Source organism: Heterocephalus glaber, unplaced genomic scaffold (genome assembly GCF_053883595.1).
Source record: "Heterocephalus glaber isolate CG9 unplaced genomic scaffold, H.glaber_assembly_v1.0 deba00000122, whole genome shotgun sequence".
In the NCBI taxonomy this organism is placed as follows: Eukaryota; Metazoa; Chordata; class Mammalia; order Rodentia; family Bathyergidae; genus Heterocephalus; species Heterocephalus glaber.
The window spans coordinates 86238754-86382932 of NW_028258138.1; the positions used below are offsets into that span (position 1 = coordinate 86238754).

Consider the following 144179-nt stretch of genomic DNA (forward strand, 5'->3'; position numbering starts at 1 on the left):
CAGCGGGTTTTTCATTCTAAATGTTTATTTTTAAACTTTATTTTTCTTAATTTGGGAATTGAACCCAGGGCCTGTGCACTGAGCCACTCCCCCTTCCCCTTTTGAAACAGGGATTGGCTAAACTGGGCTCAAACTTACAATCTTCCTGCCACAGCATGCCAGTGTGCTGGGATCACAGGCATGCACCACTACAACCAGCTTATTTTTCAACTCTGGACTCATTCTTCCCTGCACATCTGAGTGTATTGATCACACCTGGAAGTCAGGTCTCTCTCTACAGTCATCGTCACTTATTCTCCAAATTGGATGGCGAGTTTTTGTCAAAACCCGACATCATTCCAGTCATTCTGGGAACGATTGTTCCCCAAGCATGTACCTCTGCCACATACCTGCGTATGGCCTTCGCAGCAGTACACTGGAAAGCTGGTGATGGCTGATGAGCACTGATTATCCAACTGTTGGGAGTTTTGAGAGCCAGTTTGTAAACTATAGGTAAAGTGAACTCAATTGTGCCGGGAATATTTTTACTATGGGAGTTGTCAGATGCTATAAATCCAGGCTTCCCTGCCTCCTAGAAAGACAGTTATTAGTATTTCATTACATTTCAGTAATTAAATTAAGAATAATAAAAATAAACAAATGTTTTAGAAACATGGACAATCAGGCAAAGTTTTAGTACAGTGGTTTACAAGCTGTTTTAGTACCTTAGTTTACAAGCTTAACTCTTTCCAACATCCTGGCCAACCAAATCGGACAAGAACTGAATCAAATTTCCCCATAAGGTCAACATTGAACCTAACTGTTGAATTTGATTCAGTTCTGGTGCAGTTCAGTTTGTGACCCAGAATCATGGAAAGAATTGAGTTTGTGAACTGAGGGACCACTGTATTGAGAATATTTTAAAACGTTCTTTAAAAGTTTTGTCAAAAAGTCCTTCATATATTTAAGCAAAGATTTTCTAAATGAAACAAAAATGCTACCCATAAAAAAAGTTGATAAAAGTGGACTTTATCAAAATTTAAAACTTTTTATTAAAAATACTATTAAGAACATGAAAAGATAAGCCACTTACCAGAGAACATAATTACTATACAGCCAAGAACTTTATCCAGAATATAAAAATATGTATAAATAAAATAATAATAGCCAACTCAATAAGGAACTGGGAAAAATATTTGAAAAAAATACATCTCAAAAGATGATATATCAAAGATCAATAATCACATGGAAAACAGACTTGATAGCATCATCTGGAAAATGGAAATTCATCCATAGTAAAATGCGACTCCCATCTATTACGAGGGCTGCCATCCATGTTGTAACTGCTTCGGGAAACTCTTTGGTAGTTCCTTATTGTGTTAAACACACCTCTACCTTTTCACCTGTGATTCTACTCCTACCTGAGAGAAATGCAAACATAACCCACAGAAAGACTTACACAAGAATCTTGATAGCAACTTTATTCACAACACTGCACCAAATGTCTGACAACAGGAGAATGAGTATAGAAATTGTGCTTCTATAGTGGAACATAACTTGGTACACAAATGAACAAACACATGCCTCAATGGATGGATATTACAAATTTGTTATGCAAATGAATCAGACACCTGAGACTACATATAGTGTGCTTCTATTAATATGAATGTCAAGAACAGACAAAACTATAGCCTTTGAAATCACAGCAGTGGTTACCATGCAGGGGATGGATGTTGCTGGGAATAACTGGAAAGGGACCCTAGCCAACTTTCTGAAGTAATAAGGATATTCTATGTCTTGAATATGGTAGTAGTTACATGAGTGTGTACATTAGCAAAGCTCATTATCTTATATGTAAATTCAGCTCAATAATAATAAATAGAAATGAAAATAAATTGCTCCCCAAAAGAAGTAGCTTAAAGAGCAAAACTAAAATGAAGTAATTTCATCAAGTCTCAGGACAACAAAGAAGTGACCTTTTATCCAGTTTAATGATGGAAAATGTACAACATCAGATGAAATCACACAGGGTCAGCCTATCAGACGAAAAGCAGAGAGCAGAAAGCCATTTAACCTTACAGCATTGTATACGTAGCACAGTCTTACATTACAGCTCTCCCCCAGTCGTCCTGTTTCAGCTCAATGTTTCTCCAGGAAGAGGAGTTTTACTTCTGGCCTTTAAAATTCATGGTCTGCTTACACTGATGGAGATGATAGATTTAATAAACCATCACAGCTTGGCACACTGGCAGCTGGCACAAAGCTGCTGCCTAACAGTGTACTCACCAGGGTCAGGGGCAGGACCTGCCACCAGGCTTGCTGAGTGCGGCCAGCTAAGGAAAGTTGGGGAGATGACCTAGGAGAGGAAAACGGGGGTCAGAAAGGATGGAGGGCGGGGCCCAGCAGACTCCGCGTTTCTGGAACTGGGAGCCATCGGTCTGCCTTGCCTAGCACAGGCTCACTGAGTTACCCACGCTGACGGGAATCTGCAGTCCTCCTGCCTCAGCCTCCCAGAGTGCTGGGATTCCAGAGCTGCTACTGGGTCAGGCTTTACCTTCCTTGCGTGTCACTCATTACGAACTTAGCCTTTGTTTCCCTGATAGTGGTGTCAGTGAGACTGAGTATTGGTGGGAGCTCAGCCTCCGGTGGAAAGGAGCTGACCCTAGCGTGGGCACAGGAGCCGACACAGCGCCTCACCCACGCGGTCTGCACTCTTGCCTGGCTGCTCATTCTTTCTGCATTCGGATTTCTGAGGTCTTACCTTCTTATACTATGGACAGCAGCATTGTACAAGCCCGTGTCTGCCCCTGTCCCCGGGCCTCCTTCTCTGCACATCTGTGTGGGCTCTCCAGTGGGCCGGTTGCTCACCTGCACTCCTGTCCGGTCCTACATGGGGGGCTGGTGGAGGAATCCGAGTTCTCCGTTCTGCTAAGCCTCACCTTGGCCAGTCTTTGCCGAACCCAGTCTCACAAAGCAGTGTTGGAAAAGCTCTCGCAGTGTTTTATTTTCTTGTCAAACAGGGAAACACCGAGCCCACTTGTCCTTGGCTGCTGCCACCAGTTCCCTTGGTTTGAGGCCGTGGCAAACTCTTCTTCAGAGAGACTCCTGACCCGGGCCAGGCTGAGTTCCAGGGCCTGGTCCCACGTGGCTCCCTGGGCTGGGGGCTCCAGGCCTGGCCAAACATAAACAAGGCTGCAGTCACATTTGAACAAGAGTTTAACTCCAAAGATAGCCATTCTTTCCTGAAGAAAGCAGTACTGACCAGTGTACGCCTTTGGACATTCTGCCAGGATTCTATCCTACTTTCCTGGTGCTATAGTCTGACATTTATAAAAAAGTTTTGAGTTTACTGGCCGACTGTCTTTCTTCCACTGTGAGGGATTAAGAAATTGGAGCTGAAAATGAAATTGTTCACTAGCATTTCCAACCTCAGTGCCCTGGAGGACACTGTAATGGTGCCTTCTACATCTTTTTTCCTTCAGTAAATAGCACTAAGAATTGCAGACAGCCAAGCAGCTCTGGCCAACGCTAAAAGCCCACCACCAGATCCCCACCAAGATAAGCGGTCTCCACCCTGAGGTCTCCACCATCCACTTCCGGAGATGACCGGGGAAGGACAGGAGATGTTTTTACAAAAATAACATAATTTGGCTCCTGGAGAAACAGGGCCAGAATGCAGGCAGCATTCTCCCCTGGCTTGCTTCCCCCTCTGCAAGCATTAACAGACCTAGTACTTATTAGGGGAAATCAAAACCCGAGGGAAACAGACAAGCTGCATGGACAGTATTACCAGAGAAGCTGAAGTTTAAGTCTGGCAGGCTCATTTCTTTCAAGTAAGACTTGGGAAGGGGCAGCACCCCTTTATGCCTTCATTCAGTTTCCAAAGGGAGAAAACAGGCAACAGGTACTCACCTAATGTAGAATGTGTGACTCAAAATGAAGGAAACGATCCCATTTTGTCTTGAGCAAACTTTCATCAAATGCTTTTATGTAGCCAGCTTTATATTTGATATGAAAAATATTCAAAAGGCTCAGTCACAGAGCTCATCCTGCTGAAGGAAGACTTCCCACTTGCTGAACTGCGAGACACACTTGGCTGAGTCCAGCACATCCATGCTGGCCACAGTCGGCTCACGTGTCCTGTTGTGGGTTCTTTCCAAGATCCTGCAGTGGCACTGCTGAGGTGACTTTCAGACCAAGCCAACCCACTATAATCCGAGCAGTGTTTATCTTTGCTTGCTTCCTACAACCGAATTGTTTGCAGCACACTGACATCACTTACCAAAACTCTTCCCCACATTCGACCTCTGTTTCTCCATATGTGTTGCTACACAGTCCTCTGGTTCTGACTCACTCAGAGGCTCCCAGCAGATGCTTGGTGCACTTGAAGCAGAGACGAGTTCGCTGGAAGTCCTTATGTTAGTCCTCCTTGCCTGCCAGGCAAAGGGACCTGCTGTGTGTATTGTATCTGTAAAATGCCTTACTGAGAAAGAATTATGGAAATACTAAGAGAGTATCCTCCCCTTTAATTAGCAGGCATTGTTTTCTATTTGATGCATACATAGATTTCAGACATGTGCATTTTATGTTCAGGACAGACTACTGTCAGGTCTGTGGAAAGTCTTCCCTTTGAAGCTGGTTATGTGATACTATAAGCAATGGCCACATTGTCTATGTTGTCTTTCTAAAGCCTCCGTGTGTGTGTGTGTGTGTGTGTGTGTGTGTGTGTGTGTGTGTATGGGGGAGGAGAGCATGTGTTGGGGTTGGAAAGTTGGAATGGAAATGAAACTAGGCCTTTTTGCAGAAATTAAGCAATTACTGTTTGTTGATACAATGTCAATTCATAAGTGACCCTTTAACAGCATCAAAGCATACTGCTCAGAAATTTAAAAAAACATAGGCACAACTTCACTGAGCAGGCAGATGTATTTGTTTAGATGAAGCATGGAAGAGTTACCTGCCCCCTCCCGCTAACCCAGACTGTGAAAGATAGGGCCCCGAGGCCCAGCAGCCTGAGGAAAGACTGAAACCTCTGTCTCCTACTGCCCCAGGTTCTGACAGCAAAGTGAATCGCTTCTGGGGAAGACAATGACTTGTTTACTTTTCATTGAATTGAAAATTGAAGATATTTCATAATAGGATCTGGGAAAATTTACCAGATGTTTCATTGCACTGTGTTCTTCTGGCAGGTCTACAAGATATAATGCTGAAAAGGGCTAATAAATCAAGATGGGTATGAAAAGCTTAGGAATAAAATTTATGAAAACTTGAACTACAGGAGGACACCTTTTCTCCAGCTGCTAGAATATGAATTTTTCTAACCATTTTTGAAGGTTCACACATAAGCTAATATATAGATTCTTCTTTCCTCCTCTTGTTATGTACTGTTCCAATTTTGCCAATGTATTTCTAAACCCAAGATGGAAAATGTATCTTTGAAATTACTTTGAAATGATGATCAAATGAATCTATAAGCAGAGATTCAACTTGAACACAGTTTGCTTGACCCAAGAAAAGGTACCTGGGAACAAATCCTGAAATGTTTTAGCATCATGAATTTATTTTCCCACAGTCAAGTGCAGAGAGAAAGCTTATGGCTCATTTTCCTGTCCTTCCTCTTCAGATCTTTGGGGTGCTTTATAAAAGCAAATGCTAGTAAGCTAGTGTTAAGTAGAGGACCATCAGTGCAGATGTCATTACTTACTTTGGACTAGTCAATAACAGAGTGACTCTTCCCATTGGTCTTAGTATCAGACTATTGAATAACAAATCACCACAAAACAACAAAGCCATATTATTCCAATTTCTGTAGGTCAGGAACTTTAAATTCTTTAGCTGGGTAGCCCAACTCAGGATCCCTTGGGAGGTTGTGGTCAGGATATCATCAAAGCTGCTGACCAAAGATGGCTGCCTGGTGCAGGAGGACTGAGTCCAAGATGGCGCACACACTTGGCCATTAACAGGAGTTTGTTGATGGTGGATCCCACCATAGGTGCCAACATGGCAGCTGGCTTTCTCTAGAATGAAAGCCCCAAGAGAAGGTGTGAAAGATAACAAGCAGGAAGCCACAGGGGCATTAATGACCTAGCATTTAAAGTCTCATACTCACAGTTTTGCCTCATTCTATTTGTTAAAGACAAATTGCTAAATGTAACCCATATTTATTGATAGAGGAATTGGTCTCCATTCTCTTAAAAGGAAGGATATCAAAGAATTTATAGACATATCTTAAAGTCATCTCATGGATTGAATGGGCTCTTTAATTTGTGTGGTTGGTAGGGAGATACAAATCTACACAGTGCATTGAAGAAAGACGAGTCAGAGAATGAAAAAGAAAATCAGAGCTGTGTTCAGCTGGCTCTGGACCCACCCTGGTAACTTCCCTTCCAAGTCACATTCCCATCCCTCATCCCATTAGTCACCACCCATGGCAGTAACTAACCGCTCCCTAATCTAATTGCATGTCATTAGTAAATCCCAACAACATTCTCAACCTCACAGACAGGGGCTCAGGTACCCTGAAACCAGGTATTATGAGAAAACCCCAGGTCTATGAATTCACAGGACAAAGGCTAAGTGGATATGGAGAGAGGAGAGACATTCCCTTCTGTCTGGCACATCCTGGAGTTCTGGGAGTGGTTGCCAAGGCATCCTGAGGAGTCCCTGGGCACCAACCAGGGCAGGAGCAAGAAGCACACCTGTGTGGGGACATCTGGGGAGTTCTCACCCACCACTCCTCTTCCCAGGTCTCTGCTTCCCCCGCTCAGTAGTAATCATGGCACTAAATCATCTTTTGCCCACTGTTACCTAGAGTCTGCCCATAGACAGCTTTATATCCCACCAGGAAGTTTGTTCTGATCAGCTGTTCACTGACTTCCTCTCGTGCTTACAATGGACAAGAAAAGTGGCTTCTGGGACCTGTGGCTCGCCTGGTGCAGTCAGTCCTAATGGCCTTATCGCTGGACTACCTGCTCCTCCTTCCCAAAGGGAGCGCCAGTTAGTGTATCTGAGCCAGAGAGTCTGGCTGAACCATCCTATTACTGTTTTATAGAAAGCACTTACAGAATTCCTAGCGGGGAGAGGAGTCTCCAAGGGGAACGCGCCTCGTTATTCAACTGCGGCCTGCTTTCCAAGCAGGCAGAGAGGCTCTGAGCAGAGAGGTGAGACCCCCGGGGGAGGTGGGGGATGCGGGGGTGCTAATGCACTAACCCTGGGGCATGGACAATGTGGGGGGAGTGGCCTCCGAGCCGAAAGCGGGAAATGCGTTTTCTCCTTCACCCCACTTAATGAGGTTGACGGAGAGGCAAAGATATCTCTGCAGAGTTATAAAAATGTACCCCGTATAAATGCTTCTGGGTTCTTGTACCTCAAAACTGTATGATTTGTCCTTTTCTTTCTTCTTTGAAAAAAAATTCCTCTTCTGTGACTGCTCTATAGGCCTCTCTACTTAGCCCTGGATAAAGAAGATGGCTTCTGAAGATGTGGGCTTTTAAAAGCCAGGAGAAGAAAGACCAGGAATTCTTTAAAAAGCTTCTGGCCATGATGTCTTTCAACCCTGATTTATAGGAACCATTCAAAGGAACTCTCTGGAAAATGACTTTTTTCCCCCTAGGAAAACAGAACAGAAAACAAGCCAAGCCCGTGGTACACAGGACGTTGTCCGTGAGAATTTGGGGATGGCATTTGCAGAGGTTTCCTGAGCAGACTGAGGGATCTAGATGTAATGTACTCGGGATGCCAAATCACCCGGGGTTGTTCTGCCACCAGGGCTCAGCCTGCAGAAAGAGGAGAGTTCAACCTTCAGCACAGGGCCAGACTCCTCAGGGGCGGACTCTTCAGGGGCATGTTTTCTGAAAGCAGCCTGCCCAGAATGGAGTTAGCGAATGTCTACTTCTTCCCCATCTGAGTTGCTCGGCACAGGGCAGAGAAGCTCCATTCACCCCTTTCCAAGACGGGGATTTTCAGCAAGCATTTACATCAGGTGGTCCAGGGAGGGGTGTGTGTGTGTGTGTTTGTGTGTGTGTGTGTGTGTGACACAGTGGCTGTACCACTTTAAAGTATCTGAGATCACCTGGATATCTGTAATGACGTCAAAGAGGGGAAGCTGCACTTGGAACAAAATGTTCTCCTGATCTCCTTGCCCCAGGATGTAATTTCTTCCTTTCTTAGTGCATAGAGCCACAGTCATTAGAGCTGGAAGCAAGTATCCTGATACTCCTTCATCTGGCACTTTGGCAGAACTACATTTATCCAGCCTGTTTGAATTAAATTGTGGCCATCTGATTATCTGACTCAATAGGTCACTAAAATGAGAGTGGAAAGAATGATGTCATTTGCTTGTTGAAGCTTTAAGGGCCACTGTGTAGTGCACCCTTTTTACCTGCCAAGGTGACCCGCAGGGGTCCATGGGATGGTTGCTGCTACAGTGAAGATGACTTGGAACAGGCCTTTGATGGACCTGCAGGGAGACTGAGAAATATGCTTCTGTGTTTGAGAGTCACTGGGGTAATTGCCTTGTTTTTGCAGCATAGCTTCTCCTATTCTGATTCGAACAGTCCCCTACTTGTCAGTGGAAGTTCATTTCATGGGATAAGACATGTTTCTAGGAACATCTGGTGGATGAGACTCTGAAAATGTCTCACCTCCAGTTTAGGCATCTATGTATTATGTTGGCCACAAGAAAGAACCAAGCTTTATAAAAATTTGCTTTTGAATGATTCTACTGTGGAAGGGTAGGGAATTAATCACTTGCTTCAATTGCATCGTGAAAAGTTGTTACTAAAATAATCTGTCCTTCTCCTTAGGCCTATGTATAGTCCACAGCTCCTACAATATAGAGATACACACCGTTTCCTCTCTTTATCAGAATACATTTGATACCTTGAGATGGGATGAAAGATCATGAACTAATCATGTCTCAACAGCGACGAAATCTGGCAGCATTCTTGTCTAGAGCATAATTATTTTCTTAATGAACTTTTACATCTGTCATCTGCAGGGAAGACTGGAAGATCTACTTCAGGACAGATAAGAGTAAACAAAGGGCTAGAGGCAATGGCTTATCATCATTTCACCCTCATCAGATGGGCAGTGGAAATGTTGTGTGTGGAGAGTTAGCAGAGTAAAGTTTGGCAAGCATAGGCCACCACAGCAATTACTTTAAAAATAGGCAAAGTCCTTGGGTAGGAGTGAAATTGTTAGCCTGGTTCCCCAGAGCAGAGCTTAAGGCAGTGTTTTCAATGATAAAGCTTCACTGGGGGATACAGTTCCAAGGCACAGAGTGGGACAATGGAAGTGGGCAAAGCCAGGTAGAAGTGGTGGTTTCTGAGGCAGCCACAACTTCACGAGGGTGCTGCAGGTGCCACGAGGCACCATGACCCCTCACAGCATGGCCAGCGGGAGAAAGGGAGCAGAGCTTGTCTGCTTCCTCCTCTTGCTGATTGGGTGTCTCATTCAGTGTTAACTCCCACTCTGTTCCCCCATTCCAGCCTGTTACCCAGCCACTAGAGGAGAAGGCAAATCCCCAGCCCCATGCCCTGGAGTTTCTTTCAATGTCCCCAAAGAGGGGGATCCAAGCCTTCAAGGATCAGTGAGGTCTCTACAGAGAACCTGGGCTGCTGCCAGTGGTGACAGGAAATGGGGTGGCCAGCAACCAGGACTCTCCACTGAGCACAATAAAGGCATCAGGGACATGCAGGGCAGAGTGATCCAGGGAGGCGCATGGACCGACTCCAGTACAGGTACTCCGCATTTAATTGTAGGAATTATGATATGTCTGCACAAAGATGATGATTACAGTCCTTTGCAATTTTATTATAGATGGGCAATTAAATGGTTGTAATTATATATCATTGTCAATCTATGTTATTGGGTGGTGGAGCTTGTAAGAAGAAGGAAGCTTGGGACATTCTAGGCTGTGTCAGAACTGTTGTACCTCGAACGGCCGTGTTGTTGGGTATCCCAAGGCCCAGTTATCTACTAAACTTTCAGGCCAAAGAGTGGCCAGCAAGTCCCTTGTGATGCCCTTTTCAAAGCCAAAGGGCCAGAGTTCGCTGCATTACACTGCACCAAGTGGGGTTTGCAGGAGCATGTGCACGAATACACTCAATTACACAAGCTGAGCACCCAGTCTCAGATGGGGGAAATAGCTGGAAGAATAGGCCGCACTTCTTTGGTACCAGAAATCATTCAAATATCCAAATCATGAGTATCATACACACCAGTGAGTCTGATTCATTGAGATGCTTTCCAAGATGCAAATATGATCCAGAAGTAAAAGGCTGTGTAGTCTAGTATGTTTGGGAATGGCAGCATCAAAGGTTCCAGGTGTCTGATTGTGAAGAAGTTTGCTTAGCTGAGCAGTGACCAAACTTACTGCATTGTCTGCTGCTCTTTTCCATAAAGTAAAGCAGGTATTCACCTTCCACAGACCTGGGAATCCTCAGAAACACTTTCACCCACTCCCAGGCTATCTTGAAAAGCAATGTGACCAGGGAGGGACACAGGCAGCTGAGAGCCCGAACACTGCTCCACACTGCTTGTGAGGTTGACTGTGTGCCACACCCAGCCTTGGTTTCTTCCTTTTCCCAGATCATAGTGTATTAGGAAGAGCAGATGAAGGAATGGATGTGAACACATTTTGCAAAGTTAAAAGAAAAGGAGTAGCAAGTGCACTGCACGCTTTTCCTGTGAACAGTGCGGCCTGCGATTGATTCAAGGAGGCCTCTTCTTCCACAAAGGAACCTGCCCTGGTCCCGGCAAGTTTTGTCTTCTGCAGCAGCCACTTGCATCATTTCGAGAACACAGACAGCCAAGAAGGGCGGATGTTGAGTGGCTGCAGACAGAAATGAGCTGCGCCTGCTTCTGGCTTCCCACCAAAAGGAGCTGCTTAGACCCTGTTATTCAAAACCAGCTCTTTCAAGCCGCTCTGTGAGGAGTAAATATCACCAAATGCATGTGTGGCTTCTCTGCTTTGGATGCAATAGGACGTGAATAACAGAGTTCGGAGTTTGGGGTCCACACTATCCTAGTGTATCAGGAAAGAAAGGGACATTGGGGTTCATCTGTTCCTTCTCCCTATTTCAGAGGGGTGAACAGTGATCCAAGAGGGACCCCAACTTATCCCTGGCTGCCAGGTTCCTTGCAAGCAGAACTCAGAGACAGCTTAGCCATGGGAGAGGATATGCCAGAGACAATAGCTCTGGCCTGTGCACTAAATCGGGGTTCTTTCCTTTTTTAGTATTGCACACAGGGCCTTTGCACTAAGCTACATTACCAGCTTGAGACAGAGTCTTGCTGATTGGCTAAATTGCACAAGCTAGGATTGAACTGGCAGTCCTCTTGCCTCAGCCTTCCTGAGCCCTGGGATCAAGCATGCACCTCATCCCCCTCCTGGAGGTCTGCCAGGCATTGTCTGTGGGGTTCTGGGGAGAATGCTTCCCTGCCAGGCAACTGTGATTAGTGCCTTGGCAGTGGGCATTTGCTGGGCATGTCAGGGCTGGACAGGACAGGCAGCCACGGGAACGAGTCTGTGTTTGTCACTGTGCGGCCACAGCTCTAGGTCTGTCCAGCATCTCAGCTATAGCAAGGCTCACAGACAGGAGCAGGGCAGGCGTGACAGTAAGCCTGCCACAGTGGCCACTGCCGGAGACCCGTGCAAGGCGTCCCATTCCCAGAGGGAGGCTCAGGAGTGACAGCAGGGCAGGGGCCTCCTCCTCCGCTGCACACCCAGAAGAGGTTCTGCACCCTGCTCCCAGGGCCTCTTGGTATGCAGGCCCGCCTTCCAGGCCCAGTGAGTCAGCTGGGATGGGAATGTTAATCTGTTTGCCCCCACCTGTGTCAACTGTGCTCTCAAAGCCGAACCCACTCTGTTTATCACACTGTGGAGGACACACTACTTCATCATGACGGACAGGCTGGGCCTTGAGGCCCAGGCTGTTGCCCAGCATTTCCTGCCAGGAAAGGCCAGAGTAGCACCATTCTCACTCTGCTTCCTGTGGCAAAGGGGAGGAAGCAGAGCCCTAGAGAAATGGAAAGTGATTTGGCTACAGCTACAGGACCAATCAATCACAGAAAACGTGGCATTTTTTTAAAAGTAAAATAAAACTAAACACATCTCTGAGGCTTCTATTGGGTGCCAAAGTCATGCTGGGACCCAAGTGCACCGAGCTGCTAGGAGCCAATGGCTGCCTGGCTGCCCTGAGAGCGAGAGCAAGGGACTCCCTGCAGCTGACTCAGCAGGGCAGGGCACACCCAGCAGGGAGAGGGGAGGGGGCAGGGCTGGCAGGCAAAGCCAAGGGCTCTTCAGCCTGGGGGAACTCCGGGAAAGTCTCCCTCAAACTTAAGGATGGGTCAAATTTTGAAATTCGGGGACAGGAGGAAGGAGGATGTGAAGACACAGTTTGACCGAAGGGAAGGGGAAGGCTGGCCACTCGTTTCTTTGGTGGTGCTGAGACTCGAACTCGGGGTGCGGCCACACCAGGCAACGCTCTCCCATGGGCTCCACCCCTGGCTGGAAGGAGGGGTCTCTTCACAGAAGGCTCACACGTGTGTACGTGGCTGAGTGGTTGTGCAGGGAGCGGGAGGAGGCGTGTGAGCTGGAGTCTGAAGCCAGGGAGGGAGGCAGGGAGAGAAGAAGATGAGGATGTCGCTCCCAAAGCAGCTTGGCCCTGTGGCCTGTGACTGGGAGAGCAGAGATTAGGGGCTCTTCACCCCCAAATCTCTCCCTGGTCCTCCTAGATGGGGTCTTTCCTCCAGTGCCTAAAATTCAACTTCAGGATTTGCTCCTTTGGGTACTGGAGATGCCTTTATCCTAAGTAAGCACTATTAAAGTGTAATGGCTCCCAGGGAGCTGACTGGAGTCTATGGTGTAATACCTCCAAGAAATTTGTTGACAGCTCAGTGACAGCAAGCTGAAAGCAAGATTTGCAAGGAAGGAAAACAGAGAGACACCTAGGGGACAGAGAGTTGGGTGCCAAGAGGGACAGACAGCCTCTGAGGGGAGGTTTGCAGCGGGTCCTGCCCTGCCTGAGGGTGGCATGTACCAGCCGGGAGGGCGAGGGGCTGTGCAGTGGGGAGTCTCACATGCATTCTTTTCCCTCTGAAGTTTTGATCATTTCAGTGCATAAAATCAACACACACTACGTGACAGACAAGGAAGAAAGCAAAGCCATTAACATGCATAAGCACAGAGTATGGGACTCACTGGGGAGGGGAGAGAGGGCTGTGCACTCAGAAAGCTCAACATAAGGACAGGGATTTGGACTTGGGGGCAGGGAGGTGGCACAGGCTGGGAGGCTGGGGGAGGAGGAACAGCAAGAGAGGGCTGCCTCCTTATGCAGACGAAGTCTCCCAGGTGACAGCCACCTGGGGTCCCCTCTAGTTGAGCCAGGTGTCAGCGCCCCAGTCTCTCCACTGCTTCCTGTGCAGAGATCTTTCCCAGGAAGAAGGGGGAAGTCAGAGAGACCCCCCCACCTGCACCTGCTGTTTGCTGATGGAGATGGATGCAAATTTCATCCTAGGAAAGGATGTTCCTGTGTCTGTGGAGGACTGCGGTCCTCAGAACAGCCAATGCGAAAGATGTGGGAGAAATGCATTCGGGATGGTGTCGTATTCTGAACTCGCTCAGTGCCCAGACATGCAGATCTGAATGTGCACACAGGGTGGGAAGGGTCCCTTAGCCAGTGGCTCCGGGAGCCCGGTGTGGCCTCCTGGTGTGATGTGAGGGTTGGACAAGGCAGTGCTGACTCACAGGAGACCCCCCTCCTCTGTTGTGGGGAGGGCAATGACTAGGACTGCAAAGTGGGGTCCACCTAGACACTGCCAGGGAACCGCTTCTCCACTCTGAAGACTCCTGTATGCTGGGGAAGGGCTCACATCAAGCACGCCTTAGTCATCTGCACAATAGGCATCTCATTTATCCCTGAGTTTGCGTGATGTTGTCTGCCCGTTCTGTAACAACTAAAATATTATTTAGTTACTAAGCCAGGAAGCGATTTGGCCACTTTGCCTGAAGCCATTTGTGTCATTAAACCCTGAGGACCATGTGTTTGATATGTGTCTGAAACTTATGGTGCATATTTAAATTTTTAAAAAATTTCTTACAGTAAAAGACACATCACCATGAAGCCCCTCAAAGCACTCCCTCTTTTTAAACATGCTTATCCATTCCTCCTTTTCACTTTCTGAAGCATTTCTGGAGTCTTCTTTCTTGAATGTCTCCAGTTGTACTGTTGTGGCTGACTTGATGTCCTGAATTAATTCCAAACTTTAGCTCTCAGGGTCATTTTGACTTCAGAGACGAGCCAGAAGTCCCATGGTGCATGGCCAGTGAGTAGGGTAATGTTCTACAAGCCCGCCTTTCTGTTGGATGGAACTTGACAGTGGTAGTCACCACATTTTTTTTTGATCTTGCCTCATATATACACTCACAAAAGAGGACTTTCAGAACTGCTTCAGAAAGTGGCAAAAATGACAAGATAGGTGAGGGAAGGGTTCTGAGGGGGAATTCATGACAACGTGTCTTTTTTTGTAATAAATTTTTACAAACTTAAACATTCACCATGGTTTTTGATCACACCTCATAGTGAACCCTCCAAGATGGCCCTAGGTTCCTGCCCTGGACAGCATCCTCTTCCCTGTCCAATAGTGCTGACACGGGAACCCATAGGATATTGGAGAAATGGTGGATTGTGATTTCTGAAACCAGGTCCCAAAAGGCTGTGTAGTTTCAGCTCGTGTCCTTGGACAGGTAGCGTGGGAAAGCCAGTTGCCATGTCATGAAGATATGCATGGTGTACGGGAGGCCAGTGTGGCCAAGGCCCGAGGCCTCTTACCCAGAACCTCATAGGTATGAGCACCTGGACGCAGATGTTCTGAGCTTCCAAGTCTGCACAGGAAGTCGGCATTCTCAGCTGCTCCAATTCCCGACCCCAGATCTGGAAGTAATGAATCTATGACTTATGAAACCTCTACATTTGGGGGTAATTTGCTAAATAGCCTCCAACATCTAATGCACTGTCTAGTGTAGTGCATTTGGGATGAGACAGGAGAAAGCACGCAGTGTGTTAGAGTGCAAGAGGGACATGAGTTCCTCTAAAGGTGTCAAGATCCTGCAAGGCCTAGTTGATGACCCCAGGCCTGCTTTGGGGCTCAGAATGGCAGAGGAACGTTCTGGTACACATTCATTCTCCATCAAGAGGCGGGTGGATGTAAGGCCATGTCCTGTGGCCTGATGTGGGAGGGAGGCAGTGAGAGGCGTCCCCAGAGGATTCAGGAAGGGAAGCAATGATTACAGGGACAGCCTGACACCTCTGTGGCTTCCCAGAGAAGCTCCGTGATTTCTGGCCTTCTAGAAGGTGGGATTGCTCTAAGTTGTGGGATGATTTGCGGCTAGGGAGGTGCAGCAGATTGAGCGAGTGGGAGAGTGACTGAGACAGCACATCTTCCTACAACCATGGACTCAGCCCCTGCACCCCCCTGCCTCTCTAGGTAATATTGCAGCTGGTCTTGACCGAGACAGCTTCATCCAGAGATTAATACTGAATAGAAAAGAACCAGAATAGACCTCAGGGAAGGCAGGGAAGGAACATAGGCAAAGGCATATTCTCAGTGTTTCCTTCTAGATTTAGTACCAGCACCTGCACACCTTTGGCAGAGCTAACCTACTGGCAATCCATGGGGCTCTGGCCTGATTATCAAACAATCTCCATCTCTTTTGTGCCAAAGGTCTGTGATGGATTTTGGCCAGGTAGAATAACCATTAATCTAGCCACTGAAACCTTCAGGGCATGGACAAAGGCTGGAATCTGGGCCAGCCAGTCTTCTGCGACTTCTAGCTCAGTGCCCTGGAGGGGGGGAAATGGTCTTGTTTTTTACTGGGCTGATAAGGAATTGAGGATGAATGTTGGCTGGAGAGCAGCAAGTCATGGTGACCTCTTGTAGAGCGAGCCTAAGACAAGGCTGAGATCCCTATGTTCCTAAGCTACAATGCCCGTGGGCTTGGCAGAGGTATGAGAAAATAAATCACCTGTACCCTAAGTTAGTCTAAGTGTCCACTGTTCCTAACCAAGTTATTACAAGTCAACTCATTATTACAGAAAACAGAAGAGTTCACAAAATATTCCCCCAGAGTTGTTGAAAAGTGAAATACGGCAGAGCTTTTATGTAGGGGGAGGACACCAAAGAAAAAAAGGTAAACACATAGAGCAAAAGGGAAGAGAAAGTGGAACTATTGCAAAGGGAGCCACATAAACAAAACATACAGAAAAATATAGGCTCTAAATATTGTCAGAGACACACATTAGCTTTCATGTGAGGATCTCAATTTAAAAATTCTAACTGAAAAGTGATAGCAATAAAAGGATAAATATAGAAGACAAAAACAATTATAGATATGATGTATATAATTTATCAAATATATATAATATGTAGCTAATGGTCATAGATAATAACAGCTAACATTTATATAGTGCTTGTCGGGCATTTTCTAAGCCTGTATCAACTCATTTACTCTTTATAAAAGCCCCATGAAAGCAGGTCTTCATTTCATAAATGAGAAAAAACAAAGCTCCAGGTCATTTAGTACTTCACTCAAGGCCACAGATTCAAACCCTGTGGTCTGGCTGCAGAATCTAAACTCTGCAATGGTATACAGTGTCTCACGTGTGACACAGAGCAGCCGGAGTCTTAAAATATTCCACAATATAATAAAAGACAAACTAATGGAAATGTTAGCAGTGACAGTAAAATAGTAATTAATTGTAATTGCTGTGTATCAGGCTATGCAAAATAGGCTGTGGGAACAACAAAAACTGACACCAGAATATCTACTGATGACCAAAGTAATTCACGATAAAACAATGAGGGAGAATCCAAGCAAATAGTAATTGTAAGAAAAAAATACCTGTGTCCTCTCACAACTCTCTATAGCAACACTCAGTGATAAACTCCAATTGAGCAACCATGAGAAAATCTGTGTGAAAAATAATTTTGGTTTCTTATTATTATGTCTCCCTTAATTTTTATTTTTGACTTAAATATATTCATACATTATATGATAATTACATTTTACTTTGAATCATTTGGTTTTTTACTGCTGGCAGAATACAAATGATATGAAAATCCCAATTATAAAAAACATATTACAAGACTTTGCTAAAATATAAAAAGTAAATATACAATACATGGCAAATTACCTAGACCTTTATTACTTAGCTAAATATTGAAACACATCAGTAGGAACAAAAATTATATCTACTTGTCTACTTCCTAGCTTTTAGCCATATTTTTTAAAACTATAGTTTGAAAGAGGAAGAGATGACAATCCAAAATACGTATTCACCAAATACGAATGCCCCCAACTATACAAAACAAATATTAATGGACATGAAAAACCAAATAAGCACTAATACAATTGTAGTGGGGGACCTCAATACCACACTATCACAAATAGACAGATCATCTAGACAAAAAAATAACAACAAAATTCTAGAACTGAACCAAGCTATTGAACAAATGGACTTAATAGATGTTTACAGAGTGTTCCACCCCACAAAATCAGAATACACATTCTTTTCAGCTGCACACAGGTCATTCTCCAAAATAGACCACATCCTTGCTCATAGAACATGTCTAAGTAAATGTAAAAGAACTAAAGTTACACCCTGTATATTATCAGACCATAGTGCAATAAAATTGGAGATCAATAACATAAGAAACCACAAAACTCCCACAAACACATGGAAATTGAATAACAGCCTCCTGAACAACCAATGGGTCACAGAGAAAATTAAAGAAGAAATTAGACAGTTTCTACAAGTAAATGACAATGCCAGTACAACATACAGGAATCTGTGGGACAGAATGAAAGCAATTCTACATGGGAAATTCATAGCAGTGAATGCCCATACTAGGAAAACAGAAAGAACTCAGATAAATAACCTAATGCAGAACCTCAAGCTCCTAGAAAAAGAAGAGCACAACAAACCCAAAGCTTGTACAAGAGAGGAAATTATAAGGATCAGAGCAGAAATCAATGCAATGGAGACTAAGAGAATGATACAGAAAATTAATGAATCAAAGAGTTGGTTTTTTTAAAGAATAAATAAAATTGATAAACCCTTAGCCAACCTTATCAAAAAAAGGAGAGAAAAGGCTCAAATCAATGCAATTAAGAATGAAAAAGGTGAAGTCACAACAGATCCAGCAGAAATCCAGAGGATCATCAATACCTACTTTGAGAGCCTGTACTCTAATAAAATAGAAAACACAGAAGAAATGGACAGATTCCTAGATACATATGAATTGCCAAAGTTAAATGAAGAAGATATAGAAATTCTAAACACCCCAATTACAATGAGTGAAATTGAAAATGTAATAAAATATTTACCAACAAAGAAAAGCCCAGGTCCTGATGGCTTCACTGCTGAATTCTACAAGACATTTAAAGAAGAACTATCACCATTACTCTTTAAACTCATCAAGGAAATTGAAAGGGAAACAAGGCTTCCAAATTCATTCCTGGAAGCAAGTGTTACTTTGATTCCAAAACCAGGAAAAGACCCAACCAAAAAAGAGAACTGCAGGCCAATCTCCCTAATGAACATGGATGCAAAAATCCTCAACAAGATACTGGCAAACAGAATACAGAGGGTCATCAAGAAGATCGGTGTATGATCAGGGTGTACTGACCAAGTCAGATTTATCCCAGGGATGCAAGGATGGTTCAATATTCGTAAATCAATAAATGTAGTACACTATATTAACAGAGTCAAGGACAATAATCATATGATCATCTCAATAGATGCAGAAAAGGCATTTGACAAAATCCAACACCCATTCATGATAAAAACCCTACAAAAAATTGGAATAGAAAGTCTTTATCTCAACCTGATTAAGGCTATTTATGAAAAACCAAAAGCCAGCATCATACTAAGTGGTCAAAAACTGAAAACTTTCACACTAAAATCAGGAACAAGATAAGGATGCCCACTATCACCACTCCTGTTCAATATAGTTCTGGAAACATTAGCCACAGCAATTAGAAAAGAGAAAGAAATCAAAGGACTAAAGATAGGAAAGGAAGAAGTTAAACTGTCATTATTTGCTGATGACATGATACTCTATATAGAAGACCCAAAAAACTCAGCCAAAAGACTTCTAGACTTAATTGACAGATTAGGTAGAGTAGCTGGATATAAGGTCAACTCTCAAAAAACAATAGCTTTCTTATACACAAATAGCAGACTCACTGAGAGAGAAATTAGAGAAACAATTCCTTTTTACAATAGCATCCAAAAAATTAAATATCTAGGAATCAATCTAACAAAGGAAGTGAAAGACCTCTACACTGAAAACTACAGCACTCTGAAAATAGAGATCAAAGAGGATATAAGAAAATGGAAAGACATCCCTTGTTCCTGGGTAGGAAGGACCAATATAGTGAAAATGGCCATACTTCCAAAACTACTATATAGATTTAATGCAATGCCAATAGAAATTCCAACAATATACTTCACAGAACTAGAGAAAACAATCCAAAAATTTATTTGGAACCAGAAGAGATCTAGAATAGCAAAAGCAATCCTAGGCAACAGAGACATGGCTGGAGGTATCACAATCCCCAACTTGAAGCTATACTACAAAGCTACTGTGATAAAAACAGCATGGTACTGGCAAAGAAACAGACCCAAAAATCAGTGGAATAGATTAGAAGATGCAGAAACAACTCCAGACATACTCAGCCACCTCATCTTTGACAAAGGAGCCAACCACCCTCATTGGAGAAAAGATAGCCTATTTAATAAATGGTGTTGGAAAAACTGGATTTCAACATGCCAAAGATTAAAATTAGACCCATACCTATCACCATACACTAAACTAAGATCAAAGTGGATTAAATATTGAAATATTAAGACAGAAACACTGAACTTGCTGGAAGATAGGTAGAACTCTTGAAGACTTGGCATAGGAAAACACTTTATGAACAAAACCTCAGTAGCACGGGAACTAGCACAAAGAATCAACAACTGGGATCTCATCTTATTAAAAAGCTTCTGCACTGCAAGAGAAACCACCAACAGAGCTAAGAGACAATCTACAATGTGGGAAAATTTTTTTAGCAGCTGTACTTAGACAAAGGACTACTATCTAGAATATATAAAGAACTGAAAACAATTAGACCCCCCAAATTCAAAGACCCAATTCAAAAATGGGCATCTGAAATGAACATACCTTTCTCAGACAAAGAATTAAAAGCAGCAAATAAATATATGAAAAACTGTTCAACATCACTGGTCATTCAAGAAATCCAGATGAAAACAACACTAAGATTCTACCTCACCCCAGAAAGAATGGCTGCTATCAAGAAATCAACCAATAACAAATGCTGCTGGGGGTTTGAGGAGAAAGGAACCCTGCTCCATTGCTGGTGGGAGTGCAGACTGGTGCAACCACTGTGGAAATCAGTATGGAGATACATCAAAGAACTAGGGCTAGAGGTCTCATTTGACCCAGCTATTCCCCTCCTGGGTATCTTCCCATCTTCTCCAAAGAATTAAAAGAATCGTACCACAGCGATATATGTGCACCCATGTTTATAATGGCACAGTTTGTTATAGCTAAAGCTTGGAAACAGCCCAGGTGCCCATCAACTGGAAACTGGATAAAGAAGATGTGGGTTTTTAAAAAAATATAAAAAGGAGTACTACTCAGCCACAAAGAACAAGAAACTAGAGACATTTATAGCTAAATGGATGCATATTGAGGCCATCTTCTTAAGTGAAATAAATAGAACACACGTGTAAATACCAAATAGTTTCTCTAGTGTGAGAAACTGAAAGTGTAAATAAGAATTAAAATGAGTAAAATGAATAATTGATAATCTGAAATAGGAAGAAAAGGTCGAAAGGTGTAGGGGTGGTGGGAGGGGAAGGGGAAAGGGAAGAAAGGAAAGGAAAAATGATGAGAAAAGGAAAAAATGGAAACGAAATCTATGTAAATAGGGAAGGATGGAGGGGGTGAAGGGCGCACAGGGAATGGGGAAAAAATAAGAACCAAGATGCATCATGTACAGGTACAAGCACCCAATGATAAATGTAAATGTACTGTATACCTAAAATGTACCAATAAAAGAACTTAAGGGAAAAAAACTACAGTTTGACTCTTGTTTTTCAATTTCATTTTATGAAGAAATGTTTGTTAAGGGGAGAAGACAGGGTATTTTGTTTACTGGATAACACAGCATTTGCATATTCAGACATGGAGGAGTTTTCATTTTACTGATGCTGTTAGTGGTAGTGGGCAGGTTGATCCCACTAACCACTACTGCAGCCAGCAAGCCAAACGGAGGGAAAACAATCATCAAATTAAAGAGGCTCGAGCAGTGGACAGCCACGTGTACCTACACCAGGCACGGGCTCAGGATATCTGCAGGGTGTCTGGTGAGGAACAGCGCCAGCACCACTTGGAAAGTCCCCACAGCCACACTCACACACTGTCAGGCCTTTCGTGGCGTTAAGTCTTGATTTTTGCCATAGTTTTAAAAATGAGCATTTCAGTCCATGCCTCCATACCCAGAGGTAAGGCCCCAGGACTGGGAATGTGACTGCAGCTTGGCTTTCCTGCTTAGCTTCCTGGCCTTGTGCATTAGTGTGACAGCCATGCGTTCTTGGTGGCAGCATCAGAGGTTAATGTTTAATTACCTGGCAGAAAAATACAGCGGTGTAGTTCGTATGCCCCAGAGTGCAATGCTTGGATGATCCTCGCTCCCCACTGACCCTGCCACCTCCCTCCATCTCCTTTCTTGGCAGTCAATGAACATCTCAGCAGGTTGCAATCAAAGATGCGCCTTTCCAGAACCTGGCAGTGCATTTTGGGGAGTGGAGCCTGCCCCTCTCTCAGCCAGCATGAAGCGGTTGACCCCCTTGTGCCCAGGAACTTGCTGCTTCCTTCTTCTTTCCACCTTGTGCTCGTGAGCAGAGCCGAGACCCCAAGCCAAGCACTCTGGGAACCAGGGTGTTGTGAGGGGTTGGGGTGCCACCGACAGCCCTTCTGGGAGGGGCCAGACTTCTGTCCTTAAGTAGGCTGAGTGACTGTGAAGAATGCATGGAGGTGACAATGCTTTGTAACGTCTCCTCAAGTTAGAAGGGAAAATTTCAGAGAGTAATTGTGAGGTCTGATGGCTTTTTTACAACCTGGGTCTTTAGGAACAGTCAATTGAAGTTTACCTGCTGGAGCATTTTGCAAAATAAATCAATATTTCATTTTTGAAAAATGAAGAACCCATAGGCTTCTAATACATGAGTCAAGACGCAGAGAAGCAGTATAGCCATGGAAGCCTGGGGGTGGGGGAAAATCACAACATACATTTCTGATGTCAGCTATACCACCATGTCCGGGATATGCCTCATGGAAGCGCGCGACATTAGCATAATCAAGCTTGTTTGCTTTTCATTTATGAGATGTAGACTCAGTGAAGCTTGATCTGTACTCTATTTTTTCTACATCATGGACTGGAGCGCTGGAAGCAGGAAGAGAAGCTAAAGAAGGTGCTCAAAGGCCAAAGAGACTCAGTGGGTGTTGGTTTTCTTTGAAATAGAATAGGACACAGAAAACAGGGCAGAATGGAGATCGCTCTCACTGGCCTTCCCATTGGTGGATTTGGAGTGGTTTCTCCACCCAGGAAGCCTTCCTAGAAAACAGTCCCTTCCCCTTGTCATAGCTTTACAAATAATAATCCAGATCCTCATGGTGGTGGCACAGCCACATTCCTGTTTGGTTCAGCAGTCCAGAGTTTCCAGCCATCGTTTCCCAAACTTGCCTGTGTATGAGGCCCGTGGAGAATTCTGGTCCTCTGGCCCTGAGGAGACTGGCACGGGGTGAAGCCTGGGCATCAGGGTTTTTTAACTCCCTTAGTGATTACAGTGTACGGGCAAGTGGGAGAAGCACTAGCCTAGGCCAGTGGTGCTCAGCACGGTCCTCCAACTAATATTAGCCCACTAGGAACTTGCTAGAAAGGCAAACTCCCTAGCTCCCCCTGAGATGGGCTGAATCAGGATCCCAAGGGGCAGCCAAGCAAGCCCTCCATGTTTGGGGGCTACTGGTTACCTCAAAAACGGATGCATTTCAGGAAGCAGTGAGTCCGAGGGAAAGTGATGAGCTTTGGAGTCAGGCCAGACTGGGGTTTGATCCCAGCTCTGTCATTTATAAGCTGTGTGCACTTACATAAACATGCAATTAAAGCTCGCTGGGCTCTGTTGCCTCAACTACGTAACAGTAGAAATTTGACCAAGTTACATGGGACAGTTGTGTCTGAACACATTCAGGATTTGCAGTTATGGCCTGGTCTCCTGGCCTTTCTCCTTTCTATTCCAAAGTTTATAAGCAATAAGGAAAAGTAAAGAAATCTCTAAGTGGTATGATTGAAACCTATGGTTTGTTTCAATTTTAAAAATTATTACAGTAAAAGACATATTGCCAGGAAGGCCCCCGAAATCCTCCCTTCACTTGAGACACATCCCTTCGCTCCTGCCCCTTTCTGAAGCAACTCTGGAGTCCTCTTTTGTGAGGGTCTTCAGTTGTGTTGTCCTGGCTGCCTCAACGTCCTGAACGGATTCAAAACATTTCCCTTTTGTGGTCACCGTGGCTTTGGGGAAGAGCCGGAAATCATCCAGTAGCACATCTGGTGAATACGGTGGATGCGGACGCACTGTGATGTTTCTACAAGGGTGCCATCCTGTGCACCCTCGGGGCATGCGTGTTTATTCTCAGAGGTGCTCAGAGTCCTCAGAAATGCCTTCTAACTAGGACAAATTGCACAGTTTATTCCAGTAGTTTCTCATTCCAACCTCTATTCGGAGTTTTCATTTTAATATCAGGGGCTCCCAAACTGTTGCCGGCTACCATTTAAGGAGAAGGTACCCGCTCCAGGACCATGTGTCAGTGGCATATGACAGTACCAATACTGTCAAAAGTGGACACCCGAGTGCTGTCGATCCTCACTGTGCCGGGCCTCATGATGCCTTTAGCTCCACTTCCTTCTCCCATACCTCAGTGAGGGAGGCACCCTTGTTATGCCTTGATGCCAGTGAGACGTTCCGACCAGCAGCCCCTGGGCAAGGCACCATCCTGACTTCTTGCCCACAGCCTTGGAATCTAATTGTTGAGCTGTGATAATAATGACAATGATAATGAACAATAGCCACACCGTGAAAACACAGAGCCCCTGCCAGATGTACAGGCAGGTGCTCGGAGGCTCTTGCAGCCAGGCTCAGAACAGCTCGGCTGACTTTCTATTCTTCACCTACTGCTCTCTCTGTCATCTCCCTCCCCTCACTGGTGCTAACATTCTTAGTCCCTGGAATGGTATGGGTTTCACAAGAACATTGAACCACAGTTTTCAGTTTTCAAAGTGCTTTCTAAAACTCAATGGGATGAGCTGCTCTGAAATGTCCACGAATCCTAGAGCCATGCATTTTTTCGTGTGTAGGACCAGCAGGGCAGCATCTCTGGGGGAAACATAGACCCTCAGGGCTCACCCCAGACCTCCTTTCAGAGCCCAGCATCCAACACACCCCTGGGTGGTATCCCAACATCTGCAGCTCCCAGGAGGCTGCGGTAATGCTCATTGTTGGACAGCAGACTGTGCTTGGGTAGCTGTGTCCAGAATGGGGCTCTCTGCCCAGGCTCCACCCCCATCCCAGCACTGTGGCGGAGCCTGCGGGGGCTGGTTTCTAGCCAGTGACCCACACTGACCTCTCCTGTCAGCACCCTCCACCGGGAAAGGTGGGAGGGCACACAGAGTCTCTGAGTCCCTCAGAGGCACGTGGGCTTTGCTGCTTCCAAAGCGGGCACTGAGCTTCGCAGGAGAAGGCCCTTGGCCACCTGCATGCACCAGGAGAAAACTCATCCATGAAGGGGATGCTGGATGTCTGGGACCTGTCAGGACAGGGGAGAGCTGTAAGTCATGTCTCAGAGGGTAGCGTGCAGGGACGGGCCATGCACCTTAGTGGTCAATTACATATGTAATCTGTGGAAGGCTCTGGATTCCATCCCTAGCATCACACACACACACACACACACGGAAGAAAGAAAAGGAAGGTGGCTTTAGCATATTTTATAGAAGCTTTTGTGGGTGTCTGTCTGGGTATAACTGGCCTCTCCATCTTGATTATGAAATGCCTCTTTCCTCTTTCTCCACCTCAGTCACACCTGCCAGTCCTGCCTGTTTCCGGTCACCTGAGCCATGTCCACCTCTCTGTGAAGCTCGATGGTGTCCCCTGGTCCTGCAGTTCCTGACACCAGGTGCAGCATCTGGTGTTCCAGCCTTGCTCTACTCATCCTCCCCTGCAGGACTATCTGTCCTACTGCAGATGCCCATTTTCCTGTTGCTCCTTGGACCCTAGAAGCAAAAAGGAGAGGCAGTCAGAGGCACATGAAGGTCATGCACCCCAAGACACAGCATGTCCAAAGCAGAACTTCGCATCACCCTTGTTCCTCTCCAATGGAACAATCCTAACTCCCTGAAAAGCATCATCGTCCATGTGGCTGAACTCCCAGATCAGACCAAGCCCTGAATTCCTCCTTTCATCGTGTCCAGACCCAGCCACCAACAATGGCTGCCTGCTGCCTGCTGTCTGCCTAGAATTCATCACCATGTGCACAGTTTTCCTCCTGCCCACCCACGTCCATTGGCTCCAGGCAGTGACTGTCCTGTCCCGACTGGTGCCCTCCTCCTGGCCTTATGCTCCACACAGAAGCCAGATATTTTCAAAAGCCTTTCTCAAATTATCTTGCAACTGCTTATCCCCATCTCAAAACACTCAAATGCCTTTTAGGGGAAACTCCAAACTGGGGGCATTCTGGACTGGTTTTCATTTTCATCTCTGCCTCTGTTTCTTCCTATTCATCCATCTCTCTCCCTCCACTCCAGCACATGCGCTCATCCCACCTATGGGCCTCTTTGCCTCCTCCTCTTGCCATCTCATCCCTTTTGGGGACAGCATGGCTACCTTTCTCTGCCGAAGCCTAAACTCAAGGTCTAGTCCTCAGAGAGCTGCCACCTTGACACAGTATCTGAAGCAAGTCCTCCTACCAACTTAATAACTTTGTAACATCATCTAGGCCCATCATTGCCTAAATTTACCTCATTGATTATTTTTTGCTATGTCCTGTATGCATTGCCAGTGCACGGTAAGCTCTTGGGAGCAATTCCCTTGTCTGTTTGTCAACGGATATGGGGACTTTCATAAATTCAAGAAAATGATCACAAGAGATATGGCCACTGTCATCTCCATTTCTGTGTTAATTCATTGATTTTCTAGTATTCATGATGAAGGGAATGTCAAAACTAGCAATGCCAGGAGCTGAGGATAGAGCTCGTGTTGGAGTACTTGCCTGGTATGTTCAGAGCTCTCTGTTCAATCCCCAACACCAAAGAATACAAAACCTAGCTGTGCGGGTTGGACAATGTCATCTCAAAGGACACAGACATAGGCCATGCTTGGAGCAGCCCTGACCCCAGTGAGCTGGGCCAACTGCCACTGGCCGTTGCAGCAGGGATGCACCATCCCTGTCTTGAGGCCATGGTCATAGTGCAGACCTCAAAAGGCACAGCCTGCTGCTGATGAGTTGGCAGCGTCAAATGACAGGAGATGGAGTTGAATCAACAGATTGCTGCTTCCTGCATTCACCCCTTGCTTAGAGGCATTTCTCCCAAGACTGGAGAGCTGATGCCCAAGCAGACAGACTGAGCTGGGTTCTTCTGTAGGTAGACTGGTGAGGATGGGAAGTCCATCCTCTAGCTTGAGAGGAACCAAGTGGGAGGATATGTCTTGGAGATGCACCATGAGCTGTCCAACTACTGAAAAGTGACAAAAACAAAATGACAAGCTCTGAAACGCAGAGACTCTGCCAACAGAGCCTTTTAGACTTTCTTTGTGAATTCTCTCCCTTTTCCCATCTCCCAGTTTCAGTTCCCCAGGGGATTCTGTTTTCCCTTCCCTCATCTGCACCTGTCCATACCCATGGCTTTAAGTATAATTAAAATATTGATTTCTCTTTCTTCAGCAAGATCTCTTTCCTGACTCCAGACGTTTATCTCCATCTGCCAGGTAGATATTAAAATGTATAGCCCTATGGAGGCAAAATTGGTGCCCAGGGACCTGAACGTATTTGAAGGGTGAATGGGACACATTTGCCATAGCTTTACAGCTGAGAAGCTGTCACCAAGTCCAAATAAGGAACACACTGTCACCTCTCAAAGTCTGTGCCTCTTTCTAAGATTCCTAGGTAAACACTCACCTCCTTTTAGGATGGAAGAGCTTTTGTGTTCTAGAATTTGCACACAGGGTGTCGTTTGGTACGCACTCTGTGATCTCTGGCTTCTCTCACTTAGCACAACTGCCTTGAGACACAGCTGTCCTGTCGTGTGCGTTAGTAATTCATTCCTATTACTTCCAAGTGGTGCCTCACTGTGTGGATAAACCACAGTTTGCTCAGCCATTTTCCTGTTGACAGACATTCTGGTTATTTCTAGTTTAAGGCCTTCCTGAACAAAGCTGCAAAGAAGAATCCTGTGTAAATCTGAGTATAATTTTGTATCTCTTGGATAAATGCCTCAACGTGGGATGTTTAACTTTTTAAAACGCATCCCCTAGAGCTATCAAGAATGTTTGAGTCCATTTATGTTTGTATTGCAGGGTATGCCAGTCAGGGGCTCCACCCCTTTGCCAAACTGGGCCAGGTCGATTTGTGGTTTCCTTTAGCCTTCAAGGTGCAGTGCAGCTTGGGACGTCATTACGTCTCACCTGAACCATGAGGGATCCTGCCCTCTGTGCTTTTCTTCCACACCTTGTCTCTGAGCTATGTTTTGGGACCACACTCAGGTCTATGATATCTTCCCACATTTCTTGTCACCTAAAGAGACTATCACCTCCCAGGGACTTGGTGCAGTCCTCTTAGGACTACATCTATGCCCTGTAAGCGACACACCTAGTGGATACGCTTTAACTTGCAACTATCCAAAAATGAGGGAGGAAAGAAAAGCAGAAGACCACACACCATGGCCTCAAGGTACATTGGAATTGGCAGGAAATGTCATTAAAAGTTTCATCTCCTTAAGGGACAGTGAACTATGTCACAGTTCAAACTGAAATTTAAAAGAAGCCTCTCTTTCAAATAGTTTCTCTTCCTTTAATCCATTTCTCCCCTTCGTGAAAGTAACATATAGCCCAAGGCAGCATCCAAATTCTTGAAAAATAACCCCGAAGAGAGCACTAGCAAAAGATGATTACAAACGCTGCTCCCATTAAGAATTTCCATTCCTTTCAAGTTTCAGGGTTACAATTTAAGCACTTATAACCCAGAGGAAAAGAGAACCCTAGGTCTGCTCAGCCCCAGTTTACAGTAAGAAGCGCGACTGTTTTGCAGCTGCCCCAGGGACGTCCACTAAGCCTTGCAACTGGAGGAACACTCACTCCCACTGCCTGCTGGGACTGAAACCCAAGCTGCGCATGAAGTAAGGTAGATGGAGCAGAATAAAGGAGATTATTTTGCATGGCTCTCCCGTCGTGTTCGTTTTTCCTTTTGCTAAGTCAGATATCAGTAGAAGCTGACATTTTAACTGTTTCTGCACCAAAATGAAACAAAAATCACAGGCCGGCAACGCGCCCATCTGAGGCTCCCCTGGGCTTCCGGTACCCCGACCCCGGTGGTTTCTATACCGCTGTGTACCGTCTACTCTGTCCTGGGTAACTGGCTCCTCTCTCTTGCCTTCCGGTCTTGTGCTCTGTATTTCTGGAGGCTGCGGCCTTCCCTGATGAATCCAAGGAGACACCGATCTGATTCTCCCGCTCTTTTCTCCTGTGTCTCCTGCCTGGGTCCTGCAGGAATGAAAATCGGCTGTCCTTCAGTCAGTGAGGAGGGATCCCTGTATGGAGCCTGAGATCCCTGCGCCCACTCTCCAGCTCAGAAGAGGAGGCTGGGGCCGGCTTTCCTGCTAGGACCGTGGCCTGGCCTCCGCAGGGACTGACCCAGCTTTGCCCTCTTGCCTGGAGATTCGAGCTGGCCCGGAGCCCAGGGCTCTTGGGTCCCGAAAGAGGGAAGTCGCACTGAGGGTAGGAAGCTGCTGGCCTCACTACCGAGGAGAGGCGCTCAGGGCTCTCCACCTAACCAGGCCGGATGCAAATGGGAGAAAGGATTTTACTTCCAGCTTAAAACAGAGCAGGGCTCCCTGAGCAAGATTGTGTGTGCAGGCCTGAGTTCTTGGAGACAGATGCTTCAGTTTCAATGTACGTGTGTGCGCACATGCACACACACGCATGCACGCACATGCACACAAGTGCACACACGCATGCACGCACACACTCACATACATGCACACGCACACACACGTATGCTGTGGTGTGGTGCCAGGGAGGCGGCAGCGGTTCCGTGGCCCGCTCCCCGAGGGGATGCGACTCCGCCTCCCTGTGCACCTGCGTGGCCTCTGGGCGCTGACCCGTAGTACAGTGTGGGGTGAGACCTTGTGCCACCTCCAGGCCTGGCAGCGTCCGCGCAGGGCCAGCAAGCGCCTGCAGCAGAATTAGAAGCCCCACCCCGCCTGCCCGGTCCACCTCAGAGCTCACCAGCCCTCGGGATCGGAGCCCCTGAGGCCCAGGAGGGTCTCTGGATGCAGAGGGGGCCGATTCCTGACCCACATAAAGGGAACCACTGCTTGACCTGCATAAAGTGGCTGTTTGCTTTCATTCGTCAAGTTTTTAGGATACTCAGTGGTGTGACAGTAGATTCCTGGAGCCCTGAGTAAGGACAAACCCCCGAGTTGTGTTCAGGACCCCCAGTCCCTTTCCAGACTGTGCCTTGTGCCCCCCAACACCTCAACAAACTCATTTCCCTTGAGATCCGAGCTCCCTCCCTGGGCCCTGGAGGATATGACTGAAAAATATGATGTGTACTTAAATTTTAGAAAATTATTACACTAAAAGACACATTGCCATGAATCCCCCTGGAAATACTCCCCCCTTGTTTCCAATACACTTATCCCATCATTCCTGTCACTTTCTGAAGCAGCTCTGGAAGTCCTCTTTTGTGAGGGTCTTTAGTTGTGCTACCATGGCTGCCTTGATGTCCTGAATGGATTCAAAATGTTTCACAGTAATTTTCACCTTAGGCAAGAGCTAGAAGTGGCCAGATCTGATAAATGTAACAGATGAGGATACCATGTAGGATGGCATTCACCAGGATTCAGTGCATTTTTGATCACGCCTTGTAAAGACACTCCAGGAAGAGGACTGCTAGAACTGCTTCAGAAAGTGCTAAGAATGATGGGATGCGTGTGCTTGAAGTGAGGGGGAGGATTTTGAGGAGGATTAATGGAAATGTGTCTATTACTGAAATTTAAAAAGCATTTAAACACACCATATTTTCCAGTCACCTCCTTATTGTTTCTGTGGGACCAACTGGGCTCACTAGATGAGTTTCAAGTTTTCCTTTACTAGAATAATTCCTGCATACAAAGGGGTACACTCCAAATAGTGGGTTCTGTCCTGCACATCCAAGAACATCCTGTGACTTAAACTTTACCAGTTGTGATTGTTACGTTAAAGTTTAAAAAGAAATAAAACAAAACCATTAGGAAATGAGATTAAGCAGGAGGAAAAAGTAAATCTGTTGAAAAAATTTCCTCATAGAATTGGCAAGGAAGGAAATAGTCAAGGACAGAAAGTACATGAATAATTATAGTGCCTTAATTGTTCCTTATTTTTTTCTTGGTAATCATTACTTTTTCTCCTCCCCAGTGCTCATGCGCTGCGTTTCAGGATATAAATTCAAAAGTTCCCAATTATTAGTCTCTGTGAGAGCTCTTTTCTCTTCATTTTCTCTTTCTCTCACCCTGCTAAAATTAGCGTGCCTGGCTGGGGTCTGTAGTTAACGAAGTGTCCTGCGTGGACGGAGTTAGATGCAAAGAACACTTTTGTAGGCTGGTCCCCACATGTGTCAGGCCTGTGACTGGTGTCAATATGGTGTTCAGTGAGGCACGGTTGTTTCTATTCTAAGGCGTGCATCTGACTGTTTATGGAACAGCAAGAAACAGCCTAATCGTCACCCGCTGACAGAGTGAACGTGGGTGAGATGTTTCTAGATTCATGGCATTGATGTCTGTGATCAGCCACACTCAGGAGTGGCTGGCAGCTGTGTGAACTCGCTGGATCTCAGAGCCCCAAGAGGCCTTTTTATTTGATTCACGCACAAAATGAGCTTTTCTCAGTGGGGTGCAGGCAAGGAAGGTTTAGGAATTTGATGTGTGGAGATTACTGTGTCAGGTTTGTCAGAGGGCCTTTAAATTACTGTCTGATCCTTTCAGACCAGGTTGTAGGATATTTGCCAAGTGACCAAAAGAAATCCAATCAGACTGAAGAAGGGCTGAGTAAGTTGGTTAGGGTTTGACTTAAGTTATAGACAAATTAGGTCAGTGGTTGGTATGATTTATTCTCCAAACCAGGATCCTTTGAGAGTGAATGAGTGAATAGAGTATGTCTAATAATTTCATGAGGACAGCAAGCATAAATTTGGACAGTCCAAGGTAAACAAGGATGCTGAAATAGCCCGCTGAAATAGCCCACTCAAATAGGCTTAAGCAATGGTGGGGATTCAGTGGCCCACATAACTGGAAGCCTGGAGGTCAGGTGGGCTTTGAAACAACTCCACCAACTTCTTCTCTTGTCTCCGCCATGCCTTACAGAACAGCTTTCTCTGGAGGCTGCTTCCTGGGACTGGAGGAGGGATCATGGTAGCAGTGGAGCGCTATGCTTCTTTCAGTCTGCAACAGAAAGAGCACTTGCGTTGCAGAATTCCAAGCAAGAATTGGGAGCTTCAACAGTTATGTCACATGTGGGCTGCCGTATAACTGAGATAGCCAAGGAGGTGGAATGTCTTCCTTGTCCTCAACTCCAAAGCTATGAGAAGGCTCAGCTTTTCACAAGTAGTAGTAGTGACAGTCTGGAGATGAGTAACTTTTTTTCCCCCTTACAACCCAGGTAATGACAAAAAAAAAAAAAAAAAGAACTAAGAGGGATGTATACTGCATAGGTGAGCAGCAAACATCTGCTCTATCAAAACAAATCCAAACTTTAATACAGTGACTTCCTTTACGCTGGGGTAGTGAAGAGGGGACCCTAGTTGAGGTTTTCTAGGTTAAGCTTGGGTTTTTACCTTTTTATCCATGTGACCCTGGACAACTTGTTTAACCTAGCTCTTCTTTCCCCAGCCTGTAAATCTGTAGAACGAAGATAATGATGATAAGGGATTTTTATGGTTGTTCCAGGATTAACTGAGATACAATGAGTTTTGACATAGTAAGTGCTTACTGAATATTAGCCTCTGTTGTAATGGTCCCTAAAGTGACTGTTTCAGAGCACTGTAATCTAAGAATGGAGACTTGGGTTTTGGCCATGGTTCCTGGCTCATGATTAACGCCCCAGTTATCTTCTTCAAGGAGGGTCACAGCACCGTTAATCTGTCCTGACCTTTCTGACTTGGACCTGGCCATAAAGAAGCTCTCTGAACTACCCCTGTGTCGTGGTGGTCATAAGATCGTCCTTGCTTCCGTGGGTTCTGTCCATACATACCCTGGGGGGAGGGACCCTGAACAGCTCAGTGCTGGAGGAAGCAAGACTTGCTGAGCTGCTCCACCCAGTCTAGTAGCTTGGCAATGAAATCTCCAGCAAAACTCAAAAGAATGGGGCTGTAGAGGTCTGGACAGTTTATCACAGGAAGGGGGACAGAACTCACCTACATGCTGGGGGTGGCTGCACCCCAATGCCACACAAAGGAAGTGTCTGGGCTGGGACCCTCCCAGACCCCACCCTAGGTATCTCTTCACCTGGATGCTTCTTTATGTCCTCTACAATACCTTTTATAATAAAATAGTAACAGCATTTCCCCACACTGCATGAGCGGCTCCAGCAAACAAATTGAACCCGAGGAGGAGCTCCTGGGTATCCCAATCTGTGGCTGGTCCATCAAAATTCTAGAGTCCAGTCCTGGGGACAGGGCCCTTGGCCTGGGGAAGCCAGTGTCAGAACTGAATCCAATTAAAGCCGGCCCAGCTGGCGTCCTTCACAGAATCCTTTGCTTGGGGAGGGGAGAAGTCCTCAAACCTGTGAGGTCCCAGAAGTCTTCTGCATTGATGATGATATGAAAGTTAGAAAATGCAGTTTGTTTTTCCCCAGCAGACAGGGAGACTCATGGGAATGTGTTTCGAAGTGCTAAATCATCATCAGTAAAGAGATTATTTAGTTGGAGAAGTAATGATGGTAGGCAAGAGCTAGGGGAAGTTTGGGGAGAGTGCTGCATCTGGGAGAGAAGAATGAGTCCGAAGGAGCAGATGAGTAAAGCAGAGTTTCAGAGAATTTAAAATGGCTGCTCTGCAAGGTGAATCTGTCATTCTTAACCATCACAACCATCTCACTTAGGGGACTTTCCCCATGTTCCACGGTCAAGAATTTCTGTGGTATATTCAAGATAAATCTCTCTGGTTGTCATATAAGCCTACTTTCAGTCTTTGCACAGGATAAAATGGGTCAAGGTTTTAGAGACAGGCTGGGCTGAGATGGGGCTTCTAGATGTTGCTGCAGAAAAGTGACAAGGCTTAATGACATCCATTTCTTAGCGACAGGGGAAAGGGTAGTGTCAGATGCAGGGTTGTGATAGCAGGCATGAAAGACGGAGAGAGACAATGGTATCTCTGACAAAGACCCACAGGGAAGAGGTGGATTTGCAAGATAAGGAATGGGATTTATAAATATAAGATGCTGGCGTTACTGGGGTAACAAGAGTAAAATCAAATTGGTGCCAGAGTAGTAAAAAAGACATTTTCTTTTCCCCTCTCACCTCCCCTAGATAAGTAGGAGGCCAAAAAGAGAAGAGAGGAAAACGTTGCAATCACTTCTAGCAGCCTGTACACATTCTGGAAAAGTTTGTGTATTAGAAATACATAGAAAACAGATATTATCTGGTCCTCACTCTGGTGTGACTGTGGGAAGGGGTATGCAAGGGTTTTCTTGGCTTTCCAGGGGCTTTTGTAAGAAAAGAGGTCCATGTTTGGCCCCAGCCATCAGTGAAATGAGCTCTCTGCCTTACAAATGCAGCCTGAACCATTAATACAATCACACATGCTCCGGTGAATTTAGCTTTGTTTTCCTGTCCTTATCTATGAATTTTTCATAGGACTAAATTTGGGTAGGCTCTTCTATATTTAAGTATATAATAATATTTTGGTTTTAAGAAAGGACAAACTAGATTATCTAAATAATTCTTTTTGTTTATTAATACCATTATGTTAAAAGTAAAATCTCAAAAATTAAATACATCCTCATTGCAAAAATGTTATCAGAGGTCTTATAAGTACTTAATTTTACTTGCTATACACATACCGCCTGGTAATCTTTTCCAATTGAAAATAATTTAAAAAAACCCAAATCTGCCTCTGAAGTTTGTACTGTGGACCCTCGAGTTACAACCAGCCTAACATATGAACAACTTGGGTTATGACCAAAATTTTAGTTTTAATGTATGACAAAAGTCTTGAGTTACAACCTGGCTGCTGGCTGCTTGTGCTTCCAGATGGACTCAGACAGAGATTTAACCCTTAAAGAGCTCTGGAAGGAACACTACAGCATCCTTTCCTGTGTGGGGTTAACTGAGAAATCCTGGGCCAGTGTCTCTCTGAGGACACTGAGATCTGCCTGTGTACAGGAGACAGACTTTGAAGGCTGTGTAGAGGAGCCTGAGCCTCAATTGACCAACTTGAGTTACAACTAGACCTTGGGAATGAATTGAGTTCATAAGTCAAGGGTCCACTGCACTTTAATTTTGGATGTATAAATACCCAGTTGTATCAATGGTAGAATATTGAAATCCCAAAAATGCTGTATCCCATCAAAAAGAGAAAATATAAAAAGATTGTTTCTCCCTCTTCTTCTTCTTCCTCCTTCTCCTCTTCCTCTTTCTCTCCTCCTCCTTCTGTTTTTGCTCCACCAATACACTTTGATTCTGACACCCAACTCACCTATCTTCATTATCCAATTGGTGGCAAATTACATGCTTGTTTTGCAAATCGTAGCTGCTCAAAAGATGATTTGCAAATGAATGAATGCACAAATCCGTTTTTCTTCAGAAAATTGGTTCAGAGACCCAAGTTTGCTCATGAGAAGCCCTGAAGTATTCTGTGTATTGATACAAAGTTACGGGTGCCATGAAGTTGCATTTTGTATTTGAAAACATATCTTCTCCACATTTATTAACATGTTTAAGAATTTAATTCTTACCTACCCACTTGACCTACTACTGTCCACTAGCCTCAATTATTTAACAGCTTAAACTGACACTTAATACGTATGTAAATGGAAAGCAGCATCACGCGTACAGGTATCTTCCTAAGTGCCAATTATATGCCTCAACATTCCCTTCAATTTGAATGTGTTAGTAAGAATCTAATTACACTGGTTTATAGCTGATGGAATTACAGAAGGAGAAGATTTCTCTCCTACATACTTATTAGACCTCAATAAGTGTTCCTTTGCAATCTGTTGGTATTCAATTACCAAGTAATAACTGTCTTAATGAATCCGATTGAAATGCTTATTTCAGACTCTGATCACACCAACAAGGAGGCTTCACTTGGACAGCTGCCCCCCTGCCCCTGCCCATGGGACCCGACTTGTTTATCCAGAAGGTAGCAGCTTCCCGGGAAAGAGGGTCACATTTGTGAAAGCCTGTGCACCAGTTCAAGGGGATTTGTATCCCTATCATTCGCAGATCCGAAAATTTAAGCTCCTACTCATGACCTTGTTTCTCCACACATACTTACATGAGCCTTCCACACTCATCCCACCTGCATGTTTCTCACTTAATTCGAAGTCTTTGTTTAGTTTCCTTGATAAAACAGCAATGAAATCTAATCAAATCTAAGTGCCGATTATATGGCTCAACATTCATACCCAATACGTATAGGATATTTACTAGGGCCAGTTGCCTCGATACTCTAAGCTTTACAAGCCCTCTGAGACCAATCCGTATTATTGTGCCCTGTTATGGTTTATGTCTGCATGTGTCCTCCACCACTCAAAAGCCTCATGAACTCAAGGGTGGCTTTTGGAATCTGATGGGATTATGAGGGGTGCTAGCTGACTTGCAGTTAGGAGGTAGGGTCTGATGGGGGTGGTTGTCACTGTGAGTGTCACCCGAAAGTATATGTCTCTCCAGCTCTTCCCTCGGCTCTCTGCTTCCTGTTCACCATGCTGTGAACCTCTCTCTTCTGCCATACCCCTGTGCCCAGCTGACCATACAAGGATTGAAACTTCTGTAATGCAAGCCAAAATCAACCTCTCCCATTGTAAGTTGTAGGTATCGGGTATTGAGTTCCAGTGACCAGGAAAGTAACCGAGACATCCCCATATAGCAGATTAGGAAACTGTGGATCATTTATCTTTTGGAGGAAAGCACTTTCTGATAGTGTATAGGTTAACAAATGGCAGAAATAATGATGTAACCACAGGCCAGCTGGCTCCGGAGTCCAGCACCATCTAAGAGCAAGGGTTTGAACCAATGTTAGTGCTTGGTTGATGTCACTTCATACTTCATAGGGAGTTGAGGCTCCTGCCTTACACAGCAGAGATGGGGCTAGGTCAAAGTTTTCTGAGGCCCTCATGCTCAGCACAGTGATGCACTGTTTAAAAACAAGACAACTGCAAAGCAAAACAACAGACCCCTTCAGTTAAGTGTTCCCTGTAACCCTCTCCCTAACTCTGCCCTCTTACCACTTTTGTTTGCTTTGACACCTGGGTCACAAACACATTTGCCTCAAGGTCAAGAGATAATTTCTTTCAAAGGATATAAATCACAACAGCTCAAAAACATACCACTGAGAAAGGGGAAACTTTATTAGCCCCAACACTAACTAGAGAAACAGCAGATCACTTGGAGGATGCATGAAGTTTTTAATGTAAATTCTGTGCAGAAACTACACTAGAGACTGGGGATCAAAAGGAACCCTTCACACAGTGGGGCTGAGCCCCAGGCTCCTTGAAGGCAGATTGGGATCGGCAGTCTGGGATCCTGCAGGTTGTTTGCTCATGTCTCCGTGATGGAAAGACAGATGCCAGGTCCATCTCTGGGACATAGGCGGCATGGATTTTCTCTCCCTCCAAAAATGACGATGATATGATCAGGTGACATTTCAGTGACTTCAAGGATTTCTGCGGAACAGTATCTCCATGGAATGTATAAGGCTTTCAGATTCAAAAAGCCTGATAAGAATAAAAGTAGCACTTAAACCAGGCATGATGGTTCAGGTCTGTAATCCCAACAACCTGGGAAGCAGAAGCAAGAGAATGTTAAATTCAAGCCCAGCCTGGGCAATTTAGCAACTTAGCGAGACCCTGTCTCAAAGTTTAAAAACAGGTTGGGGATGTAGCTCAATGCAGATTCTGGGCTCCATCCTCAGTTCAAGAAAAACAATTTAAAAAGACTTGATACAAATCCTCTAGGTTTGTGAAAGCATCCCCTTGTGAGCAGGGGCTCCTGGGCTCAGGCTCATCCCTGCCTGTGCTGCCCATCCTCGGCACTCACCTGGGAAGCCGTGCGGCCTGCCACGTGTGTCTGAGCCCGGTCCTCAGGCTGTCTGCATGACCCTCACTCGGGATCCACTGTTGCTGGGTCTCCCCAGGGAGCGCAGGACCCAGGGCAGAGCCCGCTGCTTCCACTGGAAGAGAACCAGGGCAGGAGCCAGAGTTTATCCTCCCGAGAAACCAAGGCCCAGCCTGTCTGCCTCGAGCTTCTGAGTCCCACTTGCGGTCATCCTTCCACAGCAACTCTTTGGACCAAACACAGGGAGTCTTAAAACTGACTTTGATGTTTTAAAAGAAAAAGTAAAGAGTCAAAAAAAAAAAAGAAAGGATGAAAGAGAAGGAAGTGGAGGAGGAGAAGAATGGAAAACAAGACCTGCAAAGTGAAATTCCCCAGGCGTTGAAGACTACAGAGCTCAAACAGTTCCTCTCTCGCTGGCCGCTAAGATTGGGGCAGCCAGCAGAGCCATACTGGAAACAGAGCCAGAAGGGTTATGCCCTGAGCTACACCCCCAGACCTCTTGACTTTTTATTTAGAGACAGGGTCTCAATAAGTCTCCCAGGCTGGCCTCCAACTTGCAATCCTCCTGAGAAACTAATTATAAACATGTGCCACTGCACCCGGGTTGGGTTTAAATGCTTGCAAGAGCTATGTATTTATTAAATCATCATTATTTTTATTTTGTTGTTTATTTAAAAAGCAAAGTGTGAACAATCTTTGATGTTTTTGCATTACTTGGTGAGTTCCCTGTCTTTTTGTTTTGTTTCGTTTTTTGCCCTTTTGCTTTTTAGTGTCACTAGAAATTGAACCCAGGGCCTTTGCCCTGAGACTCAGTTTTATTCCCAGCCCTATTTATTTCTTTTTGAGATCTTCTCACTAAGTTGCTAAATTGCCCTGGGGAGACTTGACCTTGCAACTCTCCTGCCTCAGTCTCCCAGAGGGATATAATCCGGAAGGTGACGCCAGATGGAGCTGGAGTGAAACCAAGCCCTGCTCTAAGAGCACACGCTCTGGCTCTGGGTGAAGCAGGCAGGCAAACCCACCGGGTGTGACTCGCAAGGAAGGCGAGGTGTGGTGGGGAGGCCTCCTGGGGTGGGCGCCTTCCAACTGAGGCCCTGCAAGCTGAGCCTTAGGTAAATCACTCTGCCTTCCAGGGTAACACTGGGGTGTTGGTACTCAAGTCTGAGCACAGTGTGAGGTCAAAGAAGGGGACAGCCTGGACCAAGGGGTCTGGCAGGTGGTAGCTGTCATTGTTGTCACTGGCAGGATGCTGTGCCCCTTGGGTCTGCCGTAGGTGCCAACAACACACTCACATAGGATCACCTGAGTTGAGATCGGCAGAGAGAGAATTTACCAATAAGGAGAGAGGTGCATTGTCTAGGGCCCAGCGAGGGCAGAGGCAGAACAATGGTCAGCTCCAGACCCAAGAGTAAGCAGAACGCTGCTACCTTGGGGAGGACGAGAGAGCCTTGTGGTGTGGACTGAGCAGCTGGACTGAGCCGCCGCCCCCTTTGGTCTCAGCCTTAGTTAGGACTTGGCAGGTCTGGGTGTACAGTGCCAGGCTCTGCACTTCCGGCAATTGAAGGGCGAAACAAGGGTCTGCTTCGTAGAGAGTCCACTGCCGACAGGTGCACACTCAAGGAGAAGCGACAACGTTGCAAATGATGAGGATTGTAAGGGGCAGGCATTCAGAGGCATCCAGGAGTCTACAGGGAGTGGCAGGTGGCTTCCAGCCAGCCAGGGAGCATCAGGTATCTCCACTGGTTGGCTATTTTAGGTTAGTTATTCAGAGACGCTGCTGGTTTCTGCAGACACAGGGATGGCTCTGAAAAGGTGTCCTTTTGTAGAGAGAAATATCATCTATTTACATTAGTAAAATAAGCAGTGGGTGCAGAAGCCTGAGGTTGCCACACCTGCCCAGGGAAACCTCTTTTCACAGGAAGGAGGCGGGGTCTCTGACCCCTGGCCCAGCCAGAGGTCACCGCCCAGGTGGGTCTGCAGGGTGAGATGGCCTTGGTCACCAGAGTCCCTCTCCTGAGCTTCCCACTCTGAGAGCCCCAGGTCCCTGCTGCTCTGTGTCATGCAAGACAGCAGATGAATGTCAGCCACCTGGCCATGACTGAGTTTTACACTCTGCATCTGCATGCAGCTCTGTGCATATGTACGTAGTAAAGTTTGTTTGATTTTTCTCCCAGTAAATCTGTCTATTGCCTGTGCATCTGATAGACCAAAATTATCAAAAGTTCAGAGGCAAAAGAGAACATTTAAAACTTACAAACACAAGAGATCAGAGGAATGGCCTGGGGGAGCTGGCTGTGTTTGCCCTGGACCTTAAAGAAGAGAGGATTAGACTGCTTGGAGGAGGCAGGAAGATGTCTTGATGGGGGAGCGATGTGGCACATGCAGATGTCTGGTGATAGGAAAAGCCTAAAACAGGAAGGTTAGGTTCCTCCACAGAGCCTCTGGCGCATGAAAGGGATTTAGCTTGGACATTTCCTGTGAATCTGCCCACTCTGGCTGTTTTCCTGTCCTCTTCCAACCAACCTATACCTTCCCCCTACTTCTCCTGTTGACTTCCTCTTTCTCCTTCCCCTTGTCCTCTTTTCTGAGAAGAGAATTTGGGCACAAGGGTATTTGGGAGTGGTTACATTTAGGTGGAAAGTCAGCAAAACCTGCTCAACCTGGATTTCCTGAGCTCTGACTGGGTGCTTGCCTGGTGACCACTGGACAAGACTGAAAATAACAGGGGGAAATGATTTCAGAGTGGCCAAACCCATATGTATAGCAGCACAATTCATAACAGCTGGATCTTGGAAGCAGCCTATACGTCCATCAACAGATGAATGAATAAAGAAAATGTGGTCTTTCTATACAATCAAGTAGTACTCGGCTATAAAGAAGGATAGATTTGAGTCATTTGTAGGAAAATGGATGTACCTTGAAAACATAGTATTAAGTGAAGTAAATCAGATGCACATGCTTAAATACTGTATGGTTTCTCTCATCTGAGTAGCCCAAAGTATAAATAGAGAGCAAAATAAAAGACTGATAAAAGGAAACAGGGAGACAGATCTTTTGCAAGTGGGAAGGGCATCCAGAGATGGAGGGAGGGAACTAAGGGGAGGAGGGAGGGATGCAAAAAGATTTAAGATGTGTCATGTACATGTACCAACTCCCCACAATGAATGCAATCTTTATTTGACCCAAACTTCAACTAAAACAACAACAATAATAATAATGAAAAATGCGGAAAGGGGTGTAGAGATGGAGCAAGGGAGGTGGGAGGGGAGAGGATGGTGAATTAAAGGGATCAGGATGTGTGAAGTACATGTCTGCTCTCCCAAGCTGAATGAAAACACCAAGTACTCCCAACGTGCACCGAGGAAAAGGGGACCTCAGAGCAAGACCATTTCCTTTCTCCCTTTGACCCGCTCCTCTGCTTCCTTCTCTCTTTGCCCAGGGAGAATATGGAAACTCTCCTGGCCCTGCCTGTGTTTTTGGTTTTGTTTCTTCATTCATCATGGAAACTCAGTTAGAGATCTGAACATGGGTTCATAGCCCACAGTGGGAATAAGAAAAAAAAAATATGTATATAAATAAAAATGAATTTATTCATAGTTTGACCAAAACTGGGAGGGCAGACAAACTGTGAGAGAATGAAGGAATGTTTGCAAAGGCATCCCTGGGCTGGGAGACCCATCCCACTTACCACACAAAATACACTGATTGCGTTTAGGATCCTTCTTCCTCCCTCTCTCCGGTGAGACTTTTCCCTACTGCAGGACAAAATAACACGTAGGTCATTTTGGAATCTCCAGCACTGGAGAACTACCTGTAGGCCATAAAGGTCTCCCAGCCCACACTTTTTTGAATGAAGGCATAGCTGAATCACTGAATATGCAATCTTGTCTTCTGGGAATGATTTAGAGGAGGGATGGAGAAAAGAGGTCCCTCCCTTGAGGCTGTGTTGGGAACGACCTTGTATAGAAGACTGAAGAGTTTCTTTTAAAAACGTATTTAGTCTTTTTGCTACAGGGAATGATTGAAGCATTTTAAGTGATTGGAGACTGATTCAGTGATCAAAGCTGCTTTAGAAAGATCATTCTGATGGTTGTGTGGAAGATAGATGGCTGTCGTGATAAATCTGATGTATGACTAAGCTTTCATTGTTTCCAGAAAGTGACAATGGAAACTTCACTAAACAACCAACCTTGAAATCCAAACACAGGTGTAGATGCCTTCATCCTGGTGTTTACTGATGGAAATAAATGTGATTTACCCACCTGACAGGGTCGAAGGTTGTCCTGCAGTTTTCGAAGACAACGTGCAACCTAAATGTGCTCAGTTGTTTACCAGATCAATACCATATGGGTCACAAGGAACTCCCAAATTCTTGATGGCAAACAAGAAAGAGAAATGTTCCCATTTTCATGTTTTAGTATCTTCCTGGGAAGGCGAATTCGTTGATTCTAGGGCCCTGTACACTTTGGAAATTAAATGGTGTCCAACAGTGCTGAAGAGTTAGTTACATTTGTAAAAGAGAAGATCGTTTTGCTTGTCTGACCCTGGGAACAGCCCATGCCTGATGGTCACAATTTAGCACGTGGTGTTGATGGAGCTCATAGGATTTTCACAGTCCTAGCTGGGGACATGTGTCAGGCTGTGGCTGAGGATGAGCTGGGTCCATCTCTGTGTGCTTTATGCACCTCCACACCCATCCCAACTGCTTTGTTAGCACATCATCACAGATAGCGATTATGTGAGATGATGCATTATACATGACTAGGAACTCTCTGTGGCTCCTCTTGGAAGGAGTGGAGTCGCTTTCTCCTGGTGTGGCCTAGGGCTGTGACTTGCTTTGACCAAAAGATGTGGCATGTGACTTGGTTCTTTCTCCTTCTCTCTCTCTCTCTCTCTCCTCTGAAGCCTAGGCAGCGTCCTTCAGGACGATTGTGCTCATGGAGAACAGCATAGACCTTGTGACAGACAAGGTCCCAGACATGTGTTGTCCCAGACATCCTAGCTGATGTCACCAAGGACTGGCCAACCTCACAGACAGCTCCTGATGGACTGACTTCAAATCATGTTGACCCCACCAGCATGTGTGTGGAGCACAGCTGAGCTGCCCCAGCTGGACCCTGCCTAAGTAATCACCCTAGAGAACTCTGAGAAAATACGTGGTTATTGTTGTCAGCCATTAAATTTGGAAGCATTGTCATGGACAGAATCCTACACATGGCCCCACTAAGATTCCTGAATGACTAAGGTTATTCAGGCAAGTACTAACCTGGCACTGATATGCAGCAAGATTTCAAATATAGTTAAAGACCCAAGTCAGTTGACTTTATTATCTGTGCCTTCTGTAGCATTTAAAATGGGAGCATTTTATTTTATTTTACTTTTTTGCATAACAAGTTTATTTTTTTTAAAGGCATATAGACAAAACAAAGTAAACATTTAAACAGATTTTAACTTCTGCCCTAAAATTGTTCCATTAAGTGCCAGTCTCTAAACATTTTTAGTTTAGTAATCATCATCTTCATCAGAGTCCATTGCTTTTCTTCTGTTGAATTTAACTGTTGTTTTCTTTTCTGTTTGTTGGCTTACTTTTTCAAGGATTTCTATTAAACCTTGTTCTGAGACCTTCCCACTTAGGTGTCCATACTTTGCCATCTGTATAAGGTAATTCTCTACTGCTTTCATTTTTTCAGGCTTTACAAGTGCTAAGTTACTTAACCTGGCCCGGGCTGATTGATCCAGAACTTGCATTAAGATACTGTTTCTCATTTCTGCTTCCCTGTGCTTTGCTTCCTGTTGTGCTGCATCATTAGGATCCCCGTGTTTCGCCAGCAGCTCGGTCAGCCTCTGCTTCCTCAGCGCCTCCAGCTCCTCATCCGCCATGGTACAACCGTCGAGGAGTAGGAGCAGTAGCCACTGTCTGGCCCACCCGGAACAAAATGGGAGCATTTTAAAACACAGTAGGTTTTCTGTGGCTGGTGGCAGTAAGGGAAAGTCATGGACATTCAAAGAATGAGAAGGTTCTAAAATTCCCTTGCTAGCTTAGTGATGGAAAGGGTCTAGAACTGACAGCCAGTGAGAGACACACTCCCGACCTACAGAGAACTGAGCTCCTGCCTGAGTGCCATTGCCAACCCCTGAGCTCATGCTGACCACCACACATTGATTTTTAGAATACATAGGAAAAGCCTATGTTCATACACAGGATTCCAGCTCTGGCTGCACATTCAAATCTTGTGGCAGGCACATCACCAATACCAAACCCAGGCCAGCCCCAGGGATGCAAGTTCACTATTCTTGGGGGTGGTCCAGACATGGGTATTTTTAAAGTTCTCCAAGTGATTCTAATATTGAGCCAGGGTTGGAAATAACTAATGTAAAATACATTCCATGTGGGCAGACAGATAGATGGGGGTTCACACTCTCTGCTCCTGTGTCCTCATGGGAGTGCATGAATGGGGAACTCTGGATATGTTCGTGACACTGGCCCTTGGGATGCTCTCAGTTGGAAGAAATAGCATCTGGTCCCCAACAGGACAAGAAAGGCATTAATCTCTCCCTTCATAGAAAATGCAAATACAGGGTCTACAAAGCTGGCAAATCCAGCAGACTACATGGTCTCTGGGGCTCTGCCATCTTGGGCGAAGGTCCTTTCTCAGTCCCCCTTCCTTCTTCCAGCAGTGGCTGCTGCAAGGAGACTCTCTCCATGTGTTCCTTTTCTACTAGGGGTGGAGACCTTCCCTCAGGCCCTGCCAGACTTCCTCAGCTTCCCCTGGCCAACACTGGGCCACATTTCCGATGCAGGCTGCTGCATAGACGACCAGCAATGCAGACCCACTGCACATCTCTGCGTCCTCACATAAATACAGACACAGACACATCCAGGGCCGGAGTGACAGCATGTTTGCCCTTTGTGGTGGCGCATTCTCCCTCTCCCATTCTGGTATTGCTGTCATCACAATTTGGCTCACTGTACTTTACCAAGTAATGTTGTTAACACCCAGTGCTTATCCTTTGATTACTTTCTCAGTGTTTGTAGAAACCCTACAATGCACATATATGCATGTGATGGTCATGTGCCACTATTTACTTAACAAAAGAGGGCCTTGCAGTACATTGTGCCAGTTCTCTTAAGTACATGCAAACCCCTAAGCACCTCCCTTACTAATGTTTATATGTTGTCCATAGCTGCCCAGCTTCTCTGTTTCCACTATTATTCAACTCTTCTTTCTACTTCTTTCAATATCTGTCGAAGAATTAATTCTTTTAATCAAGGACTCCAACTAACAATAGCTGGACATGGGGGTGCACACCTGTAATCCCAACACTCTGGGAGGCTGAGGCAGGAAGACCACAAGTTTGAGCCCAGTGTGGGAGATTTAGCGACTTAGTGAGACTCTATCTCAACATGAAAAAATATAAAAAGGTCTGAGGATGTAGCTCAATGAAAAGACCTTGAATTTAAACTCCAGTAGGGGAGAAATAAAAATAGAAGAACAGCAGGTTGTGGTTGTGCATGTCTGTAATCTCAGCCACTCAGGAGGCTGAGGCAGGAGGATCATAAGTTCAAGGCCAGGCTGAGCAACCCTGTCAAAAAAGGAAAGAAGGAAAGAGGAAAGGAAGGAAGGAGGAAGGTAGAGAAGAGGAGAGAGAGAGAGAGAGAGAGGGAGAGAGAGGGAGAGAAGCAAGCAAGTACAAAGCAGCCTACGTCATCTATCTCATCCATTGTTGATTTTGCAACACCAAGGTACAATATTTAGGAGTCAAAGTGTCCCCTACATATATCTCTATCTTTCAACTACTGGCTGGAAGTTAGGGAAGCTTTCTGGGTCTCCTGACACCTGTTTATTTTTTAAAACCCTTCATCCTCTTTCTATGTTCCCAGTAAAAGCCTGTTGTTAATTGTGTCCTCCTAAGTTTCTGGAAGCTGCCTTCTCTCCTGAGGGTCTTGCAAGACCCTGGGCTGATGTTTGGGGGAAGGAGCCAATCCACAGGCGGGCAAGAGGTTCGGCCTCTGCAGACTCCCCTCCCTTCCTTCCTTCCTTCCACGTCTATCCCCACACCAAAGGGAGTTTCTCCACAAAGCTCTGAAATTCAGTCATTCTAGGGGCAGAGAAGGCGGGGAGGGGACATGAAATGAATTGAGATGTGTTAAATACGAGTGCCAACTCCCTATGACAGAGCAAGCACTGTGTCTGTCCTATAGACATTGACTAATAACAATAAAATAAAAGCCGACAATTCTGTCAAGGATTTGTGTGTGTGTTGTTAGTTATGTTATTGTTTAGTTTTAGGAACTATGAGTTTTTGTCATGTTTTAATCAGATGTGGAAAACCCAAAGAGATGTTGGATGCATTTATGTAGGGGTGACTTTTTAGATTTCTGTCAAACACAGTTCAGCCAAGTCCTTGTACTTCATGTAAACAACTCCATAAATAGATGGCATCTGAATAAGACAGAGAAGAGAAGAAAGAAAAGTAAAGAAGCAAAGTCATAGAAAAAGGCATAACCATTCCAAAAGAACCAGAGGCATTTGTGGGCTGTCACTGTGGCAGACCACGGCCTGCCCAGAGGCCCGCCCAGTGTGTGCAGGGCCCAGGCAGCAGGGGCTGCGAAGCTGTAACCAGTGTGTGTGTTACACTCAGGATTCGCATTTTAGGTCCTAGAGATGTAGAGGTTACCGGGATGTAGGATCTCATTGGTGGAATTCAAAGGTGAGCAAAGCTCTCTTCCTCCATGGAGAGCTCTCCGTGCAGCCCCTGGCATTTGGGTGATAATTGCTTTCTCTCTAGTGGCTTTAAAAAAATATGGGCCTGGTGCACGTGAAACACACTCTCCACCCCTGACCTGCACCCCTTACAGTGTCTTCATCCAGCCTGTATCCTAGGCTCACTGTTGAGGAGCCAGACCTTCCCAGTGAACTGTCCCAGTTACTGACATGGCTCATGGAAGTTAGGCGCCAATGGGAGCCGCTGGCAGAGCAGAGCCTTGAAGGCCCATTCCATGTTGGCTGAGTACATGGGTTAGGGTTCTCTGGAAACCTCTTTCCTCCCGTTAAGTCACCCGTGGACTCCCTTCATAGAGAGAAGGAGCAAAATCGCTTCTTCCCAGGGAGACTTGTTAAGCTAATAAATTTTTGAAAGTGAAAGGAGGAGAGGAATTTTGCTAAGAGGTGTGGCTTCCCCGACAGTTGTCATTACCATGCTTCTCTCCTGGTCTCCAAGCAACCTGCTCTCTATGCCTTGGCTGCTTGCTTTCCGTGTCAGGAGTCTGGGGAAGAGAAGATGAAGGGCAAATCCGGGCTCCCAGCCTTCTGTCCCTGTGGGACAGGGAGAAGGTGGCTTGGCCTTAGCTGGGCAGCTTTGCCTGAGGCCTCCTTCTCCCCACAGTAAGCCTCTTTCCAGGCTTCTGGTGTCTTACTCATTGCCAATTCCAGAGCCCCAACAACTCCTGCTGAAAAAGAAACACTTTGCTCAGACTCCTGAGAAACCAAAACCATCAAGGTCAGCCATAATCACCGCCATCTCTGTTGTGGCTAAATCAAACCTTCACGAGTTTGTTCTTAGCAGTAAAGAGAGAGCAGCCTCAGTTTTTTCTTTTTTCTAAGGGAAACCTGCAAATGTTTTTATGAAGTTCATTCAACTAGGAAGCCTTGACATCTTTAATATGTTCTTACTAACCAAGAACATAGAATATCCTTTCATTTCTTTATTTTTTGCTTCCATAAGAAGTATTGTGGGTTTTCATTTTTATCTTGAGATTTTAAAAGTTTATTCCTAGATATTTTCTTTTTCATTGCTATTGTTGAGACAAGTTGACTAAACAAAGTCAGTGTTGGCAAAGAAACAGACCCGAAGATCCGTGGAATAGATTAGAAGATGCAGAAACAACTCCAGACATACTCAGCCACCTCATCTTTGACAAAGGAGCCAACCACCCTCATTGGAGGAAAGATAACCTCTTTAATAAATGGTGTTGGAAAAACTGGATTTCAACTTGTCAGAAATTAAAACTAGACCCATACCTATCACCGGGCACTAAACTAAGATCGAAGTGGATTAAAGATCTAAATATTAAGTCAGAAACACTAAACTTGCTGGAAGATAAGTTAGGTAGAACTCTTGATGACACTGGCATAGGAAAAGACTTTATGAACAAATCTTTGGTAGCATGGGAGCTAGCACAAAGAATCAACAACTGGGATCTCATCATATTAAAAAGCTTCTGCACTGCAAGAGAAACTACCAACAGAGCTAAGAGACAACCTACAATGTGGGAAGAAATATTTAGCAGCTGTAGCTCAGACAAAGGTCTACTATCAAGAATATATAAAGAACTGAAAAAAATCAGACCTCCCAAATTCAAAGACCCAATTCAAAAATGGGCAACTGAAATGAACAGACATTTCTCAGACAAAGAAGTGAAAACAGCAAGTAAATATATGAAAAAATGTTCAACATCACTGGTCATTCGAGAGATGCAGATGAAAACAACACTGAGACTCCACCTCACCCCAGAAAGAATGGCTGCTATCAAGAAATCAACCAATAACAAATGCTGGTGGGGGTGTGGGGCGAAAGGAACCCTTTTCCATTGTTGGTGGGAGTGTAGACTGGTGCAACCACTGTGGAAATCAGTATGGAGATACCTCAAAGAACTAGGACTACAGGTCCCATTTGATCCAGCTATTCCCCTATTGGGAATCTTCCCCAAAGAATTAAAAGAATCATACCACAGCGATATATGTGCACCTATGTTTATAGTGGCACAATTTGTCATAGTTAAAGCTTGGAAACAGCCCAAGTGCCCATTGACTGGAAACTGGATAAAGAAGATGTGGTTTTTTTTATAAAATGGAGTACCACTCAGCCATAAAGAATGAGAAACTAGAGACATTTATAGCTAAATGGATGCATATTGAGGCCATCCTCTTAAGTGAAATAAATAGGACACACGTGTAAATACCGAATAGTTTCTCTAGTATGAGAAATTGAAAGTGTAAATAAGGATGAAAATGATTAAAATAAATAATTGATAATTTGAAATAAGAAAAGGTCCAAGGGTTTGGGGATGGTGGAAGGGAAAGGGGAAAGGGAAGAAGGGAAAAAAAATTATGAGAAAAAAGAATGGAATCAAACTCTGTGTAGATAGGGAAGGGTGGAGGGGGTGAAGGGTGCACAGGTAATGGGAGAAAAAATAAAAACTAAGATGCATCATGTTCTGGTACAAACACCCAATGATAAACGTAAATGTATTTTATACCTAAAATGTATCAATAAATATATATATATATTAAAAAAAAACAAAGTCAGTGTTGTTTTCAGGATTTTTCTTTTTCTATTTTTAAAAAAGCACTTAGAATAAAAACTTACAGGAATTTTCAAAAATGTATGTTTGAATGAGACACTTTACAGTATGTGTCAGTTTCAACAATATAACTAGTTTTTAATATTTTTGTTTGATTTTAGATTCATATTTCTATGTGGGCACATCAATATCTATTTAAGGTAATATGAATTCCACTATATTCTTGAGTTTTAGTATTTTGCTATTTTTGTTCACTTATGATAAATGCCTCTATAAAAAAACCAAATTTACAAGTTTAGACTTTGAAGAGGCAAAGATTTTGCCTCTGTGCAGGTGGGTTCCCTAGGTAATTGGAAGCAATTGTGTACTGAGTCCTGGAAATTTGATAGAATTACTTAGAGCTGGCATTAACTGGAGTAGCACAAACAGGTTCTTATCAAGTCAGATGGAAGCTAACACACATTTTGATCTTAATCTTTTGAATCACCCCAGGTACATAGTGAACAACAGCACTCCAGACTGCTGGGCCCCTGAATGGTCACATCTGTCCACCTAAGATGTCACTGAATTTTGGAGCCTAATTTATATCCCAAATGCTCACTACCATTCAGGATTTTCAAATTCGCAAAAGCATTCCAAGGATTTTCTTTCCTTTTCATACTTTCTAAAGCTGTCTCCCAAGGCCATAGGATGCTCCCCTGAGAATGTTGAAATGCTCTAATCCCCTCACTTGGAATCCCGATTTGCGAATGCTAACATGGGGTATTCGCTTCTACACACTTGTTAGCATCAACTGGTGCAGATATCTGGCCAGGCCCTGACTCCAGAAGTGACTTAGGGGCCACCTTCTGATTTCTTTCATCAACTGACATTATCCACATGCTCACTTTATGCCTCACAGAAGTGGAGGCAGTTGAACTGATCAGAAAATGTTCTCCTGGAGAGAAAATCTGAATCCTGTAGCTCCCCCAACCACGGGGAGTAATGGAAAATTCAGAGTCTTGTTTTCGTCCCAATGGACAGCCCAAATCAATATGAAGAAATTCCAAACTGGAGAAGAAATGAATTCTCCCCAGAGATCCCCTGACTATCTGAAGACGTGCATCCAGCAGGGTACACTGTGAACACCCATGAGGTTAATTCCTTATGACATCTCTGAACTCGTCTACTTTGGGCCTTTTCAGCCCCTGTGGCATCAACACAATCCATGGATTCTTCTTTCAGATAATTAATTTGGCATGTTCTGTGACTGAGTTCATTGAATGTTTCATGTTTCATTGGAAGTTTGGCACCTACGCCTGGACATGTAACGATTCTACCCGTTTTGCTTCTCTTTATACCTGAGGCACTGGAGAGAGCCCATCCTTTCTGAATGAACACTGGTGGTCCTTTCCTAGCCTTCCCTGGAGGGCAGTGGTTTGTCTACTGGGTCCTAGTGTGAGAATATGTGAGACAACCTTGATTTGTGCATTGGCTGTACTTTCCTTCTCCATAGTTGTCAAGCTCCACCTTTCAGTACTTTGAAAATGAGGATCACATCTTACCTCTTTGCAAAAAAAGAGAGCATTTTGGGGATGAGGGTTCCAAAGTGAAGGCTGTCTACACAGGGCATGAGTCAATGCTCTAGTAGGGGCCCTGAATGTGCTTCATGTAGCTTCTGATCAGGAAGGCATACCTCAACCTAGTGCTGACTAGTTGGACGACTGAATGCCGGCCCAAATCTCTGTGAGGCACAAGGGTGGAAACTCAAAAACGTACAAGGCGTGTCTCATCTTTTAATTGGAGTGAAATATCCCCTGGAACTGCTGTGCCTGCAGAGTGCTGCCTTCTAAACAGAATAGGACGCAGGTCCGGGCACTGAGCACATTTCCAGTGCCTTCCCAGGCACCAAACACAGAAGAGCCAGTCTGTTGAAGAGCACAGCCACAGGGCATTTCCACTAGAACAGGAAGTTTCAGTGGACGCGGCCACATCTTCCCTCTCACCAGTACACTGACTGGCTTGAAGCACTGGAAAGGTCCATCTCCCCAAATAAGCAGCAGTGCATAGAGAACATAAACACTCACCCAAACCCAGCCTATGAGGCTAAGATGCACTCAAGTGCATATTTCAGAGATTTATCAGCCTGTGATCAATACCTAATTTTAAAAAGAATTATATCATAGGACAGGGGCTAGAAATATGCTATTTTCCTTTGTATGTGAATTCTAGTTGATTCATGGCCTGAATATCCAGTACATTACCTGGCTCTCCTTTCATCCCCCGCCACTCAAGAATTAGATTGATTTTATTATAGGTCCATTCCTCTTTGTTTATGGTATCGTGTCTGTTTGATAAAGAACGAAACTCTGGCAGAGATTTAAGTGTTTAAGATGTTATATATGCAAAAAGGGTAAACATCAGCTATAGATCCGAGCTAAATAGCTAAAAGTGCATTGTTTATCATGGCTCGCTTGACTGTTAATCTCACATACATCACAGACCTAACAGGGAACAGGCCTCACAAATCCATAAACAGCTTCCAGACCAAGCTATCCAATGAGTGATATTTAAACATAGCATTCATAAAATAAGTAATAGGATCTCAGAGTTGATGGAGACCATAGAACTGTCAGAGAAATGGATGCCAAAACTTCTCCTCAGAAAGGAGAGAGCTCCAGTCCCCAGGGCAGAGGCTGTGTGGGGGCGTCAGTGTTAGACCCATCTTCCAGCCTGCGCCAGGGCTGCGGTGGGCTCTTAGTTCTTTGCCCTAGGCTGATGAGGGGGATGAGGGAGACGGGGCAGAGGGGAGGAGGGAGAGCTGGCTGCGATCTCTCGCATGTAGGAAGTACTCCTGGTGTCCAGCTGGCATGGAAGCCTGTGTCACAGCCTGGCATGGGAGAGCGCCATCCTTCTTTTCCCATAGCAGCTTTTCGAGTTTCCATCTGGCTGAAAAGTTGCCACTTCCTGGAGTAGCCCAAATGTCCAGCCAGTGAAATTTCTGGAGCCAGAGCAGAAGTGTCCTGCCTTGGTTAATTTTTCTTTGTGCTTTACTCTCTGGCTTGGTAAGAAAAGCTCCATGCTCCCTTAGTCTTCTTCTCTCAAAAGGGATCTGAGCATTTCTCTCAAGGATTTAGAGATGTAGTTTCAGGGGGATAATAAATTGCCTGAAAAGGAGTGAAGTGAAATTCAACTTGGAGATCCTAGCCTTCCTTAAACTATCAAATGTATCTCTGACCAAGAAAGGATAAAGGCTCCTACAAAAGGAGAAAAGATGCGCATGCGTGTGCGCATGTGTGTGCGTGTGTGTATGTGTGTCTATTGGGGAATGAACCCAAGGCCTTGTGCATGCTAGACAAGTGCTCTGTACTCCATCTCCACTCCTCTCTCTGCGGTTCCAGAGCTGGGGGCTATGAAAAGGGACACAGGGCCTCCAGACATCTTTCTCCCTCACCAGAGGGCTCCCACAAGGAAATCCCTCATCTCCCAGAATGGAGCACGCTGCAACAGGAAATAGGACCCCACACCACAAGCTGACTCAGAGAGGCGGCACCCCAAGTAGATGACACCAAGACCGAGATTAACACCCAAGGCAGGAAAATGGCAGTTTCTGCCCCCTGGGTTGGCTGTTGTGCAAAGATGCTGGAGAGGATGTGGGTATGGACAGAGGAGCTGCGGTGGGCACAGGCCAGGGATGCGGCCCAGACAAGCTAGAGTGGGCAGGGACTGCTAGCCCCACCCCTGCCTCTCTCGGAAATGGCCGGGCACCTTCATTGTCCCCAAGGGCAGGCTCAGCTGCCACCAGCTGACTATTGCTAAGGAGCCATAGAGTCATCATTTTTACTTTCTTTTTCAATATTTAGGAACCATATCTTCTAATAGATTCTTTCCAATTAAAACAATGGAATCGAGAAATTCCATACACCCAATAGCAAGAACTCCATTTCCCAGTTACAGTTATGAACTAAAATTACACTGAAACTTTCATGTGGGACTCTACAAGGCAAACTTAAAAAATATCTGCTGAACTAAATATCAGGCAATGTGAGCTATTAGTATGTTTGCCTCAAGCATTTGATCATTTATTTTTGAAACAGTCTCCCTATGTAGTTTAAGCTGGCCTTGAACTCACTGGGTAGTCCAGGCTGGCCTTGAACTCATGGAGATCCTCCTGCCTCAGCCTCCTGAGTGCTGGGATTAGTGGCGTGCACCACCATGCCCAGCTGTATTATATTAATTTCTGGATGCGGTGTTACAGCTCCACTGGAGTTTTCAGGGACTCTGGCTTTCAATATGAGAAGGAGATAGTGTATCCTTGACTAGATGCCCAATATTCCAGATAGAAATATTTAGTAGATTTTTAAAGAAATTCTCACAGGTGATGATAGACTTGAAAACCCTACATTATAAACCTCTTCAATATCAAGAGGCCGGATATAATGATTTGTATAGTTTATTTTAACTTTACATGCGGTGTTAAAAACCCAAAGTACATATTATTTACACATCCACAATACAAGTTTACAAGATATCTATACATGTTAAAGTACTCTATAAAACAGTATAGAGCCACTTCACTTTAGGGTTACTTTTTATGCCGTACCATTAAAAAAGATACAATCTGTGTTTACCTTTGCACAAATGGATAAAGCATTTAAAAATTAAATTAACAAGATACAGACTAGAGTCAATGTTAGAAATCTCAACATAAATACTGATAGAACTCACGAACTACAAGGCCGCACAATGTTACAAAATGTTATCTGGGGTCACACAGAGTTACCACGCTGGGATTAATATTGGTAAGGTAAATTCAAACACATGTCTGTTGGTGGTGGACTGAGTAGTGTTTATCATGGGTTGGTTTAATTTATTATTATTAATCAGTAATATTTTAGTTGCAAAGCTGAAGTGTTTCAAGAACAGATGTTTTAGCTTTTTTGAGATCACAGGAAATCAGGTTCTTTATAAAACAGTGTTCTCAAAGGAAAAGAATAACTGCATCAGTATATCAGTATTCGACATTCTGTATAAAAATGATCAGGTCTTCCGCATCACATCCTCCCTCAAGCAATAGACAGCATCAGGGTTGTTCCAGAAATCAGCTAAACTTACTGTCTGACTGGGTCAGCCGTCTTCTTCTGCCATGGTACTTTCTAGATTAGGTTCAATAAATAACTGGTTGGTGTGTGGCGTATCAACTGACACTGGCATTGGGATGGGATTTAGCCGTAGGTGGATCTGCCACTCCCTGTGGCAGTGGCTCTCCCAGGGAAACCTCGTCTGACTCCACATTTTCCCTGCTTTATCCCCAGGAAAGCAGGCATGGAATGCTTACCACAGCAAAGGATGCAAGGCTGCTATTACGACTGACTGTGTACCAATTCATTGTTCTTGGTCATTTTTATGATTTTTTTTTTGTAAAAGTCTTTTCAGGTGCTGGTTGAAAAACATTTACAAGTGGCACTCAGTAAATGATGTGCTATGCTGAAAACACTTGACATATTTTAGTACTTCTATCGTTCTCGTGAATAAGGCACAAAATGCACAGATTCAGGTAAACTCACATGTGATATTTACAGTACGTCGTCATAACCTGCACGACTCAGGAGAAAATCCTCACATAACACAACAGAGACAACATGATTGTAACTACTCATTACGTTTCCACAGACCATTCTGCTTATGCCAATTACAATTCCTCTCGTAGGTCTTTTCTTCTGTACTGTTTTTGTTTTTGTATTTATTTTTTACCTTGTGGGTAGGAGGAATCAGGAGTGAAACATTTTTACTCTGTGGGGGAAACAAAAACCCAACTTATTAGTGTGTCTGAGGTTAAATAGCAACTCAGGCTCCGTTTCACAGTGGACAGTTAAATTTTGCTACTCAATACTGGTGGATAAACCAAGGGTACCTCTTTATATCTCTAGCTCCGCAAGCTGGCAAGACTGGAACAGAAGTGTTAAGGGATAGCAGCACAAAATTATGGGAACTCTTACATTCTGGCATTGGGTACCATGGAAATGAAGCTCGTATTTCACTGTTGGGGGAGTCTGGGGTGATTCCCCTCTCGGAGCCAGTGGGCTGGCGCGGGAAGAAGTATCTGTTATTCAGTCAATGTAAACAACTCCATAGCACAGAAAGTTGCAATGGGAATCTACACGAATCCTAGTGGGCACAGAACTCAGAATCTCTCTCTCTCTCTCTCTCTCACACACACACACACACACACACACACACACACAGCTGCAACATGGTTTGTTGGTGGCATGAGAAAAATGCTCATGCTACAGTTGGAAAAAAATGCTACAGTTTGGGTCAAAGATTGAATTTTCAGCAAACTGCATGGTAATCTACAAGTTCATTTCTTTGAGATATTACCATCTTTTTTTATTTTTTGACATTTGTGCAAGAGGCAAGGTGAATGCATACATAGTTAAAATGTTCACATTGAATGGGAAGACCACTCGTAATGGCAGTCTGAATTGAACCCATTTTCAAGTATTTGTTCACAGATTCTTCTGAGTACTGAATCCACTCTTCCTACTGGTAAAGCAGCCCTTCGGAGCCACACACCACATCAGCTTCAAACAAAAGAAATGGAATGACCAGCACCTTCCTTTGTTTCCGGACAAGTACACAGAAGCCTGCCCTTGGGAGCTACATGGGGCTAGTTCTGATACTGCCAAAGGGAGGGAGTTCTTTGGCCCGTTAGTTCTCTTAAAATACAAGCAGGTGTCTCGTCTTAAGGTACCTCTCAAGGACACGGACAGGATAAAGCCACACAGAACAGCACGCTGGAGGCCTAGTAGGTGTATTTGTTCAGCGGTCTCACAGACGTCGTCTGAGGAGCAAAGGAAGGCTTTGGTGGCACGTCAGGTTTTAAGGACGGTGTCCTCTTTAGTCCCGTCCTGGGGAGGGTGCCGTTACTGGTGTAGCTGCTCTGTCTGGACAGGGACGGCTGGAGGTGGACACTCACGGGCGTCCCCTGAATAAAGTCCACTTTTGCCCCCGTGGGGGTGGGCACATATCCCCCACGGCTCATACTGGGCTGTCTGGACAACAAAACACCATTCTGTGAGTTGAAGTTTTTAGGCATGGCAGATATGGAGTGCCTCTGTGAGGAACTTTTGTGATAGCCCCTTTGTCTTTCCAGAGAGGTCATTGGGGCCCCGGGAGTGGTGGGGACATCCACTCGCTTGGTCGGACTGTTTCTGGGGAGTGTTGAAGGGGGAGAGTAGAGAGACGCCTCCCGGTTGGGCACCTTGGGGGGCACCTCGGACATGGGCCCCATGGGATCCAGCATCAGGCTCTGGTGGGCCATCTGGATGTCGCCCATGATGGCTTTGGGGTTACTACTGGGGTCATTGAGATGCTTCAGGAGATCATTGAGGGTGTTTCTGGAGTCCACAGAACGCCGGTGGTCCCTTTTGCTAGATGACTTTGTGAGGGGATGGTCCACGTGCTGCAGCTTCTTCTCTGCTTTGTGAGCATTGGAGTTTGAGAAAGACGTGTTGTAGTCATGGGTGGCGTTTGGGAGGACAATAGCACTGGGGATGTGCCCGTGGCTCAGCGGGGAGTGGGGCGGAGGACTGGAAGGGAAAAACTGCGGGGCTTCCTTCCTGGAAGCCCCGTGGCTGTGGGCCTTGTCTGAGTGGCTCTGCATGGCCTGCAGAGGCTTCTGGTGCAGCACCGGGGTGGACTCCGGTGTGGGGAGAGCAGCCAGCTCTGGAGGCTGGCCGCGGTGGTCCAACACCATGGACTTCGTGTCTCCACTCGGCGGCAGCTCTTTCCTGCTGGTCAGCAGGTTGCTGTAGAGTTTAGGAGAATCGATATTCTGTTGGTATTCCTTCACTGGGCTGTCAAAAAGGCCATTCAGTTTGGCGAAACTTCCACTGGAGTCTGTGCACGACTGGGCTGATTCCGCATCTTTGTGGATCTTTCTGTTCTTTCGCACAAACACGTCGCGGTAGCAGTAGACGGCCACGCCAGCGATGAAGGCGCCCAGGACGAAGGCGGCAAAGACACAGGTGATGAGCACGTTCATGTGGACCATCTGGCTGGACTCCCCAGACTGGACCTCCCATCGCACACCTGCAGCACACACAGCAAGAGTCTGAATGAAGTGCTGTTGAAAACAGCATCACACAGCACATGGCTTCTACTGAGCTCTCTCTACCTTCACACGCTTAGCTCGGAGGGTCCAGGGGACACCAACACTGCAGTCTTCTCTTTAATCCCAAGAGGGTCCCCAGAGACACACATGACCGCTGCAAATGCCAGGATCTCTCTAACCTCCCACTGATCTGTGATTTTCTGTCCCTCCCCCCAATCTCTCTCAAATAGATGTTAGAAATTTCAAGAGCTTCTACCTAAAAAATAGAGTGAGGAGGTGTACATTGTCTAAATAGCCAATTTTAATCCCATGAAGTGTTTTATCTCATGATTTTCTCCTAATTCACAAATCAGAATTAAAAGGCAGCTGCTGGGGGGATTAGGGAAATGTAGGAATTAGCATAAATATATATTATGCTTAAATAATTATGCTAATACAATTATACTAACCTAACTAGAATACAAACACATAATTTGTTCACAAACTAAAATAACCTTAGTCAATGTTAGCTACAAATATAAATTTTCGTATTTGCTTTGATTCTTTTTTATTCCATCTTGGAGAGAAGCACTCTTGAATTACCTGGTATATAAAAATAATCTAGACAGTATAAGAAACTAAGCTATGTATTAGTTAAGTGATACCATTAAGTTATCTGGAAATATTGAGAAATATTTAAATTAGACCTAGAAGGAGAAGAGTGAATTAGTTTGTAAATATTGGAATTTTTAATGCAACCACAGACATTTAACAATCAATCAAGGAAACGTTAGCTTAAGAGGTATCCAAGTCTGTTACATGCTAAACACACAGCTATCCCAGAATAAGTTGGTCAGAGGGTTCTGAAAACTCTGTTGCTTGCGGTTAGTACTAAGGGCTTTGAACATTAGTTGTTTACAATCCATGTCTGGGGTTATGGAATTTAGTGGCATTGTGAAAAACTAAGAAAAGAAAAGTAGAAAGAAATGGTACTGCTAAAGAAAGAAAAGCAGAAAGAAGGATGATTAGAAAATTGTTTCCAATGAAAATATAAAAACCAAAATCAACAGATGTAAATCATAAATGACAAAGCAGTGCCATAGAAACTGTTTGGAAACCTGATACCACAGTTTAGTAGCACTGAGGAATAGACTGTTTTTTTGGAGTAATGTATCTCATCAGCTAATTCAACAGGCAGCTATTTTACAACAGATTCTCTTATGGGCTAAAAGGGACAGTTAGGGACAAGCACTGTTATACTCTATTGTTTGTGGCATTCAAGCAACTTGTCACTGCATGCAGCCTTTCATATTGGCTTCTGAACTGAAGCTAAACAAGAGGGTGGAAAGGCTCTAGCCAAAACATCTGATACTGAGATATTCGCCATTAATAAGCTTTACTTTTTGATGTGACGAGGGTGCCCCTCGAAATGCCCTGCTATTCGGCAGTCTCTCAGCTCCTTCAGACAGAAACCCACACAGATCTGACTGTCCGTGTGGCTGCTTCCCCAGCCGAGTCTCTGAGAGCCTTCTGCCCCTTTCATCTTCCCAGGAATGCACGCGGATAGAACCACAGCAAAGCCGGGTCACAGGGGCTGGCGAGGTGGAGGTGAGGGTGGTCTCGGGGACCATGCATGCTCGGAATCAGGTTTCCACACAGTTACAGATGAGTGCCCTGGTGAGGCCTTACCCTTTGGGATACCTGATAAGGGATCAGTAAAATCAGAAGTGTTTGGGTCGTCTTGGACTACAAATTTCCGGGAGCTCGTCAGTTTAGGTCTCCAGGTATCAATCACTTTAGGTGTAATTTCTGGGATACTTGCCACTGTGGTAACAGAAGACGAAGATACCTCCATGTCTGTGGTGGCAAACAGATGTTTATTAAGGTGGGAAGCGCCACAAGACCTCTCATCGGTCTGCAGCATTTCTCAGTAAGGTTTAAGTCAGTGCTATGAGGTTTGTTCTAGGAGTCTGTGAACACACACCTGAGGGGTCTACACCAAATCCCTTTCTTGCAAGGGAAGAATACAAACTACAAATGAACAGTAAAGATGTATTAAGCAGATTTCAAAACGAAAGACATTTAGACATCTCATGGCCGCATGGGTATTAACGTGGCTAGTGGAAGAGGTAAAACAAATTCCAGTGCAGATTCATTGCAGTCCGCCCATCCTCTTGTGACAGAATGCCACTTCATGTCTGTTCGTTTTGTGCGTATTTGAAAAAGTGTTTTCACAGATGGTGGGAAACTTTACTTTCTTTACCGGGGAAGCTCCAGTGTGATTTCATCAGAAAGCATCTGCCTAAGAGCTTGGTTTGCTTTACCATGGGCCTCCTGTCTACCTGTGGGTTTTGCAGGGCCGATGGAGAACTTCACCTGTGTTCTCCAAAATGCCTGGGGAGTTGCTTCTAAGGAGTTAGCAGCAACTCCTGCAAAAGCAGTGGCATTTACAAACTGAACAGGGTTGCTCAGGTACCAGCCCTTTCTCCCCACAAGGACAGGCACTGCTGTCAACCCTAGGAGCAACAAGGCTCAGTCACAAACTTTGAGCTCCATCCACCAAGCAGCTTTCTCTCCAAGGTGAGCATGTTGTGTTAGGCTGCGACTTCAATTTGGACCAGGGCAACAGTCCCGGACAGAGGGTCCCAAACAGACAGAGACAGGGACAGGAGGGGCTCACTGAACATAGCAGCACATCCAGACTCAGCTTGCTTCTTCTCTGCCACATCACTGACACCACGACATTCCAAGATTATTGAAAAACATTCGGGAAGAGAGCTTTCACACTCACAAATACACACTTTGGGGAAATGTGTATTTGGTCCCTCTGACTTGGGAAAGGTGAAGAGAGGGAGAACATTATGGAATTCTGCCATCCATTCGGATAGGCGGCCAGAGGGATCATTCACAATGCAAGGGGGTGAGAGAGGAAAGCTCAGTGGGCTGCGTGCAGCGGGAGGTGGTTTATGTGGACCCGGCTGGCTTTCCTCACAGGCTGCGCCTGCTCGATGATGAACCGTTTGCATGCTACACAGGGGTGAAGTGCTGAGTCAGAAAAAGTCTCCCGGAGGCGTCAGAGGGAGCATGAGTCAAAGCGGAAAAATGAAGGTTTGCCAAACTGCGCAAAAGGCGGGGAGGAGGGGCTGAAAACGCTGAACTGAAGGAAAGAAAAGGTTGTTAATTCAAAAAAATTAAAAAAAACTAACCAGATGTTGGACCGCCAAATATTTTGTAATCTGGTGTAGTTGAAGTAGGCAAAATTTCTAAAAGAATTAAAGGAACAAGTAATCAGTGAAAAGTAACCAAAAGAAAGCAAAAAATTTATGAATTCCAATTAACTAAAAAAGCCAAAAGAAAAGACTACGAACTGAAAGATTTACCTATGGTTAGACTTCCTCTCTCTAGATCTTCTACCAAATTGTCAACAGTGAAGAAAAAGAAAAGGTAAGATTCTTTGCTACTGCACTCCCAAGACCAAATGGCTCAACTTTCGTGAAGTTTAAGTTAAATGCTAGGTGGTATGTGTCCCGAGTCCTTCAAAAGGCTGCTTGTAAAATAATGATCACGTGCAGATGCGGTCAAAAGGAAGCGGCGGTGGGCCGGAAGGGTCCGTCTTACCGTGGCAGTCCCCTAGGTGGGCCGTGTGGCCGTACTCTGTGTCCTGCTCGTACACTCCGGTGCTGTGGTTATGGAAAGCAAAGAAGTCTTCGGTTAGCAGCCTTCATAGGACCAGAGAGACCACAAAGCAGAACCAAGAACACAGACTGGTTAGTGAGACTGGGCTCAGAGAACCGACCGAAGGACACTGCAACGTCACTTGCTAACCTGCCTATTTCTGTTCCAAATCTAACTAGCATGTTTGAGACCCACATAGAAGAGAACTGGGTTTTTCTCTGCAGCCACTTCCCTTGAGTATTATTAGCTCTACCCTCTCCCCTCTCACAGTCCAGGTTTTCTTTGCATTGCTATTCCTCTTTCTTCTCCCATATCAAAAATAAACACATAAATGAGTGAGTAAATAAATGAATAAATAAACAGGTACTTTTTTACAATGTCTAGCTTTGGAGAAGATGGTTCCTGGCCAACACGACCACACACTTACAGCATTCCTGGGGTCACTCTCCCGCAGATCCCCTGGCTTAACCAGCCACAGTACGGGTCCCGTGATGCAATACAAGACCTGTAAAAAGTCAAACAGGGTGTGACTTTGGCTTTTCGCATCATCACAGGTTCCCACACCACAAGATCTCCTGTAAGTACAGAAACACAGGCCTGGAATTCCAGCACTCTGAGAGGCTGAGGCAGGGGCATTGCACGTTCAAGCCTAACTTGAGCAACTTAGCAAGACCGTGTCTTGAAATAAAACATAAAGAAGGGCTAGGGATGTAGCTCACTGCGAAGGCCACTGGCTCACTCCCAGTACTAAAAGGGGAAAATCCCGCCAAAGACACGAGCTTACTTTTTACACGATCCATACCGCTCGCAGCGGCTGAGGGTTATTCGGACAATGCAGCTAGAGAAAGCCACATACAGTGCGTGGTGGTCCTTGTCCAGCTGCAAGGAGAGGACCTTTCTGTCTTCCTCATTCTCGGCATTGCACCTATTTTGAGGAAACATTTCAAAGTCACATGTTTAGCCAGTCAAAAACAACACAACCCACATGAGCCAATACTACGTAGTTTTGCAATTCCTGAAAAGTGGGAAGTCTTCAGAAATATGCTCAGTAGCAAAATACACAGTACAAAGATTGGAAAATAATAACTCTGTGACTCATCATTATGGGTATGCACGGCAGATCAAATTCTGGGTTGGACAAAGGGTTTTCTGAAGACTGTGCTCTGTTACAAAGGCAAAAGAAAGCTGTATTTATGAAGGATGTAAGGGATGAAAAGAAGGATGTTTTAATGCATCCCTGCAAATGTTCCTGGACCTCTCTCTAGTCTCCCTCGCTTCACTCTCATTTCCTGTTTATTTCAATTGTCTCAGATATCTCACTTTATCTCACTGGTTGACAGAAAATGCTACACCATGAATATGCTTTATGCGTGCGAGTGCTTAGACCATCTGCCACGCATAGCATCCTGAAAATATACCTGCAAGGTAAGGGCAGTAGGCTAAAATGTTCTCATTTTCCACAGGTGAAAAGCAAGGGCTGAAGTTATTTTTTTAAACTTATCAACTGTTCACCCTCCTCACCCTAATTGGCTCAGGAAAAAAAACCCCTCAGGATTTATTTCAGTGAGGGGGAAAACAAAACAAAACAAGACACTAATATGCCAAACCATGGTCAATTTAGAGGGCAGGAGGGAAATGATTAGATGAAATACAGGCCGGAAATGTGTGAGCAGCGTTCTGGTAAAATACACCCACTTGGCATGGTTGTAGGCTTCTATCTCTTCCAGTAACACGCTGTCATTCAGGGAGAAAGCCGTGGTCTTCGCCAGCACTTTGAGCACCACCCCAGCCTCAGAGCCAACGAAGATAACCGTGTAGTTCTGGTGTGGCCCCGCCGAGTGGTCCACCGCGATGGCAGTCAGGCGGTACCTGGGGGAGGAGGTGGGCGTCAAGCCGAGTCTCCCAGCCCCAGGATGCAGGCTGGGCTACCTCTGCTCCCCATTCGGGCTCACCTGACTCGCGTCTTGGTGAACCAGGGCTCATCAGCGATGAGGGGAACGGCAGCGTCCATCAGCGGGTGGGATTTGATGAAGGCCAAAGTCTCATCGGGGAATTCGATGGAGGTTTTGTATGCCTCTGCGAGGCCATGTTTTGCACAGCAGCCAGGCCTAGAAGGAAAACAGTGTCCTCTGACTGCTCTCCTCTCCCAAAGTGGGTCTCAGGAGCAAGGGCACATTTGGAAAGAAGAGGGCAAAAGAGCAGGGAGAGGATGCAGGACCAGAGGGGCAAAGCTACTGCCCTGCCTGCAAGGGACAGTCCATGATCCCAGGCAAGGGCTGGGGACCGCTCACAGGGTGCCATGTAGTGTGTCTGAACTGCCACAGAGGGACTTGTCCTGGGGACGAAGGCCCAGCTGTTCTCTGAGGATGGACAGATGGACAGACGGAGGGATGGATGGATGGATGGATGGATGTGTGGATGAATGGATGGATGTGTGGGTGAATGGATGTGTGGATTGATGGATGGCTGGTTGAATAGATGGGTGGATGAATGGATGGATGAATGCTTTCAATGGCCACAGAATTTTACTCAAAGCAATCAATCCTTCTCAACTTTTTCCTTTACCTTGGCTTTGGTACTTTGTCTTCAGGGACTGCAGTCCAAACAGAATCTGGGGTTTTCTGTTCTTTAAATCGTCCTTTGAATACTTTTTCGATGTCATCCATGCTAAATGCACAGACCGCAGAACCAGGAATGCTGAAAAAGAAGAAAGTCCATCAGGAAGAGGTTGGGGACAATGGGCCTGGGCTTGGTTCTGACGAGCAAGTTCAGAGCAGCTTTTGAAACCCCAGGGACCTGCTCTCACCTGTTCAGCTGTGTGGTAAACACCCCGACCACAGTGGGGACACCATTGATTTGTATGATGTCTGTGATAGACTGTAGAACATCAAAGTAGAAGAATGAATCTCCAGGGACAGAGCAGTTAAGCCGAGCCTTCAGAAACGAGGTCCAGTGTTTGTCCAGGACCCGCTGGGAGCCACCCATGTCGTTTTTACATATGCGGGCCACTCGAGAATAGACAGCCTGGCAGGGACAAAAGTGAAACAAGGGTTTATGAGCAAGAAAGAGGAATGGAAACAAAAAGCAGCTGTTTAACAGGGGGACCACAAATGCTAACGGTATGTGGTACAAAAGGTCTAGCAGCCTTCTCCTTAGGGGTCTGTACAGTGAGAATGTAAACTACATTTACCTGTGAGAAAAAAGGGCGATTTCCTATTCTGCCAGACCTGTTCCCCAAGACATAAACTATCTGTCCTCAGTGCTGAACGGAAACCACCCCCACACTCAGTCTCTGCCTTTGCTTCTCGTATGGTTAATGAAGTGTGCCGTCTATACACTGGGCATAAAGCAGCTGCAATGCTTTAAGATCATGTGGGCTTCTCCCGAAACACCATAAGTAGGGCAAGAACTCTCCTTTCCACTGCAAAAGACCAGGCTATCAATGGCTTTCTAAAGAGCAAAGACGCCTCCATAGCTTGAGGGTACCTGTAGGATACTCTCTATGGTGACAGAAAAAGAAATGACAGCTGCTCAAGGCTCAAGGCTGCTGTTCCTATTCTGGCCATTGTTCAGGTGTTTTCCAGCAATTATTCCCAGGTAAGCACCCCAGCTCTGCGCTTGGCCTTTCATGCCCTGAGCTGAGTGCTGGAAAGCGTGTTAGAAGAGCATCCATCACGCAGTCAACGTGGCCTCAATTCCTCGCAGTAGAAGTCTGCAATAAAATCAAGTGCAGATACTTGCCTTGCCTAAATTATTGTGCTCTACGGCAATTTCTCGAAAGAAGAAATAGACGTAGTTTCCGTACTCTATGCCATGAAGGAAGTGTGGCTCTGAAAGAAAAATTGGAAACAAACTAGTTCCTAAAGGATAACACAATGAGTGCAAGATCCAGACTGCAAGGTATGATGGGCAAACGTTGCATAGTGACACTCCAGACAGAGACTGAGGAGTCCCTGAGATGGGCGTAGCCAAGTTTCAGGGAGCCAGCCATCTTTAAAGTCAGCTAATGGACTGTAAAGAGGCCAGAGGGAACTGAACTACAGCGAAGGGCTTTGCTTCAACAGATTTATTCATTAACCTATCTACCTAGGGAAGAAAAGCTCTTACACTGAGAATTTAAAAATCCTGATTTCTAGAATCTAAAGGAAAAAAAAATGACTGTGTGCTGATATGGACTACTCAGTTCTCATGGTTAGCTCTCCGAGGTAGGCAGATGGAAGTAGACAAGTGGTTGTATGTGCATTTAGTTAGACAAATAGGTAGATGAAGACAAGATTTGTCTCTAGGTTTATGTATGTGTGTGTGTGTGCACGCACGCGTGTGTATTTCAGATCATCTCAGATAGCTGTCTGGATGAACCGACTCTGCTGAGATCCCACCTCATCTCTTTACACAGAAGTGCTCTCATTCCCAACCACAGCCATGTGTGCTTGTCCCTGGGGAGCACTATAGTCACGCAATTAGCTTCCTTGTGGCCTTGACTCTCTTGCCTTGACCCCAAGCTTTACAAAGGTACCTTTTATCCATTTGGAATCATATCTGATTGTACGAAGGGCGGATCCATCCCCCATGCTTCGATAAATAACGTGATCACTGGACAGGAAGTCAGCCACCGTGGCAGAATACAGCTTCCCATCTGAAACCAAGGTTATAATTTGGTAAAATCACTATAATTATCCTGTAGTGTGTTAGCCTATGCAGCGTGTCACAGCCTTTGCATCGTGTTCATCTGTGTCACTGTCACCCACGCAGATAACTCCACACCTGACACTCACACTCTACCTCCAGCAGGTCAGCCCACGGTGTTACCTGACTTTACAGATGAGGGATCTAAACGTTCAAAGTTAACCAACTTATTCGGGGGGTCACTAGTTTATTTTACAGAGCCACATGTCCAAGTGCTTATAATGTGCTCCGAAACCACCTTGCTTTTAATTCTGTCTTTTCAAAATATTTGTTCATAGATTTTAGCCTTTGAAATGCCTGTGTCAGGATGTCTATCTAACTCAAGAGCTTTTTTTCCTTCCTTTAAATTCTTTTTGTACCTTCAATGTCACTAATCATTTACATTCATTATGCTAAAGGTTCTTACCAGCAAAAAGGGCAACATTGGTTTGTCTGGGATCAAATGGGCATCTTGCCAGGCCATTAATTTCTTCCCCATCATACTCTAAGGTATTCAGCTACAAAAGAAAAATAAATAGCTTATGTCACATCTGCCCAATGTACCTGTTGGAACGCGATACTGCTTTATTTGTATTGAAATTCTATTTGAAGAATTCTATTTTTATTCTTTTACAGCATTAGAGATAAAACAAATTACTGAGTTACAGCAGAAAAGATTCAACTCTGATAGCATACCAGGGGAGGGAATAAAGGTTGTCAAAAAAGCACAGCATATAAAACATACTTACCCTATAGTATCTGCACATAGGATTGAATGCATTGGTACCACAAACAAAAACTACCTCATCGTTTCTTGGGACAAATACTTTGATGAAATTGTGGCATTCATCCTAAAGAAAGAAACCACCACATTAATGTTAGACATCCCATAAGCTGACACCATGGGGTCAAGCCCAGAAAAGACTAAATCTGGCCGGTACCTCTCCTCCCAACTTACTTTATGTTTGCCTTTCATAGCACAGTTTTCTCGATCCTGTTGTTTTGATCGCCATGTCAGCTTCTGTATGAACCAAGCAAAGTCAAAGTTGAGATCTTTAACTGGGAACAGTGAGTGGAGGAGTTGGGTGTTATTCAAATTCTGGCAGAATGCAAATGAATCTGGGGGCTCTAGTTGCTCACCTTGCTTGGTATGACTTCTGTTTTGGGGATTTCATTTAAGTTTACTGAATAAACTTGATCCCTGTTGGAAACAAGGCAGTGAGTCAGATCATGGGAATGCATAAAGATGGTAAGCTGCTTCTTATTTTATTTTTACAGATCCTCCTTTATTGTGTTTTGGAGATCACCTGGATTTTCTCTGTCTCAAACAAAGTCAACAAAGAGTACTTTTTCATTAGTGAGATACTTTTATATATCACCGCGGCCAGGGAGCAAAGAAAGCTTTTCTCTCCAGGCAAGGGTCAGGCTGCTGCTTGGTATTAGCATAGGCATATTTCTAATATTTGCTTGAATAAGTCAAAGTTAAAAAAAGAATAAAGAAAGATTTTTTTCCCCTGCTGCTCTAGGAGAAAAGAATGGTGTATGATTTCTTGATGGCAGTAATAAAACAGCACTGCTGAAGGCTTTAACTCTCTATTTTGTTCCTGGTACACAACACTGACTCTTCTTGGCGAATGTTTTTGGCTACTTGCAATTCTTGATCACAATCACATATTAGTTTTTCATGAACTAGACACATTAATGCAAGTACCACAAGAGAAAAGAATTTTAATCTAATAAACCAACGAGAGGAAAATTACCTGCCAGCAATATAAAGTGTGTCTCGAATTTTCAACATCAGCTGAAATTCCAGCCTGTGCTGCGATTCATTGCCCGAAGGGCGTCCTCGAAAAACCGGATATTGCCTTGAATCTGCAAGTAAAAATGGGCTAAACCATCAGTCAGGATTATGGAACTGAGGAATCAATATACAGCATTGATTAGCTGTATATACTAGTTGTAGAAAGGTTTTAACTAAATTCCTCTCTTAAGGTCTTGAATATAAATGCATAAAAGGTGGTGAATGTCAGCAAACGGTCTTTTTCATTTTACTGAAATTATCTAACCTATCTGTATGGGTTGCTGCAGAAAAGCAGCCAACAAAAACGGTTCTGTTTCCTCCAAACATTTGGAAATAATTACAGATAAACAAATATGCAAGATATTTTAAAGACATAAAAATCTCTCTCTCTGAAAAGGAACAGGCTTGGACGACGAAAAGTAAAAGAACTTCCTTCTTAGGAAAGGAGAGTGCTTTGGATGACTTACAGTGGTAGTCAACAGTGTTAAGAGGCTCATCATCTTCAGGAAAGCTGACTGCCCTTGACTGGGAAATCCTGAGGAGTAGCATGTAGACACCAAGCAGGAAGGGCTTCATGGTGGGCTGGGACGACGTCAGAGCAGCGCAGCCTCAGAAACCCCACTTAGTTCTCTGAAACACAGAAGTAGACTGGAGTGATCTCTAAGCTGTGGTGAGACTCTTGTCCCATCCATAACCACCTCTCCTTATAACCCAGCTTTTTCCAAAGCTCCCCTCCTACCAGGATTGCTGACGGTGGTGGACCAGGTGTCTCCAACAACACAGGGAGAAGATGGCAGTGTGTCTGGCATGGCCAAAGCAGCTGGCAAGCACACTGACATCACAGGTAAATGTGCCAGAATTTTGGAGGCAATTTTGTTTTGGTTGAGTTCTACTGTATTTGAATATTATTGTAGTTTTTTGCATTGCTCTTCTTTGAATGGTTTTAATTTCTGTATGTGTTTATGTTTGATAATAAAGTTATTTTTAAATAAAAAAGAGAGGATTTTGGAGTTAACTATGCATGTCATCACAAGAAAATCACCAGGACCACAAACAGAAAGGCTGGCTGCTGGCTTGGCAAGGACATGGGCAAAGTTGGGATGCAAATGTTAATTAAACTCTGATCTGAATCCCTTTCCCCATCCAACACAGCTTGTCTCCACCCCCCCAACAAAATGCCCATGCTGTCTGTGAACTATCCAGAGAGCTGATGACCCTGTCAACCCTCGCAGGCTCTTGGCTTAAGGTTTTGCGGAGTTCCCAGCATAACCAAGCCTTGGCTCTAAGTTCTCAAGCAGAGTAGTTCCAGACCATCCTGGGAACAAGGACACAGTGACCTTGAATCAGGGTGAAAGGGAAGGGAAAGAAATGCAATGATTTCATGATGACCCATCAAGCAAAGCAGGGAGACCCGAGGCAGCACAGCTGCCACCCAGCCCCTGGGGAGATCCACATTTTTACATAAAGTCCTCTGGACCCGAGCCAATACCTGATGCATGCCTGGCCTCTTAGCTTTATTGAACTTTAGTGCTGCAGGGAGCCTTAGGGACCATCTAGTCCAACCCCTTCCATTTTTCAGATGAGAAAACTTAGCTAGAAAAATGAAGGGGATTTGATGAATTTCATGGAGCTTGTGAGAGTAAGATTAGAATCCAGACTCAATCAGCTGAGGCCCCCCTGTCCAGTTCTTTCTACAAATTAGATGGAGAATATAAATGAGTGGGTTTGTCCTTCAAATATGCAACGTGACACAAAGACTTGGGGGAGGGCTGGGTTTATTCATCATCTTTATTGAAGTTGTGATTCACAGATGAGAAATTCAACATTAAATACGTACAGTTTATTGTACACCAATTCTTCAATAAAGTTAAAATAGAGCATTAAATTGTATAATAATCACAATAAAAAATTTAAAAGAGCTTTAAACACCATTACATTATTTAAAAAGGAAATTATGGTCCTGCTGGACCAGAGATGGGCATTTTTAGGAAACTGTCAGTGCTCCATTTTGCAACAGTACCATCCTTTCCTCAACCAAAATTGACAGTTCCAGCTACTGTAGCACACAGTAAAACATTTAGTTTATGGTCAGCCCCATATACCTATGAACTTTTAGGCAAATCATAAAGAACCACAAAGAATCACTTCAGATTCTGGGGGATCTGACTACTCAACCAAGTACTTACTATGCTTCTTTTGTCTACTTAAAATCAAACACACACGTGTATGGATATCCATGCTAAGCAGGATTTCTCTAACTGAAGTAGAAGTTGAGTATGTGTGAGCTTTAGCATCTTAGTTTTGCAAGGAGATAATAATATTGCAATACAAATTTTTCTTAATGGAAAAATTGATCCAGCAGCCAGTTAATACATTAAAATGTCTTTAGTATGGTGGAATGGAACCTACAACAGCATCATTTGGCACTCAAGTTTAAAGCTGTGTGGACCTCAAAGTCATCTGGTGTGGATGGAACTCTACTACCTACTAGCTCATTGACCTGGGATAGTTTCTTCAATCTTGCTGATCATTAGTTTCCTTATCTGTAAAATGAGGATAATGGAATCTCTTCTCCTCAAGAAGAAAGGGAACTACACGCTTGGCACGTTGAAGACTCTGAGCAAAGACACTACCTAGGTATGGCCAAGCTGACTTTAAAAGTCTGAACAATTCTACAAATGAGAAGAGGACCAAGTGATGGAGGGGAGAGAAAGGAGAACTAAAAAGAATTAAGATGTGCTATGCGTATGTACCAACTCCCCGCGATGAATGCAATCATTATGTACTGCAAAATGCACCAGCAAAAATAAAAATTTAAAGTCTGAACAAAGTCGGGGGAAAGATATACTAAAATATGAAGGCTATTTGATTCATTTTTTCCTCACAAAAGAAACAGTTATTTTAAAATACTAATGGATTACATTTAGAATACACTTTACAATTTGTGCCTATTTATCAAACCTGGAAAATGAAGTTAAAACAATTACTGAAATACATACTACCATCCCAACGCAATAGCCATGCACTCTGCCACAGGCACATGTTCTCAGTTATTGTGAGATGTCTTTTTCTGCCTGTCACTTCCTCTGAAGCAGCGTCTCCTCATCTTACTTTTTCAGTGATGCCATTTTTAAAGACCCTACAAAGGTGAAGCAGTATTCAAGGACAATACGTTGCCCTAAGAACTAGATTCTGCACCAATCCCAAACTCCATCCTCTGGATAGAAGCCATTGGATCTGTCTGCTGGACATCAGGAGAAAGAATCAGAAGCACCCACTACTCCTAAAGCAATGTGGAAATAGCTGCATGAACAGGAAAACTCAGTTCTTTGGATCTTCCTCCTCCATGACAGGTAACTGAATGGCTCCCACTGCGGGAGGCAGGCTCTCCATGATGGTCCAGGGAACAGGGCAGGGAGAGGCTCACAGGCAAGCCTGGGTCTCAGCAGCAACCTAGACTCAATGCTGACTCACTGGCCAGCTCCGAGCAGCCGCCTGAGCTATCATTTCCTATAATTCATGCATCTGACACTGCAGAAAGTACTTCTCTCCACACTCCGCCCCACCAGCCTAATCCTCCAAAAATAAAGCCCCACCGCCAACTGCTTCCTGTCCCTACATAAAGCGTTATTACAAAAAATACTGATTTGCCATGGAAGTTATAAATGGAAGCACTTTATGTTGCACATACATCAAAGTGAGGCTGAGCAGGAGCAGTAAAAATCTGGAAATGCTTGAGAGAAATGTTTTCAGCAGGGGAATTATTTGCATGCAAAGCCCTCAGACTACAAGGTTCTCACTTTAAGGAAGATCTTCAAAATTCAGAGACCAGGAGATTACTTCTGTTGAATGAAGGCAAAGTGTTAGAAATGCACATGGACCTTGGAGTTAAAAAAATACGAGTTCAAACTTCTGGCACCATCTATTTTCAGGCTCTGAACCTTGCTGAAGTGGACTTAATCTCTTTAAGATTCGGTTTCCCCAAGTGCAAATTGGGCATAGTTGTCCTTACTACCTTATCATCTTCTGAGTATTAAATGAGATAAACTATATAAAGCATCTAGCACAGAATCTCGTGCATAGTAAATCTCTGGTAAATTTTAGTAAATATCACTATGACTATTATTATTATGTCTCACTGGCACTGGGCAATGAGCACTTTTTAAGAAGCGATTTTCACTCTTTCATCTTGTACAGCTATTTGCAAAGCCACTCGTGTATGCTATCACAATGACAAGGGCTTCCAACAGGACAAGGTACAGCTTCACAAACGTGGATGCCTCCAAACAGCAGTGGGGAACCACTCTCCCGATGTGCAGGCTTATAGTAAGAGCATCCCCTAAAAGGTTAGTGCTTTTGGTTAGAGCAGCGGTTCCCCAGTAAGCATATTTTTTCTTTTTTGGTATTTCATTCTTCCACACATTCCTGATGTTAAATTTTAAAGAGAACAAGGGAAGTTCTTGAAAGGAGTGCAAAGGCTCGAGGGCCAGGACCCTTGAGAGACAGGAGGTGCAAGAGGGTGAGCTCCACAATCAGCCCTTGATTTCACCTCGTGGATTTGCTGCTACTTAGGGTCTATATACAAGAGTGCAGCTATAAAGAAAAGTCATATTTGAGACAGCAGTCTCAAGCTTAGAACCCACCAAGGAGAACTACTAGTAAATGTGCAAAGGCTCATTTGGACCTCTGAAGGTCTGAATATGCTGAGAGAAGAAAAACATGAGGGTGACCAAGCCTTACAAAATTCCAGCCTGATCTCTAACAGCTAAGGACTGCATGGATGGATGTCACCTTCACCTACTCTAGTTGCTTATCAAAACAGGTAAGGTGAAACATGTCTAGAGAAAGATAATATTGTCCAGATAACTATTTTTTAAAATGCAATGTGCAAAATTCAACCAGGAAATACTAAACATTCCAGCTCTAAGAAAAAGGCAAAACAACCAAGAGAACTAGGCCAGGAGTAACCAAGATAGTAGAGTTATCAGACATGTATTTTTTTGGAAATTGCTTTTATTTTATCTAAGAAAAAAAGTGACAAGATGGAGCATTTTACTAGTGCACTGGAATCCATCAAAAAGAATGAAATGGAAACTCTACAACTTCAAATATAATAACTAAAACTTCCTACTAGATGTATTTAGCAACATGTTGATCTTCACTGAAAAGACTAATATGCTGGAAAACAGGAAAACTGAAGTTATTAGACAGAAATTTGGACAGCTAAAAGATGGGAAAAAACAAATCAGAAAGCAAGATTTCTATACTTATAATTCTACTATCTATCTTCCTATCAAGATATATACAGTGGTATCTCGGTGCATGAACTTAATTCTATCCATGGTTTGTTCACAGAATTCATTCCATGATTCTGGTTGCAACTGAATTTTTTTTTCTGTACTGGGGATCGAACTCAGGTCCTTGCGCTTGCACAGCAGGCGATGGAACCACTGAGCTAAATCCCTGGCCCGCCACTGAATTTCAAGTATATACTATACAACAGAATCATGGAACGAATTCTGTGAGTAGAATCAAGGAAAGAATTAAGTTCATGAACCAAAGTACTGCTGTAGACAGATAGATAAATAGATAGAATCTGTGAAAAGACCTAATGTATTGTACTCTGTAATCGTGAAGATAGAAAAATAGGCAGAAGCAACATTTGCTAAGATAATGGCTATATTCTTTTTCAAAATTGACAAAAGAACACAGCCACTTATTCATGAAACTCTTAAGGACTTCTAAATACTAAAAAAATGGTACTTGGACATCATAATTAACATGCTGAAACAAAGAGATTTAAATGATAATAAACTCTAAAAGATATACTGCCTTCAAAAGAGGAAGAATACTCCTGACAGCTGACTTACGAATAAAAACATGGAAGAGAGTAGACCATAGAATAAGGTTTGTAACATGCTGAGAAAAAATTAAATGTCTCTCCTAGAATTCTGTAACTAGTGAAAACAGTTTTTAAAAATAAAAAGTTTTAGACAAATAAAAACTTAAAGAGATTTATTGTTAGCAGACTCAAACCAAAAAAGGAGATCTTTAGGCAGGGGAATTTACATGAGAATTTAATGCAAGTTCTTTTTATGGTTATAGTATAGTTGCCAAATTTGACATTAATAATGCTCCAATAAATAAGTTATTACATAGTTTCTGGCCATTAGAAACCCATATTAGATCAAAGAAAATGAGAACACAGAACTGGAGTAGGTTGACTTCATCACTAGCTCAAAGAACCCAGGGAGAGCAGGTTGATTACAAAGCTCTTCCCTGGCTTTCTTGTGGAGAAGCCATTTCTCCAAGAGGACCTGTTTAGACTCTCACATTCAACCCAGCTTGAGATCTGAATGTGGACTCGGTTCTTTCTAGCTTCCCGATGACTCTTCCAGAGCTTGGGCCTCCATGATCTTACAAAAAAGTCTGCTAACTTCAGTTTCTCCTCCTCCTCTCTTATTTGATAGCTTTCTGGCCACTTTCTCTAGCTCACTCAAAGACTAGCAACACAACCCATGGTTAACTCTGATACTTCACTTCACAAATCATAATAAAATCCTTCCTTAATAGCAGAGTAGGGTCACTTGTAGGAAAATGGATGCACCTTAAATCCAGAATGTCAAGTGAAGTAAATCAGACATACAAACTTCAGTATCATACGGTTTCTCTTACATGAGAAAACTAAAGTACAAATAAATCAACACCTTCACCATGGGGCTGTAACTCGTGTGTCTTGCTGCTGAGTGGCTCTGAATCACTGGTGGTACATGCGTAGCTATCTCATCAAAGTTTTATTGGGTAGCACAAGCTACCCAATGGGAAGGTCATGCATGTACCTTTGGTGGTTCAAGAAAACAGAAATGTATTAAAGAGCAAACTAAAAGACAGAAATAGGAAACAGGGAGACAGATCTTTTGCAAATGAGGAGATTAAGAGATGTTGGGATGGGGTAAGGGAGAGGAGGAGAGGGGACATAAAAAGAACTGAGATGTGTCAAGTACATGCCTCAACACTCCACAATGAATGTATCCATTATGCACTGCAAACATGGACTAATAAAAATATTCATTTAAAAATATAATAAAGCAAGCATGGACCCTAATCGCCTGCCATCCCAGCTTGTCTGAGCACTTTCACGATGACTGTAAGTCCTTCTCATGGGGTCTTTTAACCCACTAACTCTCCTTTCTTCTTCCTTCAAACTCTTCTTTCTCCTCCAACCTTGACACTCCTCTTTATCCATCTTAGATATGACAGCGAATCGTCAAGCATTTCCAAAATGCATCGACCTGTTATCCAGACCCTGTCATCGTCTACCTCCTTGCCAGACTTCCTTGCAATGTCCTTATCTTGGGTGACCCCAGCCGCTTCTCCTTTGCACCTGCCCAGAACACTGAGCACTAGTGAAGACAACTGCTCCTAAAGGCTGGCTAAGCTACTTTCTCATCCCCTTCTCAGTTACCTGGGTCAAGTGCGTACGGTAGCTGCCAATGCCTGAGACACTGTAAATGGACTCTGAGTGAGGGAACAAACCAAGAAACTGGTCATGCTTCCTGATTACCACCATCCTGCAGAATCTCTCAGCGCAAGACTAGTATTTTGGATTCCTAATTGAGATTTATATATAAAACTATTAAACCAACAACAAGATCCCAGGATGATGGGTCCCCTGTGTCCTACTCACAAACAGCACTGCATACTCATCAAGAATGCTCTGGACTAAAGGGAGAAGAGGCTGGATCCAGAGCCGAAGCAAAGAGGTGCATCCACTCTGGAGCCAATGAAATTCCAGGGCACTGTCCATACTATAATTGATGAGAGCCCCGGAGCTGTAGGGAGTAGAGATCTACTGCCCAACAGCTCCACATGACCACCCATGGAAAAGGAGCAATGGCTCAGGGAGATTGAAAGAGAGCAAAGAGAAGCAAGTTGATTGCAATTCTTTGGGCCTACAAGACACAGAGGGTTGTAACTGAAGGTCGATTACAAAAGAAAGGTCTAGATTTACAGAGAATTCACTTGTCTGGATTCCAAGCAGTGTGCTCTGTGTAAGGCTTTGGATTTTAATCGGTGGTCAATATTAGTATTTAATCAGAATCGTATGACAAGCAGACTGACCTTTGGAATACAGGAAGGCTGTATATATGGAGCCTTAAAGAAAGCTGGCCTGCTTTTTCTTTCCTTCCTTCCTTCCTTATTTCCTGTCTTCCTTCCTCCCTCCTTCCTTCCTCCCTCCTCCCCTTCCTGTGCTGAGGATGAACCCAGGGCCTCATTTGGGTTGGGCAAGCAGCTGCCCTGAGCCATTTCTCCAGCCCCAAAGCCTTGCTCCACCCTTCACCTTCCATTCGTGGTGAGAAGCTGGGCTGTGAACCATCCCTTGGTGCTTACAGATTCCAGAAGAGCCTGAAGAAGAGTTGGGACAGGGTCCTCTGGGCCCCTCTGAACAGTGTGGGCAGCTGCTTGCGTCCGCCTCACCAAGTGACCACTGGCCGATGGGGTGTCGGGGACTGGAGGACTCTACTGATAGCCCAAGGCCGACCCCACCCTCTCCTCTCCTGCACATGGGCGTGGGCACCAGGTGCCAGGGATGAGCAAACACATTCTCCTCCCTTTCCCGACCAGGAAGAGGTGGCTGAAGGGCCCTTGACTCTGAGACCTTCCTCCTTCTGGAAACCTGGGTGCCCAGGCAAGAGAAAGAAGCCACCAGCCCTGCTATGTGAATGACACTTGATAATTAATCACCTAAAACTTTGCCCCTTGGCACAGGGAGGAAATGACAAAGCAGCTCTCTGACTCACCTCCCACACAGCTGCTGCCCTGGGGGGACATAGGGAATGAGGGAGGCTCAGCACCCTCAGGGGCAGGGAAGGGGCTCTGCGGAGACTGGGGACTCAGCACCCTGAGGGGTGAATCAGGGACTCTTCTCCCACTGACACCAGGAGATCTGGGGCCACAGCCAGGTGAGGGGCTTGATCCAGCTCCTTACTGTACTTAATACATAAATATGAAAGAGAATACTTTAAAAGTGTAGGAACATTTTTCTCCTTAAGGAGTCCATGATCTCCTCCTGAGGCCTGGAGTAGAGGTGAGTAGTTCTCACCTATGGGACAAGTATCACCCTGGTGTCATCCCACCGCTCCGTGGAGGGTTCTTCCCCTCAACCTACAGACATCTCAAGCAGCCCTTCCCTGACCCTGTAGCCAGATTTATCAGCTCCTCTCCCATCTCCTTTCCCAGCCAGGCTTCTTGGATGAGAAAACTGAGTCCACTGTCTCTATTTCTCACGCTGCATTTCATTTTTGAACACACCTCAGCCTAATTTAACTCCTACCCTCAGCCGGCTAATGGCCACACCCAAGGCAGCCCTCATTTCAGCCTCTTCCTGAGTCTCCTAGAGGCGTTTCACCATGCTGGTCACTCCACCACGTGTTGCCTCTCCTCCTCTGGCTTCTATATTTCTCCCCATCCCCAGCTACTCCTTTTCAGCCACCTTCCCAAAGTCATCTGACCTTGTGGGGTACTCCAACCCTTTAGATTCAGTTCTTCTGGTTCATCCCTGGACCTTGGGAGTTCCATTCATATTACACCAACCTCCTTCACTACCAGCAATTATCTGATTCAAGTTACACATGTCCAATGTAGACCGTAGTCCTCAGCTCCAGATCCAGCTGCCCAACTCTCTGCTAGAGGCAATTTAAATTTGACAGGTCTGAGACTGAACTTCAAATACTTTGCCTTGGATTCTTCTCCTGCTAAATTTTAGCCTGCAGAGCACAAGCCCATAGGTCAGAGTACCTGGGTTCAAATCCAGACACCACCACTTACTGGCCATGGGACCTTGGATATGTTACTTAAGCTCTTAAAGTCTTGAGTTTTCTTGCCTAAAATTAAGATGATCGCATTAACATTATTACCACAATTCAATATGATCATGTATGTAAAACAAGCCAAATTCCTTGTACTGGCTAAGATTCCAATAACTACACCCATTATTATTATTGCTGTTATTGATATTTGTCATGTCCCACTTGGTCCCTTGAGTCTGAAATTTGGGAGCCATCTTTTATCCCTTTATCTCCATCTCCAGAATCCTCTCTTTTGAGTGGGTCAGGTTCTACTTACATCTCACTGATTGTACTCTTTATTTGTTCTAGAATCCACTTTTAACTGGCTTCTGGTGTCCTAGACTTTTAGTTCATTTTCCACAAACACAACAGAATCTTTCCAAAACACAAAGAGAACCGCACTACTTTGCTGTCTACAGTGCTTGAATGGTTCCCAAAGGCCTCTATGTAAAGTCTAAATTCATTTCTGAGCTTTACAGTCTGATTCTCGGCAGCTCCTGCCTCACTATCTGATTCTTCCCCACCTTGACCCCAAAGCATTGTCTTTCTTCCCATCCTAGAAGCTGTCTATTCATCAGCTCAACTCTTCACTGGCCTTCTCCCTTTTGCCTTCCTTCCTGACCCCAAATCCCTCTCCCCCCAGCCACAGGGAGTGCCTTCAGGGTGGCTAACCACACTGGCTCATCACCGCCACACCCACCGCTCTTTGGTCCAGGAAGAAGGTGAAACACAACAGAAGCCTAAGTGATTCCTGTCTCTTTCTCTTCAGCTGAATTCTCCACTCATTTTGCAGCTTTCCCAGAACAAAGGGGAAGAAAGCAGAGCTGCTCCTGGGAGTAGAGAGCAGGGTGCGTGGGACTAGCAGAGAACAAGCCTATTTGATTCCTCATGATCCAGCAAACAAATGCAATCTAAACTCAGCCCACTAATGGCTGGCTCATGCCTGAGACTCTGCAGAGGGAAATGCTTTGCTTTGGTGCACTGATGACCTCTTCCTCCCTGTTATAACATACGTTGTGCTAAAGCATAACTTAAGCCTGAAATCAGCATGAAAACATTTACAAGATCTTTTATTTTAGGGCTTGATTGTGACTGAAGAAAAAAAGAAAGAAAGGTGGCAGTAGATACCAAGGAAGGGAGAAAAGGGCAGGTGATGAGGTATGGAAGCCTGCTGTGCTCATTATTAATGCTTTGCTTTTAAAATCAATGTCTTCCTACGAGTTGGGTCAATGCTGTTTATTGTAATTGTATTTGATATGGATAAGAAAGCTGGCCCCTTCAGTTTTGTGAAAACTGAGGCAGCTCTTTTGCAAAGTTTTCACTGTAGTCTGGGTTTCCTTAAAGCAAACGCACATTAAAGTCTGAATCAGTAATGCTTCTGGACACATATTAATAATTCAAAGAGGAAATGAACCTCAAAAGGACTGTCAGGAAGGGATGGAGAATAGGATCTAACCTGTCTTTGCCAAATGATAAGCACATCTGAACAAGGGTCACAGAATTTGACTTCTGATCTGATTCCTCACTCTGAATAAGGAGCCCCACTCCAGTAAGAGCTTGTCCAGGAGCGTGTGTCCGTCTGTCTGCCGGAAATCAGATAACATGATATTTTAAAGCTAAGCTGCTCTAGACGCAATCCTATTCATAATTTTTTGTGGTACTAGAGATTGAATCCAGGGCCTTAGACTGAACTACTACAAGGTCTCACTAAGTTGCCCAGGCTGGGTTCAAACCTGTGATCCTCCTGCCTCAGGCTCCCAGAGGGAGGCAGCAATCCTCATTTCAGGAGAAACTAGCAAAAGAAATGCATCTTCTCCGTGCACGTGGTCCCAGGCAGGCCCGGGCATCCAGGGAAAGGAGACATGCAGGCTCCCAGGGCCGACCCTGATGCCAACAGAGCCAGCCTGTCTCTGGAACAGTGCTTCTCCCACCAGATGACCTGCTGGGGCTGCCATATGGCCCGCCTGGGACATTGTGTTCAAGATAATAGGGCCTGGGTCTGTGCCTGCTCTGCCCTCAGGGCCAGGAAGACAGAAGCAGCTCACGTTTGTTCTGATCCCACTGCTGCAGCCACTCTGCAGCTGTCACTTTCAGCTTCTCCCATGGCACCTTTCTAGGCTTTCAAAGCCTGCAACCAAGACCCAGGCAAGGATGAAGAACCAAGGAGGGGCTGTGGCTTCTCTTCCTGTGGGACCTCGGGGGAGAACAGGCAGATGAATGGAGGGACTTATGATCCAAGACTGGCGAAGCCTGCATGCAACCCAGATGTCACAACAGAGCCTGGTGATGTATGGTCGCCTTCCTGCCAACAACAGCAGGAGCCCACTCTATTTTAAGGACCTCACATCTTCCCCCTTGACGTTCTGCAAATCACCTTCCAGAGGTTCCCCAGGGGATGTCACACTTTAAAACAGTTGTTGATAGGTTTGCAGAAGGGTTAAAACTCTAAGAACCCAGAAAAACGAAAGTGGTTTTGTTCTTCTTCTTTTTAAAAAATAATTTTACAGGACAAGAATTCCTGGACCAAGTCCTTTGGTTTTCAGTTGCCAAAATTATGGCCTTTGTATCTACCTTCTGTATTGGAAAATAGGGTCACAGTTGCTTGTCTGCAGCAGATGCAGAGAAGGACTAACTGTCCAAAAGAATCTAAACATGACCATAATTAACATTTCATAAAGCAGTTCGGACTTGTTTTTAAAAATGCATTTCCTGGCGAAGGGGATGTAGGACTCTAGATTGATAGTTCGACTGCCTATGATTATTTCAAAATAGTAATTTTTTTAAAAAATGGACTTTGTTCTATGGATGGAAATGAAGTCCATGGTGAGACAGGTTCAGCCTGGTGGTTCTAGACTAAGAAGGAAGAGTGAAGATCAGGTGGACTTTCTCGCCAGCAAAGCTCTGGGAGGCCGACCTGGGATCGAATCACGGCAACTGTGATTCATCAGTAGCGCCTTTTATCTGGGCCCGCAGACTAGGAGCTTTTGACGTGACAGAGTCCACAGAGGCAAAATGAGATATGAGATAAATCTGCACAAGTCCTTAGAATCTCAGTTGCTAATTTTACTAAAGCAACAAAGAGCACAAAGAGGGTGAGAGCAAAGCTTAGTTCTTCCTCCAACTGGGGAATGAAGACATGGACTCTGGGGGTAAAGCGCCTGGATATGAGCACCAGCTCTGCTACAAACCAGCTGTCTGTCTTTGGACAGGCCAGTGAACTTCTGTCTTGGTCACATTCTCATCACTGGGTACAATACCTGGCACCCACAATTTAAAGGAGGTAAGGTTTACACTGGCTCACAGCCTGCAGTTATCTGACTTCAAGGTAGGGCAGCATGACAGAGCAAAAGATGCTCAGGGTATGATGGCCAGGAAACACGAGACTGATCAAGGGAGGGGGAGAGAGAAAGACCCTTCCAGGCCACGCCCACAGGACTACCTCTTCCAACCTGACTCACCCTTTAACAGCAAGTCAACTCTGCTGCCCTCAGAATCCAAGCACCCCTCAAAAGCCTCACCTGTGAGGTTATGAGGCTTTGGGGGGGGACACTGAATTATAAACCCTAACATTCTACCCATGGCCCTCAAAGGCACTCAGTCCTCCTCTAAGAGGACTAACAATGGTTCTAACAATTTCAGTATTGCTGAGAAGTCCAAGTCCAAAGTCTCCTCTGAGACATAAGGTAAAGTCTTAGCTGTGAGCCCCTGTAAACACTATAAAGAAGTCAAACACTGCGGACACACAGTGGCATAGGATAAACATTCCTCTTCCAAGAGGGAAGAATGAGAGATAGAAATCAATGTGACAAAGCAAGAATGAAACCCAGCAGGGCAAACATTAAATCTTGTATCTCCATGTCCAGCACCCAGGGCAAGCTGTGGGAAGCTGTGAACTCTACAGGGCTTCCGTGGCCACACCCCTGGGGTATTGCCAGTGGTTGTAGCCCTCACAGCTTCTCTCTTGGGCTAGCTTTCCTCCGACGTTTCATGTTCCTGGCTTCTCCAACTTTCTGGGGTCTCCACTGCATTTTCAGCTTCACTGTTAAAGCTTCATGCACTGCCCTCATGGGAGTACAATGCCTGCCCTCCCAGGCCTTCTTCTGAAATCGGGATGGAAGCCTCCTTGACATCGTAACTTTTTTTTTTTTGGTATGGGGGATCGAACTCAGGACCTTGTGCTTGCAGGGCAGGTGGCAGCACCACTGAGCTAAATCCTCAGCCCCTATATCACAACTCTTCTATTCTTCATGCATGCAAAACCAGCACCACATGGATGATGCCAAGATCTGCTGCCAGTTCAAGCAGTTGCTGGGCTCCCTTGTATCATGGCTGCAGAGCTCTCTGAGTGCCAGGATGGCTGAGTGCTATAAAACATATCCTGGGGAACAAATTCCCTAGGTGGCTATTGTTTTGGAGAGCCCTGGAGCTGACTTCTCAGAGCAGTCTTTCATTTTTGTAATTCTGAGACTATAAAGGGTGACACATAGCTCTTTCCTCAAATGCCCTCAAGGCAGTTTCCAATTAATCCAATCCAAACTATTTGGCCTCTTTTAATTTATTTATTTATTTTGGTACTGGGGATTGAATTTAGGACCTTGCACTTGCAAGGCAGGCACAGAGCCACTGAGCTAAATCCCTGTCCCAACTTGGCTTCTTTTTAATGATAATCTTTTCAGTAACCACCCTCTCCTCTGCTCCATCTTTGCAAGTGCTTTTCACTCTGGAAAAACTGAAAGCTTTTAACGTGGGCTTTTTGTTCCCATTTTTCAGTATAAACCTGGCTAAAAGCCCCCAACAGTATGCATGCCACAGCCCCAACACTGGAATGCCTTGAAATTTCCTCTACCAGATTAATTAGTCTGCTGCCATTAATCTCACTATCCTGCCAAGTTTCAGGATATGAAAAAAATGTAGACAAGTTTTCCTTCAGAGTGTAACACACATGATCTCAAGTCCAGCTTTCCATGGAGCCCTTGTTCTTAACTGAAATTTCCTAAGTTTGATCTTTATCACATGCATGGCTATCAGCATTCTGGTCTTCTGAGTTCTGACCAGAATCTCCCATCAAGCTCAGCTTACGGCATTTTGGGGTTCTTTTTCTATCTTACATCACCAAACCTTTCCTAATTTTTCCCTCGAAACAGTTCCAAAGGCTTCTCTAAACCACATGGTCAGGAAGCATTAGAGCAATGACTCCACTCTTCGTACCAAAATCTGTCTTAGTTGCTTTTTCACAACTGGGATACAAGACTAGACTAAAGGAGAAAGGGTTTATTTTGGCTCACAGCTTGTAACAGTTCCAGTCCATAATTGGGAGGCTCCAGGGTGGCATGGCAGAGGAAAAGCTGCTCATGGCATGGTGAGTGAGAAGCAGAGACAGAGAGGGGGGGAGAGAGAGAGAGAGAGAGAGAGAGAGAGAGAGAGAGAGAGAGAGAGAGATATCAAAGGAGGAGGAGCCTAGAAGACAGACATAGTCTTCCATGTGATGCCCACAGTGACCTGCCTCTTCCCAGCAGACCTCACATCCTAACAGTGAGTCACTATAATCCAATCACCTTGCAAAAGCCCTACATTTGAACTCATGAGGCTTTGCGGAGGGTCACATCCAAATATAAACCGTAACAACCATTTTGTATCTCCATTACCCTGTAAATTGAGGATAATACAAGTGGCTGCCTTACAGAACTGCTGGGAACTGAGTGAATTCTTTATAGAGCTAATCCAGTTTGTGGCACATGGGAAGCTCCATAACTGTACTAAGCAGGGTGAGTACCAGGAAGCCCAGCAAGGCTGAAGTATGTGATTCTAAGGCTGGAGACTATAATGCTTCACACATTACAGGACCCTTATCTACATTTATTCTCACTTCCCCTTGTGAATTTCCTTACGGGATGTTAATCTTACCCCTGATATCAAACATACCTAGAGATAGTAAAAAAAAGGAGACATCTGGATTCTTCTGACTCACCTGTTAAGGAGCCCAGGCACCATGAGAAAGTCAGGCCCCTCCTCCCACTTCTCTTTCCCCACTTACACAATCAGAGGTTGAGCCACAAAGTAGGTGATCTCTAGGGCCCCTTTCAAGACATGAGACTGGTGCCTGGGTTGAAAAAAGCTCTTTACACAAAGGAAGATGATTCCCAATTCACACTTCTAAACTTCTCACACAGCTTCAGCATTGCCTAGGATACAAAGTGGATGTGCTCTCTCTGAACACGAGACAGGAACACTCTGCAACCGCTGCCTCTGATCTGGGAGGCCAAACCACCAATGGGATTTGCAATGGGATTTGAGTCTCCACTGGCTCATATGGATGAGGACTTGGGGCTCTGATGGTGTCCCAGATGGAAGAGCAGAGAGTCATTTTTCCCCTTACTACCACATGGCCTTGGAAATGTGGCCTTCAGGTGCCATCTCCAGCTTCCCTGGACTCAGGGGTGAGGTACTGCAGGCCCTCCCACAAGCAGCACTTGTTTCTTAAATGTATGATGCGTGCACACTCAAGGCCTCCACTTCCTTTCTCAGCCACTCCCTGAATCCTCAGCTGTACTTCACAGCTGATGGAAGCACCCCACAAACCTCACCTGTTCCTGGAGGCAGGGAGCAGGAGCCCCAGCTCTCAGCCATATTCGGCCTAGACAAGGATTAGGGAGTGAGCTTTTTATTTTCACAGCATTATGTGCTTTTCAAAGTAAATACGTCTTATCTAGACTTGTCCTTAAAGCTGCCCCTAAAGGGTTGGGGACAAATTATCTCCACTGACCTTCATATTAGCTTTATGAGGATAGAAGTTGTGGCTGTTCTGTTCTCTGCTTTATCTTTACAACCCACCACTGTGGTTGGTACCTGGTGTCTACTTTGCAAATGTTTGCGGAATTCATGAATGAATCTTCATTTTACAGATGAGGAGTTAAAGAACTGCTTGGGGTCATACAGAAGATAAGAGGCTTCTGCATCATCGTCCTCTAAGTCCAGTGCTCTTTTTATCACCTCGACAGCTAAGCCCAAGAGGCTCCAAATGGATTTGTGTAGGCAAAAATAAAAAACTGGTTCCATAATGACATTCAGCAGTGGTCTTGCAATTATGGGGCCCAAGAGAAACCAGAGAACAGCAGTTAATGATGCCTTTCTTTCTTTCTTTCTTTTTTTTTTTTTAAAGAACCAGCTCTTTGGTTCATTGAATTTTTGTTTTTGTTTTTGTTTTTAGTCTCAGTTTCATTAATTTCTACCCTGACTTTTATGATTTTGTTCCTTGTATTAGGTTTGAGTTTGGACTACTCATGTTTTTCTAGGATCTTGAGATGCTTTATTAAGTTATTTATTTCAGCTTGCTCTAGTTTTCTAGTGTGAGCATTCACAGCAATAAATTTGCCTCTTAGGACTATTCTCATTTTGTCTATAGGTTCTAGTGTGTTGTACTGGCATTATTATTTGATTCTAGGAAGATGATGCCTTTCTTAGCACTCTATATTCTTTTTTTTCCCCCATTAACTTTATTGGTACATTTTAGGTATACAATACAGTTACATTCATCATTGGGATCTTGTACCATTACATGATACATCTCTTGGTTCTTATTTTTTTCCCCTTCCATTGCCCTCCCTTCACCCCCTCCACCCTTCCCTATTTGCAAAGACTTCGTTTCCATTTTTCTCCTCTTCTCATATTTTTTCCTTTCCCTTTTTTCCCTTCCCCTACCCCTCCCAATTCCCCTGCTCCTTTAGACCTTTTCTTTCTGCTACACAATATCAGTTATACGTTTTCAAAATTACAATATTAAGATCTAGGAGGCATTACCACAGATTTTACAGAATTTAAAAGGATATAGAAAGCATATTACAAAAATCTTCTTTGAAATAAATTTGACAACTTCTAAGAAGTACCTTGGAAGGCAAATTAATGAAACTAACTCTGGAGGAAATATAAAATTTGAATAGTACCTATTAAAGAAAGTATGTTCCTAGCTTGAAAACCTACCTATATGACAACAGCAGGCTCATAAACACTTTAACTGACAAATTATATCAAACAATTAAAGCAGAAAAAAGAAGGAACACTTCTCCCCTCATTTTAGGAACTCAACATTGTGCTAATACTAACACTGGATAAAGATAATAGAAGAAAAAAGTATGAACATAGATAGAAATTTGTTTAACAAAACAAACTATTAGAAGTCAGATCTGGCAAGCACTCTATATTCTGGGTGTGTAAGGAGTCACTCAAGTCCAATATCAAATGTGGCTTCTCCTACTTTGCTTTTCTTGTCCTTCCATCTTCCTTTTTGTGGCTAATCCCTAATGGAAAATCATCTTCCACAAGGATTCTCCCTTTTCCTCCTACTGCCACCGAAGTCTGGGTGCATCTTTACCATGACACATACCACACAGTATTATTGTTCCTTACTTTCTCAATTTCTCCCCCAATCCCCATCTACTGTGAGTTCATTTTATGAATGCAGGGGCTGTATCATTCATGTCCATAGATAAATTCCTTAAAAAGGCAGTTGGCACAAGGATTCTATAGTTTGTTGAATGAATGAATGAATGAATGAATGAATCTTGTCCCCTATCAAGAAAAGAAAAAGTTGAAAAATCTAAAGAGCACTTTTCCCATTGATGGTAAGCTGGTACTCCTAGGTCACTGGAATCACCAGTTAGGAACATGGCCAATCATGTGTGAGGGACATTCTTCCACTCTGCTGATTTTGCAATTGCTAGGAGGGACATATAGGGATTTCTTGCTCCAATAAAAGACTCTGGCTTGTCCTACCATGACCAGGGCCCTGCACTGGTCTCCAAATTCTATCCTAGTCAAGGACAGCATCATGGCGGAGGGGAAAGTCACACAGAGTGTTGCCACTGCCATGCAAACAGGCTGAACGCCAAGAGCAGGGTAGGGGAGAGCTTGGCTGGCTTTTATTTCCCCCGTCTACTTCCTGTACATGTGAAGCTCTGTGCAGACTCAACAAGGTTGTTTGAAGTGCACCAATCGCAACTCCCGGCCCTCAACTCTCCCTGCTGTGTTACACCTTCCCTACTTCATCTGTGCTCAGAGCCATGCTGCCCTAGGGAGAGGAAAGAGGGAAGGCCCCAAGAGCCAGGAAGATGCCACCTATACATGCCAGCTTCTGCAGCCCTGGCTCCCTGATCCACCTCCTCTGAGGTAAGAGAAGGAAACCTCTCATCTCTGCTGACTACCTTGCCATGGCTTATTTTTTTAAGGGATGAGTGAGAAAATGTGAGTAAAAATACTCCACATATCGGAAAGGTGTGATCCGAGTGAGAAGAAGGAGCATTATTTCCAGTGTTTTATTTGGTCCCAGTTTGTACCAGTCCAGTAGACTGACATCGCTTATACCTGGCCTCTTGTGAGCAGGAAGGTTCCTAATTCCACTCCACAGAGGCAGCTACTCTGCAAGCCACCATCTTGAGAGGACTTCCTGTCCTTCGCTCCCACTAGTCTTTGAACCTAGAAACTCATCTGCTTTGGCTGGCAGTTTCCTCATCTTCCAGGAGGACCCAACACCACCTTTTCCATTGCTCTCCCCAGCTGCTGTCCCTCCCTGTACTTCTACAACGGGGTTGCCACAGAGGGAAGTATTGTTCACCTGCCACTTGATGTCCTTGTTAGCCTGTGGATTCCTAGAAGGCAACATCTACCACTTATTAAATAGAATTAAGTTCATGGGTCACTACTGAAATATGTCCCATGTCTGCTCTGCTAACAGAGGCGAGTGTGCCTGTGACATTCTGCTTCTGCGTTCATGAGACCACCTGGACTTGCATGCAAAAGGCAGATGCTGGAGGCTGGGAAAGTAGATACGATACGATCCCAAGAACCCAGGGCTGAAGGGTAAAAAAACACACACATTGTGCTAAGCACCCACTAAGAGGATGGTGCTATTTTTCCAAACTTACAGACCAGGAAATAAAGAGGTAATCTGCCTCCACTGCACAAGTAAGTAGTGGAACTCTAATATCTGAAGTCTTAGTAGATCAGAAAAGGTTAATTCAGGAGAGAGAAAGAGGCACTTATAATTTATTAAGATAATATTTTCATCTTTTAGCTTGATTTTTATCACTGTTATCTTAGATATGTTCAGCATCATTCCCTGCACATTCCTTCCATATCAGAACAATAAATAAGAGCCTATAAAAAACAGTAAGAGAAGATTCATGCAGGAAACAAGCCAAGATCCTGTCTTCTAAGTCTGGGGAGTTGGTTCTGCTGCCTCCTCCACCTCTGCCTGCGAAATCTAGGGTGAGCAGTGTGATCAGAGGTCTCTCCCCTGCCATCTCGGACCCCACATCGAAGCCCTGGATGTGGGGGCCATAGGGTAGCAGGACCACCATTCAGCTAGGGGAGAATTTGCCCTGGGAGCCTCTGCTCAGACACTTTGGCCTGGAGGCAAACTGGGAGTCAAAGGCTCAGTGGGCTTCACTATGGTTAAAAGGAAGCCTGGATCCACGCAAGGAGTCACTGGATGTTGTCCATGTTCTCTGCCTCTCTTGAGAGGAAACGTTTCCTATTACTCAGAGAGGAAACAGGCTCTGGTTTAAAAATATTTTGGCTCTACCTCTCATGAGCTATGTGACCTTGGAGAATCTACTTTCACCTTGCCTCTGTTGAAAGCAGAAAATAATTGGACCTATTTTAAACAGTTGATTTGAAGACTGCAAACCTGACACATAGAAAGCTTTTAAAACTGTGCAACTAGCTATGAGCATTAGCAATTATTACGGCTATTGCTATTGATCAGTACCATCAGTGGTCCTTCTCTCTGCCTTGTTTCCTGTCCCATGACACTATCCCTTTTTCTGAAGACCACTGATGATTTCGGTGTCTTCTGTGTTCCAAATGCTCTCTCAAAATATTCTTTGGAAGACAAGATCAAGAAACTGCAGTTTAAATAATTTCCCTTTTCCTGGAACCAGTAATAGAAACACCTAAATCAACCACTCAGCAATGAGGCAAGATTCCCATAAATATAGCTGTCAGCACATTAGAAATTAAGCATTATGCCACTGTAATCCACAAATATACTTAATGTCATTATCCTTGGAATGCAACATACACTTAGGCCCACCTCTAAACTCTTTGAAAAGAGCAGTGACACAGAGGATTAAAAGACTGGAGACCTGGCTCCTTGGGGTTGGTTGGGTGATGTACAGTGCACAAAACACTACTAGATTTCTCAGCATGCATGAATCAGTCCCAGAAATGCTGAGATTGCAGAGATTCCTGGTTATGCAAAAGGTAAATTAGGGAAATGGGGAACCTTGCTTCTAAAGTACTCTGGAAAGTAGGGATGAAGACTAGTACTCAATACCTCCCAGATCCTGGGGTTCCAATATCTAGATTTTTCATCTTTTCAAAGGGCTAGAAATACTCCATGGAGGTTTAAAGTCCCAATCTCCACATATTTTTACTGTTTCCATTGCAAAGTGGGTGCCTGCACAATTCTTATGCATCAAGGCTAGGACCCTTTGAATAACACGCTGGCAGAAGGTTCAGGACTTAATCAACGGGCAGCTTCTACTTCCTGTTCCTTACGGCAGCCATTTGTGGTTAGAACTCAGCCACCACAGGGTCAAGAGTACCACGCTGCTGTGGAAAATCTTCATGAAGAAGCCCACATGGACAGCAACTGAGGCCATACCTCTCAACTCAGACAGGCAGCACCTAGCGTCCTCCCATGTAAACTAGCCATCTTGGAGGGGACAAGAAGATGACCGTCCACCCTCAGCTCAGCCACTCTGGCTGGGAGTCTCTCTGCTCAGCTCTGCCCAAATTGCAGATGCATGAGGTAAATAAATGCTTCTGTTGTTTTAAACATAGGTTTTAGAATGGTTTCCTATTTGACAAGATAAGTGACAGACTCCTTGCTTTGGGAGAGAAACCTTTCCCAGATCCTCTTGATTTATCTCTATCCTACAACATGGCTTCCTCTGCTTTCTCTCTTAGTTCAGCTGAAGACTGAAATTAGCTGTCAGAGCTGGATATATTGCAGAGACACATAGAATCTTTGGTCAAAGTGCAGATGAGACAATTCCCCAGCAACAGTCTTCAGACTGTCCTTCTACGTGTCCAGCAGCACAAAACTTTTCCCTGCTCTAGTCCTTGTTTCTTAAAAAAGAAATATCAAACTTCCTGTTAGCAATGACAGAGATGGAAATTAATTGAAGGAGGTACTATTTTACACTGGTGAAATTAGCTTTTTTTTGAGGTTAATAATAGTGGTGAAGTTGGATGAAATCAATCCAACTGCACATGGTGGGGTAAATTAGCACAACAGTTTTAGAAAACACTTGGGCAGTGTGTAACACACCCGATCCCATCCACACACATGCACACTAATGCTACCAACCTTTACCTGAGCTTTACTACTGATAATTTATCTTTAGCAAACAGTCTAAAGTAGGAAGGAGAAAATAATAGAATTACAGGAAGATGAGTATTTATAATGATGAAAACACTGGAGACAGTTTAAATTTCTAAACTTGGAGAGGTAGTGACAATAAAAATATATTACAGTAGCCTCATAGAATATTATGCAGCCATTAAAATAATAACAAAGAGCAATAATCTTCAGCTTATAATATTAAGTAGGAAAAACAAGAATACAAAATTGGATGTCTTCTGGTCATAGCTTCATAAAAACAGAGGTACATATAGAAAGACACTAGAAAGAAATTGATTAAAAATAAAATAAGTTAGTTTTCCTCTTTGAAGACTCATACTTTGTAATATTGTTAACATTTACAAAAAAGAAGTACAGGAGACAATTCAATCAATCAATCAACCGTCAATCAATCTATCATCAATCAATCAAACAAGTCCCCCTCTATGCACATAAACTGAGCATTTTTGGGGGAGGAACGATTATGCCTCACCTATTGAATAAATCAATTATTACCACTTGGACCCTACAGGATAATTTTCTTGAAACATGTAAGTTATTTTATTTTATTTTTTTTTGGTACTGGGCATCGAACTTGGGTCCTTGTGCTTGCGCAGCAGGCAGCGAAACCACTGAGCTAAATCCCTGGCCCTTGTAAGTTATTTTAGATGGTAGCTTCCTAGATGATAAGTCATTTATACTGTAAATGTGCACTGAGAATAAAGGTAATTCAGAGATTTCGGTTAAATTAGCCTTTGGCTTTGCTTTTCTCTCATTCCGACCTCCTACATCTTCCTTCCTAAGCTTCCAAATATAAAGTGTTAAAATAAAACCAGCAACAACACTTTCTATTTTTAGAGTGAACTTTAATCCGATTTTCACAAAGGTCCATGCCAATTTAAAATCACTGCTGTTCTCTCTGTACCAGTAATACAGGGATTGTCTTTTGCATTAAAAATTAAGAATTAGAGTCACACGGGAGAAAGAAAACCTGGCTTAGGGTTCTGAGTGGCCAAAGCTATACCAGCAGAGTAAATGAAAGACAGATTGCAATTGTGTAGCTGAATATTTAAAGCCAAAAGCATTTGTACCCCAGTCGTGGATTGGCATTAAGATCTTCTTTCTCTACTCTAAAACACGCATAGGAAAAGGGAGAATGAAGAGGAGGCTTATTCAAGTCCTGAACTTCCTCTCGGAGCCCTGAGAGTGGGGACAAGAAGAACTCTGTCTCTGCCACTCCCCTTGCTCTTCCCTGGATCTAACCCACAACATCAGCCTGACCCAGATAAGTGACAGACTGAGCACTAAGCAAACGCTCACTTGCGTGTGTAGTAGAACATTAAATGCCTGTTTTCATAAACTAATTTACACAGCTGAATTGTTTACATTTCACTTTGAGGATAAATGGCTGCTGGGACACTGGATTCATTTCAGACTTGGGTCACACTGAGCCATTTTTCTTAGTCATCAAATAAAGCCGAGAGCAGATAAGAGTGAACCTGCCTTTAGTTGTATAGCAACGAGTCAGACTTCTACCATCTCAGAGGCCCTTCTCAAATCAACCCACTGGATGCTAATACAAACATAAACACATCAGTCCACAACCATTAGTGCTGAAGAAACACCTGGGAGCTGAAATGTGAACTCCCACTTGATTGCAAGTCAAAATGTTCTCCACCCAAATAAAACTAAATTAAAGAAGGTTCAATTCAAAATAAATACATAAACAAAACCTCCAAATTGGATGGCTTTTTGCAGGCCCCATGAGGTGATACTGTTTGGCTTTTGAAAGAAGAAAAAATTACCATTTTTTTGCTCTCCTTCCTCTCCACTTAAATTATTTGAGTTGTTTAAAAGAATCTGCATTAACACCTCTTGATCAGTGTCAAAGTAAAAATTGCTTAATAGTTAAGCGATGAGATTCCTAGTAGTGAGCACCATAGCTTTGATCTTAATTGGCTCCTGATACTGAGTTAAGCTGGAGTCCTCTGTGGCTGTTACATTCCAGAAAGAATTCCCATCTCTCCTTTGCCAGGCAGGACAACTGCATGCTTGTGGGCAGCGAGGCTGGTTTGATGCTGTACATGTTTAGGTGGGTGATCAGAGACACTTTGAGCGCTGAATTCTCTCTTATGATCTCAAATTTGCTCAAGTAAATGGTGGTTTCAGGTGGAACCGAAGATACATCTCAAAAGGATTGCTGAACTTCAGTTAATTTAGAGCTGTTTGTTTTCTTTGAACTGTCTTTGAACTGTCTTCTTTTTATCATTGCAATTTTCTGGTGACCTCAACTTGATGAAAAATAGCATGTATCCGAGGGCTGTGTCTGCCATTAAACTGCTATGAATTGTGACACAGAATTTGTAACAATGCTTACAGAGTTGAACCAGAATGATGAGAGAGTGAGATCTTGGTTCCCACACTAAGTAAAATGCAGACTCGAGTGTGGACTTCCTTCTCGAACCTTAGAGACTGGCTCTTTACAGAATTTGATGGCTGGACTGTAGTGTCCTCTCTGACTACTCTACCACTGACAGGGACGACCTCAGAGAATGTACCCAGAGCTGGTCTTCCTATCATGCTGGGGTCTGCTGATTGCTTCGGTTCATGCCATGGACATGGCCAAATATTTTTATTATCACTCCATTTCTTAGGTTAAAAATCAGATAATCCTCACAGATGCCAATATTTGTATACTAGAGTTTCAAAGTCTTGGATATAGATTTGTTTTAAGTGTTTTAAAAGTACCAGAGTGAGTTAAATCTCCTGTGGGAATTTAGCATAAAATCTATAGAAAGGAAATGACAGATCTAAATGAAATGAGCAGAATAATGCCCATGCTCAATCAATTTGACTTCATGCTGTAAACCACCAACAGTGTGCAAGGCTAGGCTAGAAGTCAAAGGATTTGGCTACGCAGCTCAACTTTCTCAGGAGAAGTCCCCACTTGGACTTCTTTATCTTTGGGTTCAGTTATCCTTATGTCCTAATTCCTAGTTCAGAAAATATGGTCATCACAGTCATAAGCCAAACCTCAGAAGCCATCCTTTCACTCATGTCTTAGTGTCCTGACGTCTTGAGATTAACTGCTGTGACCCTGGGACCATGTCTGTTCTGCCTTAGTTTGCCACTGAGAAAACCAAGACCCAAGGGAATCAAGAGGCTGCTGGGATATGTGATAGCGTGGGAACTCAGACCCAAAGGTGGTGACTCTGTCCACCTCATATCCTGCAGAGATCAACGCTGAACATTGAAGCAAGGTGTTTGGTGAAGGGGAACCCTCAGGACCAGCCATGTGGCTGTCAGTGCCTGCTGCAGAATGCAATGTGAGCCTCCTCGACCCAACAGTGTTAAGAAACCCAAGATGGGGCCAGGAGAGCATTTTTGTTTCCTTGTTTATGTTTCTGAGACAGAGTCTCCCTATATACCCCAGGCTAGTTTTGAACTTGCCATCCTCCTGCCTCAGCCTCCTGAGTGCTAGGATTACAAATACGTGTACACCATCATCCCTGGCAAGCAAAGCATTTTTGTGAGAGGGCCGAGTGTCACTGCATGGATCACACGCCCATGAGCCTGACTCTGCCTTCAGTTATTCCATTTACTGCACTTTGATTTCTTTCAGCTAAAAGGGGGAGGAAAAGGCTCCTTACACACTGAAAATGCTCAAAACTATTGCATGGATAAGTGAAAGGATGAACAAGTGAAACGGTGAAGAATGCAGAAGCACCTGGAAAATTACCACTGAGATTTAGGGCCACATTCTCCATGAACACTTGGCTCATCATTGAAGTGTCATAATCATGATCTGAAAACATCTCACAGCGTAATAAGCCTCCCAGCCCCACCACAAACTCCTGGCCAGAGCCATGTCCATCATGTGAGGCCATGGATACACATGGTCACACCACTGTGCTTTGATGTGCTAAGAAAAGCCAAGTTCTTACCAAAGTTGTTTTTGCCTTTGTTTCCGACTCCATGCATTTTTAAAGTAGCCACCCAAATGTGCTTTTGGAGCCAAGCCATGTGCAAAACCTATCAGCCCTTCATCTATGAACACTTCATATATTGCCAGATGTCCTTGATTGGAAAATAGTAATAACAGTGGTAACAAAGCAACTTCAAATTTACTGAGTTTTTGCTACGTCAGATGTGCATAGTAATCTATGTTTTGCATATATTTCCTCCCAAAGACCTCACAATATCCCTACGAGGTAGAAACATTACCTTAACTTTCCACTGAGGAAACTACTGTATTCAGACTGTAAGAGATGTAGTGACAAAACTAGAATTTGAACGCCAGTGCATTTGGATTCATGGGGAGCAATGGTAACCAATGGGAAGGGAAATCATGCTGCGAATAAAGAGAACAGTGGGGCTGTTTTCCGTTAAGGTACGAGGCTTTTAGTTGATAAAATCTATGCAAAGTTTCACCTTGGTGAACAAAAATGCAACTATAAAACACTCAAAGTAGAAATTTCAGATATTGAAAACCCAGGCAGTTAATTTTTATAGCCTGATACAAAGGCGGGTCGGCTCTGCCAAGAGCTCTAAAGGAGGAGCCTTCTCACGGCTGTGTATCTTACGACACCCCCGGGCTGCAGAGAGGGTAAACCCTGGGGTGAAGGAAGACGCGGCCTGGCTACGATGCCCCAGGAAAATGAAAGAATGGTAATTTCCTCAGTAGATGCAGGATTTATCACACACAACAGAAACACATGTAACTTTAACTTCAAAGTTTCACAGCTTAATTTTTTAAGTAGGAACAGTGAGAAAATATGAATTTATAAGTATGCGATGTCTTACAGCACTTAGAGAATTCAGTTCGTGTTTCTGTCTCCACCTCTCCGGAGATAAAAGTGCCTTCCTAATTATGGCTCATATTCACTGTGATGTTTCTGAGTGTTAATCTGGCAAGAGTATCCTATTTCTCCTTTAAAACAAGCTGCAGGAAGAAAAGACGCAGGGTAATGGTAAACTCATTTTACACATTCTGTCCACAGATTAGTAATGTTTTTCTCACATGTATCATTTAGTTTGTTAATTGCTGAATTAAAGGCAAATTCTGTCCCAGGTATGTAAACCTTTCAAATACTGGCAGAGAAATATCTCTAATCAAATACTAAACTTTTGTACCTTTGGGGCACCCATATTCGTGTTTATGTGGTGTACACTGTGTGTATTTCATATGCCTGCACCTAACGATGCACAAACACAGATGCTCTAAGCAAATGCTGATTTTGTTCAGGTATCCGTGGCTAAGCCAATCTTCCACATCCGGGTCAATGGTGGTGGTCCCTACCCCTGTCCAGGGCTGCTTTAGGAGACCAAAGGGAAGTTTGTCCCTAGGAAAGGTTTTCTGGGGAGAGCTGGCCTCCTGAGCTGTTGAATTCTCACCTAGAATATACAGATCTTATTGGGAACATGAAAAGCACTAGGTAAGAAAAAGGCCAGCAAGTTGAACATGGTAGAAGAGACCATGGAAAGCTCAGAGTCTTTGGTGACTTTGTTTATCTAAAGGTTTAATTAACCTTGAAGCCATCCCATCTTGTGACTTCTTATATGACTTAGTAAGATCTTAACTGCTTAAGCAATTTTGGATTGGGAGCTCTGTTATTTGCAGTTTCAAACATTCTAATGATGGAAAATCCAAAATACCAAGCACCTGAGAATGCTCTGAGAAGGCAAGTTTTCATGCATCATCTCTACTGGATTTCATATCTCTTTAAGAATATTTTCTTCATACTATAGGAAAGGAAATGAAGACTCAGAGAAACTAGTGATGTACTCAATTTCTCACATCTAAGAAGCAGACAGGACAGGATTCCAACCAAGTCTGTCTTCAAAGGCTAGCATTAAAAACCTGTGTAGCTATGTGTGCCTGTGTGGTAGTGTTTCATTTTTTATGTATGTTTACAGTTAATATTCACCATATACAGTAAAGGTGGTATCTATATAGCAAGCATTTATCCCATTTTTGAGTCTCTGGTAAATCACTAAAGATACTGGGAATACCTAATGAAATAAATCAAATGGCAAAAACTACTGTCTGCATTGGAAGTTACTTACCTGCCTTCTCATGGGTCAGAAAATGCAAGCTCTCTAGCTGAGACCTTAGAGGTCATCTGGATTATGTACTTACCAACCCACAGAGTGATCATGCCTAAGGAAGATGTGGGCTTAGGACAGTTATGTCTCTAAACAGAATGCCCCAGTCCCTCCTTAGCCACAGTTTTAATTTTCAATTACCTGGTTTCAATTACCTGTGGCCAACTGCAGTCTGAAAATATGAACTGGAAAGTTGCAGAAATAAACAATTTGTAAGGTTTCATTTGAGCTTTGTTGTGAATAATGTGATGAAATCTCCCACCAATCCTCCCAGTCCTCCCTATGCCACACTGGAGGGGATCTCCCCTCATCCGGGTGTGCATGCTGTACACACCTCCTGCCTTAGTCACTGAGTAGCCCTCTCAAGGTTCAGAAGTGTGGTTGCACTATCACAGTGGTGCGTGTGTTCAAGAAAACCCTTATTTCACTCAACAATGGGCCAAAGCACAGGCATAGGGATCCTGGCAATTCCAATGCACCAGAGACACCGTCAAGTGCTACCTTTAAGTAAAGTGGTAAAAATACAATAAGATATTTTGAGAGAGAAGGATCACATTCACATAACATTTATCAATGAATATGATTATAATGGATTTATTATTGTTGTTATTAATGTCTTGCTGTGCCCAACTTATAAATTAACCTTTATGATGGATATGCATGCATGAGTAAAAATATAGTATACATAGATTCACAGTACCATACGGGGTTTCAGGCACCCACTGAGATTTTGGAATGAATAGGGGCTAACCACTGTACTCAATGAAGGCTGACAAATTTATTCTGTAGGGACTTCCACACACCCTCCTTTTTTAAAGATGTTGCGACTCAATAAAGGCATTCTTTTTCTCCCCAACCCTGGGTACAAGTCTACAGGTTTCTGAAATACAACAGCAACAGCCATAACCAGAAAGTCAGGTTTGGCTCTGTATTCTGAAACTCAACTGTCCTTCCGGTTCCTCCGCATGTTCCAGTGGGAGGAGGCTCTTCAGGGACACCTGAAAATCGCACTGACGTTGTGCAACAGTAACTTATCAACCCCAAGAGCAGAATGAGGTGCAATTACTGCTAACTGAAAATATTATCTACGCGCTTCTTAAAATTGAGCCTAAAATCTATATTAGCAGCAGTGAAGTTTAAGTGATCTCAAAAGAAAAGGGCAAAGTGTTGTAAAATGTAAATGGCAATAATAAATTTGAGAAGTTGGGCTATCTGTGTGTCTGTCTCTTTATACAGATAGCTATATCCATGTTCATGAAGTGGATTCATAGTTTTTAAAATTGCCATTATATTTGATTTTACTACCTAGGTAGCAGAAATATGTAGATAAACATAGCATTAAAGAATCCTATTGTGAGAAGCTTGGCAGCCACTCACTCTTTGCTGTCCATCCCCAGCCCCCTTTATGCTGAGGAGTAAACACAGGCCAGTGAGGCCCAGGGCCTTGTGACAGATACCTGGGTGGCCAGTAGTTGAGTAAGGCTAGAATTCGGACTCCCAGCTCTGTGCTCAAATTGCTGACAGCCTTTTCACGGATGTGGTCACATTCTGAACTTCAAAATCACATTAAACCTTGGGTACCAGCTAAGTGCCTAGCAGAGAGAGGCGAGCGAGGGATGGGAATGAGTGAAGGAGACCTGTGATGACTTTCCACTGTTCCTGGAGACCCCTGCGTTAGGGACTGATCTCCAGGGACACCGAGCTGGACACAGTCTTGACCTTCCATGGATGGGTGGGTGGGGAGCCACAGTCTTCCCTGAGGGCCCCCATCCAATGGCCAAGAAATGGTGTCAGAGCCAGGAAAGGACAGAAGGTCACCTCTTCAACCTTCCAGTTCTGAACTTGCAGTTCCACTAACATGCTTGGCTGCAGACCTGAGGCCACCAAAATGGTCCTCTAGTCCCCAAAATACTACTTGTTCACCCCATCACCCAGGAAAGACAAATGGATTCAGGAATCCCCGTAAGTTCAATCAGGTAAACAGCATCCACCCCCAGGAAACAAGTGAATGAATGATCTATGTACTTTGCTTAGTACAAAGCATACATAAAGATCAATAAGGTTAATGTGTGTATTGTTACTAACGAAGATGATTATATTTAAAAGCCCCTAATTGATTATTCTAAAGGCAACAGAGCTCCTTTCACTACTGCTCATGCCCTGTGATTTTACTGTTTCCTCCACTGATTAAATTGAGGTTTACGGTGAGTGGCTGAGATCATAGGCTTTGAAGTCAGACCCTGGCCTCCACTGACTCTACCCCTGTGAACTACTAGCAAGGCACTGAACTGAGGCAGGCAGAAAAAGGTGCCCAGCCCTCAAAGATGTCCACAGTTAAGTCCTCGGAGCCTGTAAATATGCTACCTGACAGGGCAAGAGGGACTCTGCATATGGGATTGAAGACCCTAAAACAGAGAAGTTATTCCGAGTTATGCGGGTGAACCCAGTGTAACCACAAGGGTCCTTAACATACAGAAGAAGGAGGCAAAAGAGTTAAAGAAGAGGCAAATATGCAAGCAGAAGCTGGATTCACAGGTTTTCTGGCTTTGGACATGGAGGAAGGGGCCAAAGTGAAGAAGTGAGCACAGCTCAAAGGCTGCGGAAGGAAAGGACAGAGACTCCTCTGGACCTGACACCTCAATGTTGGCATAGTGAGATCTGTTTCAGACTCCTCACCTCCAGCTCAATACAGTAATAAAATCCGTATTGTTCTGGGCCACTCCATTTACAGCACTCTGCTATAACTGCCTTCGGAAACTAACTGTTGTTCCTTGAGCCTGTGTGTCCTTTTCTACAAACTAGGGATAAAAATGTATGTGCCCCCACAGGCTGAGATGAACACAGTGCGAGAGGAGAGCAAAGCACCTCAGCGCTGCCACGACTAAGAACTCCATAAATGGTAGGTTGTTCCGCATACACCTTTATCGTCTAGGAGTATAAATTCATTCATCCCTGATCACAGTCAACAGCGCTTCCAGAAAGTGTACTGCATTTGTATCCTAATAACGCCCTGCTCTGGAGCAGCTTGTAGTGGGTTTTCCCGAAGCACTGTCACCCATACTATGCTCATGATCACTCCGTGGGGCCCGGGGCTCCCAGGGGTGAGGAATCTGGTGTCCACGGGGACAATGGCTTCCTAGATTACTCAGAGGCCCGATCTGTAGGCTGTGGCTGGATCGTAAGGGCATCTGCTTCCAAATAGGCACATCTTATGGGAATCAGCTTGTACCCTACACAGAATCTTAACAGGAAACAAAAATGATAAACCCAAATGAGGGCAGCTTGCTTGGTGAGAACGAACACTTCCCGTGTGACTTCTGCCCGGGGGCCTCAACCCCCTCTCTTCCAAGCAGGGCCACCATACGCTTTCTAATGCAAGTCAATTGTGCAAGGCACAAGGGAAAAAATCCCATCCTGGCCACAACAGGCAATCACCTTCGGCCCTGAAGCATGAAGTTTGATTACCCTTATCTCAGTTTATCATTAAATCAAAAACTGTTGATATGAAGCCCGGCCCAGGACTCCATTTATGAAAGGATACAGGCCAGTCAGCAGAAATAGGCCTGTGCTCTTTCTCTTTCATAATTTAAGATCTTTTGCAGACTGGTTTTTAAAAAAGCCTCTTTACCTCTGAGCTGATTTGATTACTTGCTTCACTCTTTTGGGAGCTGGCTGAGAGGTCTTTGGCTCCTATCACCCTCCCTGTGGGGCAGACAAGAGGTCCCTGCTCTACCCAGTGGCCCTGTGACATTACCCTTGCAGTTCTGGAGTGGCTTTCCTCAAAGCATGGTAATTATGCAATGGCATGAGTTGCCTGGGTGTTTGTTAAAAAAGAAATACAGACTCTTACCTGGCCATGGTAAGGCATGCGTATAATCTCAGTACTCTGGGAGGCTGAGGCAGGTAGATTACAAATTTGAGTCCAGCCTGGACAACCTAGCGAGAGCCTGTCTCAAAATGAAAAATAAAAGAGGGCTGGGGATGTAGCTCAGTGCCAAGGGCCTGGGTTCAACTTCTAGTATGCCCCCCCCTCAAGACCAAAAGAAAAAGAAAAAAGAGAAAAGAGAAAAGAAATTGCCAGGCTCTACTCTAGACCCAGAAAAACAGATCCATTAAGTCAGGGCTCTGGGAATATGCATTCTAACCCAGTGTGATTTTTCATGAATTTTTAAGTTTGAGGGCTATGGAAAAGACTAGAGATAAGAAAGAGTGACAATATGGATGGGTTTTAGAAGTATGCCTGAATTTCTATGGTGTTATTCAAGTTTCACCAGCTCAGGGGACGCCGGCAGAGGACGAATGTCAATTATCTAGGTCTGTCCTTTGGGGTACCCAATAGTGGGGGACAGATTTTGGGCACCATGATTGTGGAGCACTGACAGATGGGGCGGGGCTTTCGGCTGCACAGCCAGGTCTGCAGTCGCTATCCAGGGCCTTGGACACCCCCTGCTGCATCCCTGTGCAGCCCGGCTAGGTCCCTGGCAGGTGAGGCAGCAGAGCTGTGGTGGAACTGGCTCCGGCTCCGGGGCTACGTATCAGTTAGAGATGTGGTAAGACTGCACGCGGAAAGACAGCACAGGCTAAAAGCACCCTGTCTGGAGCCAGACTACATTTATTTTTATTTAACAGACAGTGACATATTTATAGCACTCACTACATGCCAGGCACTATTATAAGTCCTCTTCAAATATTAATTCATGTCTGTCTCACAACAACTCTTGGAGGTGGGTGCTATCACCATCATCCAGTGTGTGTGTGTGTGTGTGTGTGTGTGTGTGTGTGTATGTGTCAGTGTGTGTGTGCATGCATGGATGTAGTACTGAGGATTGGATCCAGGGCCTTTGCAATGAGTTACATCCCCAACCCTTTTTCCTTCTGGCTTTTGAGACAGGGCCTCGATAAGTCACCAAGTTACCTAGGCTGTGCTCAGACCTGTGATCCTCCTGCCTCAGCCTCCTCCACACAGATTACAGTTGTGTGCCACCATGCGTCTCATCATCCACCTTTTATATGGTAAAACTACAGCTCAAAGAGGTTGGATAATTGGCTCAAGATCACAAGGCATTATCAGCCACACAGCCAGAATTCTTATCTCCCAAGGGGTGGATGAGTTTGTGTTCTTTTCCATCATATTCCACTGCCTGTCCTGGAACCCAGCACATGGTTCCACCTTGTACCAGCTCTTTGACTTTGGGAAGACTGCTTCCCTCCCGTGCCTCAGTTTTCCCCAGTGTGAAATAAGAGTATTATAACAGTGCACTCCTGACAGGGGCTGGTGCCATGATTGAATGTATGTGCCTGAGCACATGAGCACACAGTCAGCACCCTGACTATGGCAGGTCTTGGCTGTCCTTACATTCTGGGGGGGGGGGGAGGATTAAATTAGGTAACACACTGAGAGCGCTTGGCAGGGAGCCAGGGCACACGGAGTACACACAGTAAGTGCTATCTGTTATTATTAGTCCAGCTGAGCCCGGCTGGCTTATTTTAGGTTCCGTCTGGGGCAACTGTCTCTGGGCAGGGGGAGGTAGCTTGCCCTTGACTCCAGCAACCAACTGGGTAGGAGCCAGACCCATCTCAGACTAAACAGGGTCTCTGTTTCATGTCACCAGAATACCCCTGAGGATACCCCACCCTGGGCTTGTTTATGCCTCCTCCTCTTTCTCTGTTGATGCAAGTGGTCCTTTCTGATTGATCTGGAATTGGCAGTGGTACCTCAGACTTAGATTCTTCTCCATGACTGTCATGGAACTGTTAACTTGGAAAAGACTTACATAGACCAGGGAACCCTGACCCATGGGAAATTCTTGGCAGAGCAATGGGCTCGAGCATTCCCTAATGTAACTAACTGTTCTCATTTTACTTTTCCTTTATTATGGGTTCTGACAAGCATGCTCATACTGTACTACAGGTCTTTCCTCCCATGAAGCTCCTCTGAACTATTAACCTTAACTGCATGCTGATTATAACTTACATAACCCAAAGAAGCCTGGCTGGGGAGGAGTTTGGCTTGGGGAGGGGAAGGAGAGAGTGGAGAAGGTGTGGGAGGGGATTCAGGGAGCCGCTGAAGGTAACGGTAACGGGGTTTATACTACAAGCTCAGACCCGCAAGGCGTGCCGAGTCCTCAGAGGCCCCACGGATGGGGTCTCCCCCAGGTGTTTAAGAACTCTTCGTGGTGTTTTCACTCGAGTAAGAAGAGACTGTCCCGGCCCAGCCTATTCCTTGCAGTTCACCAACCATGCGAGGATGTATCTGCAGTGAAATAAAACCTTACTCGGGTGACACATGTAGTAAGATATCTGCTGCACACCTACTATGCACTGCTCACCCTGCTGACTTAAGAGGTGATGGAGCAGCAGCCTACGGAGCCTGCAACCTAAGCTGCATCTGGGTTCCTGCTCGCTTGACCACCACCGCTGTCCATGTATTTCTCTTCTCTCTCCCACTTCCTATCTCCACGTCCTCTGCTCTCCCTTCCAAAAACGCCCACATGCACAGGTAGTTTGCTTTGTATTGGAGTCTGTGTCTTGATTCTTTTCAGGTTAAAAAAAGAAAGACAAAGCCAGTGAAGCAGCAACCTTCCCATGTGGTTCTATTAAGCAGTTGTAAGGACAGGTGTCTCGCCAGGGGCTGGAGGCAAATCATGTTCTCCCTTGTAAGGTGTCTGCATCCACGGATCCAGTGGGCAGCTGATGTGAGGTTTCAGTTCAGGAGCCATCCCTCGAACTGCCACCAGACTGGTCCCCTTCATTCTGGCGGCTTAGGCTGTGGGACCATCTGCTGAATAGCACTCAGCGAGTCTCCGGACTGCACAGCCCGCTGCCTCCGTACACCCAAAACACAGCTCTGCTCTAAGTGTGGACAGATGACCCAGACTGCACTCCGCCCCACCCCAGCGCCCCGGCCTAAGCTGTTCTATGCCTGGAATGCCCTCCCCCTCAGCACTGCCCACCTGTCCAAATCCTACCTAGGTCAAGGCCCAGCTCAAGTATCGGTGACTCCATAGAGCCTCCCTTGACCACCCCAGCCAGAAATAACCTCTCTTCTCTCAGTCTCGCAGGTCTGCCTGTCTCCTCTGGCACTTCCCAGCACGCCCTGTCTGATGTGGGCTGTTGGCGAACCTCGGCTCTCTACAGCATTTGGCAAGAGCCTTGAGTGCGGGGAGGCCTCCTGCCCTTCTCTGAACCTGGTCACTGCACCTATCACCCATCTGCACAGAGTAGACGCTTGGGAAAACCAAAGCTAGCGCTAGAAATGGCAAAAACAGACACTACAGTCTTGCTTACTGCTTCTTGGGCTTCTCTTTCTTCTTCTTCTTCTGTAGCTTTTATGAAGATGTTTATTTGATCTTCCAATCGCCTGGGGAGGTTTGAGAACTCAGTGATAAATGCAGACAACTCCAGAGACCAAAAATACTTCCAAAGACCCCGCTCCTATCAGGCGGGGAGGCCAAGAGAGAGAGTGGAGGTCCCCGTTTGCTGGCAGCTGGTCCTGGCAAAGGAACTGCTATTTTCTCAAAGAGCTTCATCTGCTCTGGAGGCCGCGCACCAGTTCCTCGGAAGAGTGGCAAGTCCTGACTTTATTTCTAAGTACTGACTCCAGTAATAGACTGAGTAATTGCATATCTTCCAGAGGCCTTATTATACATGTACCAACATATTGAACTTTTAGAACCCTTATTTCCTTCCCGTAAATATATGTTGGAAACCTTAAATTTCAGCATTATGTGTAGTGGCAATGAGTATCTGGCTTTTTGTTCCCTCTCAAGGTATCTTGAATAAAGCATAAACTGTAAACAAAGAAATGCTAATGCACGGGTAACAATTTCTCCACAATGTGTCTGATTCCTCCTGTAGGTTAATGGGCCTCCTACAACCATCACTAAGAAAAATATGTGGTTCTGTGAAAGACACAACCCGATTTCAGGGGTACTTTCCACCCAGTGCTTTATGCTAGAATGGCTGGCACTGTTCTTGCCCATGGGGCCCATAAATACTCCGGCAAAGGGGACAACGATAGAGCATAGATCTTCACCTGCCAGGATCCAGGAAATGAATGTCAACCGCACCCAGATGGGGAAGCTCTTTTGGGTAAAGTGATGAATATTGCCATTTGCCCCATCCCACTGTAATTCTAGACAGGGGAGCCCAATTTGAAGAAAAACGGTGGGAGACGGAACTGTTCTGTGATACTTGAAGAGAAAAATGTGTCATATTTATTTGGCCAACAGGAATAAAGGGGCAAGAGGACTATGAAATGATTTAGCTTAGAAGAAAGGTTATGGTGAATGAGTGCACCCATCTTGGTAATACTTCATTCAGTATAAAAATTTCCCTCCTCCAAAACATGATGCATAGTGAGAAATATCAAATGGACAGAAATTGCACAGTGGGGCGTGTTTCCACGATCAACTCAGCCCAGCGATGAAAACGTGAAGGATGTGTTCAGAGACCTGAGTGCCAGTCCTGACTCCAGTGCCTCCCCACTGTGTGTCCATATGAAAATGACTTATTTTTCAGTTCCACGGTGCCATCTTTGCTAAAGCAGTGATAGTAACAGAGCCTACTTCATGCAGCTATTCTCAGGGGTGCAGGATATAAGCAAGATGAAGACCTTATGATGGCGTCTAGACCCAAATGAGCAGAAATAACATTCAGAGTGAGGTGTGTTGCTTGTGCTCCTCCTCCTCCCAGCTGTGTTGTGCTTAATTTCATTAGTCAGGGTGAGGCAGACAAGATAAAATACTAGCTAAGCGACACTAAGACATGAGATGGTCTCTCTGGTGCCCATGCAACTCCAAAAGTAGCATCCCTAGTTATAACAGTTTAGAAAACAAACGGGAAAGCTTGGCTATATCACCTAAAAGGGCATCCACATACTGAATGAATAGCTAATCAGGAAAACAGGAGCAAACAAAGCAGAACAAAGTGCTAGAAGGCGCTGGGTGCTGACGGATCCGTATTCGGTTCTGTCTGTTGTGGAAAGGAAGGAAGCACTGGGAAAGCACCAGGCAGGTCTTCCTCTGTCTTCAGCCACATGGGATCCCGGGCTGAAGGTGCCTTCATGCCTCTCCTTGCCCTGGCATGGAGAGTGTGGGGTGAATGGGGTCTGAACGGCTCCTCTAGCTCTGTGATTCTGGTGGTTTAATCTCATGAAGCCCAGAGAGCCCTTGCGAGTTCTCAGAAGGTCAAGAAGATGCCGCCCAGGTGTAGCGTGCCTGGTCAAGCCAGCAGGGCCTGTAGGCAGGTGCACATCCAGGCCTGGATGTGGGGCTGGCACAGGCTGCAGAACAATGGAAACTTCCTGTTGTGGGTGTTAACTTTAGTTACCACAGCCAGACAGTGCTGCCAGTGGTGTGGAAGGAAAAATTGCTGTAGCCAGCTGTGCTGTTCACAGTCGGATGGATTCTGTGTAGCTCCAAATCGTGATGGTGCCAGCAGCCTGTTGTAGCCAAGGACAGAATGATGGATGAGCTACACACTGTGTCCAAGTAGAGAGAATGGCAGGAGTTCACTTCAGGGTTGTTAAAATGCTAATCTGGGTGAGAGAACAAAAGACTAACAGAAGAGAAAAGTTTGAGAAGTAAGTACACCTCATGTGGGATCTGCAAGGCCCACAGATCAGATTGCCCTGGGTGCTTTGGGCTGTTTTTCAAAGAAAGTTTAGTAGTTTTCCTGTTGGGAAGAATGGAAGCAGTTTCAACACTGCTGTGGTCAGGGTCTGAGGGGGGAAAACAGCCAACAGCAGCCCTCTCAACTGAAAAGCAGTACAGTATGCTTAATACAGTTACGTGATTTTTATTCTCACCATGTGGCATGGGAATAAATGAAAGAACCCCCTCCCAATGGAAGTTGGCAGCTGTTCACGAAATCATTGGCATCCTAAGACAGCAGCTTTGGTAGATTTTCACACTAAGTCTCCGTTCACATAAGACCCAGAAATTGCCCATCTCCCCCTCTAAAGACAGATTCGATACACCAACTATACTAACAGTGTATTGTATCATCTTTAGTCCTAAAAGCGGGACGACTGGACCACTGTAAATATATGGTGAAGACGATCTTGCTTTAAACTCTCTAGTATTAAATAATGTGCTTCAAAAGAAAGATGCATGGTTCTGTTTCTTGCCAAGTGACCTGCTTTGCTACTCTATCTCTTTTTATTCCCGTCCATGCTGGACATACAGAAACATGTCTTGCCCACCGGGAGTTGAAGCACTGGCTACCACAGCTTCGACCAAAGGATGGGTACCCAATAAATACTGCCTGGGTGGCACACTCCAATTGCTTCTTGCTTCCTGGAGAAATGAATCTAGAAGGTGCAAACTTAAAGCCTATTAATTGAAATAAAAGACAGTACTTTATCTTACAATATGCTAAGGAAGGAGTTCGCCTCCTATGGTTACAGTAATAATGGCTAGGCATGCAGCCAGGCTCTTAGCTCCACATAAAATGCAGCAGAAGAGTGAAAAATGACCCTATTTCAGATGCATTTTTCACTCTTTGCATCTTAGTGAAACTCACACGCAAGAACAATGACTAAGCTAATTACCATGGTTCATTACAGTGGAGTAGCAAGGAGTGAAGAACTTCTGCACTTTCCCCACGTCCTTAAGCAGCATGAGCATCTCTGTGAATCAGAACTTTGGCTCCTGTTTCCTTTCTTGTGGCCACAGGAACCACCACACGAGCTGCGGATGCGGAAGCCCACTCACCCAAACACAGCCCAGGATGGAGCCCCATGCAGCCATTGAGCGGACCCAAGTCCTCAGGATTTCTAAGTTGCTCTCATTCTAAGGACTCACAGGCTTGTGTCACGGCCGTCTTTCAAATCCATCAAGCCAGGGAGACATGTCCAGATGGCACTTCGAGGGCACCAAGAATTTTTTTTAAAAAAGAGGGCAAAATGCCCACAAGTCTAAATCAAACTCAAGTTAACCAGCTGTCTGGCAACAGGGAAGTCACAATATTACTGGCACACTGTCCTGCATCACAGAAATGTTCCTTAAAATAGGTTTCTCTAGGTAGTATCTCTCACAGAATTGAGTTTAGGTAACAATAGTCTGTGGGATCGAGTTAGAAATGGTAGCAGGTTGCTAATCTAAGCAAATGGGCCAATGGAAGAAGCAAATTTTGGGAATCTTAGGGTCCTCTAGTAAACCGTCTTTCAGAGGCCACATTCTCAAGACCTAAACAAGAGCACAAACACTTAACTACGAAAAAGTCAGCTACGTCTGAGCTACGGTTTATTTATCTTAAGATGTTTAGGTTCGTGGCAATATAGACCCAAATCACAGAGCTTATCTGACCATTTCTATTTATCCAAGCCAGAGTAAATGTTTGTGTAATATCTACCAGCTTGACAGAATGCGCCTGCCACTCACTACGTCAAACATGACTGCACACAACTTAACTTCCTCCGTTAAGACATCTAAGACAGTGAGAGCATTTGGTTTTTAACAGCACGAAAAAACCAGCATCAAAACCTATTGTGTAAAACCGCTGAAAGGGCAGTCAAATCCTCCCTGGAGCTGTCTGAAACAAGATTTCACAATACTATACAAAAAGAACCCTTGAAAATTTTCCTCCAAAAGAATATGTCTCCCATTCCGAGGGACACACCAGTTTGGAAAATCAAACCCTTTCCTAGGACTTCAGTCTTGAAATAAACAAAAATAATTCACTTTATTATGGCAAATATTAAGCAGAGAGAAAGACAACATTACAAACACAATGCCCACCTTCTTTTCCTGCAGACTTAGATTCTCACTAGCCAGAAGTTTGGGAAAGATTCCTCCAGACGTGTCCCCCCAAGTAACCGGAAACACTATGGTTATTTTCAAGGGAAAGAGGCCGCTGTGGTGGCGGACATAAGGTCCAGTTACTGTTTACTAAGTGTACCAAGGACTCCACAATAATGATCCGCTGTCCCCTCGGTGAGACTGGCGAGGGCTGGGATACTAGCACATCTGCGTGCAGCCCTTAGTCCCCTGACCCTGTAATTCCCAGTGGGCTGCCACTGCCCCAGCTCCAAGAGGTTTAGCTTTTTACAAGTCCAGGATTTAAACAATCACGGGTCAGCCCCGGTCCTGGTCGTCACTCAGCATAAATTTCTCAAAGCCCATTTCTCCTTAGCACCTCCAGGTCCTTTAGGACCTTTCCTTTCAATCCAGGAGTTCTGGATGACATCTAGGGGAAGCTCTGAGCCTTTCCAAATTACCCAAGGCTGGCTGCTGTATCCTTTTCTGCAGACCACAGACAAACATCACCGCTGTCAAGACGGGAAATAAGTTTCCCTACCTTCCCGGAACATCAGCACGGCCCCGAGCGCCGCGGCTCCCTCCCGGCTGCAGGACGCCCCGGCCGCCTCCGGAGCGGGGGCTCAGGCGGCACCGACTGCTCCCGGTTTGTCTCCATCCACAACTGCCAGGGACCTGAGAGCGTCACACGTCTCCGCGCGCAGCTCTGGCCGCCTGGCGGAGACCCTGTCCAAGACGCTTCCGCCACGCATTTGCAGCCGGAGAACAAAGCGCGGAAAGTTGCCGAGGACAGTAGCCCGAGAGCAGGATCGGGGAGCCCGAAGGGAGGCGGGCAGCTCCGGCCGCCGCAGGGGAGGAGACGGAGGGAGGGTGGGAAGGGCTGGCGCTCCTCGGGGACGCGGACGGGGCGGCCCAGGCGCCTGGCGTCCGCCCCCGCCGCCAGGCGCCGCTCCGCCCCGAGGCGCACTGAGGGGAGGGCGCCCGCGGGGGGCTGCTGCGGGATCGCGCGCCCCAGCTCCGCTCCGCGCTAGGGGACGCCGAGCAGCCCGGGTCCCCGATCTCGTGCCCGGCCTGGCCAGAAACTTTTCCTGGCTCCAGAGGAGGGGGGAGCACACGGAGCAGGGCCCTCCCCAGCCGCCGCCTCGCCAGTGTGGACGGCTCCGCGTGCCCCGGCACGGCTGGAAGAGAGCTGCTCGGAGAGGCGATGGACTCCCCGGTGGTAGGCACTGCACACACACGACACACGCACGCATACACACCCACACGCGCGCGCGCGCGCACCTCGCACACACGCTGCCGTCAGCCCTTGGGGCTCGGGTCCGACCCCCACCGTGCACCCCAATCCTGCGCCCAGAGTGCAGGACGGGCTTACCTCACTGGCGCGAGGAGGCTGGCGAAAATAAAAGGCTTGTCACGATCAGGGGGAGAAGAAAACAGAGACGCCATGGGGAAACCGAGCTGCCCCTGTCGCCTTCGGTCTCGGTTTCCTCGGCGGAGCCTGGAACTCTCCGCCCCCGAGCCTCGCGGCGGCGGCGGCGGCGGCGGCGGCGGGACGGAGCTGGACCTGGAGCCGAGCGGAGCGCCGCACGGCAAACGGTGTAATCCGACCCATCTCCGAGTCAATCCATCCGCCCGGAGGCGGCTCCCTCTGCGCCCCGCCGACCCGGGCCGAGCCCCGCCGACCCCGGGCCCGCGCCCGCCTCCTCCCCGCCGCCCAGGACTGCGCCTTCTCACAGCTCGGCGGCCAGCTGGGCGCGCTGCTCCCGCTGCCGCCGGCCAAGCCGCTTTCGCGTCCCTCCCTCTTCGCTCACTCCTCTCGGGGCTGCCTCCCAGACACCCAGAGGACAAATCTTTGCAGCACGGGGAGCTGAGGGCGCAGTGACTCCCTGAAGTTCCGCCTGAGTTTTCCAGTCTTAAGGCTTATTTTTTAAGCACATCCTTGCAAACCCGCCCCCACTGGATCCCCCCGCTCCCCAATTTCTCTTTGTAACCACTAAGCAAAACAGCTGGGAAAGAGGCAATCAAACATTGCTTTATCTTTATAAAATACAGAAATTGCCTACTAAAAATCCCATTTCTACTTTGAATGAAAGCCATTCAGTACAGTATAATTTTGCAGGCTAATGAGCCGGTTTTACAGGCAAGTGTTGTTTTGTGTAATACGTTGTGGGAAAGAATGAAAATGTCCTTGAAGTGACATCATTTAAAATTGACTGTCATAAATGAAAGGAGGAAAAAAAGTCATATTCTCAAATAAGAGGAGTTTGCATCCAAATTTCCTTTCCAAGAATGGGCTGTGTTTATTAATTTCCAGTCGAATTATGTGTCGCTAAGGGCTCTAAATGACTGGGATGAACCAGGATGCCCCTGCTTAAAGAAAAAGAGGGGGGCTTTTCTGCCGAGCTTTTAATATTTATTTGAGTATGGTTAATCGCCGTGAGAGAGACGGAAAAGGATTTTCCTTTTCTCTCTGCTTCCTGCTCCCAGCGAACACAAAGTTACATGTTTACATTTAGGAGTTGTTTCTGGAAGTTCCTCTGGCAGTTTTGAAAAGGATCTCAAAAAAGACACCCCGAGAACTGCTGCGGACCCATCCGGGAGACCTGTTTCCTCGCTGCTTAGCATTTTATAGTCAAAAGGAAGCAGGGTAGAGGAGGGGGAGTCTTTTAAATATAAACTCTCTTCCTGCTGTTCTTCCTATTACAAGAAAAGGGAAGGGGCTGGGAAGAACCGCTTTGGCAACCCAGCTCTGTGATTTTTCTGCTGTGAAGTCTTTTGTTGGGGGGCTGGAGGGCGTTTTGTGGTTGAGCAGGGCTCTGACATGGCCTCGAGTTACTTGGCAGTCAGGGCCCTTCCTCAGCCAACTTCTGACCCAGAAAGCTGAGCCTCTATGCTGGCGACCACGCTCTCCGCATTTTCCCCACCAAGAGAGCCCGCGAAGCCCTTTGCAGGCAGAGGACGCTGTGCGTTGAATGAAGATGAAAGGAGGCGGTCACTGGGTTGAGGAGGCATCAAATCCCCACCCACCCGGAGACAGAAAGCTGGTGCCTAGTGCTGAGCACCAAAGCGGGGAGGGGAACGTTCGGTTTTCCGGATTCTTGAATTCTTTGCTCTAATTCCGTAATGGCCAACTTTACTTTAGAGTGCAGTTTGCCTTAGTTCTTAGAGCTAGGAATACAGACTGTAGGTTGCAGAAGGGTCCGCTGTTAGGTAGCTGGGTCAGACACGTTTTCAGTCTAAATATCACCCCAGAGCCCCACAGCACCCTCGGGTTTGGTCTGCCAAAGGAAGAGACCAGAGGTGGGCGATGAACTCACAGGGAAGGAATGGCGTCCTCACCTTCTGATGAAGATCAAAATACTGCCCTAAGGATCTGCCTTATCCCGGTTTCCAGAGAGAAAATGATAGGAAAATGATACTTCCTATTTTGACACAGTGGAAGGAAGTCTAGGGAAACGGCTCACTCACGTAGCTGCCAAGGTGACAGCTGATTGGCATTTGGTCCCATCAGTTCCTTTTACTCCCTTTGAACCCTGTTTAATTCTTCAGCGCCCCCATATTGCATTACAGCTTCATTTGTGCTTTTCTTAACAAAAACAAAAGAAATGTTTAAGTGTCAGAATTTCCCTCACTCCACTAACTCTGGGTGGGACTAAGTGCCTCTCTTCCGCTGTGGTCCTCTAACAAATCCGGTGATAGACAGAGTGGCACCCTACTGAACACTTCTGGATGCCAGGTTCTGTCTTCCTTACCTGGCAGCCCCCAGAGCCTAGCACAGTGCTGGACACTGAATAAACAAATGCTGGTGACAGAGTCTGCTGCTCTCCTGCTCTCTGATGTGGCACATCAGGAAGAGTTGCCTTTCCTGGTAGGAGGCTCTTCCAGAGAAGGGGTTCACCCATGCCGTGTGCCAGGGCTCAGCAGTACTGGCACGAGTGTGTCATTTGGGGCCAGTCAGTGAACGCCTGAATGGCAATATTTCGCTATTTTCATACCCAGAGAGAAATATTTACAGGCTCAACTCTATATGGTTAATGATTACACCTCAGTATTGTGTGTATAATAAGTAGTATGCTTATTTTACCATCTAGTTTTAAGTATAAAAAAGCCATCTGGAAATTATAGAAAATCTTTGCACATAATTGTCAATAAAAAATTACGACCAGAACTAACAACTCTTTACCTTAGTTATTAACCCAAATGTATGTACCAACTCCATTCTAAGCACTTGTAGGTCCTGTTATTATTATCATTATCGTAATTGTTTAAGTGACTTCGTTAATGTCACACAGGTAGCTGCTGACTACGACTTGTATCCTACCCCTTATTTAGTTGTAAGAGTAGGTAACAGCAAGGTCATAGCTATTAGGGAATTCTCTGGAGTATTATTCAGCCTGGATTCAAATCCTCCCCCTCTCCCTAGATATTTGACCTAGGATAATTTATTTAACCACCTTGGGCTTCAGTCTTCTCATCTGTAAAACAGGATGGTGATGATAATATTTCAAATGGGTTTTGTGAAGATCAAATATGATAACACATATGTAAGGTATTTAGCATCTTACCTAGAACACAGCAAGGACAAAATGGAGATTAGTCAACATTTTTATGGATGCGGGGAAGGCAGTGGAATGCTGGCATCCTACAGAACTGGATTAGAAGCTTAATCCAAAGTCTCAAGATGTGAGACTTAGGTTATGTGAGAAGCGTGCAGTACATTTTCTGTCCAGTCCATGTCCTTTCTCCCTCATCTGTATGAACAAGTTTGTTAATTCAAGTGCATGTGCCTCCATATCCAGTTAATGGGAAAAATGTTTTGCATGAATTTTAATGAATGACATAGTTTAGGATGTAGATTTTCTTGTTCCAAAATGAGAAGATAAAGGTACTGGAATTTCAAAGGTAGCTGCATCTTCGGCGATGACTTCAATTTGGAATGCACACATAGTATTCCTTGCATTCGCACATTATAGAAAGTGCTTTTGTGGCAAGGGATTGCTTTCAAAACTAATCTGCATTCTCCATGACATGATAAATCATTAATAATACAGACCCGAATATCAGCATCTGCATAGGCACAGCTGGCCTCCTTGTGTCAACACTGTGCATATGAAAGTGACTCTGTCAAGATATTTCACTTTAATGAAAAATATTTATCATGATGAATCTTAAACCTCAACATTTTACTGACATAATTTATTTCTATTATTATGTTCTATGATAGTATGCCACCATAGCTATGCTTATGTTTGGAATGATAAAAATGTGCGGTTTTAGTCATTTTGACTACTCTACCTTAGCTTGAGTAATTTTTGCTATTCACTCTGAGCAAAGGGAATGCACCATGCATTTATGGAAATACTACATCAGTTACTTATCTAATTTTGCTAGTGATTTCATAGGGACTACTCTGTGTGCATGATACTCTAGGGGAACATCAAGACATAAACTATAACAGTTGGGTCAAGTGAAATGTCTAGTTTTAGGTTTTTGAGGAATCTCCATAATGATCCCCATAGTGGTTGTACTAGTTTACATTTCCACCAACAATGTAGAAGGGTTCCTTTTTCCCGGAAGCCTCATCAGCATTTGTTGCTATTTGATTTCTTGATGATGGTCACTCTTTCTGGAGAAAGATAATATCTGTGTTGTTTTAATTTGGATTTATCTAATAGTCAGCAATATTGAATATTTTTCATATATTTGTTGGCCATTTGTACTTCTTCTAAGGAGTGTCTGTTCATTCCTATACACTAATAATGAACTCACTGAGAAAGAAATTAGGAAAACAACACCATTCACAGTAGCATCAAAGAAAATTAAATACAATGATACTTTGGTATATGAATTTAATTTGTTGAATCATTCTTAAGGGAAGATGGCCATGTTCATGTTCATATGGGGAAGATTGGCACAGTTGTGTTTATCATTGGATGCTGACTTTACAAACAGAAGCAAAATTTTGCTGAACAATTCTGTTTGTTAACTAAACTGTTCACAAACAGAAGCACTTGTGAACCAAAGTGTTACTGCACTTACAAATTAACCTAACCAAGGAAGTGCAAAACCTCTGCAATGAAAATTATATCACTCTGAAAAAAGGAGATTGAAGAGGACATCAGAAAAAGGAAAGATATCCCATGTTCCTGGATAGGCAGAGCCAATTAGTCAAACTGGCTATATTTCTAAACTGATATATAGATTTAATGCAATCCTAATCAAAATACCAACAGCATTCTTCACATAGAGAAAACAATCCTAAAATTTGTATGGAACCAGAAGAGACTCAGAATAGCAAAAGCAATCCTGGCTAACAATAGCAAAGCAAGAGGCCTCACAATCCCAGATTTGAAGTTATATTACAAAGCTACAGTGATAAAACTGTGTGGTACTGGTACAGAAACAGACATGTGGATCAATAAGAAGCAGAAACAATCCCAGACACAGTCAAGTATTTGATCTTCAACAAAGGGGCCAAAAACATATTCTTGAGGAAAGTTAGCCTCCTAATGAATGGTGCTGGGCAAACTGGTTATCCATATGTGGAAGGTTGGGTCTATATACATATATCTTGCCATGTACTAAACTAAAATAAAAATAGATCAAAGATCTGAATGTGAAAATAGAAACACTTAGCTGCTGGAAGATAAAATATGTAAAACTCTGGAAGACATGGGCTTAGACAAAGACTTTCTGAACAGAACCCCAATGGTGCAAGGGAAATCAACAAATGGGATCCTATCAAATTAGTTTCTGAACAGTAAGGAAAACAACCAAGAGAGTAAAGAGACAATCCACAGAATGGGAACATTTTTTTCCCTGACTATTCCTCGGAGAGACGCCTAACATCTATAATACATAAAGAACTCAAAAAAAGTAACCCCTCTCCCCAACAAAAGACCCAGTCAGAAGATGGGCAACTGAAAATCTTAATCCCAATGCTCTACATTCAGAAATTTCTGTGCAGGAGAGGTACAAGGGGTGGATTCATTGCCAGAAACCACCGGCGCCATCTACTGGTTAAGTAAAAAAGAGAAAATAGGATTGTGGGTAAATTCTCTTTCCAAATAAGGACATTTAAAGGATATCTTTTTCCTTTCCTGTTTGCCTTCTCAGATAAGATGTGGACAATGATGAACATTTTGTTAACACTGAATCTACTGGAGTTATTAAAAAAGTACACTGCTAATATGCAAGACAGTGAAAGGCAATGTGTATAGAGGACCCGAAGAAGTTGCTGATAAAAAAAATCAGTGGCAAACACCGTTAGCTTCAGGCTGTCATAATAGGGGTGTCCAAAACCCAGCATTTCCTATTAATTGGTGATGTAATGACAAGACCCAGCCCCACATAGGGAGATACATCTGGCTGTTGGGTGTTTACACCTGGGTGTTGGATATGGAGCAATTGGGTGAGCAATGACACAGAAGAGAGGCCACAGGCACACTCTGCCCAGCAGTCCCAGGTACAGGGGTTTCCTCTATGTCCCCACAGAAGGTGCAGGTGGAACTCACACTTGATCCAACCCTGCTTTGGTTCCACACAGGGCTCTGCCTGTACTTTCCTTATCCCCAAATCCCCCTGGCCTTCAAACCTCTCTCATCAGTTGCCAACCAGCAAGTGAAAATGGTTCAGACTTCTATATTTTTATAAGATTTTCTATGAGATTGATTTAAACATTGTGGGATTCATTTTACAGTCATCCAGAATGCGATCCTTCATGGCTTCTTCTAGGAATTGTCATGTATGTTGAAAGATTACTTTGAACTTATGTTTCTAAGCAAAGCCTAGAAAGCCTTACAGAATTTGCCATTGACTGTGTTTCAATTACAGAGGCAAAAGGAAAATCTAAGAGCTTTCTTGCAAAAACCAAAGAAGTCTGGAACGATTGATCAGAGTTTTTAAACAGCATCACACAACCATTAAATTTGAATATTTCCACACTACAGTTGTATTCAGTGGTTGACTTTTCAAATCTCATGGCATGTGGATCCATGTACACACTATGTGTGTGCGTGCGTGTGTGTGTGTGTGTGTGTGTGCGCGTTCCCTCTAGGAGTTCCTGTTTGAAGGCTTTATGAGTTCCTTTGCTGTATTAAAATCTTTGGAATTATGCTCAGAAACTACCCAATAGGCTCTGAATTTCTAGGTCATAATTACAGAATAAACAGATTCATTTTTCATCAGAAATTTTAATTAAGAATTCCAGTTATGCAATTATTTGCTAATGAATAATACCTACTCAGTACCAAGACATACTATTAAGCACATTTACGCAAAGTATGTTTTCTAAAGGCAGTTTTCAAGGGTCAATTTCTCATTTGTAAGCCATCAACCTCAGTAAGTGTCATATTAAAATAAAAGGAAAATGCTTATTTCTTATATCATTTAAGGAGGTGGAGATTGACAAGGGTATTTTATAATTGCTGGAAATAAATTAATTTAGTGATAAATCTAATAAGCCATCATTTCAACTCCTCATAAATATCCAGCTACTGAATTCTGTGATTTATTTTATTTAGATTATTTGGCTGGGCCTTCCTGTTGTCTACTCATTGGGTGGACTTTTTCTCATAAAAGGTGAAAGTAGAGGAACCTATTTGCCCCATATTTATTTAATTGTGCTTTACAAAAAACAACCCCAGTCTGGGATACTGATTCCTTAAAGATGCTCTTGATTTTACTGTAGTAAGGAACCAGTCATTTTTGCCTTTGATTTATTTGCTGGCTTTTATATTGAAGAACAAAAAATATAAATACATGAAAAGTAATCTATTTTTTGATATCAGACAAATATACAGCCTGTAGAAGAAAGATGCAGTATTTGTACAAATGGAAAACAAAGTTAACCCTTTCAAGTTGAACCACTAGAAACACAAAGGCCAGGATTTCTGTAGAGTCTGAGTTAGTGAGTTCCAAGGGAACCGAGGAGTTCTTAGATCAAATCAGGGCCCTGCAAAATCCAATCAAAGTGACAGGGATATATGCCTAGGTTAAGACTGTAACTAAAGTGAAAGGGGGCAGGACCATTCACCCACCCTGTCTTGCATACACTCATTTCACCATTTGTTATTAATGGCACCATCTGCCTTGTGTACAGCACTGTGCATAGACAAATACCTTGCATTTAGACAGCAACTTAAAATTTGAAAAGCAGTTTTATCACTGGAGCCTTTGGCAGCGAATAGATGGCATACTTAGGGAATTTGAGGAGGCTTGGATAAAGGGACTGTTTGAGCAGGTGTGGTGTGGCCTGCAGGGAGACACAGGGTCCAGTTACCCTGGGGCCTTGCTACCTCTGCCTGGGTCCTGAGGAGCCAGAGGAAAAAGCAATTAGAGAACCTGGAGACTCAGAGACTAAAGAGGACCCCTCTCAAGGGCGCTGTGACCCTTGACCAAGGCAAGCTGCAGCTTGGGGTGGACTAGGGAGGTGAATATTACAGTAACTTCTCCCCCTCTCAGAGCTCCTTGCTCCAGCCTCACTGGAAACAAGGCAAGGAGCCCGTTGACATCACCCATGGACCTCAGGAGGGTGCATGTGGTGGAACAAATGGAAACTCATTGTTCATTTTATTTTGGTCCTTATAGAACACTAGCCAGTAGAGGCTTTCCTTCCGCAAAGAAGCAAATTTCAACTGGGAGACTTGCTTACTGTCACCCAGTTACAGAGCAGAACTAGACCTTGAACCAGGTCTTCTAACTCTGGAGCTTATCACAGGCTCTCCCTTTTCCCTGCCCTTTGAACTTCCTTATTACCCTTATCTCACCATATCACTTTAATAACATATTTTATCACTCGCCCGCACTGAGCTCCTTGAGTAGAGAGGGAGCTGCTAGGTCCTTGTGTTCTCACCACATAGAATCATGGCTGGGACCGGAAGCCTGGAGTATTCTGATGGGTGGAATAAAGGTGAGAGAATGTGCAAGCTACCTGGAGAGATGAGTGTGCAAGGAGTGGACACCACACGTGGCGGCATGCTATAAACGCTAAATCCAGTTAGAGAGACGTGCAGAGCACAGGCCAAGGATAATGGTCCACCTTATGGACGACTTTATAACATGCCCAAAAGTGGGGACGTAACGAAGGTTACAGCAGAGGCAGGGGAAGGCAAAGGGCAGCAGCAGTGTTGCTAGCGTAAGCAGGAGGAGATATGCCTCAATTGCACAGGATCATCCTATGGTCTTTCTTAGCCAGCACATGCTGGGGTTTTCATGCTCTCCTTGGGTGTTTATAAGAAATAGGCACACTTTTGAAGACACAGATTAGCATAATGGTTCTGAGACACAGATATTTTTGCATCTATAAAGCATTTATTGGTTAGGTGGGTTTGGGGTAATTTTCATTTTCTAATTATTATCAGTCCATGTTTGCCGTGCCTAGTGACTACGTTCCTCATGGGGAGTTGTACACGAACATGACGCAGCTTGACTCTCTTTTCATCCTTTCCTGCCCTTTCTGGCCTCTTCCTCCATTTCTTGGTGCCCTCCCCTTTTGCAAAAGAGCATAGCTTATCAGAACACTTTTGGAAAGAAGCTGTCTCCGAAGCTGGGAGACCCTCAGGGGTGTCAGCAGTAAGGGTGCTACTGTAGGGTTGGGGTAAGGAGGACGGCAATGCAGGTGGAGCCCACAGAAAACTAGGAGCGTACATCCCGAGACACAGCGGCGTTCTCTGTCTGAAGCTTGAGTGCTGGGGAGGGGAGAGGGAGATGTCCCTGAGCTTCTCACTTTGGCCAAATTTAAGAATTGTTGAGTTTTTAGAAGAGATGGAGACACAGGAGATGGAACAGATCAGCAGAAGGGGGATAACTGAGTTTGTTTTTGAGTGAGTGAAGTTTGAAGTGTTGGCATAGTGTCCAGAAGGGGATGCCCAGCAGAAAATTGGAAATTATTAGCATAATTACAGCCAACAGACAAGGGAAACATCTATCTTCCAGAAGTAGCAAAATTGCAACGAGCCAAATACAAAGCAAAGAGAAAGAGGAGATCCAGGCTCTAGTTTAAGGGGAGCTGCTCAGGCCCCTGGGTTTCAGGGTGCTGAGTGTCCCAGGGGAAAAATCTCCCCTCTCCTATACCTGATCCTTGGCCACCACTTCCGGCTCAGAGACCAGACCAGGAGGGTTACGGAGACGTTCCCGTTCCTTGCTGAAGGCTTGCACACATAGAAGAACAGGCCTGGAAATTTATCATATTTTATCTAATATCCTTAGGAGTCAACTGTTCAGGGATATCTTTTCAGGCTGATAGTTTTACAAAAAAAATGCTACTGGGTAGTTTTAAAACTTGGTGAAACCATCCAGAATCAGTATTTTAGAAATGCTTGGAGAACTTTGGTCTTTCTTAATATGGCGGAGATGAGGAAAATCCATCCAAAATGAATTTATTTAATCATGATCACCATGTAACATTAGGGAACTGTAGGTTCTGACCATCAATATTTGTTCTTAAACCTCGGTGAACTTGGAAGCGCAGTTCAGTGGCTTCTTCTCTCAGTTATCTTGGGCAACACGAACCTCGCCATTTAACTTGATTTGAAATGTTAACATGAAATATAATAAAGTGGATCATTTCAGAGTAAGGAATCGCTTTCTGACAGCTATGTGTAAAAAAAAAAAAGGAAGGATGGATATCCTGACCATCAGGATATTATTTAATAGTCAGGTGAGCTTTGAAGCAGCCGTGCTTTTAAGAAAATTGATAATGTATTTGTTATAGGGTTACAAGGATGGTCACTTATTTTTCTTTCTTTGCTTGAGCCAGGTCTCATTGTGCTGCCCAGCCTGGCCTTGCACCCCCGGCCCTGTCGTCCAGCCTCAACCCCAGGGGAAGCCAGGACCACAGGCACGCCATGGCACCCGGCTTCTCTTTCTCTCATGTGATTAGTTTCTTCATTTATTTTCTGTAGACCGTTTCAAAAGAACTTATACAGTGTTCTTCTAATACGCAGTGGAGGGAAAGGGGTAGAAAAGTAGAGAGAAAAAGCAAAAAGAAAGGCAAATGAGAAGTCTAATTAAATTTAATGGCATAGTTCCAAGAAAAAGATAGTCTTTAGCAACATCTGCAATTTCAATTTCTGAATGTAGGTTCTTTCATTGGCAGGAACTTACATTTAAAAATTTTTTTTTGTTTTATTATTTATCACTAATGGAAGGAGAAATAAATAAAATAGATATAAGTATTAGTTAATTTCATGGAAACTTTCAAATTACACAAAATGTCATAGAATGTATGGTTAATTACATAAGCAACTTTTGTATTAAAAACATCACTTTATTGCCCTCTATAAACATTTTATGAATCCGTTTAGTTTATGGTTAAATTAAGAGAAAATGAAAGGCAGGGAGCAACTACAAAGGATTCTTTCCTCGTGCTTTAAGCTGACTTCATTAGAACTGTCATTTAGGGCTCTGTATAACCGCGCAACCCAAGAGCAAAGATGGAACACATTTGTACTTTCATTATTTAGTCAAATGTTGAAAAGTAGCGTTTGCTTTTTGATGAATATTTAATAGGGGCTCCCAGTGAGATCTGGGGTAGGCCTCCCAGAGACTGAATTGCTAGGGTTCTTTCTACCACCTTCCTTCCTGCGATATTCCTTAAACTGCGCCGAGGCAGGCAGGAAATGCAACAGCCTTTGCTGGAAAAGTCTCCCACGCATGGTCCACAACTGAGGTAGCCAAGAATCAGGGCTCTGGGCCTGCAGGGTCCCAGCCTGGAAGGAGCAGGATGCCCTGGCTGGGAGGCTACGGATGGGACCCAGCAAACCCTTTGTCCATCAAAGGCTTCTGCCTTCCAGGCCCACACTTGCTCATGGAGAGTCGGAGATGAGCCAGTGTGTCCGAAATGCGGCGCTGACTGCGGGCCTGACCTAATATCTCCTGTCCTCCCTGTGGCTGAGCAAGGTGGCCAGACGGAGCATGGGCTGTCCTAGGCCCGCTGTGGGTAACAGGTGAGTCTGCCCGAGAGAGGTGTTGGGAAGGGTTGGATAAAAACCATCAAGAAAACAAGAGCTCTAGATCCCTCTGCCGAAAACTATGAACATTTTGAAGTCAATATATTCTTTTATTCGACCATTTTATCACGGTAAGGGCAAAGTACATGGGCTTTGATTTTTTTTTTTTTCTTCCTGCTGAGCTTTAGGATATTAACACTTTTGAGTATCAGTTTCCTCTCCTGTATGGGGATAACGTTTAACTTGGTTCTTGTTAGGAGCAAAGTAAATGACGTTTGTGAAAACATCAGCTAAATTTTGTAGAGAAAAAGCTGTAAAACTTTATAGGGAGGCTCGATGTTACTAAGTCCAGCAGTCAACCTGGTGGCGATGTCAGAACCTCTCAGGATGCTTTGTTACCTACATGTGCTCCACCTGCCCGCCTCCTTGTCCCTGTGGTGAGCCTCCAGGGTCCTTCTCCACTCTCCCATTGGACACTGTGGTTTTTATGATCTTCTGCTGTGTTGTGTCCAAACTGCCTTTATGCAAGGCATGATGGGACACACTTGTGACTCCAGCACTCTGGGAGGCTGAGACGGGAGGATCACAAGCTTCAGTCCAGCCTGGACAATTTAGTGACTTAGTGAGACCCTGTCTCAAAACAAAACAGCTAGAGATGTAGCTCAGTGAAAAGGGCCTGTGTTTGATTCACAGTACTGCAGAAAACAAAACAAAACAAAACAAAACACCCTGCCATTTAGTACTGAGTGCTAGATGGCATGGACCTTATTTCTGTCCCCAGGGCTGCTCAGGATAGTGCTTAAGTACATTTTTATTGAAGGGATGCCATGAGTAATAACAATGTATTCCTTAAATCTTCAAATACTTCCTGATTACTGCTCTGAAACAAAACTAGAATATGATAATTGTTTAACAGGCTCACCATGTAAACTTCTCATACCAAAACACAACATAGTTCTTAATGGTAAAGTCTAAGAATTCCTTGCACAGGAAAAAACTCATAATATTGGCCATCAGATCTTACCATTATATACCATGATTTTGTAGGTGGTAGCTAATGTCATAAGACAAGAAAGTGAAATACAGTTATAAATACTAGAAAGAAGCAAACAAATTTTTGAAAGAAAAAAATGGGTTTAGCATTGTAGCAGTTTACAAAACAATGGAAAATTACTATCTTAACTACATGCCTAATATACAAAAACATTATTGCAACATATTACAGGAAAAATACTTCATTCAAGAGAGTAAATTAAACACAGATTATGTGAAAGTAAACTTGTAAAAAATGTGCTGATTTTATATGAAAAAAATTATAGTGTTCTTTAGAAGAATATTAAAAAATACCCAGATTTTGTTTTTAACATACAAAACTCCATGTAATGAAAATGCTCATAACCTTTTCTAAACTAATCTATAAATTCAAATTCAGTGTAACTGTAATTAAATTCCAGATTTTTTTTTTGTGTGTGTGTAGGGATAAAAGACTAGTTTAAAAAACACAGCACTAGTTTGAAAAATTCTAGAAAAAGAAAGTGCCTTGCCTATCTGTATAATTGTATGCATTTTAAAGCTATAATAATTAAAATAGTGTCAAGGCAATATAGGAGGAAGTGCTGAAGTTAATGAAACAGAATAAAATGCAGAGATAAACACAGGTATATGAGCAAATTAAAATAAGGCTACAGTAAATAACAGGTAAAATAACAGGTAAATGATAAATTATTAAATAACCAAGTTGAGACCATTGTTTATCTGTTTAAAGAAGAAAAAGCTGCAATTCTATTTCACATTTCACTGTTCACCAAAAATTTTCTAATGAATCAAAAATCTAAATTTTAAAGAGACATTATAAATAATGCAAATACATATTTCTACAAACTAGAGTAGGGGAGGTCTTTCTAGATATGATTCAAAGTCAAAAATCAGGAAAAAGAGGCTGATATTTTTATTATATAAATTTAAAAATTAGAGTATATAGAGAGACACAATAAATATAGTTGAAACAACTGGAAACCATTTGTAAAATAAGAACAGAAGGAGTAATATTTGGTTTACAGTAACAGCTATACTGAGATGCAATTCACATATTGAAAAAGTCACACTTAAAATGTTCAGTTCACCAAATTGTAGTACACTACATAAATTTGGGCATCCACCACTGCATTGTAACATTAATACATTTTCATCATCCTGAAAAGCAACCCCACACCCACTAATACTCAGTCTGTCCTTATTCATACTCCCCTGTTCCTGGAAACCTCTAATCTATTTTCTCCAGGACTTTGCCTATTCTGGACTTTTAATCTAAATTTAATTGCACCATATGTGGCCTTTTGTGCCTGGGCCCTATTGTTTAGCACTCTGTTTTCAAAATTTATTCCTGTTGTATCACTGTTGTACCATGTTGTCATGGTTTCATCACTTTTATGGTTCAATAGCATTACTTTGAATGGACATACTATATTTTGTTTATTCATTCATCAGTTAATGGATAGGTGGGTTATTTAGAATTTGGGGCTCTTAGAAATAATGCTGTTATTAATATTTGTGTACATGCCTTGTATGAATATGTGTTTTATGTTTTCTTTGACATATACCGATGAGCGGAATTTCTATAATATCCCTACAGATCAAGTATATGAGGATTTTAAACTCTCCACATCTTCTCCAACACTTGTTTTTGTCTGTTTGTTTAGAGCTATCTTATTGAATGTGAAGTATTTTATTGTGGTATTGATGTTTCTATGATGACTAAAGATACTGGTCATCTTTTCATGTGCTTATTGGCTTTTTGCATCTCTCCTTTGGAGAAATGTCTACTCAAATTCTTAACTATTTTATTAGTGAGTTATTTTTCATTTTGTCATTGAGGCTTAAAAGACTTTTCTATATTATATACGCAAGCGCCTTAACAGGCATATGCCTTGCAAGTGTTTTTTCTTGCTCTGGAAAACTTTCTTTTTCTTTTTAGAAAGATCTCCATTCTGTATTGTTTGGAGGAAAAAGTAAGTTAGCGAGCAATATATATGTCATGCACATTTTTGTGTAAGAAAAAGGAGAGAAAAATCTATTTATTTGTTTATTTATTTATAAATGTATTAAGAGCTGCTGGGTAGACACCAGAGGGCCAGTGAAATGACAACCTATGCTACAGGGGTCTGGAGAGAAGAAGGACATGTGGGGAACCATATTTCTCAGGGTGCCACTCTTGATAGTTTCTTGATTTGTTTGAACCAAGGAACTATATTGGCTTCCAAAAATTAAACAGAAATCAAAACTTTATGTGTCATTTAAGGTTATATCATTGGACTGGTTATAATTTCATAATGGAAACTAAACTGTTCCTCAGTAGCATTTGCCTTGAGTTCCTTCAACTTCCACAAACCTTTCGTTTCACTTTTACAAAGAGGTTATGGACTTGCCCAGTGACACGTGGCCAGGAAGTGAGCAAGTCAAGATCAGGACTGCTGATCCTCAGCTCACATCTCATTCTACACCACTGAGAAAGAGTTCTTTGCACTTTCTTGATGGTGCCTTTGAAGCACTGAAGTATTTAATTTGCAGTCCAGCTTGTCTAGTTCATTGCTAGCACTTTTGATGTCATATCTAAGGCACCGTCGCCTAACCCAAGGTCATGAAACCCCATTCTTGATTCTCTTCTAAGAACACTATAGTTTTGAATCTTATATATAGATCTATGATCCACTTTGAGTTACATTTTTATATGATGTGAAGTAGAGGTCCAAATTCATTTCCCGGCATATAAAAGGACTAATATTCTTAATGTTTTCAGTGCACTTTAGTAATAGTAAATACAGCTAGGCCGATAAGAAAATGGACAAATGTTGTTGAACAGGCAATTTCAATACATTGACTTCTAAAAATCTATCAATTATAATAGTCATCAAAATGCAAATTTAAAAATAATGAATTATTATTTATATTCACTGAAGTTGGCAGCAAAAACTCACCATTTAGATTGATGGTATATATTTAATCTATTTTAAAATATTTAAAGTAATTTTATACATTAACGTTTTATACATAGAAAGATATCCACTATCTACTAAGAAATACAGATAGGTGATAGTGACAGAGACCTAAATTCATTCATTTTATAAATTTATAAGAAACAAAGCCAAATGACGTGCATGTGTATATAAGGGTATAAGTTACAATTTTAAAGATTTCTTGTTTTCATATACCCCCATGTACTGTGAAAAGTTTTTCTTCTTTCATAAACAGCAATTCTATTAGCAGAAAAACTTAGCCCTTTTTAAGAAAATCTAAAACTTTATAAGGCTTTTCAAAAGGTTCCAACATTTGACACACACACACAAACACACACACACACACACACACACACACTTCCCATCTCTTTGTGCTCTGAAGAAAGAAAAGTAGGCTATTATTCAGTACTGGACTCAAGCATTATTTTAATCTCTATTATTGATTTGTGTATCTCAGGGAGGTATTGTTTTGTGGTTTCTTTTGCCAGAATCATGTAGAAAATTGTATTTTCTACTTTCCTTTATGCAAATGAAAATTCAAAGAGTTGGAAACATCTTTCCCAGTCATTGTTTTTCCTTGTAGAAGTTTCTGAAAATGGAAACGAAGTGGGGTGCTACATGGTGAGAATTTTTTCTTTTTCCACAAAAATGTTGATATACATGAAGTTTCATGCATCTGACCAGAATGTGTTGTTATTGATATTATTAAATAAATCATAGTTGTTGCCTATGTCATAATTCAAATAAGCAAATATGTACCTTTATATTTGCTTTAAATTGGAAAAGTATATTTCATGTCTTATAAAAAACCATGAAAAATATTTTATTTGTCATACAAAAGATCCTGAAGTACTAAAACTGAATAGATAACCTATAAAACACAATTCTATCCCTCTAAAAACTTCAGTTACTTAAAGCTAATAGGCTAGCTAGAGTACATACCAAACACTTGAGTATGCTTTCAAAATTTAAAAAGTCTGCTTTAAAAGTTTTAGAGGATTATTTCAACAGATCATGTGTTTTTTGAAAAGGTTTTACCTGAAAATTTGAAGTAAAAAGACTTTTTTCTTTAAAAATAAATTCATTTCCACATGGAACTATATTTAAAATTTTTCTTTTTCTTAAAACACATGCACACATAATTGATTTACATTAACATCCACAGTGGGTGGTATACTCTGAGTTTGGACAAATTTATCATGACATATATCTATTATTATAATGTCACACAGAATAAGAAATCCTCTGGATCCCACTTATTCATGCTTTTCATTCTCTTCACTTACCCCTGGCATCCACTGATTTTTTTATTGTCTCCACAGTTCTTTTCCTTTTACAAAATTTTTTCCAGTTGGAATCATACAATGCAGATTTTTCAGATTGGATGGTTTCACTTGGTAACATGGATTTAAGCTTCGCCCATGACATTTCTTGCTTAATAGCTCATTTCCTTATTGTGCTGGATAATATTGCATTGTCTGGATGTATCATAATTTATTTATCCATTCATCTACTGAAGTACGTCTTGGTTGCTTTCTAGTTTTGGCGATGAAGAACAAAGCTGAAAAAGTTATCCACGAGCGGGTTTTTTTGTAGATGTTAAGCTTGCAGATCCTATGAATGAATACCAGAGTGAGCTTGCCAGATCACAAAGTAAGAACATATTTATCTGATAAGAAACGGCCAACATATTTCCCAAAGTGGCTGTACCTTGTACATTACCACCAACCATGACTGGAAGTTCCTACTGTTCCACATCATCATTAGCATTTGGTGTTGCAAGTGTCTGAATTTTGGCAGTGCAAACAGGTATGTATAGATGTCTTATTTTAATTTTAATTTTCTGTGATGACACAGGCTATGGAGGATCTCTTTGTAGGCTTCTTTGCCATGTGTATGTGTTCTTCGGTGAGATGTCTGTTAAGGTGCATTTTTAACTCAGTTGTTTCTTTCTTATTACTGAGGTTTAGTTTTCAATCAGCAATAATTGTACCTGAGAAAAACCTCATTGGCTATGCTACTGCCACTTATACTTGGGAATCAGGTAAATCTTTTGCAAGTATTCATCTCCCAGTTTAGGATTTGTCATTTTGTACTTTTGACAATGTTTTTCACAGAACAGAAGATTTTGATTTTTAGAAAACCCTAAACTCTAGCTTATCAGTTCTTTGTTTCATGGATCGTATCCTGGGTGATGCATCTGAAAAATCATTGCAAACCCAAGGTCACATGGATTCTCCCCATGTTATCAATGAGGGGGAAAGTTTCATAGTTTTAAGACTGGGATCCATTCTGAGTTAATTTTTGTTAAAAGTGTAAGATTTATGCCTAGATTCTTTTTTTTGCTTGTGGATGTCTACTTGTTCCAGCACCATTTGTTGAAAAGGGCATCTTTTCACCATCGGGTTAGGGTTACTGTGAGAGTGAGGGTTAGGGTTACTTTGTCAAAGCTCAGTTGACTAGATATATGAGGTTTCTTTCTGGGCTTTCTATTCTGTTCCATTACCCAATTTGTCCATTAATTCATGAACAACCTTCAGTCTTGATTCTTATACATTGTAGTAAGTCTTGATGTCAGGTTATATCAGTCTTCCAAGTTTCTTCTCCTTTAATATATTGTTGGCTGTTCTGAGTCCTTTGCTTTTCATATAAATCTCAGAATCAATTTGTCAATATCCATAGAATAGGTTATTGCAATTCTAATTGTATCGAATCTATAGCTCAAGTTGACAAGAGCTGACATCTTGACAATATGGAGTCTTCTTATTCACGAACATGGGCTGTCCCTTTATTTACTTAAATCTTTTTTATTCCTTTTCACCATAGTTTCATATTTCCTTAATATTGATTTTTTACATATGTTGTATATTTATACCTAAATATTTTATTTTTGGAAGTACTAATGTAAGTGGAATTTCAAGTTCTACTTGTTCATTTCTGGTATATAGGAAAGCAATTGACTTCCTTGTATTAAACTTATATCCTGAAACTTTGCTATTATTGCTTATTATTTCTAGGATTTTTCTGTCTATTCTTTTAAACTTCTATGTAGCAACACTATCATCTTTGAATAAAGACAGTTTTCTTTTCTTGTCATATTGCACTAGCTAGAACTTTAGTACATGTCAAAGAACAGTAGTGAAAAAGAACATCCTTCCTTTGAACCTCATCTTAGAGGGGAAATGGAATATCTCAAAATAAATTTTCTTGCTTTTTCTTTGTTTTCATTTCTCCCTCAAATGTTTCCCTTCCTTTGCTCCTGACTTGATACTAAATGCAAGCAAGCATTTTATCAGATGTAAATGCCTAGATATGATATGAGGGACAGCATCCATGTCTAATCTGTAGTTGCTGCTGGTAGTTTGTGTTTCCAAGGTTAAGTTTGCTGAGGGCCAAATGTCTAGGTCTTTCATAAAGGTCATTTACTGTAGTAGAAAGAGCTACTGCATGTAGAGAAAGGCAGATTTGTATTTCAACTCCACTCTGTTACTGGTTCTTTGACTCTGGAAAAGTAACTTGATGTGTTTTAATTTCCTCATGTATAAAATAGGGATACTATCAATATTCAGAGGATTACGAGTCATAAATGAGTCAGCATGAGCAAAATATTTAGCATAGTATGCTTGTAAGAAGTATTTATTCTTGCTTTTTTTGCCTAAATAATATGATGATATGGAAGTTGGTTTTGAAGGAGAAATCCAGGTGTTTATTGAACAATTTTGAAGAAGGGTAGGTGTGGTAAAAGCCTTTGAAAGTCCAGCAAGGTTTACCCTTCCTACTTTCACTGGATCAGGTACAGAGCAGCTGCTCAGTAAACTATGTCTATAATTACAGTAAAAAGGATATTCAGAGATTATGCTTTTCATGGGTTCCATTTTCTATAATTAGTCACTTTACTTGTACTTGCCTCTGCTTTCACACCATTTTAAATTTAAGTTTATTAAATAATACAATAGAGAATGTTACGGCAACTGCTTGGGATGGTGGCAGTAGCTCAGGACCTGGCTTGGAAAACTATAATAACAAGGGGTCTAGCTTGTCTCTAGTTAATGGGAGGCAAGCAAGTGTAGCATATTGTGCCAACTTAGGTGGTGGGTGCATGAGAGGCTGCATTGACAATGACAATGATGTGGCACAGAATTCACAGGGAATAGAAGCATGCTTGATTATTGATGCCTGCCACAGGTGCAGCAAGAGAGGCTCCATGTCTTGTACTGTGTATTTCTATTTCATATATATGTATGTGGATTAGCTACACCAATGAAAAAATGGAGCAAGGAAAAAAAGTAACAGGTGATTTCCAGACAGGAAGGGAATAATCAAGTTTATAAATGTTTCTCATTTGGTAGATTCACATTTTTGGGCCCCATTTATATCAAAGCACTTTTCATTTCTTTCCTCAAGTTTTCCTGGTAGAAAGACTTTAGTAGCCATGGCTTAAAGAAGTCTTAAGAGAGTTTTCTTTTTATTGCTAGAGGTTTTGCAGTAGCAGCAAAAAGCATTTATAAAATTTTGTTCTTGCCATTGGAAAGTTTGATCATTTTGTCTATTAAATAATACTTAAGCTTACACTAACTCACTGTTCCTCATTTTCTCATCTTGTAGAAAATCTAAAATAGCTTGCATTTCACTGTTTACTGACCATTCCCTACTTCACTCTGAGTTCTGTTCAATTATTAAATTTCATGGATTATGCAAGCCTATATAATCCTGAAGGGATATCATTAACTGCATATATTAATAATGGGAAATCGTCATTTTAGGGAGAAATGAAAAACTGAATAACCCTATAACCATGTTTCCCACAAACATATGTTAAATATCAAATCATTTCTAACAGTGGACTTAAAATTGAATGGATTCTAAAGGTTATTGATAACCAAGTCTTCTGTTTTCCTGCTGAGAAAAATGACACCCAGAGAAGTTAAGCTCTTTGGGCCCTAGTGACTTAGATAAGTACTATGTGGGAATGGAATCAAGTCTGTTGGTACTAAGTGCTTCCCCCCAACTGTTACTGAGTCTTAGGAGAGCTGTGCCATAAATGGGATGATGTTTCATGTGTGGAGGATGCTATAAGGCTTGCTGAAGGAGAAAGGATAGGGAGGTTGAGAGGAAAAAAGAGAAAGGTTTCATCAGTAACAGAATTACATTAATTAAAATTAATTTCAAATCAACCGAGCTTCTCCACATAGGAAGGGACATTTAGAAAGATATTAAAGGACAATTGAAAATCAAACAGTGAGCTAAAGGGATCTTGGGGTCTGAATTCTAACAAACATAATTTATTGGATTATTATCTGGAAATAATTAGAGTTAGAAGTGAAAATTGAATGAAGCTTAGAATTCACTTATATTAGTCAACAATAAAACAATAGGGAAAATTGCCACATAGTTTGCAAGTGGCAGAGGTGAAAAGGAAGGGGTTAAGAAGAGCCACAGCATCACTGTGAGCACTCAGTGTGTCTGGGAAGATCAGAAGAGAAGCAAGCCGGGGCTTGTGCTTCTGAGGCGAGCAGGGTGGCCGCCGAACTTCAGAGGACAGGTCAGGGTGCCGCTGAGAAGAGACATGGCCTCCTGCGGCTCTCCCTCTGGTAGTGAGTGAGGAGAGAGATCCGGCCTGTACCCTTTCTCATCAGCTGCCCTTCACAAGTGGACACTGCCCTTGCGTTTCGTGGACAAGAAAAATGCGCATCTAGTATGTTCATTAAAACTGGTGCCCGCCTAGAGGGAGCCCGAGAAGAGCAGCAAATGCATTCTTTCCCTTACTCAATCATTTTATAAAAATGTACTGAACACCTGTAAAGCACCGAGCATGCTGTCACTTAGTAACAGGGGCCTGTGGAGGAAGCACATGGTGACAGTGATGACAATGGTGATGGTGATAGCAGAGGCATGTATATAATACTTATCAATTCTAAAACTCAACCAGGTGCGCTATAGCAAATTGATGAGTTACAGGCATTATTTTCACCAGCATTGTGTCTGTGACATGTGCCACCATCACCTGGACAGAGGTTCAGATGCCACCGCTGTCACTACCTGTGTGACAATGAGAAGAAATGACCTCCTGTAGCCTCATTTCTTGTGAACAAATGGGAATAGCAAGGTCCACCCGTCAGTCGTTGACGAAGGGCCATTCACAGTGCCCCTCTGCTAGTAAGGTGCACAGTAGATGCCAGGTTCTTGCCATGCCCTCCTACCTTTCTCAGCATCTCTGGCAGTCAGAGTAGTTGCTAGGCACTTTCTCCCAGTCCAGACAACATCACAGAGAAATGCCCACCATGCTCTATCTCTATCCCTCAGTTCTAAAAATAACTTCAGAGAATCGAAAGCTCTGAGAGCAACTCTCCCAGGGCGCTTGCAAGTTGAGAGCAACCCCTGGAGTGTTTCATCCCACTGGGTTTCAGCTAGAGACCCCACTACTCAGGAGACTCGCAGAATTTCAGAGTAGCACAGCCCTGACTTCCTGGAGAGGCAGAGACTAGAGAACTTCCAGCCAACCTTGGAGTAGGCAATGTACCTCTCTTTGTCTAGAAAACTGGACTGAGCAGAGAACTAAACCCTACAAACATGTATGCACCTTTCTAACCATACGCAAGTGTCTATGTCTTGTTTTGCAACAACCACTTGCAAATGTGTCTAAAACCTACCTATGACCTGCGGTATCACAGCCCCTTACTGAAACCTACGCTTACTGGATACACTGATGGTTTACTGGTCACAAAAATGTCAGCTTAGTTTATCACAGATCAATAACTCATTACATGCTCCAGAATATACAAAAAATCCAATATGAATCAACTTTCTATCACATCCAGGCATTCAAATCTCACACCAGTATGGACTTAGAGTCATGTGACTCTTCATTTTCCGTTCCCATACTAGCTTTGGAGATTAAAACATATTTAATGTTTTGTTGGGTAGAAAAATAGTAAACAATATGTTTCTATTTCATTTCGAGGTTTTGACAGTCAAAGGGGAAACATTAGATAGGGAAAAGAAAAAGGAACTTCATATGTCCAGATTTATAAGGGGGTGTGTGTGTGTGTGTGTGTGTGTGTCTGCATTCACAACTGTATGTAACACCTCCCTCTTTCTTAGGTAGAAGTCAATCAGGAACATCAAGCCTCTTGTAGGTGATTTTAACTGAAACCATTCTTGGCATTTTGTAAGCGCATGAAGATACCTGAACTGTCCCTGCATCATTTCCCCTCATCATCTATTAAGGCCTGAGATGTAGCTACACAGGAAGGAAAATAGTTTACATCATTCTCCTAGCAAGACTCTTAAAGGTGAATGAAAACACATTACTTTTTTTTTTTTTTTTCATTTCAAAAAGTAGAACTCGGGCTGGCATTGCTTATTACAAATCAGCTTGAGTCCACAGAAGTCTGATTTACACTGGGGCAGAGATGAGGGATTCCATTAAGCTTCCCCACCACATAAGCGCTGGCCACCGAGTGGCAAGGCAATATGCCCACCCTCGGAACTTAGGGCTAAACCCTGGAGGCATGTGCCAGGGACAGGGCTGTCATTCCATGAATAAGTAATCTCCATCAATATTCACTTTAGTTTTGCCTAAAGCAATGCCCTACTCAAAAGTCTATCATCATGTTTGGGGCTCTGGATCCTCTCCCCGGCGCTGGCATATATCACTCCTATCTCAATCATGATAACACATATTCTAATTTGACACAGATGTATTTTAATTGCAAACCTTCTCTGCCATGACTTTTCATCTTTATTGCTTTCATAGAAAAATGATTCTGATTTGAGAAAAGCTGCCGAATTCTTCCTGCACCCTGCTGCAAAAAATAACTTGCAGTTCACTGGCCACAGCAGACACATGCGTTGATCTTTTCACAGCTGGGCTGTTTGTATTCATGTGAGCCTGGGAAAAATATTGCCATTTGTGTCAGGTGAGTGAATACACAGCTCAGCCCCAGGCTTACAAGCCTCAGCCTGGAGATGATGGCCCCAAGCCGAAGATGCAGGTCCCCCTGGCATTGTCTGGATGGGGGACGGGAGGGGGACAGGGGAAAACCCCCGGGAAGCTTACTGTATCATCAAAGAAAGGCAAGAAACCCTCTCCCCAAAGAACACTTGGTGAGTTGGTGATGGAGGAGGGAAAGTCTCCAAAGACTTTAATTTTTAATTTATATTTATGTTAATAACAAAAATTACACATTTCAGACGGTATTGTGATATTTATACATACAAATTTGTATATTTATTCAAGTGAGGGTAAACATATCTTGCTTCTCAAATACTTATCATTTCTTTATGAGGAAATATTATTCAAAATCCTTTCTTCTCATTTTCTTGAGTTATACACCACCACTGCTGTTCTCTGTAGTCGGCCTACCATGCAATGGCACACCACTACTTCTTGCTCCATCTGTGTGTGACTTAGTGCCCATGAGCCAACCTGCCCTATCCTTCGCTCTCCCTCCTGTCCCCAAGCTCAGCTCTGGTACCCAGCATCCCACTTCCGGCTCCTACGAGGCCAACATTTTTATATACCACTCTTGAGTTAGACTGCATCGTGCTGTACTTTGTGTGCCTGGGTTATTTCACTTAACATAATGATTTCAAGTTGCATCTCTCTTGTGACAAATGACAGGGTTTCATCCTATCTGTGGCAGCATTGTGTCATGTATCAGTACCACATTCTCTCTATCCGTTCATCAGCTCATGGAATCCTAGGTGGGCTCCATAGTTAGTCCTGGTGAATAGCACTGGAATGAACATAGGACTGCAGATGCCTCTCTGACACACTCGTTTCATTTCCTTTGGATATATACCTGGAGTGGGACTGCTGGATCACATGGCAGTTCCATTTTTAACTTTCTGAGGAACCTCCAAACTGTTTTCCATATGGTTGTACTACTTTGCATTTCTACTGACAGCGTGCAAGGGTCCCTTTTGTGCTCTACTTGTTATCTTTTTGTCCTTTTGATAACAGTCATTCTTACTAGTGTGAGGGGATATCTCATTGCGGTTTTGATTTACATCTCCCTCGTGATTGGTGATTTTGAGCATTTTTTTTCATATACTTCTTGTGGCCACTTGTGTATCTTCTCTTGAGAAATGTCTAGTTGGGTCTGTTGTCTATTTTTTAATTGGATTTTTTTGGTTTTGTTTGGGATATTGAGCTATTTGAGATTCTTTTATATTCTAAGTTTCAAGCTCTTCAAGTGGGATACTAAGAAAATGAGATGTCCCTGGGCCAGCCGAGGTAGACACACTCTAATATTAAGTACGAAATTTTGTGCAGGTGGACTTCTACAGAAAGAGTTTATTACTTTTCAGATTATCTTGACCTTTCAGCATGTAAAGCATTGATGCATTCAGCCAGTTTTTCTCAAATGTGAACATATATCAGTATCAATTTCCCAACTGATTAAAACCCTGCCCAGCTTATGAAAACACTGATTCTTGCACTTCAGCTCAAAGCTCCTGCAACAGCAGACCCTGCGGGCCAGGTATTTACACTAATAACAGGGCTGCAGAGCTAATACATCTCTTCTGGGGGCCACACCTAGGGGGTAACTGTATTATACTAACGCTAGAGTTCCTAGACCTATCTGCACATTAAACTCACTTGGAGAGCTTTGAAAAATGGCAGATATGAGCTCTACTCCCATATATTCTAATCAAGTTGGTGTGGAGTGCTAAAGTATGCAAGTTTTTCAAAACTTTCCAGATGATTCAAGTAATGCTCAGGCATGACTGAGAATCACTGTCTTAGAGCTTTGGGGGGGGGGGGATAGTGACCGTAGGGCAAAAGGATGGATTTCAATGGGAGACCTCTTTCCATCTTGGTTTTTTAGGGCACTGATTTGTCCTTCTATCTCAAGTCATAAACATTTATATTAGTTTGCTAGAGCTGGCATAAAAAGTACCACGGTCTGGGTGGCTTAAACAACAGAAATTTAGTTCCTCAGAATTTACGAAATTTATTATCTCAGATTTTGGTCAGAAGTCCAAAATCAGTGTCCTTGGGGAAGGTTCCAGGCGAGGACTGGGGGGTGGGCCTGCTCCACGTTCTCCCTGGGTCTGTTGTCTTCTCCTCAGGCTCATCCCATTGTCTCCTCCATGTGTTTATCTCTGTACAGACTTTCTTTTTTATAAGGACAGCAGTTACTGGATTGGAGACCACTTTAATGGTGCAAATTTTTCTTGACTGCTTTTGTAATGACCCTGTCTTCAGATAAGGTCACCCCTAAGGTACTGGGAGTTAGGGTTCCAACGAATCAACTTTTGTGGCTGGTATGGGTACAGTTCAACCTACAACATCGATGCTGCTCTTTCTAAAACTGCAAATAGGTGGGAATGAGAGAAAGAGAGACCCTCTACTATTTTTTATAGATTGCTCACTCAAACCAAAGCCCTTCCTGATCTAGAAAATTAAATTTTGTAATCACTGTCTTGTTTAGACAGACTATTCACAGACTCCAGACTCTTCACTTGGTGTTTGTGAGGCACAGCAAGTGTAAACCAGAGTGAGGGCCCTGGGTCACTGGCATCCAACCAGAAGGGAGACAACACTACACGCACTGCAATCGGCTGTCCAGGCAACACTAGAGACCACGCCTGTGCACGGACCCCCAAGGAAACCTGCATGTGCTTTCCAGTTTAGCTGGCAGAGAATTCTCCAATAAGTTTGCACCACTCTGCTGAGCTCTGAGCAGTGGAGAATTAGGTATAATGTGTTTTTAATGTAATGTGGCAATATTTAAGGTGCTAGACAACCTTGTTTTCACAGCTTAACTCTCTGTGCTGAAGGGACACTGTCTGCAGTGTGCTTAGGGACTATTTAGGCAGAGAAAATTGTGCAATCAGCAAGAGGAACTTGGCCAGATCCTGACCATGTCAGCAGAACAGAGCTAACGTGGAAGGTTTGAGAAGGCACAGGCTTAGGGTGTACACATTCAGTGTTCTGTTCTGTCCAGGGGAGGAAGGACGCTGTGTGGGACAAACAGCAATTTCAACTATGAGCAGAATTAGTCTAAGAACCAGGGTGGGGATGAGCAGGAAGGACTTTGATAGCTGCCTAAAACTGAGCAGGAGTCTAGACAGTCATTAGCTAAGAAAAAATATATTCAAATGAACCTACTGTCGGCTATTGCGTACAAGTGGCTCTTAAATCATTCTCTGTGTTTCAGCCCCCTCTGGTTATTTCTCTCTCTCTCTCTCTCCCCCCCCTTCTCTCTCACTGTGTCTGTCTGTGTCTGTCTGTCTCTGTCCTCTCTCTCTGTTGTTTTGAAGACAGCTCTCTCTGTGTTATCCAATCTAGTCTCAAACTCATGGACTCAGGTGACCCACTCAATTCAGCCTCCCACGTGACCAGGACTGCAAGCATGGCCCCAGTGTTCAGCTATCTTCCATTCTGTAAGCATCCAGCTCTTTCTCATCTTAGAGTCTTTGCTTTTCCTGTTTCCTGTATAAGAAATCCTCTGACTCTTTGCATAGAGCAGTCTTTGGGGTTTCACTGCAAATGTGACTCCTTGAGTGAAGTTTTCTTTTATAATTCCATATAAATATGTTCTCTAGCCCATTTTTCATAAAAATTTTATATTTTATGTGTTTGGCATTTGTTTGTTTTTTACCTTCCTCTAGCTCATAAGTTCCATGAAGGTAGAAACTGTACAACCAGCTCCTGGCATGAGGTAAGTACTCAGTACAGACTTTTTACGTCAATGACTGAATGAACCAGGCTATCAAAAGGTTCAGAAATGTGGACATCTGATCAATGTTACACTGGAATAGAGGCATCTATCTCATCTCCCATCAAACATAGTTAATACATTTTTATTAAGTGTCTCCTATGGGGCTGGCCCAACATGGAAGCCTTATAATCTCTCACATTCAGATCAGTCTTGCATGATAAATATCATCAGTTTTTCTTTTTGTTGGGGAGAAGGTTAATGACTTGTCTAAGACTACAGATCTAAGAGCTGAACCTCTGATGTTCTGGTCCATGCTGTCCCTTGAGTCACTGTTTGCCCCCGCAACCAAGGCAGTCAATGATACTGGCAAAGTAGGACAAGTATTTACACTGCCTTCTCCCTTCAGTAAGAATAAACACCATGGAGGAGGAGCACCTCTAGGTTTTCCTGTTTTCCCTTTTTTTAGCTTTTCAAAATCATGGCTGCAAAGAGAAAATAGTAACTTTACAGAGAAGAGACTTGGAAGACCTCACTATCACCAAGTGATCGCAGTTAACATTGTCAACAGTAGGACACATTGACATCCACGAGCTCCAGGGTCTCTTGCTGGATGCTCTGAAGTGGGCTCAGTGTTGCTTCTGTGGTATCCTGGACCAAAATGCATAACCTCATTTAATCATAAGACTTAGAAAATCTCAAAGTGAGAAATATTCCAAAAAATAACTAGCCAGTACTATTGACAAGTATGATGATTACAAGGAACAGGCCCAGATTAGAGGAGAGTAGGGAAACCCTCAACCAATTGCAAGGTGGATGCTGGATCAAACTGGGAGCCACAGGACATTGTGGGGTCAACTGGTAAACCTCAAACGAGGCCTGCAAGTTGGGTATGAGGCTTCTGCACTGCATCCGAGTTGATTTCCACATGTTTAGAACATTGTTCTGAAGTCACATACAATTTTAGCTTGAAGAACAAGTTGGATAAAGGGCATCATGGAACTCTGTATATTTTTATAACTCTTAAGTTTTTAAAACCACAACAAAATGAAATGCTCAAAAAACATGGTTTCTATAAAATTTCTCGAAGCTAAAACTCAACCAAAATCCTCCCAAAGGGAGCGTGGGGCAAAGCTCGCTTGTAAGTTGAGTGGTAAATTGGGGGCCACAGGGGACCACCGTGTGGGTGGACAGGCTGTTTAGCAGATTCTGAAGGTACAACCATGTAATGCTTTGTCACTACTTGGTCCCTTAGAGGAGGAATCAAGAAAAGTCTCTCAAGTGAGTCTGTAGGACAGCTCTCACTAGGAAAGGGTGGATCTTGACTCCTCCTCTTCACTCAATTTCTAAACACATTCTGGGGAAAATGAGGAACCCTTCAGTGGAGAACAGAGAACAGAGCCTGAAATTAAGAGCAGTGGATGAAATAGATCTCCACTTAGCCACAGTTTGCTGTCTGTGGTGTTAGTTACCATGGTCGAAAGGAAGAAGGGCGAGGACAGAACAAGATGTTTTATAGCTTTTCATATTGCCTTAATTGTTCCATTTTATTATTAATTATTAGTGTCACATTTTACTGTGTCTAATGTATAAATTAAATTTTATTTTTGCATAAAAGTAAAACACTGTTTATAGGATTCAGGACCCTGCTTAGATTCAGGCATCCTGTGGGGTCTTGGAATGCACCCCCTGTGGATACTGAAACTCTTGTGTTGTTTGTTTGGCACCCATAGCGCTTCGGATTCATGGTTCCTTTTTCTTCCTTGTATCATGAAGGACTAAGTCAAATAGCTCCTCTTCCTGCCTTTACCGACCACCTAAAATACCAGGAAAAAGTTTCCACATAACTGAATTGGAAGTCAGCTTCCAGGGACAACAACCTTTCAAAGCCAAAGTGGAGAATCACCCAAGGCTTCCCAGCTTTGCAGTAGATGCAAGTTGCTTCCTATTCCAGCTGGCTTATACCTATGACTTCACACATGGCAAAGTGCCACATCTGAGTGGACAGCACTGGTGTGTGTGATGGCAGAAGCCCGGGTCTCTGTCTCTATGACAGTGACATGCCCTTTAATACAGCAGTGGAGGTGATGGCCACGGAGGTGCTTTGTTCAGCAGAACCAGCCTCCCAGATAGTGTGTTTCAGAGAATCGCTGTGCTTTATGTTTCAGATTTCCCTGCCCCATAGCAAATCTCCTGCTACCCAGGAAACCCCTGAGGAGCTGTGAATAGGAAAGAGATGATGATGAGCAAATTCATGCATGCCGCAGAGCTGTGCCCACTAGCTCATTTCCTCTGGCTATTGGAAACCAATGTTCTGCAGACAGGCAAGCCAAGGAGAAGGCGCAGGGATGGGGCGAGGGGCTTGGTCAGAAACACAGTCTGTCCATTGCTCTGTCAGTGGCAGGACACCTGCTGTTGGTGGCAGGGTCAGAGAAAATTAGTGTGTGTGTGTGCGTGCGTGTGTGCGCTGGGGATTGAATCCAGGGCCTCACACAGAGTGTGCTGCCTACTAATAAACTACACACTCAGCCCCAAGATTAGGATTCTTAGAGCCAAGGGCCCCCAATCCCCATTGCTAGAGCTTTTAGGTCACTTGCAGCTCTTTGCTAAAGTGTCTTCATTTTCCCCAACATCCAGGGTAAGCCCTGACTCTGAGGTAATAGGGAAAAGATACTCGAGAAAGCAGCACAGGGCTCTGCATGTACCTAATGCTTTTTCCTAGCACTTCACTGAGCTAGAAGCTAATTTCAAAGGTCAAGATCCCCATCCTAAGAGAGAGCCAACTAAACAAGCACGACAAAATTCTCTGGGGGTCGCCAGCTGATTGGTATAATTTTACATGTGCTCTTTCTTGAAGGCGCTAAAGCAAGGTGCAGTAGGGAATTCAGCTACATGTTACCCACTACTGCCAGCCTGCCTGTATCTTCTAGGACTTCAGCCTTCTCTGAACAGATCATCAAAACCCAGGGATATTCTAATTATCTACATAAAAGTGAAATTCAGAGGAGTGAGTAAAACTCTAAGGATACGTTTTAAAGATGTGAATCTAAACGTGGTGATTATGAGCGTCTAATAAAGTCTAAGTTAATGTCTGCCCTGAGACATGGGAAGGGCAGGTCTACATGATCCATGCCTCTACCATGGCCTCCCAGACTTTCCTCTTCCTGGCTGAGTATTTGAGAAATATTAAATCTATTATTCTTGTAATGATTCAAAATGACTGCCCGTGATTCAAAATTGGTTTAAACTGTCTGTGTCAACTTGCACAATGCGCCATGGCTCATACTCTGCCTGCCCTGGAAGCTCACATTTTTTTTTAGGTTTTTAGCCAACCAAAATATGCATGCAATGAATTTGCCTAATGGAGGTCTGTTGGTTACATGTGGGTAGAAACTCTTGTTGGGAATATTAACTAAAATGTACGAAACTTTACAGAATTTTGGGACCTCGGCAAGCATTTTGTCTCGCCCTGGTTTTTTAGTGAGAAAATTGAAATAGTTTGGTAAGGTTTCCAGGTTACACTGTGAAATGCTGGACTCAAAACTAGAAAACAAGTCTTCTTCCATGTAGTTCACCAAACTTATTTTACTTCGCTGATGTCTGTCTCTCATTCCCAGTTAGTGTGAATCTGAGAATCTCCATTTGGAAAGCACCTTGAGAGTTTGCCACCCCACCTGTGAGTTTGAGTTTGCCATTCTCTGCACACTCCTCCCTACCAGGTCTTCCTGTTGCCCACGTTAAATACCCCATGACAAGATGCATACTTTCTTCCTGTTTTTAATAATAATTGTTGAATACATGAATACATAGTAATTTAATGCAGTTTTATCTGACTGCCTTTCTAGTGTTTGAAAGTGAATAATCCTCTATGTAGGTTGAGCAGTCATGCTTGCAGCAACAGTTCTTAGGTTCAGCTTGGTTTTCAGGCCCTTTGTCATTTGAATTCTTCTGAACTGCTCCACAGGGTCTGATCAGCTCCAAGGAGAACAGGACTCTCCACAACTTCATTGCAGAGTTGAATACCACATGAATGCATTCATGACCACTTTATCTTTTCAATAGCCACATCATGTCATTGACTCTCTGAGCCTAGTATAATGCAAATCTTATTTCTGGTCTTCTTTCACTAATTCTCTGCTCTCATTTACTCCCATGACTTTATAACATACATGTTGCCTCTTAACGATGTACCTCATTCAGTGAGCTTAGATCTCATTCATGAGTTCCAGATTCTTATGTCTAACTATATCTTGGTCATCTGTACTTGGATGGCTCATAGGGATGTCAAATCCCACATGCCCTAACTTTTAGACATTATTTTCTCTCTTTAAACTGCTACTCCCCCAGTATTCTGAACTCAAATAAATAGTATCATTATATAATGAGAGATTCAAGCCAGAAATCTTGGTACCATTCAACTTAAGTTAATGGACTATTAGGTCCTAAACCTCTTGGAGATGACCTTTTCTTATAGAATCTCATATCGTATAATCATGTATATTTTTCCTCTGTATCTATTTGAAGTTTGCCTAACCATGATGAGATCCTCATCTTTTCATGTGTAGGAATGAAATTGTCCTTCACACAGTAAGAAAATATCAGAAGGCTGGAACTTAGTTAAGTTACCTTTGTAAAAGATCCACATTTAACTTTTTTAAATTCCAATTTGTGACTTACATATAATTTTACTTGCGAATTACTACAAATGATTTTATAATGTGATTTTCCTGCTGGGAGCAGGGTAGATTATAAATAATTGTATAAATGACTCAGAGTCCTGCTAATAACTCCGTTTGCCAGGAATGCATTGTCTAATTCTCGCATGTATGAGTAGCTCATGACTCAATGTCCACTATATGTTGATTTCTATTCCTCCCTGAGATCCCAGTTCCAGTTCTGGTGGAACCTCTGTGACAGTTATGCCCCCAACCCACACTTCCTACCTCAATTCTGTCTTTTAATCCACCAGGTTTCCTTCTGGCTTTAAGGCCTCCCGAGGTACCCAGTGGGGTTTAGACAAAATGCAAAGCCACTGAGGGAACACGGCACACCTTCATGCCATTTTACACATGGGTTGGATGTGAGTCCCTGAGCCTCCCCTGTCTCTGGATTGTGAGGTACCTGCTCTACAACTACTATTTGGTTTGAGGCTTACTGAGGGGTCTCAGGACCCTCCCACCACTCCAGACTGAGGCAGGGACCTGCTTCCCCAGTGAGGATGGGCTTGCTCTGGGGCTTCTGGGAGGACTCAATGCCAAGTGGACAAGTTTTGATAAACGTGGAAGGGAACTGTCAGATGTACTCCCCTATCTTCTCCCTCATGCGATTCAGTGGATTGTTCAGGAATATGGAAGCTCCTGTGTGGTCTTAGAAGAGATTTCCAGCCAGACCAAGAGGTGCAAGAGGTGTCTAACCACAGGGATGTCTCCTCATCTGTATCCTCTCCTTCCCTGTCTCCTCCTTCTCTCCTGACTCCCTGGAACATAGTTGTTTCAGACTCTGTTGTCTGAGGATTCTGGGAAAACTTACTGGACAGTATTGCACAAAAGTTGCCTGAAATTTATGAAAACGCACACCTCTTCAAAGACACTTGATGCCTACAAAGGCCTCTTCAAGTGTCACAAGCAGATCCCTGAGAGGATTGCTCTCATCTGTTCTGAGGGTGTCCATGGGGGTGTGGGGAGAACTGCAGTGTGATTTTTTCATACAGTGTTTACTCAGGAAGTTGAATCCCTTCTTTCTTCCTCCTCCTTTTCCTTCTCATTTTTGATGTAATCATCACTTTAGCATTATGTTCTTCCTTTGATTTTCATAGTAAATTTCCTCATGGCTCTGGTATTTGCCACTGAGTTCAGCTTACAGAATTTGTCTAGTGAGTATTTTTAAGTCAATTCATGAATGAATGCATGCATGGATAAATGAATGAATGAATGAATGAGTGAGTGAATGAATGGAGTGCCTCTCATTTTTTCTGTAAAAATTAATAGATACTGAATGATTGAAACAAGGACAATTGTGATCAACATGCCAGCTCACAAAAAAGATTCTAAAAGGTCTTACAGTTTGCTAAATATTTAACTTTCCATTTTTATTGGATAACCGCTGGCATAGAAAGCATAGAAAAGGTATGTTCATTCATTCATTTCTTTAACAAATAATTGTTAAGCTCCTGGTATGTGACCCAATATTAGAGTCTATAATATTCGTCCCTAATCGGGCATATGGTTTGCAAATATTGTCACTTTCTATTAGGCCTTCTAGTAACTGTTCACATGGCATCTTTTGAGCAGTAGATGAAGTTCTACTTTCCAGTAAGTCCAGTTCTCCACATTTATGTCTTTGGTCTCATTTCTCTGAGGTAAAGGCAGGCAGTCTTCTCAATGCACGTATTCAGTTCACACCAGAGAAGGAAATAGTGTGCATTCTTGCTTCCTGGAACTTACTTTTTATGTCATATCCCTGTACTTCAATACCAATTGAAAAATGAGTATGGTCTGTATCTGAGCCTCTTTAAAAGAAAAATATATGATATGACCATAAATATAAATGGAATATATAAATATACATATATGTATATATACATTTTTTTCCATGTTTCAAAGAAAGTACCAAGCATGTAGTCAGTTTTTAGTAAGTGTTAGTAGTTGTCATTACTGCTGATTTTTAAGTTACGGCCACACAGGCTGGGGAATGTTCCATGGGACCACACAGTTCCCTTGAAGGCCACGCATGCATGGCCACTGTTGGTGTAGGCAGTATTTGCTGTGGCCTCCGGAAGGTACTGGTGTCTTTCGGGGACAGCAGTATGGAGCCTGCACCGCGTTTTCCCTCAACCCAAGCTGCTGATGTGTGGTCACTGAGTCCCCAGCCTGAAGATGACTCCACATCTGCTGACACCCAACATGATCTACCCATTTACAGAATCTGCCCGTTACTGTCTGTCTGCATCTGCCCTTGGATTTTGCTCTACCTAGGTATTAACTTTAAAAAGGTCACTAGGTGTATGTTATTGGAAAAAGCTAAACTGGCCACACATCACAGGACCTGAACTTCCTTCCTGCTGTCAATGTTTCAATCAGCATGGCCTTGAAGACTGGCCTCTGGGAAAGAATGACTCATTCGTGTGCTCCTACAGCCACACTAATCCTAGTGGTATTTAAGTAGCTATTTTGTGTGTGTGATGTATAGTATCTGTTTGTAAAAGCGGGGCATGTATCAATACAAATTAAATGAGTTGTGCCAAGTTCATTTTTCTTTCTGGAAAGAATGCGTGCAAGCTATACAACTAAATTTTTTTCACATTCAGAGAAAATGGTAGATGCAAAACACCCTGCTTTCTAGGGACAGAGTTTATAAGGCAAAATACATTTAAGGATTTTGAGATTTTCCTAAATGGCTCTCTTTTCTATCTTCAGAACTTTTAAGTTGAATCTTGACATAAAAATACACTCACAGGCAAATCAGTTTTCTTCATGGTCTGCTCTCAGTGTAGCCAGGGGAATTAAACCTGAGTGTGTTCCCTGTATCAGGAAATCCGTGCACAGCATCTCTCTCTATGCACAGCATCAGGGTTGAGCAAGCTCTTTGCTGAGGAAACCTGTGCCTTCACCCACGTGAAGTCTGTGTGGTCTGCATGGTTTTGATCTTCTCTTCCTCTGTGGAGGACGTTTATGGGGAGTGCTCTGTATCCTGCTCAGGCCAAATGAGCTAACATCAAAATGGAGTTAGTGGTCAGTGTAGCTCAGGTATTTTTACGTGGTCGAGTTCTGTTATCCTCAGAGTGCAGTACTCAATGGTTTGGATAGCTTAATTAGCCTTTTACTTGGGTGGGGTGATATGGCAAAGTCATCCTGATGAAGGACCATCCAAGGGGGTGACCAAGACGAATGAGCCAAGTCTGGGAACTGGGGAGAGAAACAAGGAAGCGTGGTTCCCGAGATCACTAATTCTACCCATATCTTCCTTTGGGCCTTGGAGATACAGTTGACAATGCTGAAGGCACTGCAATGCTGAGGGATGCAGAAGGGGTTCTGCTTGGGTCAGGCTGTGGCACCGTCTGTCCTGCCATACTCACTGCTGGGGAAGAGCCCCAAGGGCTATGCCTACATGTCTGGGGTTTTCCTATGTCAGGCCTTACATGGTGACATTGAATAAGATTAAAGCTATGAAGCTGAAACTTTTCTTTTTATAAAAACTGAATGTTATTTGAAACAATTAGACCATTGGACCTAAAAGTTTTTTTAAGTGCAATGTTGATGATCAAAATTTTTTTTTTTTTGGTGGGGGGCCCTT

The 144179-nt window shown here is 43.8% G+C and overlaps 1 protein-coding gene, 1 long non-coding RNA gene and 1 pseudogene across 11 annotated transcripts in view; all 3 read right to left on the minus strand.

Annotated features, from left to right (window-relative positions):
• LOC110350732 (uncharacterized) overlaps positions 1-4374 on the minus strand; it is a 6062-nt gene extending 1688 nt beyond the window's left edge. Inside the window, exons 1-3 of the long non-coding RNA XR_002397520.2 lie at positions 3892-4374; positions 2848-3151; positions 1-2335 (exon numbers count right to left, since the gene is read on the minus strand). The exon at positions 1-2335 is cut by the window's left edge and continues 1688 nt beyond it. This is a non-coding gene — a long non-coding RNA (uncharacterized LOC110350732). The remainder of the gene's footprint in view (positions 2336-2847; positions 3152-3891) is intronic.
• A 38716-nt stretch (positions 4375-43090) lies between these two features.
• LOC101722920 (programmed cell death protein 5 pseudogene) lies at positions 43091-43503 on the minus strand (annotated as a pseudogene).
• Positions 43504-53344: 9841 nt separating this feature from the next.
• On the minus strand, positions 53345-108768 carry Sema6d (semaphorin 6D). 10 transcript variants are annotated; one of them, XM_021261537.2, is made up of 20 exons: positions 108628-108768; positions 67611-67773; positions 67103-67214; positions 66483-66543; positions 66301-66363; positions 66092-66193; positions 65770-65860; positions 65194-65313; positions 64419-64507; positions 63484-63701; positions 63243-63374; positions 62630-62785; positions 62373-62546; positions 61462-61602; positions 61105-61182; positions 60621-60682; positions 60383-60412; positions 60209-60265; positions 58692-58859; positions 53345-57001 (listed from the first exon to the last, which is right to left on the minus strand). In XM_021261537.2, the coding sequence occupies exons 2-20, from the start codon at positions 67717-67719 to the stop codon at positions 55713-55715; spliced, it is 3252 nt and encodes a 1083-aa protein (XP_021117196.2). In that variant the 5' UTR covers positions 67720-67773; positions 108628-108768; the 3' UTR covers positions 53345-55712. The 10 variants fall into 10 exon arrangements, with proteins under 10 accessions (XP_021117196.2, XP_021117185.2, XP_021117203.2 ...); XM_021261526.2 differs by lacking the exon at positions 108628-108768 and adding an exon at positions 107797-108121; XM_021261544.2 differs by lacking the exon at positions 108628-108768 and adding an exon at positions 107797-108120 and having other exon boundaries at positions 58704-58859.
• Positions 108769-144179: the final 35411 nt, after the last annotated feature.

Coding starts and splice junctions, on each gene's coding strand:
- Sema6d (XM_021261537.2), bottom strand. CDS start 67,719: ATGAAGCCCTTCCTGCTTGGTGTCTACATGCTACTCCTCAGGATTTCC. Junction 66,364..66,482: donor CAGAAGTCATACCAAGCAAG/GTGAGCAACTAG, acceptor TGGTTCATACAG/AAGCTGACATGGCGATCAAA. Junction 60,413..60,620: donor CCACCTAGGGGACTGCCACG/GTAAGACGGACC, acceptor ACAATTTGGTAG/AAGATCTAGAGAGAGGAAGT.